Source organism: Cupressus sempervirens, chromosome 6 (assembly GCF_028749045.1).
Source record: "Cupressus sempervirens isolate cs-2001-9-10 chromosome 6, ASM2874904v1, whole genome shotgun sequence".
Classification (NCBI taxonomy): domain Eukaryota; kingdom Viridiplantae; phylum Streptophyta; class Pinopsida; order Cupressales; family Cupressaceae; genus Cupressus; species Cupressus sempervirens.
The window spans coordinates 714,851,283-714,952,381 of NC_143123.1; the positions used below are offsets into that span (position 1 = coordinate 714,851,283).

The 101,099-nt window shown below is 37.9% G+C and overlaps 1 protein-coding gene across 1 annotated transcript; it reads left to right on the forward strand.

The window, feature by feature from the left end:
* Window positions 1-2,361: 2,361 nt before the first annotated feature.
* Window positions 2,362-78,810, forward strand: LOC149554287 (chromo domain-containing protein LHP1-like). Its single transcript, XM_089789501.1, has 6 exons — window positions 2,362-2,760; window positions 2,874-2,899; window positions 2,987-3,073; window positions 3,565-4,527; window positions 78,127-78,187; window positions 78,347-78,810. Exons 1-6 carry the CDS (start codon window positions 2,524-2,526, stop codon window positions 78,392-78,394), a joined length of 1,422 nt encoding a protein of 473 aa, XP_089645627.1. The 5' UTR covers window positions 2,362-2,523; the 3' UTR covers window positions 78,395-78,810.
* Window positions 78,811-101,099: the final 22,289 nt, after the last annotated feature.

The window sequence follows — 101,099 nt, forward strand, 5'->3', positions numbered from 1 at the left end:
CATGGTGGCACAGGTTGGTCCCCAGGCGTGATTGCTCCCCCTCCTAGTGCTCGATGTGTTGTTTCTGGAAAATGGTCCTTTCGCCTCGAATTGGCCATCTCACCTCCACGACTTGATACTAAAGATGTTGTTGCTGATGGCTGGACTATTCCCAGCCAACTTGCCAATCCTAGGGATGATTGGGGATTTCATGATTAGAATGAACCACCCCCCTCAGCTGGCACTGCTTTAGTTGCCTGAGGGTTGCTTCTTATATGTTTTTTTGATGAATAGATGTTGATTCGGGTTTTGGCTATGTGAACTTTCACGAGGTGATCTTGTATCCCCAAACCTTTTTTGTGAATTGTAACTAAGTATATTATTTATTAATAGAAAATGACTATTCATAAAAAAAAAGAAAAAAAAAAAAGAGTAGGTTGTTTCCAAATGAAACATATTCAAATGCCCTTGCACATTTTTAAAACCAATGCACACAACTAAACAAGGATGCCATTCAACCCAAACCCTTTAAAGAAGAACATGTTAGTAATGATAAATTACTAAATCTTATGAGTTTTTACCTCAAAAAGCAAACCTAATTTTGGTAACTATTTTCAAAGACGATAGTTAAAGCTTTCAAGAAATATTTGAAACTATTCCATAACAATGCATTTGAGAAGATGATACAAAGGTTCAAACAAATAACTCTCACAATCTACAAAATCATTATTTTTTTCCTCAAAACCCTTTGTCCAAAAACTTAAATCACTCAATTTTGAACTCAAAGAAAAAAGACGTCGACAAATTTTAAGTCCCCTATCTTCAAATGTAGAAAAACATGAAGATTTTATCACTCAATATCAAACAAAAACTAGAAACAAAATAAACCTTCCAATGTACATTGTAGACCACATCCAGATAACACTAAACATCTTCCCTAATATATTTTGAGATAAAACATGTATGATCAATAAACCTTCCAATGTACATTGTAGACCACATCTAGATAACACTAAACATCTTCCCTAATATATTTTGAGATAAAACATGTATGATTATTTATTGTAATATACAGATAGATAAAGATTTCAACACTCCAATATAAAGTCAAAAATATTAAATTTATATAAATGTAAAAAGTTTCAATAAACTCTCTAAAGGAAAATAAACTCGTAGATAAAGAAACCATCATTCCTTCAAGAAGCACCTCAAAAGATGACAATTAAAGCTTCAAAGAAATACCTTTCACAATATACAGAATAACAATATTTTTACCAAACCCCTTACTACCAAAAACTTTAAGAGAAAATTTTAAGGCACACAATTTGAGCTCACAAAACATAAATATTTTGAGAGATTGAGATATTAATATTCAAGCATTCAATGTTAAACAATAAACAACGACAAAGCAAATCTTTCAATGCACATCACAAACTACTTTTACATATCACATAATATCTTCACCAATATGTTAGAGACTTCTAGCCTACAACATTAATGCAGAATTCATGTGAACAAACTTACAAATATTGGTGTCAAAAACTCTCGACGATAGTTAGAATTTAAAAATAATTTCATTTTCCTCCTTGCTCTTTTCCACTACAACAAAATCTTAGAAAATTAGCTTTTATGAAATTAAAAAAACTACAAAAATTTCAGCTATATAACAAAATAAACACGCTAAAGCATACTTTACTCTTATTAGTCAAGAAAAATATTTTAATAATTTTAAATTACACAAAAAATTTCATTATTAGACCTACCTTTAATAATGACTATAAATCATAATTCTCTCTATCATTTTAAAACTGATTACTTTATCTCTATCTTTATTGTTTTCTCAAATTTTAATAATAATATGTACTTATGATCACTCATCTATCATGTTTGCCTTAATATGAAAATATTATACATATTTATTTATTTTGAAAACTATGACTAAAGCCTAATGTACTTACTCCTCAATCTCTTCAGGACAAAACAAAATTTAAAAAAATTCTTGGATAAACTCCAAACAAATCGAATATAAACTTTACGGAGTACTAACGTGTGAAAGCTAAAGTTTTCAAATATTGGCATGTTAAGGCGGACATGTTCCGACAATACTCTCCAGCTTTCTTCGATTAAGAATTTAGCCCACATGAAGCAACCGAACTTACCTCAGAAAATTCCCATCTAAGGTGCAGTCCGCATATTTTTTAATTCAAACGCCGTTAAATGATGTTTTGGGATATTTATCTTTGTTTTAACTTTCAAAGTGGAAGGGGCTATTGCGTAGCAGCTATTTGAGCTCGTATGTAGTGACAAAACCTTAATAATAATAATAATAATAATAATAATAAAGAAGCGTATGTAAAGCTTTTTAGCTCATTGCTCTCTTCCAAGGTGAAAAAGGGCAACTGGATTATAGACAGCGGCCGAAAACACGAGTTTGAAGTAGAGCATTGGCAGCTCTTTTTAGCTTTTCTTTATTCGGTGTAGGAGATTTGTATACATCGATAGAGAGAAAACGAGCGGGCATTGGCATAGCCATAACAGGTCCCAATGAAGTCCAGCAGCGGTAAAAAGGCGAGGAAGGGCAGGAAGAAACAGGAAGACAAGGACACCCACACGGCCGAGGACATACAAATTGAAAAGCAGCCAGAAAATGAAGACGAGAATGAAGAAGAACAGCTAGAACAGGAGAAGGACGACAACGAAGAAGAACAATCTGAAAATGGACAAATGCTCTCGGGAGAGTATTACGAGGTCGAAAGCATCAGAAAAAAACGAATCCGCAAGGTACCATATGCATATTTTTAGTGGGAGTGCATTTAAAATTTATATGTATGGAGGACAAGGGTTGAAAGCAAGATTTGCTGATCTGGGTTACTTTATTTTTTCCGGCTTTGCAGGGGCAGGTGCAATATTTAGTTAAGTGGTAAGTTCTAATTGCTGCTACTTATGTACTCAGACGGTAGCTTTAGTTATGGGTTTTTTTTTGTGACCTGTTGAGATATTGTTGCAGGCGAGATTGGCCTGAGAGTCAAAACACATGGGAGCCTTATGAAAACATTGAATCTTGCGGTGATATATTAAAAGATTTTGAAGAAAGGTTGGTGATTTGTAATTTTTTTCCGTTTATTTGGCTGCTAGAGGATGTGCCAATAGGGAAGAGGGGTTTGAATTGTTTTTGTCCCAGTCTAGTTGAGTATGAATTTTAACTAATTCTTGCACGAATTCTAACTTATTCTTACATAAATATGATTTAAAGTTTTAGATCTCATCCAATTATCAATTAATTTTCACCTGAAATTCTTGAATTTAAGGACGTGTGTAATATTTTGGAAAATTTATTTGTATATCTGGCGTTTCCCTTCGTAATTAGCATATAATACAAATAACTTAATAATAAAGGTTTTTTTAATAGTTGCCAGTCCACACTGTACATGTTTTAATGCTTTTTTAGCAGTTGAGAAAATGATTTCCATTACGGGACATATATTTTATTATTATTTCATAAGCTGTTTTATGGATAAGCATACTGTATCCTATGAGATTTACCCCTTCTTTTGGTAACGATTGCTTTGTGCTTACAAGTTACAGTAATGGCGGCCTGCCAAGACCTGGAAGGAAGCCTAAGCGCAAGTCTGGAGGTCCCATCTCAACTCAGAAAAGAAAGCGTGTCTCTTTGTCGAGTGCTGATGAAGCTGCACAACCAGAGGCGGAGGCAGAGGTGGAGACAGTCGCAGATGCGGAGATTGAGGCTGAGGCTGGGGCAGAGCCTGAGCCAAAGAATGAACCAAAGCCAAAGGCTAAATGGGGTAAATCAAGCTCTGGTAACCGAATTGTTACGTCATCAGAAATAATTCCACAGCTACTTGAACAAGGGATCTTTCAGAAAGAAGATGGAACTCAGATTGCAGAAGACAAAGATGAAATAGATCAAAGTCAAGTTAAGTTGCCAGGGGATGGTGATGACGAGAATAAATTAGAAAAAGAGCAGAATGCAGCTGTGGAGAAGAATGTAGAGGAAGAAAGCAATTCAGAGAATCAAAATCCAAAGGATGATACATTTATTTTAAAACATGAAGTGAAGGAGGTGATTCATTCTGATGCGATCACAGGTCCTGAAGAGAAAGACATGACAGTAGATGATTCTAAGTTAGATCAAAGGGTTATGGTAAATGACTCTGGCAAGCAAGGCCAAGTTGCCCAATTTACAGGAGCAAAGAAGAGGAAATCGGGTCATGTAAGGCGTGTTAAGCAAGCACTGGATTTGAATGAGCAGGATCCAGAGCTAAGAGAGGACAACAGCAATAACCAACAGGCACAAGAAACACTGTCAGGCACTGTTAATTTGAGAAGCCAAGGAGGGGACATCGCGGGAAATGGTAAAGAACTGAAAGATCAGAACACTTTGGTTGTCGGACCTACAGACAGAAATCCCTCAAATTCCACTGACAACTATTCTACTTCGGCTATAACTGAGATACTGAAGGCAATAAGCTACAACACTTCTGCCTCAAACAACAAACAGGAGGTTCATGTTATTTTTAAAGTTCGGAGGTATGATTTAAAAAATCCATATAATTTATATAATGTGCTGTGTCACACACTTGGATTTTCTTTTTAAGGTTGGGCTTTAAAGTTATTAGTCAATGCGTGATAAAAGTGTAAAGGATATTCCAATCAATGACACAGTCTGTTCAGTCTCTTCGAGGTTTTCTAGTTCAAAAGCACTGGATGATGCTTATGAGGTTCTACTTGTGGCAGACTCCAATCACTTATTGTTTTAGTCTACTATATTCCAAAGTTTGCCTCTTAAGTTAGATGATAAGAGATTAACTACCTCTCACCTCCTGGATATTCAATAAAATCTTCTCATATACGGTTATGTTTTTTCAGTTTTCTTAGAAGCTAGACAAATATTGGTAAATATGAATTGTGTTGATCTCTTCTCTCTTTACATATAGAGTATCTCTCACAAGGATATTGGACCCAGTTCACTGGTTTGATCGCCCACAACTATGATCCTTTTAGATCTTCTTGATCTGATGAGCGCCCTCACAATATGACCCTTATAGTGCTCCTCAATCTGATCACCCCCCCACACAACCCCCCCTGTCCCACAATACGACTCTTTTTCAGTACTTATTGATCTGGTAAGCACCCTCACAATATGACTTTTCCTAACTTCACAATGACTCTTCCTAACCTTTATATTATGCAGAACTATTTTTCTTGCATAGCAGAAAATCTATAGGAAGTATTTAGATTTAAGTACAAAAATTCATTGCAGAGTTCTTGTCCAGCAAGTCATAATGAAGGTACTTTGGCACTGTATCAATGTCTAATATAATAAAAGTTGATAAGTAGATAAGCAAACATGCATTGATTGATTTTTGTCACTGAGAAGTTACATGCTATAGTGTGGACAGAAGTGTCAAAAGCTTCCAGTGTAAATGAGCAAATTCGACTCAACCATAGACATGGTAGTTTAGGACACTGTACTGAAGATCTCTTGGAGCAGATGCAAAGACTTATTGAAAAGAATAGAAAGGTACCATAAAATTGGAGAATTTGAGTTGCGAATGCTGAAATGATGAAAGAGAAAGTAGCATGTTTAAAGGAACAAAAAAAAGCACTTGCGTATTTATTTCATTACACTTATGTGGAACATGTGCTTGATTCTTCATTGAATGTTGTTGCCCTAGTGCATAAATTCTTATGTTGTAAAATTTATTCTTACCTTTTGCTGAAATTTTTTCACTCTTTTGTTTTTTGAATCATTGTATTGATCTCAAAGAGCCAAATTCCATATGACTGTTCAATAGTTTTGTGTCCTTCCCCTACTTTGTACTGTAAGTTATTATGATACCAGATTTTAATTTATAAATTACCAAGATAAATAGTTTGTAAAGTTAGCTTTGTCCTATTGCAATTTGCAAGTTATTTACTGCCTCAATGCACTGGTATGATCGGTTATACATTTTTCAGTTTACTGCTTCAATGCATTGGCTTTCGTCTCCTATGCTTTAATCTATGTTCAAACCAGGCTGTTTTGAGACGCAGCACCATGTTCCTATGCTAGTGTAAGAACCCTACACATGGTTAAGTGATTAATAATCTGCTTGTAATTTGTTAAACAATTGTTTTCTCTTTTTAGTAACAGAAAAGACAGACAGCCAGAGAGAATTTTAAGTATTAACAGTTATGATAGATCAGAAAAACACGTTTAACACCGTTCCGAGTTAGATTATATTCAGAAAACCCGGTCTACAGTATTCATTAGTATTCCAGGCATTAATACAGTTCACAGAGTGCACATATAGGTCTTGTAAACACCATACAATGTCAGAAACTTATTGGTAATCTACCACTTACAGGTCTGGTTGTTTTGAGTGAGGTCTGTCCAAGCAATGAATGCCCTGTTGGTGTGATGACCTACATCTGAATGTAGGCCCTTCAATACCTCCTGGTTGGGACTAGTATAAAATGATTTGCTGCTATACTGATCAAAATATGAGATCACTGAAAATTGTGCTGGATCATAGGAGTGTGGTTGAGGGAAAAGATCCTGTATTTACCTTGGCCTTGAATATATGGCTGATGGTAGGCCTGGAACCAAACACTGTGCCTGATGAAATGTGACTTGCTAGGCGCTCCTGGATGGGCGATCAAGTGGCCTATGGCCTGAGGAGGTGTTGTAGTATGCACCAATCAAGCTCAGGTTCAGTCTCACAGCTGTAGGTCACTGAACTGCCCTTGAATGATGATCTGCTCACCTAGGATTTGCTCACTAGGTCTAATTACACCTTTTGCCATCTTCAAACTTGCACATGCAAGGATAGAACTTAGGTGCATGGATTGCAGGAATAGAAAGCATTAGAGGGGCTAGTTTTTGTTGAACCCTTTAATGCTAGCTAGGGGTGTTGTCTTAGATTAGCTCTACTTGGAAGACTTTGCCAAGAATTCAATTCCTTTTAGCAGTCAGGAAAAGATAATAAAGACCAGATTTCCTCATGTGGCGTGCAAACAACTAATTCTAGGACCATCAGTGTTAGATTATGAACCTGAAATAATGCAATCAGAGATTAAATGAATAAACACAAATATAGTGAGCCAAAACAAAAGCAGTTGCCTTGGGAAAACCCTCCTCAATGGGGGAAACAACCCAGCCCACTGAAGCAATTCCTTTATATATCTATAATTGATCAGAAGGTACAATATCTCATATCTCTGCAGTTTACTGTCTTTTCATTGCACAAGACAAATACACTAAGTAAACAAATTTGACATACCAGAATGTCGATAGCTGTATAACAAACAACAACCAGAATAACAGAGATGTTCTCTGCAAAAATGATGATTAAAAAAACTCGATGACTCTTGTGCATCGATAAAACAAGCTTTTGCAGACCAGCCGTTAGTACAAAAAATATGATCACTTTGCTGTGTGTTCAATACTTGTTTTATTCCAATAATTGCATACCACTGACTGGCGCCGCAAAAAAAACAACCTTTAATTGAGTATGCTCGATGCCAATACTATTAGAATCCAAAACAGCCAAAGATTGGAATGAACTGATGAAGACTAGTGGCAATGTGTCACATAATAATTGTAAATAACGGCACATGAAATAACGACAGTCTTAAAAATGCGATTTTGCTGGGAGACACTCCACGACAAGGGAAATATGAAGAGTTGTTGCCTAGTCAGCTTCATCATCCACGTTGCTCACATTGTGGATAAAACAAATATAGCCGCAGAAAGAAGAGACGTGTAGATAAGTAGACAGTTGCACAGTAGATAAACAAGGACACCATATCATAGTAGCAAATAGATAATGAACCACAAACAGAGATAGAGTAGAACCAGATACAAGCAGAGACCAGCGAAATTGAACTGATAACCGTAGAAGTGCCTGAAGATACATCTTGCAGGTACAAAATTCAACAATTAGCAAGTTTGGACCCTGGACCACAAACTTAGAAAAATAGATAATACTTTATATTAGTTTTTGATTTAATTTATTTTAAAAAAATCACCTTTATTTATTTATTATTTATTTTGTGCAAGTCAGCCTCAAGGGATAGGGCCATCATAGCTAGGACTACCATGGAAAGATATGTTTTTGTTTTATGCTAAGTTGCCGATTTGGGTACTGGATATGCTATTATGGGAAATAATTGGTGAAGTACTTGCTTAATATTAACAGCGATCAATAGATCAATATATACAACTGAATAAACAATGTTTCCTTAGGAAGCGATTGTCAAGAATAGAAACATTCTATTCTAGCTAACAACTAACTAAACAATAGAAAGATTCTAATATTTACAATAGATTATAAAAAAGAAACTATCTATCATCGTCATACCCTCCCTAAATAGTTAATCTATCCACTACAACAATCTGTCATTTGAATTTGACAAACTTATTTGGACCAAGAGGCTTGGTGAGAATGTGTGCATTATGATCTGTTGTAGGAACATATTGCAAGTCTATTGTCCCGTCTTCAACCAACTGTTGTATGTAGTGATAGTGAACATCCACATGCTTGGTTCGTTCATGGAAGAGTGGATTCCATGCTAACTTGATAACACCTTCGTTATCAATAAACAAATTGGTTGGTCATATTGGTGACATCTACATATCCCTAGGCATCCGACAAAGCCAAACCACTTCACAACCTGCCTTAACTATCCCTTTGTATTCAGCCTTTGTAGAGGAGATATACTACCTACTACTTCTTTTTGGTTCACGTGATTACATCAGATCCCAAACCGAACACAAATCCGGAAGTTGACTTTTTATTTTCAACAAAACCTGCCCAATCTGAATATGTGAACCCACTGAGTCTAGGATTAGGTCTTCGAGAGTAAAGAAGCCCATAATCAGTAGTGGCCTTCACATAACAAAACACACTTTGCTGCCATTCAATTATCAGCCTTGGGAGCTGTCATAAAGCGCGAGGTTTAGCTGACTGCGAAGCTGATATTAAGTCTAGTAGTAGAGAAGTAGATGAGGCTGCCTACTAGTTGCCTATATGTAGTATCAACAACTGGAGGGCAATCAGACTTGGCTGATAACATCAGACCTTTCTCCATGGGCCTTCATCCTGTGTACGAACTTGTCTAAAGAGTCTTGGCTTGTTTGGATTGAGAAATGAATATACCAGAAGACTGCTGCCAAACTTTAACACCTAGGCAGTAATGCATAAGCCCGAGATTAGTCATATCAAAATATTGGCATAAACTTGGTTTGTATCCATGAATTGTAATGTACCCAATTTTAATAATATACTTTAAATAATTGACAGTCCCATAATTTAAATAATATTATTCAGACCTTTAACTATTTAATGGAGGGGTCCAATATTTATTAATTACCTGTAGATGTTTGCTGTGTTGGTATTCTTTTGTCAAACCTCGGGAATTTTCTCTGAAGGGTTATTTATGTGCAACATGTAGGAAGTTGTTAGTATGTGATTTTGGATTACTTTTTTTGTATTGCGAATTCCACTTGGAGTTTTCTGTTGTTTGCCATTTTGAAAGTGAGAGTTTTTCTCTACTTGGCTTTTCTGGTTTTGGTGGAATTCAACCCTCACCCTATTTTGCCCATGTATTGTTTTGCTTTGGATCTAACACATTTGAAGCGCCATTATTATTGAAATTTGTAAGTAGCGATAATTTTGCAAATCTTTAGTTGTGTGCATCGGTTATTCACAGGTCTTGGCGTATTTGACATTCGTAGGTGTTTCTGCAATTATTGATCTCTTTCACACACGTCGATCACTTCCAAGCACCATACTTAGCGTACGCTGAAGGGACCTCCATTTTCCCCCAACTCACACTGTTTCCACTATCCATCGTACGCCTATCCTCTCTTTCAATCTGTACGCCAACCTGTCCTCCAGCCTGTACGCCAACCTTTCCTCTAGTTTGTACACCAACCTCTCATCCAGTTCGTACACCTATCCTCTCCAGTCCATACGCCAACCCCTTCTCTAGTCCGTACGCCTCTCCTACCCAATCCGTACGCCAACCTCCCCTCTAGTCCGTATGCCTACACCTCTAGTTTGTACATCCAATATCTTTCTGTTAGAAATAGGAATACTGAGAGGGGAGATGAATCAGTATTCCACAACTTTTAACTCAACTATTGATATCATCAACGATCTTATAACATGCACATGCGAATATACTGAAAATTAAACATAGCAATAACACAATGCAACTCATAACATCATTATTTGTTAATTAGGTAAACCCTGGCCAAGGGAAAACCTTGGTGGGGATGGTACCCACAAAATCATTCACTAATCAAATGTATCTTGTGAAAGATATTGACCCTGTCAGGAGTCTATTACATCCGTATAGTGTCTATGTTCTTGTTAGAACCCTCAACTCTATTAGGAGTTTTAATATTACAATACAAAATTTATGCAAGATGAGCCCACTGCCCAAACATGCAATATACAATGATATTCTGTACAAAAAAATATAGATACAAAAACCTTTGACAATACCGATATCTTCTATATTTGATTTGTCATTTGAAGCTTGTTGTACGCAACTTCGCATACTCTGATCTTTCTCTACTCTAACATCAAGTTTGCATTACAAAACAATAGCTTTTCAACATCATAGACATACACAACTTCACATCCCAAGTTTTGTCCTTTATACCAAGTAATTCTGTCCTAACAGCCTTCATGTCTTCACACGTGTCCCAAAATGCAAAATTGACCTTTGCTCACTTAGGGTTAACATCTAGGATGTCGAGCCTAATTGGTTAAGTAATAGTTTTGCTAAACAAAATAATTCCTTAACTCAAAATACCTCTTCCTTATCTTTGTCTTTTTCTGCCTATGTATACGTGCAAGTACTAAATCATACATATCTCTGTTCATACTGATCATCAAGACTCGTGCTCTTGCATATACAGGATCCTCATAACTTGTTCTTGCTTCCCCTAAGTGCACACATGCTAATTCACTGTCTATCAGCTTTGCAAGCCAAAACTGTGTCTGTGCTGACAGTTAAACTCTGTGATACTTTATCAATTTTCTAAGTCTTCAAACCAAAACTGAATTTCCATGATATGCCGACTTTATACAAGTGATATGTTGCCATAAATGACAACGTCGATTCATTTTCATATTCACTATTGTCGGTAAATCCTATATTGTAGCCGACGGGTAGAATAGTATCCGAACGGGCGTGTGATGGTTGAGTCACCCCTTCGGGAAGGTATATGTACACCGTCTGAAATGGACTTTGAATCATCATTGGAATAATTGTAATATGCGTATTGCATATATGAATAAAGTATTTGTTCTGCGTTATATCTTGCTATACTACATGTGTTAAGCATTCTTTTACCTTGTATGGTAAACATCCACCTTTTAGCCAAATTGCCAACAATCTTTCCCTTTGACATTGATGACAACATATGAGAAAATTGGCCGAGTTCTGAAAAGAAATTCAAGATTGTGAAGTTCTTCACATGGCCATACAAAATTTCAAAAATGTGGATAATTTTTTTTATATACCATCTATTCATACTTATACCTCCGTATTACAATATGTATATTCCTCCCCCTTTGACTATACTCTATATACATTTTTCATACATCACTACTCCTTTGACATCAATTACAAAGGTGAGTCAAAAACTATGTACAAGTCAAAATTTTTGATTACCTTTCATCTCTTCTATGCTGATGAAATATTTAGCAATGCAATACAATCAACAAAGTTGTTCTTCAAGCTGATCAATTCTTCATTCCATGTTCCCTTTGACTGAATCTGACACTATGAGAAGTGCGCACAATCCATAGGCTGCTAACTCTATTGTCTGGATAGCTGAATTGCTCATATGATATCTTCACCTTAAAGCAATCAGCCAACTGTTTCTGAACTGCATCAAATTTTAAAGATAGATGCTCTCTTAACAGAGAGAATCTCTGCAACATTTGTTCCTTGCTGACTTCTAGTATTCTCCTCTCATCATAGATCTTACTTATCCTTTGCTAAGTGAATCACTTGAGCATCTGCACTCTTCAGCTCATTGATCATATTCTTCAGTTCTTTTTCTTTTTCTTTGATCTGCAATGTGAAGGTATGCTTATATTCATGTGCTAGCGCACATTTCCCATAAAGTTCCTTACCTTAATTCCTTAATGCATTTAACTTAGTTAGCTAAGTCATATTTTACATTTTGACATACCTTTCTGAACATATTTGCATCATGCTTAGTTTGTGCCTTGGCTGTGGCTACTTCAACCATAGTCTTGCAAAGACTATCAAACTCTTCTCACACTCTAGCTGTCTTCTTCTGTGGATTGGTGTCATTGATCTGAATTTTCATCAGGCTTTCCATTTTCCCTGTCATCTTTTCAAGAATCTCTTGGGTTCCCTTTATTTCTGTGCTCTTTTCCACAATTCTGTTGGTAGCCAATGTGGACAACTGACTAAGCATTTCTATCTCAGGGTCCTCTGCTGGTGCCAGTGGTGTACCACTCATCATACTTGCAATCAAAGATTCTAGCGGTGACTTTGAACAACTAGGTGCTTCTCTGCATGTGTCTCTGATAGGTGTAGTCATCTGTTCTTGCATTCTCTGACTAACGTAATCTGATTGGTGCAGGGGCTGATCATTGATGGTATCTTTTGGCTTTTCAGATTCCTTTGCTTGCTAAATGTCAATAAATGATTCCTTCTCTGTTTCAGTATGTTTTGGCTGGGGTGTGAAAAGAGAAGTCTCTTGCACTACGATTTCCAATCAATCTGCAACTTATTGTCAATAGTCTTAAATATGTCTCTACTAATGTAGCCAAATCTTCTTCACTCTTCTTATCTTCCCCTTCTTTTTATTACCTTCACTCTTTTCATCTCCTTCATCTTTCTTATCTTTGTCTTCCTTCTCTTCATCATCAGAATTTGTATAACCAACCAAATTGTCAACAACAGGGCTATAATCCTTAAAAGAATCCTCTGTTACATCTACTGTGATGCTGTTACCTTGGCATGTTTCATTACAATATCTTCCTTTGCCTCTCTTGTAGTGGCAGTAGGAGTGATAGGAGCTGCTCCCCCTAACATCATACTTCCTTCCTCTTTGCTAGGTTCATGCATATCTGACATTATTTTGTCTTCTGAAGTCTTCAGGCTGCTTTCTATAGTAATGTGTAATCAATTCCATTGTGCACTTGTTAGAGTTCCATTCATAATCAGGCATTCCGGGAAATTTCCTTATCACTTGAAAGAATAGGTGTGTCAACAAAGGCTCAAATTTGAATGCTGCATTTTTAGTTTTCTTAGTTCTGTCTATGTTATCAATTAATTGTTGTCTGAGAATCTCACACATGTTAACCTTCTATTTTCCTACAATCATCATATAAGATGCATGGATTAATCCAGCAGGTACAAAGTTCAATCTTGAATTGTAGTTCATCTTATATCCAATTATCTTATTGATTAGTCTCACATCAACTTGCTCAATCTTGTCTAATTTCATATTTCTCCCATCTAATACTGATTTTAAGTTTGTCTCAACCAACTTCTTAACATTCTTCTCATTTACAGGGTTACTGCCCTCATTGCTTAATCCAGTCAACTTATGAATCATGTTATTCGGCTCATAATTATTCTTGTCCACTCTTGTTGTCAAATTCCTCAAAGAACATATGTTTGGTAATGTTTAGGTTTTGCAAATGCTGAACCCTTGTTTGAAGGTTAGGTCATTGTTGTACACTATGTTCATATCATGGTGAATGTCGTAGTCTCCAATTGTCTCAAACTTGCAGTGAATATATGCGCGGATATCTTCTATGTGTAAAACTGTACTCGATACTTGTGAAAATGCATCAGACGGATCATCTTCAAGAGAAATATATGGGTGCTTCTTGAACTTATACCTAGGCCTTTCACTTACATCACATACTGTGGGGGTTTCCATTTTTACAAGTTGAAACCTTCAAATTATGACTGCGCAAGCAATAAATAACTTTAAAAGTTGTAAAATTAGGGCTCGCTAAGTTCACTTGTAAATTTGCTTCAACACACTTTAATTCTGGTCAAATTCGCTTCTTTATGCTCCTTACCTCTTTGCACGATCAAATGGTGCTAAAACATTCGATTTTAACCTTTAAATCCTTTCTAATTTACTTCTGCATTAATTGCACAATTATGCAAGCTTCATAAAGCTGTTCTCAATATCCATTTACTTCTTTTTGGTTGCGCACTCACGTATGAACTCAGAATTGTGTACGCTCTTAGGTGTAGCTTCCGTAGATCCATATCTACCTCCTCTTAACTATGCAAATCTTAATTCAATTATACAGGGGTTGAATATTTTTCTGATGCTAATTCCCCTTTAGCTTCTATGAAATAAATTGCTCAAATAGATAAAGGTTGGTTAGCGACTATCAATAACTTCAACTTGTTTTCATGTGTGTCACTAGACTTCTTTTCTACCCAAATTTGTTTGCTTGTTGGTGTCTTAGCTTTAACAAATGTCTCATTCAAGTTTTCTACATGCTCTTTCACATTCTCTTTCTGTCTATGGTTGTTATTCTCATTCCTTCCAACGTTGTTTGCATTCCTTCTAAAGGTAGGTGTTCTCATGTTGTTTGGTATTCTCATACTGTTCATCATACAAAATCTTGCTATATGTCTCATGTTGTTACAAATCTGACATGCTATCACATTGTTTCCATATCTAGGTCCTTACCGATTGATTTGTAATCTGTAATATCTAGCAATATGTCCAAAGTTGTTGCGGTTATAGCACCAATACGTTTACTAGCAGCAGGGTTAGTACCTTGATACATATTATTATTAAATCTAGGTCTCCTACATTCACTAGCTCTACATCCATAAGCATAACAATTATAGCAATAACCAAAAATAGGGTTAGTATACTTACATGTGCAGTCCTTGATATGATTGAAAAGATTACAAGAGACTTCTCATTTCACATCAAGTTCTTCAAGAGCTTCTTCTAGATTCTTTTGCAACCGATCTACATCCATAGTGATCTTACTCAAGCTGTTAAGCCTCTTTTGGGTAACTCTGCTCTGATACCAATTGTTAGAAATAGGAAATACTGAGAAGTGGGAAACACTGGCCAAGGGAAAATCCTGGTGGGGATGGTACCCACAAAATGATCCACTAATCAAAAGTTTCTTGTGAATGATATTGACCCTATTAGGAATCTATTACATCATATAGTGTCTCTGTCCTTGTTAGAGGACTAGGCTGTGTTAGAAGCCTCAACTCTGTTAGGAGTTGTAATATTATAATACAAAATGTATGCACAATAAGCCCACTGCCCAAACATGCATATACAATGATATTCAGTACACAAAAGTATAGATACAAACACCGTTGACAATGCCAACACCTTCTATATCTGATTTGTCATTTGAAGCTCGTTGTACACAACTTGGCATAGTCCGATCTTTCTTTGCTCTAACATCAAGGTCGCATTACAAAAAATAGCTTTTCAACGTCATAGACATCACACAACTTCGCATCACAAGTTCTGTCCTTTATACCAAGTAATTTTGTTATGTCGGCCTTCATGTCTTCACACGTCCCAAAATGCAAAACTAACCTTTGCTCACCTAGGGTTAACATCTAGGATGTTGTTCCTAATTGGTTAAGTAACAAAACAATTCCTTGACACTTAAAATACCTCTCTCCTTATCTTTGTCCTATTCTGCTTGTGTATACATGCAATCACTAAATCATCGATATCTTTGTCCGTACTACTCATCAAGACTTGCGCTCTTGCATACAGGATCCTCATAACTTGTTCTTGCTTCCCATAAGTGTGCATGTGTCGATTCAATGTGTATCATCTTCGCAAGCCAAAACTGTGTCTGTGTTGACAATTAAACTTTGTGATACCTAGACAATTTTCTAAGTCTTTAAACCAAAAATGTATCTCCATGATATGCTGTCTTTATACAAGTGATATGTTGCTATAAATGACAACCTCAATTCATTTTTATATTCACCTCTTAGCCAAATTGCCAACACCTTGCCTCCACATCTTTGAGCTTTGTACAAACTGAGTGACCTCTCCTACAGGATTGAAAACATTACAGTGGTATTAGAGCTAGTGGTCCTGCCACCCTATTGAGTATTGAGTTTAAATCATGGCACTGAGTGATGGGTTGGTATATGCGCTAAGATAGCTAAGAAGAAATAAAAAAAGACTCCATGAATGGGCGAAAGAAACACTCAACCTCTTGACGTACACAAGGCCATCGGTGACAACATTCATTCTTGTGGAAGAGCAACAAGAAATGTGAACTCCCATGTTGGTTGAGACGCTGAAGAAAATCAAGCAAGATTGGGTGATTGGTGGATGGGAGAGAGACATATCTCTGAAGGATTATATGGAATTGCGAATGATGTATCTGCCATCTTAGCACAATAAACTCTTCAACAATGGTCTGAAACAGGAGATTGAAAGTTGCTAAAGGATGAAGTCATACAGGCACAAGAGAAAAATTTAGTGTCACATGAGGATTTGCAAGAATCTCTTGCTATGCCTACAAGTGGAGAACACCTGAAACTTCAAGATGATGAAAACGGTAAAGATCCTTGCACTAATTTCATCAAACCAACACTCGTTGATCATCTTGATGGAAATTCTCTATTAGCAGTTGTTCAACTTCATGACGATGCTACGAATAATTTGTTGAAGGAGAAACCACAATTGGTTGAATATGGAGTTTATCTTTCAGTTGTGCCTAAGTTGTACATGGCTGCAATTTCTCCATGTAAAGGGCCTCCTCATAAAAACAATAGGATCTACATGGGCTACGAGATTCCTATGCAGGTAGATGATTACATGAAGATTATGGATGTGGACATTGATGTAGTTTATGTTGGCTTCTTTGGGATCCTGGTGGATCTAGACATGACAATGTAGCACAACAAAAATTTGATAGGGATATTTATATTAGAATGGAGCAATAAACGCTATAGTCACTCTTCACTGGTATGATGGTAGTGCCTACAAATATGGGTACAATGACGGTGGTGGAGTGCGTTGCATTTGGATCCGTGTTGATGCAAGACCATCCTCATGGAAGTGACAAGACTCAGTTATTGATGAGACTCAAGAGGAGATTGGAGTGTATAATCCCATGAAGGTTTTGGATTGGAGCCCCGATGTGTTTTATGATTGGCTTCCATGGGATCCTAGTGGGTTTGGACATAGCATTGTTTATATTAGAGTGGCATAGTGGAGGCCCGGTGGTGGTCTACTCATCTCAGTTGAATTCAATTATGCTCATGTGATCCTGAAGAAGCATGGACTTTCTAGTAGATATAGCTATTGGCGTCTGCGCATGGTTTGGAATTGTGGAGTTTGCAGATTGCTTGAGGACAAGCAATCTTTCAGCGACAAGGTTTTGTAATGTCCCCAATTTAAATAAAATACTTTAAATAAATAACGGTCTCAAGATTTAAATAATATTGTTTGGACCTCTATTATTTGATAAAGGGGCCCAATTTTTATTAAGTATTTGTAGGTGTTTGCCATGTCAACATTCTTTTATAAACCCTTGGGAGTTTTCTCCGAAGTGGTATTTATGTGCAGCATGTAGGAAGTTGGTAGTATGCGATTTTAGATTACTTTCTGTGTAGTGCAAATTCTAGTTGGAGTTTTTTTGTTGTTCGCCATTTTGGAAGTGAGAGATCTTCTATACTTGGCTTTTCTGGTTTTGGTGGGATTTGACCCTCACCCTATTTTGTTTGTGTATTGTTTTGCTTCGGATCTAGCACATCTGAAGCACCATTATTGTTGGAATCTGTAACTAGCGATAATTTGCAAATATTTATTTGTATGCATCAGTTCGTCATTGGTCTTGGCATATTTGGCATTCGTAGGTGTTTTTGCAATTATTGATCTCTTTCGCACATGTTGATCACTTCCAGGAATCATATCTAGCCTATGTATTTGGCATTCGTAGGTGTTTTTGCAATTATTGATCTCTTTCGCACATGTTGATCACTTCCAGGAATCATATCTAGCCTATGTCGAAGGGACCTCCATTTTCCCCTAACTCACACCTTTCCCACTATCCATCGTACGCCTATCCTCTCTTCTAATCTGTACACCTATCCTCTCCTCCAGTCCGTACACCAACCTCTTCTCTAGTTCATGCACCAACCTCTTCTCCAGTTTGTATGCCTATCCTCTCCAATCCGTATGCCAACCTCTTCTCCAATTCGTATGCGAACCTCTCCTCCAGTCCGTATGCCAGCCTCTCTTCCAGTTCGTACGCCTACCTCTCCTCCAATCCGTATGCCTACCCTTCCACCACTGCGTACGTTCAACATCCTCGCCTCTACATCATTGAACTTTGTATGAACTTAGTGACCTATCTACAAGATTGAGAATATTACAAAATCAAAGATGTTGAATTCCTAGTGATGATTAATTCATCAACATAAATGACCAGAAGGATGATGTCACAGTCGGTAGTCTTGATGTACAAATTTGAGTTTGAAGAACTCCTCTGGAAGCCTTGATCATTTAGGTACTTATCAATTTTCATGTACCATGCCCTAGGGGCCTGCTTCAAAATATAGAGAGCTTTCATCAGAGTAAGAACTTGGTGTTCTTTACCAACAACTCACTCACCATAATAGAATGTTACTTTACTGATTGTTCCAAAGTCTTACATTAACATCCATACCAACATTCTACTCTTTCATTTGTTCCAGATGATATACAAATAGACTTAATACGATTAGTTAAGTCTCCAATTGTCACCAATTGACGACACAACTAACACCCCTTTTGTAATGATATTTTATTACATTAACAAAAGTCTTAATTTAGCTATTCTTGACATAATATTAACCTACATCATACCCCATAAAAAGAAAAAAATCATCTTCCAGACGACAAGTATACATCATGTAATATCAAGGAAAACCAATGACAAGAGTGTAGATAGTCACTTGTATTCCACAAACTCATATTTGTAGTGTAGTTCTAAAATAAAGTGGGTATGGGGGAAATGCCCTCAGTGGGGTTATGGGGTACTCCCCTTGCGTGGGTGTAGGGGCAATGCCCACAAAAGGGTCGAGGGGCAGTGCCTTTTGTAGGGTTCGGGTGGAGCGCCTTAGGTGCGCTCCTTGTTATGGTACAAGATAGTGTCAAGGAGAAGCGCCCTCGCCACGAAGACCAAATTAGCAACCTGAAAACCACACAGAATTCCATGGCGCACATCGTTTTCTCAATTATTTTCCGATGCCATCTCTCCTCATCCAACTTCCATCCAACTAACAACTGCCATCTCCCTTGTATGTCGCACCATCTTTCTGCTTTGTACAACTCCCATCAGTGCCACCTTCTCCCTTAGCTTCCTTATGAGTGTCAACATTTTTCGTTGATTGCCGAACTTACCTCTCAAGCGTAGGAATTTCTTCAATCATTGTAAGACCCTTGTTTTGATTTTTCCTCTCTAATGTACAAACTTTCCTCCTATTGTACATATTTCTTTCCTGTACAACCCATATGTGGAGCTGTTCCTGAAACTTTCTTCCTTCACCATACAACATATGCCAAGGTAGCTTGTACTAGTTGCCTTTGTACTATGACTGCCGTCTTCCCTGGCCCTTTGTATGGTGTTGACTGTTTTGACACGTATGACTTGCCTTGACCATACAACATGTTGCATATGAGGCCACTCTAGTCCAACAATCACTCGTATGGACCACCTTTCCTCCATTCGTATAATCGGCTCCCAAATCTCCCCTTTGTATGACTATGAAATTTTCCTCCTACTCCTTTCATGTGGCTTGTTGGAGTTCTTATGGTAGTTTCCTCTCCCCCAACGTTTCTTCTGCACACTATACTATGTATAGTTTGCTCTCCAATATCCGTTCTGTGTATGACTTGCATTTGGTACTCCTAACGTTCATACAACATACGACCCACACTTGTTGCCTTTCGTACAACATGTTGGTTGTTGTCCATATGTCTTGTCTAGAGACTTCCGAAACGTTGCCTTTCATACATTTGATGTTTGTGCAATCCTTGTCTTGGAGACTTGTATGACGTACGATAGTAGTGGTTTCTTCTCCTTGCTATTTGACCATATAATGTACACATGCTTGGAATGTTGTAATTGTACAATGTACTACCTGCAACATTCCCATCTTGCTAGTACGGTGAGTATTCCTTCTAGCCATTGTGGTAAAATTCCTTCGCTGCCTCAGGTGGTTTGCTCGACTTCTTGTTTGCAAAAATTGCTTGGTTTGTCCTCAACTTTGTTGATTTGTCCCCTTCGAGCACATGGGCTGGTGTGTCATCAATCCTTGTCAAATGTTCCTTGTATTCGCCATATTTTGGAGGGATTGTGTCACTTTCCTTGATTGCCAACATCTTGCAGTCAGGGTGGAAGGCTTCATAAATTTTTTCTGCTAGTGGAACAACTCACCGAGAGAACTAGTCTCATCCTCGGGACAGTTCCCTAACCCCAAAATACCTTCATCATTAGGTTTTGCTCCTTTTCTGTTCAAGTCTTCTCCTTTTGACTTAGAATCTGATGCCAACTCTTGACTTACCATCTTATTATAGAGATCAATCAGATATTCCTTTCCCTCGCTTTCAATGGAGAGGGTATTCATCTTCCAATTGTAATTAGCTTTTGCCATAATTAGCCAACCTTTGCCCACAAGGGCATCGCGCCCCTTCTTCTCTAGAGAGATAACTACAAAGTCAAGAAGGAAGTGTTGTGTATGAATCCCCATGAAGGTTCCAATAGGTTTGATTCAATGCTGATCTGCTCCTACAAGGTGGAATGTTGACGGCCATAGTGTTGGGTTGACTATGGCCTTCCATATTTCTTCCGATAGTATGTTTACTTCCAACCCTCCATCCACGGTGGTGTTTGTTAGTTTGTAACCCATTATTTTCGTTTCCACTATTGTAGGTGTCCAACTCCTATTGTGAACAGCATAGGGTTAGTGGTGTTTTTGGAGGGGTTGTTCTCTTCCTCACTTGTATTATTCTCTGCCCTGCCTTCTAGAATTCCTTTATTGCAGTGAGGTTTGTCTTGTGCATCGTTGCTAGCAACCTTGGTGAGGGCTACCCTTAACAGTGGCAATGTTCTAATAGGTCTACCACTCGTAGTGGTACGGTGGCTTGCAACAACTGCTATGTGATATCTACCTTTGATTTTGATTTTACATAGTGGATTGCTCATACTAACTTGTCCTTCCTTCTTCATGGCTACCTAGATGTTTCTTCTTGCTTCCTTTAGTTTCTCTTTCTCTGTACTTGCATTAGGATATGTGAGTTTTCTTGCTTTTGTTCCTGTAATGGCCAAAATTTCTCTCTTAGATTCTAAAATATCAATCATGTTATAGTTTTTGTCTCCGACAATTTGCTTCTTCATGATTGCCAAGTCCACACTATTTACACAACATCCCCCTACTTTGTGCTCCACTTTGGTAGTCACTTGCAAAATGACCCCATTCATTACATCTATGATATTGAATCATGGGGCGCCCTTGAGCATCGTACTAATTGCAGCTTCGAGGTGTATTAATATTGCTATTGTTATTGCTCCCTCGTCCGTTCTTGTAGTATCCTCTTGGTGATCCCTCCATATTTGTATTTCTTGGTGGCATGGACGGTGGTGTGGCTTGTTCACCTTGGGTAAAGAACACGTGGGTGCTTCTTGCCTTTAGGTTGTAAGGGCACTCTCTAATGGAGTGTCTTGGGACCTGGCATATGTCACAAAACACCTTCTTTAGACAATTGGCTTTTGTGTGGCCTTCCAACTGGTAGTCAATACACTGAAGTTTCTTGCCTTCTTTCCCAACGGCCATCTCCTTCTTCATTCACATCATATCTCTTCTTAACACTAGTATTGTTTTGGATCCTTCTCCATTGTCTCCTTCCATACCTTTACTATCACTCCCATGATTACTTCATTTTTTAGGTCTTGCTTCGCTTTCAATGTCCATGGCACGTGTGCAAGCGTCTGTGTACTAGGATGGTGGTACCACCTTCATCTTCCTCTGTAGTGATGGGGTTAGTCCTTTAGTGAACCACCATTTTTCCAATCCAATCCTATGAGTTCCTTTCATTCTTCCCTTGTCTAGTATTATATTTTTTTGTGACTATTTTGCCATCAACTCATAAGAGTCTAAACTTTTCAAACGTTGTTTTGAGGTTTTTCCATGATGTTTTCTTAGTAGTGTCCTGTTTTGTATACTAGTCGATGGCAATCCCCTCAGGGTGGCTTCGAATGCTCTTAACCAATCATTGTGGTCATTCTCTACATTTGCTTGCCATATGGTTATGCACAACTTGTAGAGACGTGCTAGGTCATGTGACCCATCGTCGGTAAATCTAGGAAGTTTTTGTTTCTCCACTATTCGAGCCATTATCGACTACTCCCTTTTGTGGTCTTCGCAGGTAAATTTATCTCTACTTCTTTCCCTTGTATCTCTTCTTTAGTTGAATTAGAGCTTCCTTCGGTGCTTGTCCGGTGCTCTGTGCTGGTGTGTTCGGGTTTGTCGACACATCCCTTGTTTTTGAGTCTTCAGAAATAGCCAAGTTTGCTATTCCCCTTATGGTAATTTCAATCAAGTACTCTACCTCCAATTCAAAGTGGGTTGGTTCTTTTGGTTGATTCCCTCTCTTTGGTCCATTGGGTTCCTTTAGATGATGATGCCTCTTCTGTTCTCTATTGTGCAATGATCGCTGTAATGCAACTTCTCCCCCAGTTTCGTCTTCTATAATTGCATTGTGTATTTATTTGGTATTAAGGGCATTAAGTGTTTTGTTGGTTGTGTGTTCAACACCGTGAAGTATCCTGCTCCTGTTTTTTCTCGTTGGTTCCCTTCAACAAATTACTCTAGCACTAGTTGTCTTGGTTGCTCACATTTTATTTCGGCAAGTAGTTCCTCCAACTGTACTAAGTTCCTTGCTAGTAATCGAGAGATGTGCCTAAGGAGATCATACATTGCTGGATCGAAAATTTGTTGGATATTGCACTTTGTGGCACTGCTCTCTCTTGACCTTTTGCACGCATTGATCAACTGACACTTCCACGCTTGCACCATGTCTTATGTCACTTGATTCTCACTTGTTACTTTGTCCTTGTCACTATCTATGATTAGTTCATTATCAGATTCACAAATTTAATTGTGAGGTGTGTACCTAAATAAAGTCATTTGATATCAATTTTAACATCAACAAAATGGCTAACACAAGAAGGCAGACCTTGTTGCTTTATTAGGTGTTCTCTACATAAGGTATAAAATCAGATGTCTTTTTAAGGGGCACATCTATGAGAAGAGTTTTTACCTTTTAAAGCCAAATGACATGTTTGTATACAAAGGGTATATAATTCAATATAGAAAATCCCATCTTTGAAGCTCATTGATGTTTACATGCAGAGGTTTGTGCCTAAGTAAATGAAAATCACATCTCAAATCAAACATGAATCTCTAATGCATAAGTATGCGCCTATGAATGGATATTCTCAAATTTAGCAATAGGTCCAATATTGTAATTCATAGCTTAGTCTATTGGAACTCCTAAATTGGAAAGTCAAAATCTAAAATACTTGCAAAATTGTGCATCTACGTAAAAGAGAAATTGCTTTCACGTTTGAAGTTCGAAGTCGTAGTGCCGTTATCAAACAATCTTGTTTTCATTTTTCATGAGTGTTTTTACATGTTAGGGTGTCCCTCGAGTAAAGAAAAATGAAATGTGAAATACTAAATATGATGCACCCTTCTGTATAAATCATTGAATGTGATTGAAGGCTTGTTCAAAACTTATGGATATTGGTGTGCCAAAAGTATGGTTCACTACGAACGGTTAAAATAGCAGATTGGTAAGGGTTTTTAGTAGAAACCAGCAGATCTGTTCCTCATATCAGCATCCGATTTCCATGTAGTTTATCAGCAAGGTTTTGGCATTTACATTTGTAGGTGGATATTTTGCAATCAACAATTTGTGCAAATTCAGTCGCAAAATATGATGACCAACCACAGCGTGTGAGACATAGTCTCTCCTACTTTTAAGGGAAGGCTCGCCCTTCTTACCGTTCCTTGGATCAACTCAGGTAAGCAAGAAGTTGAGAGATTTTATAAGGGGTGTTACCAATATTCTTTCCTCTTTATCTTTCAGGAGAGAATCCACTTACTTGTGGAGCGAGTAATGGGCAAAGTTAAATCTATAAATTACACTTCTCTATTCAATAGCTGGAAACAGTGATACCGATAAACCAACACCAACTCAAAGGCTGATTGAAAGCATACTAGTTTAGCTCTAAATCCCGTTTTAATCTATTTTATAAGAAAGACATCTACTATTGGGGCGCAAAGACTTACAGAAGTAGAGAAATTCTAACTTTTTTCATGAATGTGAGACGATAACACAAGCTATAGCCAAAGCTTCTAGTCTATGTATTATCACAATCACTCCCAGTCAAAGCTCCAGCTCTGATTGTTTCTCAACTCACTATGCACTATTATTAAACACAAAATTATAACATGAATCAAAGACAACAGGCACAAATACAGTCATAGATTCTAATTTGCTCTATCACAGTCGCTCCTAATCAAAGTTTTGGCGCCAATTGTTTCTTTGTATTTACTTTTCTTCCAAATTGGTGCTTCACAATCACAATTATGCTTGCAAAAGTTTGGCAAAATTCTCTTGCATAAAATGAAAGATGATTTTTACATTGAGGGTGGGGCACTTCTTATATAGGGAGAGAAGAGAAAGGAGGAAAGAGAGGGAGCAACTCAACCACTTTGACCTTGTAAAACTAAGAAAGAAGATTAATTGGATTACATGTACAGAAGGTCCATGTAATTGAATTACATGCAATTGCAATTGCATGTAATCTATCTTCTGCATCTACAAAGCTGAAATGCTAAAAATTGAAAAGAAAAAGGCAGAAAAGTTGAATCAATCCTAAAGATTATTAAGAAAAGCCTTATACTTGGCAATACAATCATGAAGCATAGGAAGATTTGGATTCTTCATTGTCTTTGAAATAGCTTCAATCCTGACTGCATTGGCATGTCCTTTTTACAACTCGCTAGTTTTCTGCAATGGAATCCCACTAGTGTTTTGTTGCAAACTTGTATGTGGTGAACTTGTTCATCGTATGCGATGCAAAATCATTTTAATCAAATTCACCTTTCACCTTGCTTGTATACTCTAAAGTCATTTCTTCTTTAGTGAACAAGTTGTCATCCTTTATGAGGACCTTGCATCCCATTTGCCGTAGATCAACACGATCTCTATTTCAATCACTTGGTAGCTTTCTTGGGCTCCCTATAGCTTTGTCAAAAGCTTCCTCATCACCTGCGCCTTGTGACCCACTATATATATAACAGATCTAGGAATGAAATGATGTCGTATGTGATTAAGACATCCAAGTCACCGCCTGCCATTTGATCCTATATGCCCAAATCTTCTTTCAAGGTGTTGGTCTTTTGATTGATAGTGGCAATCATACCATGGAGCCTTTCTTCAACACCCCTGATATACTCAAGGACTTTGAGTGCATCTTTGATTGATTGGACTCCTTCAGTGAGAATCTTGTTAAACCAAGCCTTTGCTGCTTTGACTCTCTGATTCACCTGAGCTATTTGTGATGTGATGAACGTGGGTGTAATATCGTCATTTTTAGCAAGTTCCTGCAGTTGGCTTGGTTAGTTCACCATTGTGATCCTCATGAGCTGATAGTGGGATTTGAGGGTCTCAATTGTGGTGTTATAGGCTTTTCAGCAGCCTATGGTGTGTTTTGGCTCTGTTTGAAGGACTTACTATCTATATTAAGTCAACTGTTGGTTCCAGTGAACTCAATGGAGTTAGAAAAGTTGAGTGATGTTCTTAGTTTTTATTTTGGGCTTTTGGTTTGGGCTACAAGAATCAGAGTGGTTACCTGCCATCTTGTGGGTAGGAAAATATTTATTAATTCAGATTTGTTGTTGTATTGGGAGTGATCAGTACTCTTGCATTTTCTAGCCATGGACAAACATAGGAGGACTAGTAGTTCTATGAGATGATAGAGTAGTGTGGAGAATAGAAAGAAAATAAATACCTTGAGGGAGAGTATTGAAAAACTTAAGCCTTATCAACAGAGATTGGCGGCGAGTTTGTCTAATTCAGAGATGCTTGAAAGGGTAGCGAGGTATATGGTTTCCGCTTTTAGGAGTCTGACACCAAGAATGTAGGGAAGAAGGCTTGAGCTCTCTCTGGTTGGCATTCAGGAGGCAGATGTACCTTTGTTCAATACAACACCCACTAGTCCTATTTGTAGCTCTGATGATGGACTTTCCCCAGAGACATTTGGATTTGTCAATGCCATTGGTCGACAACAATATTGACCTTTAGCGGGTTGAGTATTCCAGAGTTGTGGAAAGTGCAGGTGCAGTTTGGGCAGTTTTTGCTGTTGATTGTTCAAATTCTCTAAAGGATGGGATTGTTATTGGAGATTTATATGTCAGCTATGGTAGTTGTTGTCCTACATTTTGTCACCACAAAATGCTAGTAATAGTACAAAACTTTTTCAAGCTAGTTTTGCGTTTCTCTAAGTTTAATTTGATATTCAATTGTTTAATGTTTATCGATCAATTGACTTCAATTCGTATATCAAATTGTTTTACTGAAATCTTTCGTCAAGTCTTTTTCGTTTTGCTTTTGGTCGAGCCTTTGCTTGATTTTGAAGCCTTGATTGTCATTTTCTTTGCTTTTGAGTTTGTGTTTGTTAGTTTTTAGTCCTTTGGTTTTGCTCATGTCATGGGTTTCAGTTTTCCCTTCAATTTGGTCAAACTTAGAGCTCAATCAGAGTTGTTAGTCAAGAGTTATGGTCGTTTTAGTGCCCAAAAAGTGGACCTTTTTGATGCAACAACACGAATTAAAAATATCATGTTATATTTCTAATTTGACGTTCACTTTTTGAAAAATATAACTTAAATTCACTTTATGTTATGTTTTTAAGTTACTTATATTTTAAATTTTCACTTAAAGTAAACTATAGTTCACTTTATGTTATATTTTTAAGTTGAGTTACTTTTTGAATTTTCACTTTAGTGACTATATTAACTATATAGTTCAATTAAATTATTAGTATTAAAATCAAATGCTCTAGAAAATATTACTTTTTAAATGGTATTTACATTTATATAATTAATATGATATGTAAATATAATCTATGTCCCACTCATGTAATATTTTAATGAATTTAAATTGACATGTGCTTATTTAATCACTTAAAGTCATGAGAAGTGGACATTTTATATGTTATTACATGTAAAATCCATCAAAAGTTGGATTTTTTACATGCCATTGCATATAATTTTCAACGTAGAAGTATTAATCCATCAAAAGTGGACCTTTTTCATTTCTCTGCATATTTAAGTTATCAAAAGTGGACATTTTATATGCAATTACATGTAAAATCCATCAAAACTGGACATTTTACATGCCATTGCATATAAAGTTCAACTTGAAAACATAAGTGGACCTTTTTGATGTCATTACATCAAAAGGCTATCATAAGTGGACCTTTTTGATGTCATTAAATAAAAAGGTAAGTTTTTATGACTTTGCATCCAAAATGTGAGATGTAACTTAAAATGTGCATTCCCCTCCAAAAGGTCCAATTTTGATCACTTGCACATTTTAAAACATGTCATTGCTTCAAAAAGGTCCGATTTGCCTTGTTCAAAGATTTTAAAACATGCTATGCACCCAAAAAGGTCCGATTTTAACTAAAAACATGTTTTAAAATGTGTCTTGACCTCCAAGAAGTCTGATTTTGAAAAAATGCATGTATTTGGCCTCCAAGAACCCGATTTTGGAGATTGTGAGAGATTTACTTAATAGTTTTTCATGAGATTTTCATCAATAGAGTCGTTTATGCTTGGCAATGGATTTTCTAACATCAAAAATGAATTTATCTTGCTAAAAAACATTTTTTCAAACTCCTTCCAAGGGCACGTATTTGGAAAAATCTTCAAATAAATCCATTTAGAGTAATTTAAATCACGTTTTTGCAAGGAAAATAGGCATTTTGGCATCTTCAATCATTTGCAATACATCTTGGCTCATGTTTTTACACTTGGAAGCCAAAAACGAATTCATTTCATGTCTTTTATGAATCACGTTTATGCTAAAAACGCCCAGAAAATTGGAGTTTTTATACACTTTTTTGCATTTTGGAGTCACGTTTTTGCATTTGGGAAAGTTGTTTTTGCATTCACAAGTCAAAAATGACTAAAAAACAAGCAGTTTTTGGCCACGTTTATGCAGAAACAGCCTAGATTTTTGCATAAAATTCATGTTTTTGTTCAAAAAACTCAAAAAATGGCATTTCCAACCCATACATTTGATCAAGTGGGATTGTTTTTGAGTTTTCAATGCATGCTATTGTCTTTGCAGACCATGTTTTTGGCCTTCTCATGTTAAATTCGACCATTGAATGTCCACTACATTCAAGTTCGGAAAAAGTCAAAAAGTTGTTTGAAAATCTGGATTTTAGGGAGAATTGGTCTTCAAATCTATAAAACTTGCTATTTTGGCTCTTTAACATCCAAGTAAGTGGACATTTTCAAACTTGCTCATTGATTCATGCTTATCTTGCTATTTCCATGCATATTATGGCTTGTTATTTTACACTTGTCCATATATATGCCATGAATAGTGCATTTTGCCTTAAAAAATGATGAAAACTCTCATTTTCACATTTTTGGAATTTCCCCAAATTCCAGATTCAAATTTGTACTTGGAAGTAACTTGCTTGTTGACATGTTTGAGTTTAAGACCAAAGGCATGTGTTTGTTTTGTGCTTGTTTTTCGTTTTTCTTTTTTTGGAAGAAATTGCAAGTTTTTCCCCAAGAACTTGTTGTTGCTTCACTTCATGCAAAAGCATCATCACGTTTCATTTCCATCTTCCATGTCACAACACTTCACATCTCATCTGACAAATGCAATTACATGTTTTCCATCTCATTCACCATTCGCACACGCATGTAATCCCATTTTCCAGTTCCATTTTTGTTCATCTCACTTTTCGCATCCACTCGCACGACACAATTACATGAAATGCCTTACATGTAATTGCATCTCAAAGGTCCAATTTTTATTAAAAGTCACTTTTTGAAAAGTAAAAAAGATGTCATTTTCATCTTTCATGTACTTTGACTTCACTGTTTCACCAAAGATGACCATAAAGTTTATTTTCCTTCAAACTCCATTTTCCATTTGCATCCCTCCATATACATTCGTGACTTCATGAGCAATTACATGTTTTCGCATCTTTTCATGCTTTCCACCTTATCTTCCATTCACACTTACATGTAAAATCTCGTACACCATCTGCCTTCGCATTCCATCTCATCCTTCATTCTTTGTTACATGTTGCACTTACATTAATCATTTTTCATGTAATAACATCATAAAAACCCTAAGTCACATTTTGGAAATCAATAAGTTCTCATTTGCATGCATTCCCATGTGCCAAACAATTTACTTTAAAAAAAAAGAAAAAAAGTTAAAGTTGCTGATGGAAAGTTATGCTGAGTGTACATCTGGACATCGTCAAGAAGGTTTTCAAAGTGTCAAAGAATCCAGAATGTGTCAATCTACAAAGGAGAATTCACGACAACTTGAGCAAGAAAAGCTGGATCACATCAAGTTTTCAAATGACAATAGAGAATTTATCAAAATCAGAGGTTGTTAAAAGACGCAACACCATGGTTATCAAGCTGAATGCAGCGGTACAAAGTATAAGAACTTCTGATCCTGTAATCATTCAAGATTGCATCGTCAAATACAAGGCCCTTCAGAACAATCCCTAGGATTGTTTCCTTCTTTTCCATCTTGTTTCTTCTTTCATAGTTGTAGTTGGAGAGAATGCATTGCATGAAAAAAATGTAATTACATTTAATGCGAGTTACATGTACTTGAAAAGATGTAATGCGAGTTGCATGTAACCCTATATTTTCTCTTTTAGTTAGAGTAGGTCAAAGTTGGTTGAGTTGTTTCCACTTTTTCCTCCACCTTTTTCTCAACTCCCGTGCCTATATAAAAGAGTGTCCCCTCATTGTAAATATCATCTTTTGTTGTATGTGAGGAAGCTCTACCACATTTGTGCAAGCATAACTTCAATTGTGTAGTACAAATTTGGGAGAAAAGTGAATAAGAAAAGCAATTGGATTCGAAGCTCTGACTGAAAGCAATTGTGATAGAAAAAATTAGAAGCTGTGACTGTAATTTGTGCCTATTTTATTGATTCATGTTATTATTGTGTGTTCAATAAAAGAGCATAGTGATTTAAGAAGCAATTGGAGCTGAAGCTTTGATTGGGAGCAGTTGTGGAAATATATAGCTAGAGGCTTTGTCTATAGCTTATACTTCTTTCTTAATTCACAAAATAGTTGAATTATTTTTACTTTTAGGAGTCTTTGTGCCCTAATTGTAAAGCTTTTCCATATAGAAGTACGACCGGACTTAGAGCCAAACCGGTACATTTTCCGCTAGCCTTTGAGTTAGTGAAGGTTTATCGGTATCATTGTTTCCATCTCTTAATAGAAGTGTAGTTAGAGATTCATCCCGCCCATTACTCGGTCCACGAGTAAACGGATTTTTTCTTGAAAGTTAAGAAGAAAGGATATTGGTAACACCATTTTTATAAAATCTGTTGACTTCTTGCTTACCTTGAGTTGATCCAAGGAACAGTGATAAGGGGGAGCCTTCCCTTTAAAGTAGAAGTGACTCTGTCTCACACGCTGTGGCTGGTCATCCTATTTTGTGACTGGATTTTTCCCCAAAACTGTCGGTTGCAAAATATCCACCCAACAGTAGTGTTGCTCCACAACAAGAGGCAGTTGCTTCCTTGGATGGAATCGATACCCCATCGATACATGTATAGAGTCATCGAGCTATGATCTTGGTGATTTGGGTGTTACAATGGAGTCACTAGATGTGGGTTCATGTTCTATTATTATTGATTCACAACATGACATTGAGTCATGTGTGCAAAGTCAGGTGATGGCAGTTGAGCATCTGTTAGGAGATGTGGATACAGAGAGTAAGGAAACCTTTGATAATTTGTTGGATGATGCTATGAGTTGTACCAGGTTTTATATCCTTGCCAAATATTTGGTGATGACTGTGAGGAGATTTTGGATGGGTCCTATGATCAAGATTTATAGGGACTTTCTGTTGAGGGGGCAGTAGAGACATGCAAGGAGTGTGTTTTGCGGTGGCTTCTGCTTCTTTAGAGGAGGTCACTTGAGGTAGAAAGTAGTTGTATTTCGATAGCGGATGTGTGTGAGGATGGTAGCACCCATGTAGTGAGCGATCATGTGGTGAGCAACTTTGATTTTGTTTTCTATCACACTGCATTTAGTGAGATAGAGAGCTTGCATAGGAGTCAGGAGTTACAAAGGCATCATGTGGCTAGTCAGTTGAAGGTGAGCGATGGTGACATCTCTTCAGCTTTTGAACATCATGATGCAATACGTAAGATGTTAGGCGCATATGGTTCGAGTGCTCCTTTGTTAGATGAGCATGGTGATAGTAGACTTTCCCTAGCAGAGATTCATGTACTTTGAGAGGTTGTTAGGATCTTGAAGCATAATTACTCACAATTATTTTTTGGCAAGGATTACCTTATGGAGTGGGGTAGCACTTATTATGAGGCATTGTTAGGGAAAGAGGAGGAGATGACTGAACTCACCTATGAGATTTAGGTGACTGTGGACTCTCTTCAGTGTGCTCAGTTGGCTCTTTAGGAGTCACAAACATGTTTGGATAAGGTGACTGTGCAGTTGGAGTATGTCTGGTCCACACTAGCTACAGATCTAGTTGTAGTTGCATATTGTGGTGGTTGGTGGTGAGTTTGCTTCCATGGTTAGGGATGAGGTACGTGATAATGTGGCGATCACATCCCTCCAGGATATGGGTGTAGTATGTATGGAGGAGGTGCTAGCATCAATGGAGACGATTTATCAGAGATTGGATTTAGTGATAATGATTCAGGTACTTATGGTTGTTATCATCTCCATCACGCAATTGGGTGTTAGTGTCAGTTTGATCGGGACTCAGATGTTACAAAATTGGTATTTCAGTTGGATTGAGTTCTGTTGAATTGTTACTGGCATCGGCGCCTACAATCAGTTTCCAGATGATTTTGACGTTGATATCAGTTATCTGGGTGTTGGTGCTACAAGAATTGCTATGAAGTACTTTGAAGCAACCTCTTCTACTCCACACATTCCCCACTCAGAGGATTTTTGGGCAAATTGTCAAGACGACCTCGAAGTCAGAAAGAAACTTTGGTCTAGGCTAACTCTGGCACAGATTGAAGATTTTAATCTCCCTTTAGATGTCTTAGGGGTGACTGAGGAGAAGGATGAAGAGATCATTGACCCTATCTACATTGAGAAGATAAAAGCTTATCCCTTACCAGAGATTGACTGGACTAAGCTAGAGGAAGATGACTTGCAAACAAGAACCCAACCCGTCCTGGCTAGAACAAAGCAATGGCTTATGTGCAAAAGGCAGTCAAGATCAATGACTTGTAGTGTTCAAAGGATTCATGATAGTTCGAGTTCACCCTTGGTTATTATCAGTTCTAATAAGGTTGTTGATTCCTCCGATGCAGGAAAGTGAAAGTCGGCTGAACTTGAACCTCCTGTTCAAGGTTCAATTAATCTCCCTACTTTTGTCAAGTGGACCAGATCTTGCAGTAGGAGAAAGCAAGAACAAGCGAAGAACGTGAGTGTGCCTCCAGACAAGTATGTGATGATAGAACTCGACGTAGTAGAAGAGCGAGAACAAACTGGGGAATCTCTCATTGACGAGATGGAACAAGGGTGTCGACAAACTATGGAAGGTGCCACTACTTTGAGTGCGATGGCACTCAATTCATCACTTGTTTTGCAGACACCTCCTCCCAGCCATCCGGTACCTAACTGGTTTGAGCTATCAATGAGCAAGAAGAGAAGCCTAGTACCAACGATCTCCCTGTGGGAGACATGGTAAGTATCTTGGGAAGACCCCTAGGACCAAAAGGCCAAAGATAGAGACTATGTTGAACAATGATGATGAAACAGGTCATTGGGTTGCAGAGGTTATGAAGCTAGTAGCTAGGAAAAACATAGAGGAGAAGAGCATCCTCGGTCTTGCCTGAAGAGCCACCAATATGAAAATATGGAGTGTGGGGAATACCAAGATCTCTCAGCAAATATGGAATGGTCAAAGAGATAAGCAAGAATTAAAGCAATCGATGTGGAAGATGGCCGAATACATTCATGAGCTACAGAGCCCACATGCAGAAGCATTACCCAATACCATTTCATATATTAATGTAGAGTCTCCCTTGAATAAAAGCTTCCTCGAGCAAGTTAAGAAATACCACCCAATTGCCCAGGCCTATTGCAAATGGTTGAGCGCTGCTATAGAGCCCACATGCAGAAGCCTTACCTGATGCTATTTCATATATCGATGTAGAATCTCCCTTGAATAAAGGCTTCCTCGAGCAGGTTAAGAGATACCACTCAATTGCCCAAGCCTATGGCGAATGGTTGAGCGCTGTTCACACCAGGCAACCTGTTATTTTTCCCATTTTGCCAATACCAGTGCTAGAGCAGATAAGCTGACAACAGCCTTGGAGTTAGAGATGAATGCTTGGGACTCTGAGAAGATCGAGTGGGATGATTACATCACTGATATTTCTGAAGTACAAGAATACGACGTAGACAAATTTGGAAATGAAGTCCTTGGAGCCCAGATCAATGCTGATTTCTTGTTCATCGCTCATGCCAATTTGGAGTGGAGAAAGATAGTGATGGAACATGGCTTAGAGGAGTGTTCTGAGTTGCTTAAAGAGGTTGGGTATCTAAAGGAGATCTTGATTGCTGACATAAAATGTATTGACGTCAAAATCATGGGAAATGAGGACAGAAATGAAAAACCCCCTAAAGAAGTGTTGATGACCTTTTTCTCCAAAATCAAACTGCTACAAGAAATGAGTGAGGTTTCAGTTCGTGATCTGACCATTGTTGCCAGAGTAGACTCAATGATGATCCTATGTACTGATCACTTGGAGGTTCAAGATAAAAAGCTGGATCATATTGGCTGAATCATGAAGATGTGGAAGCTCAAACTAGAACAGCTAGGTGTCCCGCAACAGAAGGAGCTGGTAAGTTTTCTTGCAATGCACAAAGTCTGGAAAGAAGGTGGTGGCTGCTGTTCTGAGACCCAGGAATCTCATACCAATACTGATAATACAGCTGGAGCCTGAAGGAGAATCGAGTTGTCACATCATTTTTATCTTATTTTAGTTAATTATGTTTTAAAACTCTGTGTTTGAAAACGTTTGAACTTCCATATGGGAGTTACTTTTTGATGGAATTCGGAAATTCTTGCGTGGCTATATGTGTAATATTTTAAGCGATCTTAAGGGTCAACTCTCTGGACATAGCATAGTACCTTTTTGTTAGTAAGTAGTTATCTGCCTTTGTTAATGAAAACAGTAAACTTAATGATAATGGATATTGATTGTATGGTTGTTTCTATGGCATCTATCTAATAATCATGTGGTTATCTTGCTGGTTAATGGAATTCGTATGAGATTCATGCCCATATAGATGCTATTGCATTGATTCTGCTGTTACTGTCCTCTTTTCGTTTGGTTTAGTGAGCTCGATCTTAGTTCTGAATTCTGAAATGGTATGTTGTATGGCATATATTTGATAGCGATTATTCAAATCTGCAACATTCTTTTGTAGCTATAAAGGGATGTTTATGTCTTTCCTTAAGTTCTTTTTGGTTAAAAGAATGACAATTATAATTCATTCACAATAAGAATTGTATTGCAAAATCATTTTAGAAGGGAGCCATGCCTTTGAACATAGAGTCTTTGTAGTTATCAAGACTCATCTGTTGTGAAAGTTAGTTTTTAGTTTTTCTTGTGAATTAAAACTTAAATAGTTGGGAGGGAAAAACTATTCACTCACATTGAGTTAAGGATGCTTAGAGTTAGGTGAATGGTGTGTTTAAATAAGCTCTAGAGCCAAAGTCCTAGGGAAGTCAACAAAGGGGTCAAAGTTTGACCAAAATCTCAACATGGAGTGGTGCTTATGTTTTTGATGTTTTAAAGTGTTTTGGGGCCCAAGGAGTTGATTTTGGATTGAGATATGCAGGTTAGGAGAGGGAATTCCTGAAAGAGCAAAAGTTGCTGATGACAAGTTTTCCTAAAAACTAGGAAATCGGCTTAATAATGTTTTAAGCCTGATCTAAGGGTCCAAACATGTGGGGATAGGATATATAAGGTTAGACAAATCCTAACCTGACAGTTAGGAAGGCCATTGTACGGACTGAGGTTTGGAAGGAAGAAGATCTGACTATATTTCCATAACAGAGCCTTCATCTAGTCATATATGGATCATAAGGATTGAACTAATGCATTGAGACTTTAATTTATGTTGTGTACTTACCTACTGTAGCATTGGTTTAGTGGTTTTGTACGACTGGTTATCATTTTGTTAATTTCTTGTGTTTTGCTGATTCATTGTCTGGTTCAGAGCTAGTCTTGTAAATATGTGCTTCACCTGAATTCCTGTGGTTGAACTTCCATGGCCTCTTGGAATCAAGTAGGGGACCTTGTATATAGTGTAAATATAGTGTAAATATGGTCTATGGAGTCATGGTTTGCAGGAGAGTTATTTTTACTAACAAGCCCTAGGCCAGTGCAGGGGCTTGGCTAGGTGCTTGTACATAGCAAGAGCAAGAGGGCTTGCTTAATGGATTGGGAGTGCCAATCAAGAAGTGAAGGGGCATATGTCTAGTCATGTGTATGTAAGGAGGAGTATAGAGGAGGCTATTAGAGTACTTGTTGAGAGCAAAGAAACCAAACAGTGTCACATGCCCTAGAAACCCTCAAAAATAGGGGTTTTGGTGATAGTTCTATGTATAGACACTTTGGGAGACTAAGAACTAGGAAATCTCGAAGCCTAGGAAGACCTTAGAGAGAATCCCTAACCAAGTTGGGGGTTTGTTTGGAGGAATTCAAAACTATTCCAAGAAACCTGGTATGAGGAGGCCTAATTGGGGCAAAAAGGTGACAAGGCCTAAAAGCTTGAAAACTTAGGACTTGATAGAAAATCCAAAGGTGAACCCAACAAAATGGATCAAAATGGGTTGAAAACAAGTCAGGAATAGTAAGGACAACTATTCCTAGCCCTAGAGCAGTTTGGGAGGAAAAGTGGCTGAATTGAGCCCATGTGTGCATAGTTGAGGTTTGAAGCATAGCGGATGTCTGAAGTTGGTGGAGAGTTCTAAAGGAGATAGGGATCTTAGAAGTGATCTTTGAGTAGGGTAATGAGGAGTACCCTAGCAAGACCAAAGAATAGGTCTAAGGAAGAGCTAGAGAGCTCTTGAGAGTTAGTTAGGACTTCCCATCAGTTGCCTATTACGGAGTCCATTTTTAGTCTAGTCTATTTATATTATAACCAATGCTATTTTTAGCTTTGACTATTTGCAAAGAGAAGCAATTTTAGGGAATTCTATTTTTAGTTGGCACTATTTGTAGCTTGCGCTATAGATAGCTCTCTAATTTGCTCATGTACTTTTTGTGGAATCTTTTTTGGACTTAATGTCATAGAAGAGATATTAGTTCTAGTGTTACTAGGATTCTATCTAAATGTTTTCGAAGTTCAATTTCAATAATACAATAAGTATTGCAATAGAGTTTGCATTGCGTACAAGTAATCTTTTCTTAGTTGGAAGTTAGTTTTTTTTATCTATGTTTATGCATTTTTTAAAACCTTATAATCAAGTACCATCCACACTTAGAAATTACTTGGTAGTATTGATGTGTAATTGTTGCTAAAATTATTATTTGCTAACCAACCTAGTGTTGTTTTACCACCCACTCAACCAAATTTCTTCCATAAACACCTAGGCTTATGGTTGAGTGATCAATTGATTACGATCATATTGAGCAACTGCGAGTTACTTCAGCTGATATCTTATTTTGGGGTTTGCTTCAAACAACCCCAATATATCTGTTGAAAATATAGCATTAGTGGGATTATGAAATGTGATTGACATAATCATAATCTCACACACACACACACAAACACACTAATTTAATCCTGATTATGTCGAACTAAATATGGAATGATTTCCAACTGATCGCATATTTGTTTAGCACTCAAATCTGTATCAATATTATCACACAGGAAATTGCATATGGCGATATCGGTGAATTCAATAGATAGCCGGGACCTCAACCAGTTTACATGGCTCAAGGATTGACGCCAGCGGAGCAACAAACTCAAAGGAGTCAAGACCTGATAAACAATAAAGAAAAAGTGGAGAAAGAAGAGGTTGCTCAACCAACAGATTTCAGAGTGAAGCCAAAGCAAGTGCATAAGACACCAGTGGTGTATTATCAAGGGAAGGATGAGCCAGCCCCATTTTTGCTATCGGGTAGGATGTTCGGGAAGTTGCTTCACAATTGCTGAATAGATTCAGGAGTGTCGAGTAACGTCATGCCTTTGAACATTTGCAGAAGATTAGGAATCACGCCTTTGGGTTCCAACAGAAGAGTTACTCAATTGGATAAAATAGAAGTACCAGTAGTAGGTGAGCTACACAACATGCATATGCAATTGGCATCTAATCAAAGAATGGAACACATGGTAGACATTTCCGTGGTAGATGTAGCCAATACCTACGGATTGATTCTAGGTAGAGATTGGGCTAGAAGATTGAATGGGTATATGGCAACATACTTCTCTCACATGTGGCTCCCATGGAAAGGACTAGCTAATCAAATCAAAATCGACAACACCTTGAGGTTGAGATTGATGATCACAGAAAAGGACGAACCAAATGAAATATTGTTCGTGGAAACAAATATGAGCACCTACAAACCAAAGAAAGTAGAAGTATTGACTATGAACATCATGAGCGAAGGAAAGGATTCCATCGAGATCCTGATTGAGTCAGATCCAAATGCTTTGTCCGATGAGGGTGAAGGCATGTTTGAAAACTTAAAGAATTTCGTGACTAGAACCGTGCAGCAAGGGATAGAGTTGGGTAACCAAACGCCAGTAAGAGACTTATTATTATCCAACTGGTATAGAATCCACAATGCATTCCACTCGGAATTATCTTGCTCTTTGTGCACAGTGGCCTTGGAACAATTTGAAAAGAGAATCCCAGGGGCCCTAAAACGAGAAGATCAACATGGCGAACCAAAGGATGAGATTCAACAAGTCGATGAAGCTGAAGTAGCATGATGGGGGAAGCGAAAAACCAAATTACACCACCCAATGCAGAAATAAAAGTAGGTGATGAAACAGATGAGTCGAAGAATTTACAAATGGAGTATTTAGAAAGAAATGGAGTATGGACTCTAAGGTTCGATGGCTCCAAAACCAAGCAAGGAGCCAGAGCCGAGTTTGAGTTAGTCAACCCAACAGGGGCAACATATTTGGAGGCACATAGAGTGCAATTCCCATGCACCAACATGGCAGAATATGAAGCATTGACTCTAGGCTTGTTGTGTGCTATCAAGAAAGGTGCCAAAATACTTCATGTACTTGGGGACTCATATCTAATAATTGAATAGATAAAGCAAAAGTTTGCTTGGCATGACGAGGTTGAAGAGTTATAGAAACTGAGTTTGGGATTTGATAGAAAGCTTTGATGCCTTCAACATCAAGTTCAGCTATAGAGCAAACAATCAGGTGGCAATTGCCCTTGCACAGATTGCAAGCTCACTAGCACCAATTAAGTTGGATGGCTTGAAGAAGTTTAGAGTTGAATTGCAAGAATTTCTAGGTGTTCGAAGATGATAGGCATATTCTTAAATTCTTGACCAATTCAGATATCTTCACAGCACAAATCATAGATGGGGAAGTGGACGAAGAAGCGGAGATCGACACAGAAGGAATTATGAGCTTAAAGACCAACACTATTCCAAAAGGCATGATTGAATTGGAAAGAATATTTGACATGGACTAGTTCCATAAAACGCAGTATCAATCCACAGGAGGTGATGAGTGTGAAAAGGTCAATTTGGGAACAGAGGATTGCCCTAAGATTGTCCACCTTGGGAAAGTTTGTCCTAAGGAGAAAGTAGATATATTGAATTTGATGAAGGAATTCCCTGACGTGATTGCTTGGGGATATGAAGATTTGAAGACATATGATCCCACCATCATTACACACATGATTCCACTGAAGGAAGGGAGCAATCCATTGAGGTAGCGACAAAGGCCAGTCAACCCTTTGTTAGAACCATTGATATATCAAGAAGTGAAGAAGTTGCTTGATGCACGAATTATCTTCCCAATGAGACACTCAACGTGGGTCGCCAATCTTGTCCTAGTCAGGAAGAAGAACGGAGAGATAAGGTTGTGTGTGGATTTTAGAAATATATATAGAGCATCAGAAAAGGACAATTACCCATTGTCATCACTGGACGAGGTTTTGCAAATTGTGAACAGAGCTAAAATGATGTCATTTATGGATGGATACTCGAGATACAATCAAGTCATAGTCGAAGAGAAAGATAGATTGAAAACGGCCTTCACCATAAAGTGGGGAACTTTTGCATACAGAAGAATGCCTTTTGGCTTGATCAATGCAGGCGCAACATTTCAAAGGGCTATGGACTATGCCTTTAAGGACTTCAAAGACAAATGCATTATCATTTACATGGACGACATAACGGTATTTTCAAAAAACAGAGAGGATCACATAATGGACTTGAGGAAAGTTTTCACAAGATTTAGAAGGTTTGAAATCTCTTTGAATCCAAAGAAATGCATGTTTGGAGTCATCGAAGGGAAGCTTCTGGGGTATAATGATAGATCTACAGAGGGTGGAAGCAATTTGCAAACTTGGCATGCCAGGTAGCAAGAAAGAGCTCAAATCTTTCTTTGGAAAGATCAACATCGTGAGGAAATTCATATTTGCGTTTGTTGAGATTGTGAAACCAATGAATGACATGTTGAAGGAGGATGCAAAGGTAGATTGGACTCCAACAACGAGAAGGGTTTGAGGAGATAAAACATGCTATTATCAATGTACCAGTCCTAGTAAGCCCAAATTATGAGAGGCCATTCAATATATATTCTTTTGCCTCTGATCACGCATGTGTGGCCATTCTAACACAGAAGAATAAAGAAAGTGAAGAGCATCCGATTGCCTTCATGAGTGCACCCTTCTGGGAGGCCAAATTGAACTACCCAAATGTGGAGAAACAAGCCTATGCCTTGGTGAAAGCAGTAAAGAAAGTCAGGCATTATATCCTAAGAAGCAAAGTACATGCAATCGTGCCTGACATAGTAGTAAAGACTTTGTTGATGCAAAGCGAACTTGGGGAAAGAAGAGGCAAGTGGGTCGCCACTATCCAGGAATATGACATAGAGATCCAACCGATGAAACTGGTCAGAGGACAACAATTGGTGCAGACTTTGGCATCAAAAGGACTTGGACTTGTACAACAAGTTTATGAATTGGAAGAGGTACATCCCAATGAATGGTATCAGGACATAATCAACTTTCTTTTAAATCATCGATGTCCTTCACATTTGAACCCAATGCAAAAATGAGCACTAAGATTCAAGAGCAGAAGATATATGCTACAAGGAGCAGTGCTGTACAAGCAGAATCACGAATGGGTATATTTGCGATGCGTTGGAAAGGAAGAAGCAAGGAACGTTTTAGAACATTTTCACGATAAATGGGGAACAGGACATGGATCAGATTTGGCCACAGCACATTGGATACTAAGAGTCGGATATTAATGGCCAACTTTGTTCAAAGACACCCACGAGCATGTGAAGACTTGTCATGTTTGCCAAACTGCGGCAAAGAGACAGAGGAACCCAGTGATGCCTTTGCAGCCAATCATCGAGGTGAGACCTTTCGCGATGTAGGGGCTTGACTTCATTAGTCCCATCAATCCACCTTCCTCAGCACAACACAGGTATATTCTAACCACAATTGACTATTGTACTTGGTGGTCAGAAGCCCAAGCTTTCAAGAATTGCACTGCTGAGGTTGTCATTAAGTTCTTAGAAGAAATGGTCACCACCAGGTTTGGTTGTCCTTCTGCTTTTTTATGTGATAATGGTTTTGCTTTTACTTCTTTGAAATTTCATACTTGGGCATTTGACCACGGGATTATTTTAAAATTTACATGAGGATACTATCCCCAGGGTAATGGCCTAGCAGAATCTACAAATAAGAACCTTTTGACCGTGATTGGAAAACTCTTCGATAGGAACCCAAAAGATCGGCACACACAACTGAGGTATGCCTTGTGGGCAGACAGAACTAGAGTGAAAGAGTCCATAGGAATCACAACTTATCATTTGGTTTATGAACAAGATCCTGTATTCCCGATCCAATTGAAAAATATAACTTTGAGGTTCATACAGGAGTACTATGATGAGAATGAAGACCGAGTCCAAGTTAGGTTGACTCAACTGATGCAGTTAGATGAGAAAAGAGATGAAGCCTTAGATAAATTTGCAAAACATCAAGGGGTAGTGAAACGTGGGTTCAATAGGAGAGTGCAAAATAAGGCCTTTAGGATCTTAGACTTGGTCTTATATTGGAACAAAGCCCATGAAAGAAAGGGACAACATGACAAATTCGATAAACTATGGAAGGGTCCTTTCCAGATATTTGAGATCATCGAAGATAATGCATTTAGACTAAAGACACTCACTGGCGAGGATGTCCCATTGCTTGTCAATGGGCAATTCCTCAAGCATTATTTCCAAGCCTAGGACTCTATCGTGAAGCCCTTTTTTGTACATAGTTAGAATAGGTTTGCTTTCAGTTGGTAGCTAGTTTGTTTTTCTGTTCTTTAGAGTAGAGTTTGTCTTGAACCATTTGGCCCAAGGGTTTAGAATAGTTTCCCTTTTAGTTGGTTAGAGTAGTTTTCTTTTCGTTGTTTAGTTTAGATGTTTCGAGGGAGCTCGAATCTAGTTTGCATCAAGTCATTTGACTTGAAATCTTTTAGCTTCCCTTAGTTAGCAGTTTTGGTTTTGGGCCTTTGCAAGCGCAAAGGAGGGTCCATATTATTACTTGTGGGCAGGGTGTGTAGATTTTACATTTTTGGTGACAAAACAAAGTTTGTCTTGTTCATTTCTCAAATACATTTAACAAGGTTAAGAGGTTAAAGGATGTGCTTAGTTGGTGGTCTACGGTAGGACTTGTACTAAATTTGGGTTAGACTTGATAGAGGTCCTTAAGTTATCTCTGACATGGTTACAACATTCTACTCACACTTAATTGCTCTGAGTTCTTGATGTTTTGAAGTGAAATTGGACTAAATAAAGATCATACGCCTGCTTCAGCACCACTGTGGTCTTTCAAACCCTCTGCAAGCTTCATTGCTTGCAAACCAAACAAAAGATTGAAAAGAAAAGAAAAAAAAGAGAAAATATCATGAGAAAAGAGAAAAGCAATATCAAAGTGAAAATAAAGATGAAATTTGGTTCAAGGGTGTGCAATCATCTCTACCGGTGCTATAAAAATGATCACTAAAGGTAGAACTGTGATTGTGGTGCCACAGTGATAACTCCGTCGGGGCTATAGACCCCTAACTGGTAGCAGGGCCCTATCTAGGTTGCTTTTGAAGTAAGGATATTATAATCGCTAAGTTCAAAGGATCTGAGATATTGTCAAGTTCTTGTTGAGCGGGGAATGAATCATTTGCATACACGTAACATATGATCAGAATGCTTAGGTTCAACTTGAGAGTTTTTGCCCTTGTTGAGCGCTCGTCCTTAAGTAGATTTTCGGATAAGCCATCCCGAGATTTTTGTTCTAAGTTATATTATTCTTGAAACGTTCGGGAGCATTTCAACCATGGAGTCGCCAGATGTTGTGAAGTTCTCACACCATCGTCCCAAATTCTTTGGGGACCCCCTTTTTTTGATCGCCTTGGTAAATTTTTGGGTTGTCCAAAATTTTTGAGTTTTGAAATTTTCACACCTTGGCACCTTCGGGCCAAATGTGGGGAGACTTTGCTTATTTTCACTCAGCTTTGCTTAATTTTTCCAGAGCCACCAATTTCATCCTTAGGTCGGACAAAATTTTAAAGAGCAATATTTGGCAGGATAAAATTGTAAATTTGTACTTTGAAAATCCAGATATAATTGTGTAAATTTGAATAATCTTTCAAAAGGAAATTTTTTTGTTAGACTTAAGTTTTGGAAAATCTCAAATTTTTCTTTAGTGAAATTTTTTAATTTTGTTGAAATGGGGCTAAATTGCAAAAATCGATTTTTGGCTCTAGAATCAATTTTATTTTATTTTTTCTTCAAAATTTTTTCTAATTGGCATAGCAAAATCGATTTGGAGAAAAATTGCAAAAAATTGGCTTTAATAGATTTAAATTGCCTTAAAATTTTTTTGTCTTTAATGAAATTGGTAATTTAATATTGAAAAATGGCTTTTGGTTAGCCAAAATCCAATTTTAATGACGTATTAATTATTAAACCTCATTAAATGGAAATATTTAACATCTACAAAGCATCATTTAATTTCTTTTTGCAATTTGGAACTAATTGGCAATTTAAAAGTGCAATTTTCCTTTTGGCAAAATTAAATTTTAAGCTAAGTATTTAATTGTGGGCCTTAACTTGGATTTAATTTTATTCTTTCTCTCCTCCAGGACCAAGTCGGCTGGCTTTGAGGGAGAGGGAAGTTGGGTATAAGAGATAGCCTCTCTCCCATTTCTTCCTCACATTTCATTTCTTCCTCTCCATGCTTAGGTGGATTTTTAATGGGAGCAGATTTTTGGTGATTAGCGATTTAGTTTCAAGGCAGATTTCTCCACTCCTTGGCGATTTTTCTCTTGTGACAGAATTCTCATTGTTGGAAGACTTGGCAAAGGGCAGATTTCCTCCATTATTTGGCGATTTTTGCTAGTGCAGACCTGATTTGTATGCCATGAACAATTTGTGTAAGGGTCTGATTTTCTCCATTTAAAGACTGCACTTTTCATATCAGACTTAGGCGATTTTTGTTGGGAAAGAAGATACATGAGAAAGTCTGATTTTTGCTTTGTGGACAAGTGGAGGATAGCTGTAGATGTTTAAATTTCTGATTTGCAAAAGGTTTGAAGTTCTTAAGCTCTAGTCCTAATTCCGGAAAGTCGCTGTAAGAGTATTGGTTAAGGTGAATTTTCATCATCTAGAGTTGCAAGGGGTCCTTAAGCTGACATCCTTCTTTCGTTCTAGTCTAAGGATTGCTTCCCTTGGTTCTACTTGCCTTTTAGTCCACCACTCTACCATCCCGTAATAGGGCGACGAGTATGGAGGATGGTAGTGCAAGTAAGAATCCCAAGCGGACAAACACTAAGAAAGACAAAGAGGATATGATGCCCAAAACACCCTTTTTCTTGAAAATGAAGAGAATAACTGACACCAATATCGGTAGAGTGGACATGATACGCATGAAGGAAAGACTTAAGGAAGGACAATCCCCCTTGGCAAAGAGGATATATAGAAGTGAAATTGTACATGCAACAACTTTTACTCCTACATTGCCGTGTCTGGAATTGATTATGGAATATGCATCCAGATTTGATTTAAATAGTAAATCCATCATTTTTGGTGAAGGGAAGAGAGTGTTGGCCAACATTGGCGAACAAGCAATCGAAGAAACATTCAACATTCCCCAGTACAAGGGCATGACAGTTGTGATGATGGATCGGGCAACCAAATCATTTCAAGATAACCAAGAGGCCTATTTCACGCACCTAAAGTAGAATTGGATTCACGAGGGAAAGAAAGGTTTTAGCAGATCATCAAGGTTCACAATGGCAGATTTCAAACCAAAATATGGTGATCTCGTTGTTCTTCTCAGCCGGATAATGGGCCTAGCTCAAGGGATGCAATTTGAAAACTGAATGTACTTCTTCATTGATGAGATTGAAAAGGGGAAAAGAAGGTTTGATTGGGCCAAGATCATAAGTGAGAACTTAGAATTGCAACTCAAAACCGTACAAAACCAAAGGCAATTCTACATGGGCTCCTATCTGTTTTACCTAATTGCTAGATTGTACAAGAGTCTAGGACTTGAGGCCTTAGGAGAAGTTGGTATTGGACTGGGACAATATTTGGTACATGAATGCTATCCGCAACTCCATTTGCACAACAACAAGGATTGCAAGATATTTTGTGATGCCTTCGCCATGAAGACAGTAAGGGTATTACAAGGGACACCTGCTAAGAGACTTTCACCGGAAGCAGAAGCAAGAATTAGGAAGTATGGGAGTTGGTTCATCCAATTTTTGCAATTTACATACATTAGAGTGGCAAGAAGTATAGTTTGTCCCAAGAGGCTTCCAAGATACCCACCCGACAAGGTAGTTTTAATGGAATTGGCTAGGCAACTTGAGCACTATAATAGAATAATGAGAGACGAAGGAAAAACAGGCATTACATTCTCAATCATAATTGCCAATGATAGTTGCCCAAATTGGGCCTCCTTTGAAGCTGTGGAGAAGGAATTGGAATGGTATCATCTAGGATGGTACAGAGCAAGGCAAGGATTTGATCCTAATGGTCTTATCAAGGTATCTCATGGAAATGAATTCAAGCATGTTCCCACCATAGAAGACTTTTGGACAAATGCCAAAGATGACTTTCATGTGAGAAAGCTAGCTTTCTCAAGGCTGTTGGTGAACATGATGGGGGCTATCAGATGGAGAGGCCTTGATATTCCGGATCAATTGGAGGATGATGGAAATGTGCTAAGAGAAGGTTATGATATAGTAGAGGGAACGGAGTTGAATCTAGTGGATTGGGATGACCATCAAGATCCTTCCTTGGAGGCAGTCACAAGGGCAGTAGATTTACATACTGAGTCATCGTATAACGAAAGACTAAGGAAGCTGCAAAGGCAAAGGATTCCCCTTACCTATGAGATGATGAGGCCAAAGGAAAGACAAACATAATCAGTGGGACAAAGGAATGAAGGATGCAGCCGGCAATAGGAAATGGTTAGAAACGGCAAGAAGAAAGTTTTGGAGGTAGAGAAGGGCAAGGAACATTTGGAACCTCCAGCCAAGAGACAACATGCAGCGCCATCAAGAGAGAGTATAATTGAGGCTGGAAGCCAAGAGGTCAATTAAAACGATAAAGGGGCCGCGGTGGAGGTGAGCTCTGATTCGGAATCAAGTGGTTATAGTGAGAGTGCCAAGTACTTCCCTCTCTCAGAGAACCAACAAGGAAATGATATGACAAAAACTAGTAGAGAAGAAGATGGGCCAATCGACATTGAGGCAACAAGTTAGGCACTCGAGGCCGTCGGTGATGCTTTGTTAGTCGAACCAAATCTAGATTTGGGGAGATGCACTGCACCACTATGGTTAAGGCAAATGCTTATGCCAAGAGGCGAGGTGGTGACTGCCCATACTATTGAGGACATCCAAGGGTTAATGGAAAAGTGTGATAGCGAGAACCAAAAACAAATGGCAAAAATGGTGGCAAGGGTAATCAGGAACGACAATGATAGTCACTGAAAGGTTCAGATTCTTATTGCAACAGTCAACAAGACAGTGGATGAGATTGTGGCCTTGGAATGTGAGATAATAGAACATAACTTGGGAAGGAATACAGATGATATGGAGTGTGAGGAGGTCTACGAAGGTATAGCATCAATTAGAGAAAGGTTGAGGAAGGCAAATGAAAGAATAGCAAAGTTGGAGGCCGAGAACAAGTATTGGAGAGATTGCTAGCCCATCCAACAGTTGCACCAGGTATGTTTACCGTATTGGTAAAGAAATCAACATATACAATGGAACAAAATAGCAGAATTATATTCACATATGCCAGACATACATTATGCTCCATACCATTAATGATAGTAGATGATTGATGATTTACACTAATCCCAGACGGGATATAAATACTACTGCCGAACCTTCCCGAAGGGTTCTGTCGGCCACAACATTACATCCGCTACAAACCATTTACCTGTCGGCTACAAAATACCGCTAGAACCATCCAGTCGGCTAACACCATCCCCCCCAAAAAAACAGTCGTCTCCTGACGACTAACAAAATTAGGAGACAACTTACAGACCACAGAAGAAATACTAGAGAGAAGGGGGCGTCCCAGAAGTGTGCTGCTGGTGACGTAACTCATACACCTGCTCTGTCCGGATGCGGAGATCTGTCTAAATTTAAGAATTAACCTTGACAACCTCCTTTAAAAGAAGCGTCGCATCCATAGCCTGCCTACTAGCTAAGTGCATCTCGTGCTCAGCTGCATCCTTATCTCAAACTGCCGCCTCTGTACCTTGCCGAGCCATGTCCCTCTCCTATACTGCTGCTGCCATATCTGCCAGTAGTGCTGCCTGCTCTGCGGCCCATGCTGCCTGCTGGTCGGCCAAGTCGGCGGCTATCTTCTGTCTAGCCTCGCTCTCAGCTGCCAATGATCTCTCTGTTGCAACCCTGTCCACCTCCGCATGCTCGACGACCATAGTAAACATCCTTGTATAGTCCCACAATCTCATGTGCCAACTTCATCATAGGGGTGTCACTGGGTCCCAACTCCGGCGCAATGGCCCAATCTGCCAACATCTTAGCTGTCTCCACTGCTGGCCAGCTCCTGTCTACAAAACAAGTTTGAAATCGTCGAGGACAAATCCCACGGATATATGCTCTGATCAAATGCCACTCCCTCCGCCGAGTCGGGGCTTGAATTGCCACATCATGTCCCTTCTTCAACGCAGACTTCATAGTCCTAAGGTAATCCGGACACCTGTCCTCATCCGACCCATAATCCTCCTTGGCAAAGTCCTCCAATGACCATTCCGCATCACTGTTCTCCTCATTAGCGGGAGCCATGCCCACATCCGGTGTTGCCTCCTCTGCTGTTGGCGCAACCATGGCATGTGGCATTCCCTCCTCCTGAAGCTGAGGCTCTGGTACTGCTGGTGATGTTCCTGAACGCCTAGGAGACTGAATGGACGGACCTCGCTTGGCAGGAGTGAGTCGGAATTGCTGCCTCAGAAACTCACTAGCTCTATACCGTATTGGTAAAGAAATCAACACATACAATGGAACAGAATAGCAGAATTATATTCACATATGCCAGACATACATTATGCTCTATACCATTAATGATAGTAGATGATTGATGATTTACACTGATCCCAGATGGGATATAAATACTACCGCCGAACCTTCCCGAAGGGTTTCGTCGGCCACAACATTACATCCGCTACAAACTATTTACCCGTCGGCTACAAAATACCGTTGGAACCATCCAGTCGGCTGACAAGGTAGCCCTTCCTCAAGACAACAGGAGCAATTCATAGGAGATATCAGCTTAGCTACATGAAGTCAGGGATTGGATCCATGATACAATCCAAGATGGGTGAAATTTCTTGCCTTCCTTCGTCTCGACATTCCAGTCATTAGTGGCTGTTAGAGACAGGTTCAGATTACTCAAAGAGGAGTGGAAAGATTTCTTTCCCATCAAAGATTTGATTATTCCTAGGCTACAGGCATACATTGAGCTACCAGAGGCATACCTGCAAAGGGCTAGGTTGGTTGATGAGAGAGGATTGAGTATAGTTGAGTCTTGGTTTGTTGCATTGACTACCAGATTTAGAACGCTTGAAGAAATACATAATGAGATTGCACGGCACAGCCCAAGCGTTGATACTTTTATTTCAACCATGATGAGCGACGTTGGGGTGGCACTTGATTTTGAGGATATCAGAGAAGGGGATGTCAACGAGACAAATTTTGGATCGAGGTTGAATAAATTGGGAAAGGTTGCTATCAAGAAAAAACATTTGGGCTCCCTCTCCTCTCTCAATGCTTTTATTGGATTTGCGAAGGAATATGAGAAGGATCACGAAACAATACTACAAGTAGCAAGCAGCATGGCAAAGTCAGCGAAACTCAGGGCGAAGCGCACACCTTGTCCTCTTATGGAAGAAGTTAACGAGAGGCTAGCTAAGTTCAGTGCCTTAGCTAAGAAAATGAAAGAAAAGGGAAGAGTTATATTAGAAGATCATTTGATGTAAGCCCAAGTGGCAAATTTCCCTTTCTTCTAGAATAGGACAAGTGTCTATTTCTGATCGGCCACCATTTTGGTGCCTTCTCATTGGTTACCACTTTTAAACTTTTTTCATTGGCCCATTGATGAGGTGGCAGCTTCTTATTGGCCGATGGGGTGGCAACCCTAATTAGGGTTTTTAGGATCCAATTTGGATTGTTGATCTTGTTTTGATCTCCACCGTCCGTTGTATTTCTGGCCCCTATAAAAGGCCATTTGCTCTCATTTGTAAAGTGTTGGAGAAATTGTTGCGAAGATAATACCAAAATTGCTCTCTTCTTCATTGTTGCGATTTGCATGTTGATTAAGAACATTGGGTGTTATTGCATGTTTTCTACCTCCACATAGTTAGATTTTCTTTCAAGTTTTTGAAGCAAATTTCATTTCAAGTTGTTAAGCAAGAGTAAAGTAGATGGATAGTTGTATAGTAGCATTGGTAAATGTTTGATAGGGGTCAATACTAGGCCACTAGCATCCTAGCGGCTGGTTGGGAAGGTTTGTGTGGTAAACTAGTTTATTATTCCTTCGAATCATTGCACCTGTGGAAGTGAGGTCATTGGTCATCTCTCATTAGGTTTGATCTTCGTCTATTCGCCAACCTTCCATTCATAGGAGTAGGAGTAGAATAGTGAGTAGCTGGGTAGTTGAAGTTTAGAGAAGGAAGTTAGGGAAGTTTGTCAAGTATCATAACACATCCATTCACCTTCCACCACCAACGCTTTCCCACCAACATCATCATTGGCAGACACATCCTCCATCATCACCACCATCAACATTATCTGCCACCCGCATACTTCACAAACCCATCATCATCTCCATCATTCCACCAAAGTCCAAGTCATCCTTCAATGAATAGCGTAAGGCCGCCTATGTGATTACAACAAATCACATTGATAAAACTGAGTGAGTATCCACAAGTGTAAAGAACATTGGAGTTATTCTCATGTCTCATGAGCAATAACTTTTCAAGAGAGGAATTGTATGTTTGATATTTCGTATCAGATATCCAATTGCTAATATGTTGTGTAGTGATACAAAAATCGCATCAACAGTTTGTAATAATAATATATGATAAATGTTTAGATGCATAACAGAGAAGGCAGACTTTAAACATGAACAAGAAGATCATAAATCATATGAAAATGCAATATTGCAAATGATAAATGTTTGGCTTGAACAATGATAAATTTTTATTGTTAATCAATATAGTATGAAAGTTTCAAACCGATTAGGTATTGAGTTAAGCTTTATAAACAAGCAGCTGATAAGCTAGATAAACAAGAAGCTGAGACACATACAAAAAACCAAAAGAAAATCAGAAATTCTAATCAAGGTCCTTAGCTATGATGCTCTCCACTAAATACTCAGTACTTGGGATATGTGTACCCGGTACGTGGGTACGATTACTAGAAGTGTGGGTATGAGAACCCATGCAACCCTACCAATTACATCAAAATTGAAATTCGCCTATGATATGTTCATGACTATTCAAAACACATATGAAATCAAGAATACAAGCAGGCTGTTTCTCTTTTGAAACAACTTTTTCATATCAAGATGAATAAATGGGAAACAATTACATCATAATTTATGAGAATCTCATAAGTAAAAGATCAACTTACAACTATTGAAAATCATGTAGACGAAAAGGAATTATCCTTGATAGCTCTTCAAGGGTTACCAACTTCTTGGGAATTCTTTATCCAAGGGATCAGTGCACGGCTTGAACTACCTAAATTTGATCAACTTAAGAATGACTACACTTAGGAAGAATCAAGATTAATTACGAGAGGGATCAGTTCAAATAAAGAGGGAGAAATACAAGCCCTACATGCAAATAAAGGAAAGAAAATAATTTTCAAACAAAAAAGTGGGAAGAATAAACAAACATACAAGAGTAGAGATATGTCTAAAATACAATGCTACAAGTGCGATCAATTTGGACACACTCACATGTATTGCCGAGAAAGAAACAAAATTCATGCCTCTATAGCTGAAGTCAATGAAGCTGAAAATTCACTATTCTTTTTTGAGCATTACAATGTGAACTAAATAGTAACAAAAATACTGGATAATTGATAGCGGAACATCTTGACATATAACTGGATTTAGAGATCAGTTTGAAACTCTTGAAGAACACTCAATTGAAGAATTTACAATAGGGGATAATGCCACCTATCCAGTGAAAGGACTTGAGACTTGTTCAATACAATTGAAAATCAAAGTTACCTTGCAACTATAAGATGTTCTATTTGTACCAAGCATTAAGAGGAATTTGGTCTCCTTTTTTGGCCTAGCAGACCAAGGATATTGTGTCACTTTTCAGTAAGATAAAGTTCTATCTTGGCATAAGAATTCTAACATCAAGAATGCAATCATCATAGGATTTAGAGATGAAAGTTTATATGAACTTTGTAATACTCAAAACTAAGCATTAAATCATGAAATATCTAAAACTAGTGAAATTTGGCCCAGAAGGTTAGGACACCTTCATTTTTGTGCCCTACCCTCTATAGAAAAGATTGTGATATGCTTAACTAATCTAAAATTTGAACATGGTTGGAAGATGGAAGGGATGTGGCTAAGGGAAGAACTCCAAAAGATCTTTTTCATGTACTGAACATAAAAAAATTAAAATTGCACTTGAACTTATTTACATTGATTTGTGTGGTCCAATGTCAGTACCCTCATTAGGGTGATTCGTGTATTATATCATTTTTGTTGATGACTTCTAGAAAAATTTGGATTTATTTTCTAAAGCTTAAAGGGTCGAATGAAGTATTGTTGAAATTTAAAGAGTTTAAAGAATTAGTTGAAAATCAAACTAGAAAGAAAATTAAGACTTTGAGATCAAAAAATGGAGGTGAAAACATTTTTGAAAATTTTGCATTTTGTAGTTCTGTTGGGATTAAGAGGGAGTATATAGTATCTTATAATCCACGACATAATGGAGTAGCAGAAAGGAAAAACATAACCATTATTGAAGCTGCTAAAGACATGATGCACGATCAAAATCTTCACACAACATTCTGTATTGAAGCCACAAATACAACAATGTACTTTCAAAAGAGATGCCGTCATTCAATTTTAGAGAATATAACACATGATGAAGCCTTCACTACTAAACAAACTAGACTTGAGTCACTTAAGAATTTTCTGTTGCCATGTATACATTCATGTTCCCAAAGAGAAGAGGTCCAAACTAGAACCCTCAGGAAGGTATATTTGTTGGTTATATTGAGTCCTCTAAAGCCTAAAAAGTATATATTCCAGCACAAAGAACAATTGAAATCAGTAGAGATGTCAAATTTGAAGAAAATGTTGCATATAAGATTTCTAAAAATATTGAAGGACTAGTTGAGGAACTAACGACAGAATTAGATGAAAATTCGACTGTTGAGATTCAGAGGGAGAATTGTTCAGAAGATCATGGAACCACATCATCTAATCCTAAAAATGGCAGAATCCCAACTAACAGGGGAAAACTACTATGGGCATGGAAGATGATTGAAGAAAATAATGTTGCCCTTGAAAAAATCTTTAGAGAAAGTAAGAAAACAAGAAGCCACTCATGCTATGTTGCACTTATAAGTGAGCTCATCAAATCTGAACCATGAAATGTTGAAGAGACCTTAACATGCCAAGTTTGGAAAGATGCCATGATTAAGGAATATCAATCTATCTTAAAATATGATGTCTAGGACATCGTACCTAGACCTAAGAATAATTATGTTGTCTTCTCTAAATGACTTTTCAAAATTAAACATGCACGAGATGGAAGTATTGAAAAACACAAGGCTAGATTTGTTACCAGAGGGTTCTCTCAGAAGGTTGGAATTGACTATGAAGAAACAATTGCTCCTGTTGCATGATATACCTTCATAAGAACTATAATTGCAATTTCTGCATCGAAAGGATGGAAGATACATCAAATGGACATAAAAATTGCATTCTTAAATGGTGTTATTGATGAAGAAGTAATTCTAAAGCAACCAAAAGGTTTTGTCATCCATGATAGGACTCCCATGTGTGTAAATTGAAGAAAGCTCTCTATGGCCTTAAACAATCCCCCAGGGCATTGTATGAAAGGATAAGCAATAACCTTACCAAACTAGGGTACACCAAAAATGAAGCAAATCCAAATATATACGTCAGAGTATTAGATGGTGAAATGTTAGTACTTGCTCTCTACGTTGATGATCTACTAATAACAGGATGAAGATCATCTCATTACAAAATGTAAACAAGACCTTGCATCTAAATTTGATATGAAAGACCTTAGGTCTCCTGCACTATTTTCTGGGACTAGAAGTGTGGTGAAAAGAAAACTATATCTTCCTAAATCAAGGCAAGTATACTGGTGCATTTTAAACATATTTGGATTGATGGGCTGTAAACTCTTATCTACACCAATGGAGACAAACCTTCACAAGCTTAGAAGTGATGCATCTGAATCTGAAACTACAGATCCCACACGCGATAGACAAAAAATTGGTTCATTAATGTATCTATGGCATACTCATCCTATGTTATGCTACAAATGCATTAAGCCAATTCATGTGTGAACCTAAGAAAACTCATCTTATGGCAGCCAAACACATTTTGATATACTTGCGTGGAATCATGGATTTGGTCCAAGGTATTTCAACTTGAAATACAACTTCAATGGTATTCAGATGCAGATTGGGCCGACAGTTTTATTGATCATAAAAGCACTACACAATGTTGTTTCAGTGTAGGATCTACAATGATATCTTGGTTCAATAGGAGGAAATCTGCAGTTGCACAAAGCTCTATTGAAGCATAGTACATAGCAGCCTCTATAGGAGCCCGAGAAACAATTAGGTTAGGGAATGTAGCGGTTGGATTATTTGGAAAATCCTTGAACCCTATAGTCATACACTATGACACTTAGAGTTGCATAAAACTATTAGTAAATCCAGTTTTGCACAATAGGCCAAAGCACATCAAGATTCTATTATGATAATAGATAAGCTTCTATTATTAGTTAATGGTTATTTGTTTGTAATCTATTGTAAATATTAAAATGTTTCTAATATTTTGTTAGGTTGTTGATAACTGTTAGTTTTCTCTTAGCTAGAATAGAAAGTTTCTATTCTTTACAATTGTTTCCTAAGGAAACATCGTTTTATTCTTTTGTATATATTGACTTCTCGGTCTCTGTTAATATCAAGCAAATATTTTCCAATTACTTCCGTAATATGGTGTCAGAGCCAATACTCTAAATTTTTTTGAAAATAATTATAATTTTTTGGTTGAAATTATTTGCCTTTTATTTCAAAATTATTTTCATGCATACTTCCAAAACCTTAGGTTCAACTAGGGTTTTCTACCAAAAAATGCACCATTTTGTCTGTAACTCCCGCAATTGTTTTCGGTTTGCAAATTCGCGCCCTTCTGTCTCCAAGTAGCGTGATTGAATGCTCTGAAAATCGAGGGTTATTCTCTGTTACTTATGTGGAGGTCTGTTGGGCACCATTTCTCTGCAACTCACGGCTAGATTTTTCTGCCACCTGCGTCCAAATTTCTCAGAAAATCGCACTTCAGTTTTGTGGCCCATTTTTTCCATTTTTTCAAATTTTTAGAAGTGGTTGTTTTTCGCCTATTTGGAGGCGTCTAGGATTTTTACAAACCTTTGCTTTTTATTTGCGCCCAAATTTTGCAATTTTCTCTGCAAATTTGCCATTTTTCTAGTTTTGTTTGAAGCTTTTTTGCAACTGGGGCAATTTTTATTTGAAACCCTAAATTTTTTTATCGAATTAGTTTTTTTTTTTAGAAATTCTTGGTGGGTTTTTCGAGAGCTCAATTGGGTAGTTGTTCATTTTTTCTGGGTGGCTCTATTTTTGTGCCTCATTTTTTGAGCTAGCAGATCTAGGATTCGGCATCACATTTCTTATGGGTTTTTCGAGCTCTCTTCTAGGTAACTCTTCTTTTTTTGCTTTGAAATACGTGCCTTCACAGATTTTCATTATTTTTCATTGAAAAATGTGCTATGGCATTTTTGACTAATATTTTGTTTGAGGGAAATCAAAAGTTCAACAGTTGTAGTTATGACATGAAGAAACAATAGATGCTAACCATCTTTGAATATCGCGACAACGATAAGGTGGCTCTAGTTCACAGTAGTCTTCTCAGCAGAGGTCCTTTGCTCCAGCTTCAGAAGGCTCTAGGAAAAAGAACATTCAATGCAACTATTTCCATAAGTATGGGAGCATGAAGGTGGAATGTTGGAAGCGCTCAATTGCCCTTATTTAAGCAATCTGGTTCACAATGACAACGAACAGCGTGGAGCACTCTAAGTAGACAAAATCTTCCATTTCCGCTTTTTGACAGCTTTGTGCTCTGGATAGATTAACCATTATGGGAAGGTATTACGATAGTAGATAGTTTTTATTATCTTTGTGTAGTATCTAATGGTTATCTATTGTAATCTCCTATAAATATTAGAATGTTTCTAATATTTAGTTTCCTAATTCTAGAATAGAATGTTTCTATTCTTTACGATTGTTTCTTAAGGAAACATCATTCAGTCTCTTGTATAAATTGATCTCTTGATTACTATTAGTAACAAGCAAATATTTTCCAATTACTTTTGTAATAGATTCCCTATCACTATGTCAAGGATATGGTGGATAGACATGTCATCAAGTTGGAACACTTTAGAGGTAAACTTGGTATGATTAAAATGTAAATGCAATTTTAATTCTTGAGATTGAGTCACAGTTATGTTTAAATTAAATATTTATTTATATTATTTAAATCTTATGCGAGTTACTATTTTCCATATGTGGATAATATCATGAAAGGTGACAATCTTTCATTGATGTATTTGTGATGTCGATATTGCAATGTGATGATATTATTCTTAACAATGGCTTGCCTTGCTATCATAATGGATTACTAGCCCAGAGATCATGATGACAATGTATCATGATGGATTTTATTAAGTTATCTCGGAGATCATAATACATGTCATGATGGAGATCATGACATCCTGATTACTTTTCATGATGGACTACATTAAGTTGTCCCTGAGATCATGATTGTTATCTGATAGACTGCATTTAATTATTTGTTGTCCCAGAATGTGCTAGAGATCAGATAACATATATTTGTCTAGGATATAACATATTCTTTTGGTAGGCGTCATGAACTTGATGCTAGTGCACATACCATAAGAATACGAGATTGATAAATATAATGTGGATAATGTTACAAGTTTGCAAACTTTATACAAATACAAATTATCATTTTGAGATAGTTGTGTTGAATTCTCCCTCGCCAAGAGGGAGTGTTGAAAATATAGCATCATTCGTATTATGAATTCTGATAATAATAATAATAGTAATAATGAAATCCTAATTATTTCAAACTAAATATGAAATGATTTCCAACTGCTCGCATATCTATATTATCACTTGATTATGGTTTGCATTTTGAAACGGTGTCACATAATCACTGTTACTTAATTGTGTTCAGATCGGGTGTCATATCCCGTTTAGGGTCACAACCTTGCATGTGGTATGTTTGTGCATATGCTTATTTATACAAGCCTCGATTGGAGTCCGAAACATATCATTCACAACATCATATTAAGACTATACTTTTTATTGTACTTTTTAGTCATACCTGTAGTCACATTTAGATATAAATCAATATTTGTATATTTGAAATTCAATACAAAGAACATATTAGATTCAATACATAGTCAAAGCCAAATACATATCATTGAAATACTGTTGCAAGTTAGAACTAGGATTTAAACTCTATCATAGATTTGAATTCCTTCACAATATCCAAGTATGCATTAGGGAGCCCTCCAAAAGATCTTGTTACATTCTTAGGCTAGATTGGCAACGTGAATGTGTTGATGGACCATATATGTGTAGACACATTGCTTCTTATATTCTATCTACATGAACTTGTGCCTATGGAAGTAAGAAGCCTAGAAGATGCATTGATGATAATTACATTGATGGGGTTGGTATGAGATGAACCCTCATTGATACTGATTGGACACTCAATGTTTATGTTTTGGATTTATTACTCAAGATCAAGGTGGATAAGAATTCTTTAGTTGTATCTTTGTTGTTCATTTGTAGTTTGATAATATTTGTAAAACCTCTTTAGGAACTATGATATTTCCTTTGAAGGCTGGATAGATCACAAAATCAACCTTGATATATCTCATGCCTAAGCCTTATCATTGTAATCTTCTTCTAGGCATACCTTGCTTCGTGTCTTGGTAGCAATTTCATTTGATTTGCATGGTTGTGTTGATTTTGTGGTAGATAATCGAGTGGTTATTGTTAAGACTCAATTTGATGCCATGAATTAATGCTAGATAATTGCACTGGGTCAGATCTTGATCAGCCCACTTTTTAGAACTATATTCCACAAATGTCTTACAATGTGTTGATGTTCTCCTCTTTGGTGGCCGCTAAGGTGGATGCTTAGGAGAAGATTGTCTTGAAGAAAGAATCTATTGAGAATGGGATCCTCCTAAAGCAGAATGCCCTAAGCTTACCCATGATGAATCATCTACAAAATCTTCTTCATTTGAGGTCAACGCATTGTTGGGTCACAATTGGGGAACCTTAGATTTTATTGATTGTCACATTAGTGAATACAAGGTGAACTTGTCCACTAGAAAATTCTGAAGATCTCTTTCACCTTAGTTATAAAAGAAGATTATGATTCTATAAAGCCAGGTGATACTTACCAGTTACCAATGCTTTCATACCAATCTATCAAGTTCATTCCACCTATAGATTGGGGTATGAAATGGTTTCATAAAATGGCTTTGATGGTTAAGGTTGGGGTCCTAATGCAGGGGATATTTGAATTTCTTTGGAATCAGAGCTTCGACATAACACTGGGCTTGGATATTGTATTGCATTTGACAATGGGAAACCAGGGTTGATTGTCAACATGATTTTTGTCAAACCTTCCTTTTAAAGTTGGTTCACTTCGAGTACATCGACAACAATGCAAACTCCAAGAAGGTTCCTTTGGATGTTTTCCCCTTGTTTGGAAGTTCCAGAAGAATTTTTGGGTGCTTACGCTACTTTGCCACCCTCATCGTAAACATTAGCTCCTTTATTGTTTGGAACTTCAAGCATACTTTGGAGAATCCTGCCCAACTCATTTATGCCCTTAAAGTACTCATTTATGCCCTGCACTTAAAGTACTAATTTATGGAATCGATGGTGGTAGGGAGGTGGACCATATGGAGGGTTTGGGGTCCAGCCGATTGATGCAGTAGACTATCAATAGATGAGCTAGTTCAGTTCATGAGAGAGTTCTGCAGTAGAACTGATGAAACGCAAGGAGCAAGCGAACCAGAATGACCCTGGCCCTATGGTATGATGTAATAGTGATAGAAACCAGTAGCATCTACTGAGCTTCCAGAAGATTTCTATGAAGTTCCCCAACCCTCTGGAGTAGTAGTTGATATTGCTTGGGCCTGCCTGGGGCTTCCTTCCGAACAATCCTTCTGGCCTATTCATTTCTCTGCTCGGTGCTAAGTGAAAGCTTCCCAGCCGGGGGCGGGGCACTAGCAAAGGGCTCTTTCCCCCCTACCCATAAGGATGTTGATGGGGAATCAACTTTGTCTCATGGTTGAAATAATTTTGATGCCACTTCTTGAAGACCGTAGTACCCCTATTAAGGGAGATGCTATTGATGTCATCGTGGATTCTAAATTCTTCAAGAGGATCATCAAGATTAGTGTTTTTCTATAGAGGAAGCTAAGTTGCGAGTCAATCTTTTTACATCATTATTTCAATGTTTTGGCTTGGTCATATGAAGACATACCTAGTATTTATGACTCTCTTGTGGTCCATAATATCGTACTATGTCGTGATGCTAAGTCTAGCAAGTTCCCTATCCACTAAGAGCTTCAAGTATCTGATTTCATCATTTCAAATACATCTTTGATTGTTTGCAGTTGTGTACTAGAAACTCCACATGAAAGGCCTTGTTGTCTTTCATCACTTTTAGTTTTCCACATAAGTTCAATGAATTTGTGTGTCATCTGCTCTTGTTAATACTTGCACAAACTTTTCTTTGGTAACTAGTAACTTGTCTGTCAAATCTTGCAACGATAAAGGTTTGTGTTCAAATTCACCTAGGAGTAGGGCTGTCACATATCACATTTTCTGATTTGTCCCAACTGCTGGAGCAATTTCATCGTCACACTCGATTGCTTCTATTGCTGGTGTCTTGCACTCCCCATGAAGTGATAATGGAACAACATCATTGTCATATATGGTTTCATGAAAGGTGTTTTCCCCTTCACTAGTTTTGTCAATAGTAGTCAACAATTCACTAATTAAGAGCTTAAATACCTCTCATTAGTAGTTGCAATGGATTCTTCCATAATCTCATCCTCAGCTCGTTGGAAGTCAACGTCCGGTTTGCTTTCAGGTGTATTTGTCTTTGCTTGTGCCTCATGTATCAAGTCTTCACCTATATAAGCTTCTGTGTCCTTCCCAACATTTGGCTGCATTAGTTCTTTATTGGCCTCACAATGATGATGACATGTCCAAGACTCATTACATATAAAACAATTCTGCTCTTTTCTCATTTGGTTCTTACTCATTTTCGAAAATCCTACAACCTGTATGTTGGCTAACATTAGCTCATTTTGAGTGATATATTCCTTGAACCTGTCAAGCTTATGTTTTATCCATTTTTCCCCTTGCTCATAAGCAATGGGTGAGATTCTAGTCTTGTTTCTCCATATAGCTAGGAAATCTGATTGTAATTACATGTGTTATTTTTTGCTGGGTTTGTCATAGCACAAAGAGCGATGACCCTTTCAAGGACCTACATGAGCACATCACAAGGTTTCTACCATGGAGAGCATCATCCTTTTGGGAGACATTAATGCACGGACTAGAGACCATCAAACCCCCCTCCACGATGGTGGGTCTGATTTGGTCTATACGATTGAGTCAAACCTAAATACACTAGGCTTACAATGTGTCTCAGAGGACTGTTAGGGTCCCTTGACTAGATATGGCCTCCATATAGTTATGTGAGTCTTCGGACTTGGTGATCTTGAACAAGCTTTCTTGGGTCTGGTGTTTTCATTTGCTGGCCTCACTGCAGCGATGTGAGCATTGTTGACTACGCTCTTTCTTGCACACACTTAATCCCCTCTATCAACCGCTTCACCATTTCTTGCCTTCCCTTGGCTGATCATGACCTCCATAGCCTCACCTTCAGGGTCTCACATCCTTCCCCACAACCCCCTCCTAAGCTGGTCTCCTCTACTTGCACCTCCTTTTGCTTCGCCTAGAGAGACCACAATGTCTTTGTCCATCACCTTAGATGACTCCTCCTCAAGGATTCCTTCACTGATTTTGGTGATGCTCCCTCCATGTTTAATTCCCTTGCTACCATGCTGTGGGAGTTTTCCCTCCTCTCCATTCCCCACTACACTTCGCCCCTCTTCTGTAGCCCTAAGCACAAGACTACTTGCCACATGAAATATTGGTTTGATGAGGATTGCAAGTCCTTTCACCGCTTGATTCACTTAGCTTTGTCCACCATCTCTCCCTCGTTTGTCTAGTTGAGGCTCATCTATTGTTGTCTTCTTCATCATAAGAAGCAGATGTTCTTCATGATGCAATGTAGATACTTTTGTGCCTTTCTTCTGTAGTCTCCAAAGCTCTTTTGGCGTACCTTGTTGCCTTCTCTCCCTCCTCCCTCCTCCACCTTGGATTATAGCTCCCTGGTTTCCCACACCTCCACTCTCTACGAGATCCTTGACTAGCTCCCCCCTGCCTCCTTGCAACCTCCCCGCTTCCTTATTGCCACCTCTTCACATTCTCCAATATCAGTGAGGCTATTAGATACATGAAAAACAGTAGGACAACGGATGAGGAAGGGTTCCAAGCAGAGTTCTTCAAGCTTGGTATTACTGTTTTTGACTCCCTTCTTAGAGAGCTCCTTAACATAGTGGTTTATTGGCTTTCTCGACTCTTGGTCGTGTCACATTATCTATTCAATTTAAGTCTAGTTCAGCCTCAAACCCGAATAATGACATGGCTATCGTGATTGGGCATATGTTCGCCAAGCTCAATGCCACCGTGCTAAATACTATCTATGCCACCGTGCTAAATACTATCTTGTTGAGGGAGATTGATCAGACAATGTCGTGCTATGGGGTTGGCCAATTTTCATAGTGATCTTTAGACCATTGACCATATTTTGACTTGTCGGTCTATTATCGAGGCTCAACATTGCTTGACAAAAGTTTGCTTCGTTTTTAACTTTCACAAAGTGTTTGATTCTCTCGCTCGGACGACCCTTTTGTAAAGACTTAGGGACATTGGGATTTCAAAGATTACTGACAACTATTTTGAGGTTATGTGAGAGTACGGTGGGCAGGTTCAGGACTTCGCAAGGTTTTTCGGATCCAATTTAGAGCACTTTCGGGGTGAAGGGGTGCCCTCTCTCACCTACTCTCTTCATTTCTACATTGATGAGTTTGAGACTTTCCTCTAGATCTTGTCGTTTCTTTGTGATGGTTGTCACTTGCATCGGATTATGATATCCATTTTGCTCTTTGTCGTGACGTGGTCCTTTTGGCTTTTTCCCCAGAGCGACATTTATGACTTCTTAATGGTTTAGCCTCCTTTTGTGTGTTCCAACAGTTAGTTGTAAACCTAGGCAAGACCCAGGTGATGGTCTTCAATTGCTTAAAGACCTCACATCTCATTTTCTATTTTCGGGGTGATGAGATTGAGATCACCTCCTCCTATACTTGAGGGTTAGTTTTGTGGACCCCATTTCAGCTTGAGATCTACCATGTAGCCCTGGGTTAACAAAGGGCTTGGTTCCTTGGCTATGCTTGAGAGATAATGCTTCAAACATCACTTCCTGGATACCATGACCAATATGTACCTCTTGGAGTCCTGGGTCAAATCGAATGTCCTCTACGACTATCATTTGGGGGCTCTCTCTCCTGGAGTCCGACTAGGCTATGGTTGAGAGAGTTTAGACTCTCCTACTTCGACACATTATCTGATTTCATCGGTCCGCCCCTCATAGTATCTTCTTGGCGGAGTTGTGGCCATCCCTTCAGGCTTGGGACTATTTTTGATTGGGTTTGGTTTGTCCATCATCTTTGGGGCTGCATAGACTCCTCAGAGGGCCGACACATTTATTCTTACCTGGTCAATTGCTCTTCTGAGTTGGTTACGGGGTTTGACTCGGCTGGCTGAACTCATTGTCGATTTGATTGGGTATGTGATAGATCTCCTCCCCCCTTCCAATTCTCCTTGGATGCCTCCGCTCACTTCCTTTCATCTCAACAAGAGCTGAATGAGCATGTCAGGACCAACATCTACAAACAATATATCATCATGACTTGGAATAACCCTTTTGGGAGGGGGGGGTGACTTAGCCCGAGGATGGCTGCTATGCTAAAGTATTACATGGATATGCAGGATGGGATCATTGTTTGCCCTTAGTACCTCAGTCACCGTTGGACTCATGCCCTGCACATCTCCTTGAGATCCTTTAGGGTGGGCTCCCATCGGCTATGCATACAAAAAAACCATTAGATTGGCAAAGAGGATAGGATTTGTCACCTTTACCCTCTTGGGGAAGTAGAGTTGAAGACATATTTTGTTTTTTTTGTTGCCCCATCTACTATGAGATTAGGGGAGGTTGTTCTGCTTGTTTAGAGGGTGCATGAGCTTCTCCTCTTTCTTTAGATACATTGACCAACTACGTCTCGTCCTTGATTTGTGGGAGGCCATGCGACTTCATGATCACACTCTTAAGCTTTAGTTCTCGTCGAGACAAACTTCAAACTAGTTCATCACCTCCTCCTTCACTCCTAGGTCTCTTGCCATGGGGATGAAGAGGTCATTTGGCCATTCTTTGGGTTGCATCAGATTTGTGAGGCCTTGTAGAGGGTACACTTGACAACACCATCCTATCTCTAGTAGCTTCGTGAGACGGCCAGAGGCTCACCTTCACCTCAGACTGTACCCCTCGGTTTTGTACTTCTCGGTTGGGAGTACTTAAGGTTTCTCTTGTTTTGTCATTTGACTTTCCTGTGAGCTTGTCCTCTTTCTTCAAATACACTAATCAACAATGTCTTGCCCTTTGTCTGTAGTAGGTCATGCAATTTTGTGATCACACTCTTAAGCTTCAGTTCTTGTCGAGATAGACTTCAAACCAGCTCATCACCTCCTCCTTCACTCTTGGGTCTCTTGCCTTGGGGACAAAGAGGCTATTTGGCCATTCTTTGGGTCGCATCAGATTTGTGAGGCCTTGTAGTGGTACACTCGACAACATCTTGTCTCCAGTGGCTCCGTGAGACGGCCAAAGGCTCATCTTCACGTTGGACCGTACCCGTCGGTTTTGGACTACTCGCTTGGGAGAAGTATTTAGGTTTCCCTTGTTTTGTCTTTTGACTTTCCTGTTTTGTTCTTTCTGCGGACAGCGTTTGCTGCTCTTGTTGTTGGCTGAGACCTTGTTGTACGCTTTTCAGTCCCTTATACCTGACTGTGGCTCTTGTTGGACATTAATAAATTTATCTTATGTTATCTAGGATTAATGACATGATGCTCACATTGTCTAGTTGATGTTTCCTGTATTCCCTTTAGAAACATTTTATCAATTGCATAATCATTTCTTTAAAACCAAGAACTAAAATGTGAACACAAATTCTAGACTTTACCACAAGTTCCAAGATTTTAGCCCTCTTACCAAAGATAGGATGTTTGTTGTAATCCTTCGAGGCTTTCCACAATTAATTGCATGACCTTCTTCAAGAGGTGATCATTATATGTGATCATTATATGGTGTAGTAGGAGCTGTAATTCTGATATTTCCACTAAGGCAAGAGGCAACTAGCAGTGTTACATCCTCATATAGATGCTCCATTAATGTGTATTGGACTATGGATGCTCCATTAATATGTGTTGGACTAAGATAATCATTAAGGACTGCAAGGCTCAATTTAACAACCTCTGATCAGATTGGACCATCTTTGGTAAACATGTATCCAATTCTTCCAATTTATAAATTAGAACGTCCCTAATTTTAAAAGAGTGCAGTTGCAACCCAATGATGTACAATGCATTCCTTATCTCTTCCTCTTTCTGCTGGTCTCTTAACTATTTATCATTGAATTCTTTGGAGAAGATTTTGTTCTTAAGATTTTCCATTGTTTGAATTACGTATCACAAATTCAAGGTCTAGACGTTTGCTCAAACATGCAGCATGAAAGAGGGCTTCCAATTTTATTATCATCTTTCTTGGAAAATTTTGTCAATGAATTTAAGTACAAAGGCTGGTCTATGATTATGTACAGATTAGCGTACAACCTCTTGTCAGTAGTAAATTCTCTGTACTGAATTTGGACACCGGCATCTGAATCTTCCACCCCTTTTTTGTGTCTATGGTTTCTCAGTTTCCTTACATTAGTCTGTGTGTTTTCCCAATGATAGTAGTTTGCTTGCCAGGAGTATTCTGGATCTCTTCTTGTTTCCGGTATGCAAAATGGAGTTTGTTCAATGTTATGGTTTCAGTTTGCAATGTACATATATAAGAAAAAAATTCAGATAACAATAAATTGGGCAGCACAGTACGACCAAGGAAAGATACAGGCCACCAAAATGCAACTCAATATTTTATTCAGCTGGTGAAAACTTAACAGTAATAATATTATCAAGAATAGTAGACAATCCTCGCGCTTCCTTATGGAGTTATTACGCAATGATCTTTGAAGAACTACGTAGCCGGTTTGACATCACCCAATGTTGTGTCTTGAGGGCCTGGTAGTGCCACACACGCCAGTAAAAATTTCTGAGCAGAAAAAAAATACTTCTGCACACTTTCCACTCCTCGTCTCCTTAATAGTCACTTGGCATAGAAGTTGCTGCTGTGGAAACTCCACAGTTGCATTCCAGGTCTTCCTTGTTGCCATTGACTCTCTGTGATTCAATGCTGGTCACCTTTGACTACCTAGAGTGCCGACAACAGAACTAACACCTCAGACAGGAGATGGCAGAATCAAGCTGGTTCTCACATGTATACTTGCAGTCCATTCCAATTTCAACCGTGCTGGTTATGTATGGATTCCTACGATGTTTCCTGTGAGTGTTTACTTCGATCCTTTTCTCTGTGCATCTTTGCTATAATCTCCGGCCTCCTTCACCTCCATAATTATGTTTTAACCAGTGCACACAAATTCACTGTCACCTCAATACTGTCATAGAACACTGCCAAGTCAACAGAAGGAACAACTTTGTTTGTTCGATAATTTGAATGAACTACTGTTTAATACATCCTCCAAGCAGTGTCATTTAGCCATGTCAAGAGTTTTCGATATGTTTGTATCGTTCCAGTACTACGATTTTTGCAAACACCATGCAATCGCAGTTCAATTGTGATTAATCTTCAACCACTCTTTTGAGTTTTCTAAACAATTAATTATCAGGCTCCACCAAAGTCATCCGTAGAAATGAAGTTCTTGTCTTTTGTAGCTTCCTTAAATTTTTTTTTATTGATGATCACTCTAAAGAGTAAACATTTATTCCTATACTCTAAACTTTAATATTCCTTGCTCAATGTGGCAAACTTGTCATTACCAAATGTAGCCGACTGTAGTGTAAATATCAAAGTCGGTTACTGTTGAAACCTTTTTCAATAATTACTTGCCATATCTTTTCAATGTTTGACTGTTATTCTCCTCAGTTGACTTGAGCTAGCAACATGAATGGCCTTGTCAGCAGCAAATATCTGTTATGATAATGACTTCTTACATTTTCCAGAGCTGCAAAGACGATAGATATATAGATATGTAAAATGATAAATCCATGAAGCCCATCAAAATGTATATCAAATCCATGAAATCCAACACAACAATAATCATCATCAAATGTTCCAATCATATGTTAAGTTAAACAAAAAGTTAAAACAAGTCTATAGCTATGGTTCCCAGTCCTCATCCTCATCCTCATCCTTATCCCCAACCTCAACCTAAGCCTTAGTATAATCTATAAAATACCTCTTCGTAAGGTGTCTAAGGTAGGTCGTGGATGACTGATTAGCCATAGCATCAGCATGTGAGATGCCTCTAGGATCAACTGTAGTCTCTGCCAGTGCTTGTGAGGTGCCACTAGGAACAACTATAGCTCTCTGGTCCTCTGCTGCCATAGCCACGGCCTCAGCCTCTCTGTCTGCCTCGTCAACCCACTCTAGGTCCTCATCATCAAAGACAGGATCAGTTGCCTCAGTGATCCATTCAGACTTTGGATCAACCTCCTCTAGAGTAATCAAAGAGGTGCCACTATCCAAAATCTCCCTTGTCTTAATGCGCAGGTTGTAATGCACAAAGACTAGCTTATTCATTTTCTCCTTAGACGACCTGTTACACCTCTTTGAGTGGATGTGCTTGAACATGCTCTAGTTGCGCTCGCACCCAGAAGTGCTAGTTAGCTGGCTCATTATGCGGATGGCGATTTGCTGAAGGTTTTTGTTTGAAGGCCCAAACATTTGCCACCATATATTTGAATTTTGAAAAAAGGAAAAGCAAAAAATATTAGTCTCATTTCAAAATTTGAACTTTAAAGCTAGAAATTTAGAAACTAGATTGTATAAGGCTTAAGCTGCAATTTTTACCTGGCTGCAATTTTGTACAACCTTTGCAAATTTTACTTGAAAAAATGGGCCCTGTTCCATTACTATAGGCATCCATCTCAAGCAATATATCTCATCGGGTTTCCTATTTGGAATTCGCTAATGATACTATACTTTTTTGGGAGGCTTCAGTAAGAGAAGCATAGGTCATCAGCGAGGTGTTGGATAGTTATGAATTTGTTTTAGGACAATGCATGAACAGATTGAAGTCAAAGGGTTTTATTTCCTCAATTCCAACAGTAGATTGCAGAGTAATGTACTATAGGTTTTGGATTTTGTTGCTAGGGACTTCCCCATTGTATACTTGGGATTTCCTCTATTTGCCGAAAGGTTTGACCCCAAGATTTGGGAGGAGATCGTAAATAGACATTAGTAGAAGGCCCTTGGTTAGAAGAATTATTGGCTTTCTCAGGCCAATAGAATACAAATGATCAAATCGGTGCTGTCAGCCATCCCTATCTATTACATGTCAATTTACCAAATGTCAAATAAAGCTACTGCTTCTATTGATAGACAGTTTGAATTTTTTTGTAGGAAGGTTCTAAGGTGGTGAAAAAATCCCACTTATTAGCTAGGATGTGGCTTGTAAAACAAAGATTGATGGTGGTATTGCTCTGAGAAAATTGGGCCTGCATAATTGAGCTTTAGGAGCTAAACTGGCCCAGAAATTGTACAAATTTTTGGAGAAACTTTGGTGCAAAGTTATGGCAGCCAAATATTTGGATTTTGCTGAGCTCGATAGAATTCTCATTGTGGCCAATGCAAACAAAGGTTCTATTATGTGGCACTTCCTCTGGAACAATCGTTCTCTCATTATCGAGCATCTCTCTTGGAGGATTGGGAATGGGCGTAGAGAAAAATTCTAGTGTGATTCTTGGAATGGTGACCCTCCGTTATCCAATTTCTTTGATGATAGTAACTGAGTGGCAGTCATAGAAGCAGTTATGGGGGATAAAGTGGCTGACTGTTTTTGTTCTTTTGAAAATTCTTCTGTGGTTAAATGGAAATCCGTGGAATTTGGTCCTTTGGACTATTAGAGGAAGTTATTTCATCTCCTCTCTTCTAGGATTGTGATTCCTTCAGATTGCAATGATCAATTAATATGGAGTGTCTCAAAATCAGGGGATTATAAAGTCAACCTTGGCTACGAGTTACAAAGATTCAGAACCAGAGATACTGATTGGCCTTCGATTCTTTGTTGGGGAAAGTGGTTACTCCCAAAAGATGGTGCTTTCCTCTGGATTGCTACCATGGTGGGATTCTCATTGGAAACTGTTTGAGGAGCATTGGTATTGAGGGCCCAAGTTGGTGCGTTCTGTGTAAAAATGAAGAGGAGACGGTAGATCACCTCCTTTTTTGGTGTCCATTTGCCCAGCAATGTTGGGGGTGACTGTTTGGTATTTTGAATTGGAATGTGGTTAGAAATGAATTCTTTAGAGAATTTCTATTTTCTTGGCCTTTAGAAAGGAGGTTTTCCAAATGGGGTATTCTATGGACTGTGAGTACATCCATGCTTGCTTGGCACATTTGGAAGGAGAGAAATTGCAAGATTTTTGAAGAAAAAGAGTTGGCAATTGCTGTTTTGTAGGGGAAGATCAAAGGGGCCATTGAAGAAGTAGTCAACAACAAAATACAAGGGATGAAGTTCTGTTTCCAATCCAAATGGGGTCTGAATATGGAAGCCATTTGGTGCCTCATTCACAGAGGAGACCACCTCTTGAGAAATAAGAAAGTGGACAAAAATTCGGTATCTTGGCAACCTCCACAACAGGGATGGCTGAAAGTAAACTTCGACAGGGCTTGTAGAGGTAATCTGGGAAGAAGTGGGATTGGTTTTATTATTAGAAACGAGGAAGGGCATTTGGTTAAAGCATTTGAGGGTCCCATCGATTTCTCTTCCAACAATTTTGTTGAGATCTCTGGGCTAGAACATGGGCTAAGATGGTGTGTCACAAATCAAGTCCCCAAATTGGTTATCGAGGGAGATTCCCAAATCATCATCAACGGAGTGGTAAAGAGGAGTTTTCAATCGTGGAAATTGAATGATTGGCTCCTGAGTATCTCGAATCACCTTCGGTCTTTTGACAATTTCCAGGTCCAACATATTTTTTGAGAGGGTAATAGGGCTGCTGACTTCTTGGCAAATGTGGGGATTGTTTCAAATTATGAGACGGATTCGATGAGTGGAGATCACATTCCGTAGAGTTTGCTAGATATTCTTTCAGAAGATATGTGGTGTTTGTCAAGGCATTGGTTAAAATCTGAAAGAATCCCCTTGTATATGGTCAATGGTGTTTTCGTGAATTTTTGGTGCTGTTGTTGCTGTCCTTAGATTTGAATAATCTTTCTCTTAGATCTTCTGTAGTATTCTGTTAGTATTGCTCGGACTGACAGCAGATTGCCACAGATTTTTTCTAGATTGAGTATAATTCCTCCTTCTGCTATGCTAGGAAAGTATTCAGCGTGCTCCTTTTCTATTTATTTGGGCCTCTATTTTTTTTAAATCTCAAATCAAATGACGTCCTTTGGAATTCAGTGTAGGTGTGCGCAGGTTGCGGTGGTGGAGGAGGCGCCAGAAGCTCAAGTGGCCAGGATCTTCAAGCAGGCCAATGAGCAAGAGAAGGATACGATCATTATACTGCTAGGAGTAGATTATTGGTTTGATGGTCATGTTCACGATAGCAGGGTTGTCTTCGACTTATTCCAGCCTATAATACAAATTTTGGGCCATCCTATTTCTACATATGGTGTGGCTAGGAGGATGATTGCTGAAAATCTCTATTTGGAGGTGATGAATGCATTGGATTTGATAGAGACTAACTTAGTTGGAGGGGGTCTTCTGAGTGTTTTCTTTCTTGAAGTTGAGGGAAAGAAGAAAAAGATTAAGAAAGCTTGGTCACTTTTCAAATCTGGGGTTGCAAAAGAATATAATTTGAATAAGTTTGAAATGTTTTGCCAAAAAAAGGATCTTTTCCCGGCTGAAGTCTTTGTTAGGTTGATTTCAGTCGGCAATGGGATTGGATACCTAGTTCATTAATTCAGCAGGTTTGGTCTGTTGGGATGATATGTAATGGAGTGTTAGCCCCTTGATATTATGTATTTTCTTTCTTAGTAATTCAAAGGGTACTACCCCCTAGGCAGAGGTTACCAAAAAAAAAAAAAAAAAAAAAAAAATAATAATATATATATATATATATATATATATATATAGATATCTGTGACATTAGTGGCCATCTTCGATATCATAGTGTATAGGCCACTAAGAACTTGCTCATCTGCCTTGAAATCTTCACGGAAATGGTAATAGGCTGTTGTGTGGAATGGATTAAGGCTCTTAGGCATTAATTCAAGGTTGATTGATAGATTAGAATCATTAGGAATGAGGATTGGTTCTTATTTGTTATAAAGATTCACTTGTAAGGTACATTGGCACTTTGGTGTGGTTATAAGCCAAGTGACCATTTGTAACCAAAGAGTCATAATTTAAGTAGTTTTGAGTATTTTGATGGATTTAGGGTGTTTTAGGTCTGTTTTAGTCATTAAGACACCAAGGGGTTAAAGGTTTGTGAAAATTGCAAAATAGTGCAAAAAATTGCAAAATGCAAAAAGTTGCTAAAGAGCAATTTTTGCAAATTTTGTTGTCAAACTGAAAAGGAGGTTGTATGGTCTTCCAACCATCCAAATGGAAGTTGTAACCGTTGGGAGGCACTTATTTAAGGTCTCCACACGTGGGAAAGGTCATTGTATGGACGGTGGACAGCATTGGTGAATGAAAAAACTCAGATTTTTTGCCTTTTTTTACTGTTTTCTCAATTCCGTACGGCCTGTACGGATTGGTGGTGGTATAAGTCTTATATGGTTGGATAGAGGGTTGAGTTAGGATTCCATCGCAATTGGTTTGAAGTGTTTATCTTATCTGGAGCAAAAGTTATAGCAGTTTTAGTGCATGTTACTCAGATTTTCGCTAAATCTAAGGGTTTCAGCAAGATGGCCTCCTAACTTGCAAATCCACCGTGGGATTTCAATGCCACTTTGTGGAATACAAGTTAGAAGAGGTATCTTTGAGATGGCAGAGTTTCAGGGTTGTAGGAGTTGGACAACTATTTTTACCAGCAAGCCCTAGACTGAACATAGTCTTATGTCTGGTCTAGTGTTGAAGGAAAAAGACGGATCAGGCTCCCAAATTGATTAATCTGACCCAAGTGAAGGGTGTAGAAGGACAAGTTGGATGTGTAGAAGAGGTCCAAGGAGTTGAACCAAGTCTGTGAACCCATTTGTTTATGTTTTCCTTGTAACCCAATCTAAACTGGCCATTTAGGATTGTGACACAAAGTGGGCATAACTTGATGCTGGAGTAGAGTTGGTGATTGATCTTTTGGACCTCTTAGGAGTGGTTGAAGGGTGTCTATTGGTGTAAAAACAGCGGGTGGTCCTTTGCAAGATTTGGGAGTTTGACCGTTAAAACAAGAAATTGCCCTAATAGGAAGTGCTGGTAACAATTTTGAAATATGATTGTTGAGTGTTGAGAAACCTCAAGTTTGGGATTTTCTTGTTGGTTTGAGTCTATAATAACCATTTCCATCAAAAAAGTTGAGTGTTGAAACCATTTAAGATGAATTTGCCTTTGTAGGCCTATTGGTGGCAGGGAGTTCCTAGGTGTTGATCCAAGTTGTTTGAGTACCCTAAGTTTGAGGGTTGGGCTTGTGAAATGGAGTCCACTTGCAGGGTAGAGTCTCCTTGTATTAGAAGTCCATTGGCTCATTCATTAACCATGGAAGAAGGCCTAGTTGTTGTTTGGAGGTTGAAAGCAAGTTAAGGTGCTGATTGAAGTTTGTTTTTCTTTTGCTGCATGCTCTGCATCATCCATGAAGCTGATTTTGCATCTCCTATCAATTATGTCCCAAATAGGGCCATACTTGTCCTCAACTCCTACAGATTTGTCTCTAATAGGCTCCTTGGCCCTATCCATGCCCTCATATACATAGCCCATAGTGGGCTTCTCCCCATCAACAATTCGTAGGAGGGATACAAGGGGCTCAGTGATCTACAAAACAATTAAATAAAAAAACAATTTAGTGAATGATGAAACTTTGCAAAGTTGCACAATGAAAATAAAACAAAATTATGTATGAGATAAATTAATTTATAAAATTTTAAGGGGTAAGCTTTTAAAATTTAAATTACTTCACAATCTCCTTACATGGCTCCCAAAAACATTCTTCATCATAAATGCATTTTGTTGCATCTATCCCTGTAGAGGTGGTGGCAAAGGAGGAGGAACTCCATTGTGGACCAACAAACATGCACCACAAAGTTAACTTTGAACTCAGCGAGGATTTTAGTGTGATAAAATTAGAGACAAATCTTGTGATACTAGGACGAGCCAACTGCTTTCTCTTCGTGTATCCCATCATAATGTTGAGGACTAAGGCATGATTATAGATGAACTTGCAAATTTTTTTGGCTTTAGCAACACATGATTTCACCCATTCAATCTTGCCAATATCCTCTAGCATGAGGTTGAGGCAATGGGCCACACATGGAGTCCAAAAGATTGTTGAGTGTCTCTCCATTGCAACAATTTTAAATTAGTTAGTAAACAATTAAAAATTTAGATGTGTTAAAAAACTTATAATTTTCAAAAATTAATGAAAAACTAAAATAAAAAATTTAGAAACTTTGAAGTTAAAATTTTATCTGCAGCAACATAATTAGTTGCATTATCAGTCACCAGATCGACAACATTGTCTTCCCCCACCTCCCTTATGACCTCCTCAATAGCCTCACATAAGAATTTTGCATTTTTGACATGTGAGAAAGCATTTATAGACTCCAAAAACATGGTGGATTCTGAAAGTGAAAATAAAACAAAATAATTATCATTGAATAGTCAATAATACAAAATTTTAGTTATTCAATTATACATTAAATTTTAGACTTAGAGAAGTAGAGGATGATGAATTACCTCTACTAGGAACAAGAAAATTTTGGAGAGTCCTATTCCTTCTATCTGTCCATCCATCGATCATAATGGTACACCCCCTTTGGCTCCAAATCTTTCCATGGTCCTCCAACTCAAATTTCATCTCCTCAACAATTTCTAGTAAGAGGGGGCCACTCAACTCATCTTCAGTAGGGGCTTCAAACCCCGCACCACAAATGGAAACCGCATCAATCATCCCCTGCCAATAAGGAGTCCTCTTACATTTATAAAAACATTTTAATTGGCATATTTCAACATCAAGTTAAAATTATAAAATTTTAATTCAAAAATTGAATTTAGAACTTAAAACGTAAAACAATCAAATATAAATGAAGTTGAAGTACCTGACTGCTATAAATGTAATGTTGTAGAAGTACCAAAACTTGCACATTGCTCTCCTTCCAGCTTCATGGATCTCCCTATTCCAGACCAAGCTCTCAAGTGAGGGTTGTGCACCAAGAGTGGAATGTGGTACAAAAAAATTGTCCAACCTAGATTTTCTGACTCTAGGACGAAAGGTAATGTTAGTACTACTAGTAGGGGCAGTGCCACTAGCAGTGCAAGGAATAGATGTAGAAGAAGTACCACTAGCAGAAGCACTAGGATGATAGGGGGGAAGGGAAGCACCTTTTCCAACACAACCTATGGAACCTAGGGGTGTAAAACTAGATATAGAAGCAGTTGTAGATGAGCATGGAAGGGAAGTGGAACCAATCTGAGCTAACTTTGTTAATTTTTTTTGTCTTAATTCTATTTCTTGTTCATATTTTTCTAAGGCAACATGACAAAAACGTTGAGCCTTAGGAGTTGCAACTTTACAAGGCTCAACATCATGACCACGTATGCCAGCTATATGGTATTTCATTCTATTTATCCCACCACTATTAATGGCCTTACAAAATATGCATTTTGTTTGAGTTCTACCTCTACTGGGAAAGTCGATGGTGTACTTCCAGCACTCATCTTTTTTATTGCCTTTAGAGAGCTTGGGTTTTTTAGCTGGAGGAGCCATAATGAGTAAGGAAAAATGTCAAGGTTGCTGCAATAAGACATTTTAGACCAAATATTACCATTTAAGCATTGTATTTTATGAAAAATCTAAAGTAAAATAAAACACATAAATATATAAAAAAAAATCGAAAAAACCCATAAGCATAGAGAAAAAATCATCAAAATCCAAAAAATCAACTCTTCCCTCTTTGAAATGAGTTGAGAAGTGTTGAGAAGAGCTCTTATAAACTTCTTGATGATCTAAATGCAAGCATATAGTCGCTCCAATGTCACAAGTGCAAGCTTTTCTCCTCTTCCTTTCAGCTGGTTGCAAAACAATGACACTCTATTTATCTCTTCCTCTCTATAGAGTGTTATGAAAGTTCTTTTAGGGTCTTAAGGATAAAAAAGAACCAAAAAAATATTAAAAAAACAAACATTTTTTATTGTTTTCACTTTGCTGGATGTTGACTCCCTCGTTCGGGTCAAGCCAATTGTGACCCGTGAGTCACCCTCCCTGATTCACCGAGTGTGAGTCACGGGTCATTTTGACCTGGCAAGCCATGCTTGACTCGCTGACTTGGGAGACTCACCCGACTTGCGGCAAGTCTCGTTACTCTGATAAAAAATATTTCCTTCCTGACTAAGAAAAAATAATTGATCCTTTCATGGCAATTAAAATTCAAAACCTTTTCCATCGGGGCCAGCGAATAGTCCGCTAAATATTCTATGGTGCCAATGAAGTATGAGCTACTGGGGATGTTAATTCTTTCCTGCAGCTTGAGTGTGCGAATGCCTTGCCACTTCAAAATGGAGTATAAAATAAATCTTTGAAGGCTCCGATCATGATCTAATGCTCCACCTTATTTATTTTATTCCGTGAATGATATTCGTGAGTTCAACCAATTATTAACTGCCATAGAAAATAAATCTTTGAAGGCTCCGATCATGATCTAATGCTCCACCTTATTTATTTTATTCCGTGAATGATATTCATGAGTTCAACCAATTATTAACTGCCATAGAAAATATTTCAGAATATGAGACTCGTGCACCTTAAAAAATTATTATAAAATTTTTCCGCTATAAATGTCCCAGTAAATAAACTGCCAATACAAGTGCTTTACATAAGAATAATCGGTCCAATGTAATGCCACTAATTATTTTTATACAGTTGCACTTTTGGCCAAATAAATAATATCTGTGGTAAATATATCTGTTTGTTTCTTCATAAAACTTCCCAGGCAGACGAACTGAGAAATCTTTTCCTGCAACTTTGTTTTTGAAGGAAAACCTCACAGGCTGACAGGATTTCCGGCTTAAATACCACTGTAATATCCCATCTGGATATTCTTCCAAATAATTTTTTCAATAATTTTCAGGAAAAAACATAGAACTTATGCAATAAAAAACCAGCAAATACAGCTGCAAATGCTCTCATAAATTTCTCAGAAATTGCTATTGCATTATAATTTCAGCAAAAGAATAACGTAACATAGAATCCAATCTTACAAACAACAGTAAAAGTCAGATCAGGAAATCATGTAGAAATGAACCTGTAACTCCAAATCTGAACTCTATCACGAATTCACCTCCAATGCTGAACCAGGTTGGTGTCCGATTTGGCTAGTAAAGCCTGAAGGGTTCTGCCTTCAGGTTCTGAACATGAAGCTGAACACTACGCAGATTTCTCCAAGAGAAACTCAAGAGAAAATCAATATCTAAGCATAGCTCAAATGAAACTGTCTGTCTCTTTTAATGTCCCATGCCATGACTTTTTTGGCTTCCCCTACCCTGTCTCCTTGTCTTCTTGCCATTTTATCTCTTATCAACTCCCTTTATATATTAAATTGACCTTAAAAAAAAATCTGCATTAAGATCTCATAAGCCAATTTTTATACTTCATAAAATTGACTTTAATGTTCCTGATGTCCCAAAAGGGGACATACAACTTTGTAGGCCTTCAAATTGGTCCAAAGGATGGACAAACATAACTATCATGCTGAAAATTCCTTCATGTGCAAGCTTGAATTGCAAGTGTACCATTCCATCTTCATAAAATTGACTTTAATGTTCCTGATGTCCCAAAAGGGGACATACAACTTTGTAGGCCTTAAAATTGGTCCAAAGGATGGACAAACATAACTATCATGCTGAAAATTCCTTCATGTGCAAGCTTGAATTGCAAGTGTACCATTCCATAAAATGGATTTGACCTGAAAATATGCAGCAGAATTGCATTTATAAATTTTCATAATTGGTAAAGATAATTTCAGTCCAAAAACTTTTGCTGTGAGTGAAAGTTGAAAGTTGTATAATGAAAGAAATATAGAAACCACAACCTTCATTTTGACCTGAAAATATGCAGCAGAATTGCATTTATAAATTTTCATAATTGGTAAAGATAATTTCAGTCCAAAAACTTTTGCTGCTGAGTGAAAGTTGAAAGTTGTATAATGAAAGAAATATAGAAACCACAACCCAATCTTTTCAGGAGAAAGAAATTTTTATCAAACATGTGCATATATAAGCTGTAAAGAGAGTCAACTTTCTGTTCAGGATCTGTGCATAGGACCACAATGTAATCTTTGAAAAGGTTTGGAATATGTATGAAACATGTGCATATGTAAGCTTTAACAAGAGTCGACTATCAGTACATGATCTGTGCATGGTAATGCCTGCTGAGATTTTATTTTCACTTTCTCATACTTGTATTCCTACTTATATGTGATTATAAGTTCTTGTCATCCTCGTGTTTTGAGCATAACTGATGCCTGTTCTCAATAGTGCAAGGTTCACTCTGGAAAATGCATGCAACACAGGAGAAGTAAAGCAAATGAATTAATCCAAGGGCATTAGTAAGAAACAATAGTTTTAAATATTTTAATATAATCACATTTGAGAAATTTGTAAATAGCATTTCGTGCTCCACATTGTGACTTCTACCATGCTGTTGTAGTCAATGCTGGTTCAGTACATTAAGAATCCACAATCATGGATGACAATAATTAAAGAAAACATTATCAGTCAATAATAAATATATTTCTTTAGAAGGAAGTTTTTGGTTTGTAATTGTTTATATTCGCCAGGAAAATCTAAACTAACATTCAGAAAATTTGAAAATAAGAATATGAACAAAAATTATCTTTGAAAGTATAATAGTATGCAACTCTGTCCTCCGTAGGGTACAGATAGGAATTGCCCTTACCCTGTCCTTCAATGCACCTAGTTGCATCTGTAGTTGTGACACTTGTTTTGTTTATTGCATGCCCATTCGAGGTTTGCAAAATTTAATGAATATTTGTTTGTGCTGTCCCCAAACCCCCATGAGAGGCACTGTGCCCGGACCTTATGGGAGCTTTGCCTCCAAACCTGCACCACATGATAATGACCAAGTAATATACCAATGATTAATCACGATCACAAAATCTACATACTACATATCCCCTGTTGCAAATTCCTGTATCTTCACTGTTGATTTCACAGTTGAGGATTATTTTGTCTCATACACATCAGACAACCTGTTTAGTATACAAGCACTGCTGTAGAAAAAGTTGGCATGCTACAGTCAATGTATTACTGAATGTGAGTTAAGTCATAGTCAGCAAGATATGCTACTTCCATAATCTGTCCTGAATGGAAAACTCAGAGAACGATCTCATTTATTAGTATCCCAGCTTATATAAAACTGGCAAATCAACATAAGCTAGTAAATGACCAGTTAATTCTTTTTACTAATACTGTTCCTCTTTGTTAATGTGTTTGACAGCAGAAAGGCTTCAAGAAAGCTTCGATAACAAATCCCTCAACCGAATATAGACAGTCAGACATGTCTTTATTAAATCCCACTCATATATTTATATACACACACATAAATATGTGCCATACATATGTCATATGTATATATTGTACATAAATAAATAGATACACACACAGCGAGCAAGAGAAAAGAGGTCATATTTATATTCAGTTATCCATGCTCCCAAAGGTTCTTTAATGTCCATGATGAATGCTTGTTACTGTTACTATATAAATATTTGAAATTTCCTTAACATTAGTAGCTGTCCCCTAAAAGACGAAATGCTCCCCCTTCTCTGCTGTCTGTGTTCTGAAAACCTCTTAAGAAGAAACATCAGGGAAGAAAAAGTTGGTATTTGCTAACTATGTGGGTAAAGGTTTGGGTGCTTCTGAATTGTGGAAAAGCTATTTCTTTCACCAATGGACACCTAAAAGTGCTTGGATAATTAAATATTTTTTCATAATGATGTGATTTTTTACCTTGTTTCTCATACATTTGCTGTTATGTTAAGTAATTTTTTTTTTTACATTGTGGTTAAATGTTTAATGGACAGAGCTGATGGATCTGAGGTGGTCGTAGATAACAAATTCTTGAGGTCCAATTATCCTGCATTGGTGAGTTAAACTCTCATCCATTTCTTACAATGGTTTGTGGATTGCTGCATTATTATCTGCTTTTTTCAACAATTTGTCAAAGTCTGCTGCTTTATAAAAAAAACTTTGCTAGATTTGCATTTTGATAGCATCTAATTCATCTTAGTACTATATGTGCAGTTAATTGATTTTTATGAGCAGCATCTTCGATACAACAACACTGTGTAGACGTGTACTATTCCCATTTGCAGAGTGAGAAAACCGTTAGTTTCAGCATAAGTGCCATGATTCAAGTTTCTGTATACTGGTCTTGTTAATTGCTCTGTTCAAACTAAGGCTCTCAGATATTCAGGGATAATTCTCACTGAAGAGAAGGTTTAAAGATATGAATCTTGTGTAGTATTCTGGGAAAAATTATGTTCAGATTTTAACCATAGGATGGCACTAAATTATTATTTTCAATGATCAGCAGGTTTATTCACCTCTCATTATGTATGCATATGACAAACTTGCCATCTGTAAGGTTATAAGGGATGGAAGATATTATTTCACTCTTAGTCTTACAAAATTAAACTGCAACTAATGTGGATTTTCATCTTTGCATGTATGTATCTTTTACGTCAACATATTTTGTTTTGCGAGTCTAGGCATGGCTATAAACATTTGTGCTCATTGTGAGAATGGGATGAGAGTTATCCTAAAAAATGTAGTAGCGTGCATGAGCGTGCCAACTTTTGGCAGGGGTGAACATGTTTGACCAAGACAGAGTTAACAGATTTAGCACACAGAGAACATGGTGAAATTGTCAGCCATAGGCAAGTTTATTCATGTTCTGCAAGTATGAAGCGCTGTTTTAAGGTTTGAATTTTTATCTGTTAAATTGTGTAATTTTCCTTGGTTCTTGTAGCCCTGGCTGCAGTTGTTGACCTGTTGCCTGGATGAATTTTACTTACGATTTGTCATGGAGGTGTTTGGTGTTAAAATTTTATTCAACAGTTCGTAAATGAGTTTGCAGATGTAAGAGGAAACTTTAGTAGATTTGTATTTTTAATCACCTAATTATACCGTATGTGCAGTTGTTTGATTTCTATAAGGAGCATTTTCGAACCCCACTCAATAATGTGTATGATTAACTCTGGTACTGGATTTGTGCACCCCCTGCCTCCGGATGTGGGTGTGTTCTGGTGCAGATGTGGAGGAATGGTGCGAGTGGAACATAGGGAGCGCATTTTCTCCCTGTGGTTGTCTCTAGACGCGCTGCATCCATACACTCTAGTGCATATCCCAATGCATTCTGATGCTAAAACTCATTTTAGTATTACAATAATTAAAATAGTGAAATTTCATTTGTAATGTGTTAAAAAATAGAGCTTTTTGCTTTTTTTTAAATTTTTCACAAAACCCTAAAATGATGCTTAATGACATCATTCATTTTAAAAACATTTGCTATTTTGCTTTCTTCTCATTAGGTCTTCATTTTGGCATCTGAAAGGGCAAGTAATTATTTCCAACAAGGATTGGGGTGCTAGATAGCTTCCATAAAAAAGATCTAACCATTCAAGATAAACAATTGACCCCATTCTGAAGACTTCTAATTATATTATATTTTATTTTGATAATTTTATCAAAAATTTGGAATAAATTTGATTTTTTTTGTTTTTTAACTCAAATTTTATTAACACACTATCAAGCTTAGCTCTTTTTTCTTTATTTTTTTTTTCACTAATATGATGTATTTCTTTAATTTATTAAAGTTCTTATAAAAGTAAGAAATCAGATTGCAAGAATGGCTGGTAGTGGAAGTTCTGAGGGTGGGAAAGAGTTGATAAATTTAAAGTTGATATTATTTCTTATTTATGGAGACAAGAATTTTATAGGTTCAAGGCGTAAATTTTGAAAATCAGATAAAAATAATTCAGATAAAATTGATTCACACTAATGTAATAGAATTATATAATAATGTTATTATTTAAATATCTTCATTTTAAATTAAATTGTAACTACTGTAAAGTCATTATCTGAAATACATATATATTCTTCAATGTATGTTATCATTTGTATCTACAATAATATGTCTAGTGCAATGCCAATATGATCTGTGGAAGATGAGAATTTTAAGTCCTTTTTCTTTTCCTAATTTAAAAAATAATGTAGCATCAAGCTTAGCGCTCTCTCTCTCTCTCTTATAGTTTTTTGTTTTTTCGCAGTAACATGATTGTATTTCTTTAGTATGTTTAAGTTCTTATAAAATCAAGAAGCCATCTGACTTATTTAAAAAAAAGTCAGATGGCAAGAATGTCTAGTAATGAAAGTTTTTCTTTTAGGGAGACACAGCACAAGAATTTTATAGGTTTCAGATAATAAGTTAGACAAAATTGATTCACTACAATTTAATACAGCTATACAATAATGTTGTCATTTATAATTAAATTCAAACTATTGTAATGTCATAATCTGAGATATATAGTATGAGGACTACAAGTTCAAAACAAAGATGTTTTCTTAATGTCTTATATTAAATATCTATTATTTTAATGGAATAAATGTCTATCCTATTATCATATAAATAGATCTATTCTTAGATATCCATCCTATGATACTATAAATAAATCTATTCTTAAATATGCACTATATATTAAATTCCAAATTAATAGGTATTCAGAGATTACATTGTGAATCATGAAATAAGATAAATTTTATCGCACTCTCGCACTTCCCATAATATATTTGTTCACGTTACCTCTATTTTCCCTCACTATTATACAAAGTCATTATGTATTTCTAACTTATGCATAGATTATATGAATCCTTTGATATATTCAAATTCTTTTTTTTCAGAACTATTAAAAAAGATTATAATTTGAAGGGGTACTTTGAAATTGGAGTTGAATAAATATCTATTCGTGATTAATTCTTTCAATTAAATAATCTAATCTATATAAGAAAAGATAAAAAATGTAATATTTTTTATAATATTAATATTGAGCAATGATGTTGGTATGGTTGTGTAATAGTAATTAACACAAATATAATAACATGTGTGCATAGTTAAAAATAAAATAAAAGTAATTGATGTAATACAAGTTGTAACAAAAGTAACATCTTAATCAATAATGTAATAGAATGAATGTTTTAAATTCTTATGGAAGTATATAAATATCTTATTGGTTTTATTCATAATTTATTTGTTTGGACTATAAAAATTGTCTTTAACTATTTCTAATTACAAAATCTTCTCAAGACCTTACTCTTTGTTCATTTTGACAAATATACTTTAGATCTAATTAATGACTTAGAAGCAAAGGAGAATTTTGTTAATTTGGTTGGAGATGTGAATTGCCACTAATAATAATGTCTTCTAATGCATAAACTAATACAATATTCCTTTTAATCCTAGGTACATATAGTACATCCTCAATTGAAGCGACACACCATATTCTAATTTTAATTGCATAGTCCTTGAACCTCTTACAAGATAACCAACATCATCTGTAATAGTTACTTTTAGATCAGCTTGTCGTTAGATCTGATTTGAGAGTGTTTCTAAACCTTGTCACGTGTTGAGAGGCTCCATATAGGTGACAATTATGGTAGGAATAGTTAAATAAGACTCTTTTAGTTAATGTAATAAAGTATCATTTCATAGTGGTGTTAGTCGTATTGTTAGTTGGTGACGTTTGGAGACTTATCCAACCATGTCAAGTTTATTCGTTGGAGTTTGGAACAAGTGAAGGTGGTGGTAAATGTTGGAACGATTATGCTATGAAACATATATCATTCTTATGGTTTAATGTTATTCTATGCTATTCTATGCGATTGTTGTATTTCATTTGTCTTTGGTATTATGCAATCCTATGCAATCCATATTTGACATATAAACACTTACATGTTTGATATGGAATCGACTCTATATCTAGTATATAAAGACTTTCATGTCTAGTTGGTAAACACTTCCACATTCAAAATATAACATTTTTGGCATCCATTCCTAGTACGAACCTAGAGGTTTGAAGAGGATAGGCAAAAAATATGGAAGCATAATAGGTTGTACTCTTGACCAAAAGTAGTGATCATAAACAAGGACATCAAGGAGAAAGAAGTTACCTGGGAGTATCAATTGACACATGACCTCGTTCAGGTGTGGGATGTGGTAGTAGACTAGTAGGCACTACGAGAGGTGGAACAAAAGGTTCTCCCCCATTAGTACAATATGGGTCAAACTCATAGTGAAAGAAGTTGTGTACAATCTCTTAGGGAGCCTTCCATGGTTGCTGGCATGTAGGTTGGTGGAAGTAGAAGAAGAAAGAGAGGGTACTCAAAGAGAACAACAAAGACAATAAACATTGCAACAATTATAAGAAAGGGACCAATGAGAAGAGGAACATTGGGACAAAAATACATGCTACACACTAGGTAACCCCTAAAAATTAATGCCCCTTATAGCAATTAAGGATACGGGGCATCATAAGGAAATATACCTAGAGGAAGATGAGGCCAAAGCAAGATGATTCTTACAAGTATAACAATCGCTAGAAAGACAAAAAAGGTTGCAAAACCTTTCTCAAATACCTAGTGAGAACCAAAAGGAAGGGCCACCAGTTGGGAACAATGTTGAGAGGGAATTAATATAGCATGCAATGCAAAACAAGGAAGACATCGACAGTTGAAGAAACAATTCGAGTGAAATCCATGGCTCCGTCATTCCAAAATCGGCGAGAAAGAAGTTTGGAAGGAGAGGTAGCCAACTTATTTAAAAGTATGGTACATGACAAAAAGGTGTTGGCTATATCCGATGAAGTAACAATAAGGAAAGAAGAGCTTGAGACCCAAGGAAGAGGAAGTGCCGGTACCACCAAGGTATACCTGAAGGAGGAAGAAGAGAAGTCTCACAACCCAATGACAGAAGAAAAATACCAAGAGAGTGCATATGAATAAATTTTCAGAACATAGGAGGTCATAGAAGGAAATTGTTAAAGACCCAAGATGAATAGAAGCTCCTCAAATTTATTGGTGAAGGGTTAGAGGACCCAACACAATATTGCAAAACATGTGTACCCAACACAATATTGCAAAACATGTGTGACCATTTGAGAGGCGGTGGGACAAGAAGATGAGGATTGCTGGGTAACGGCCTTCTTGACCACCCTACCAGACATAGCTATTGGTTGGTATACTAACCTTTCAACCACTGAGAAGGCAATGTGGAACAACTTGAAGAAATCCTTTGAGGTAGAATTCAGATTATTGTGGGATGATGATGAAGCGGTGGTGGAGATATACAACACATATCAAGGAAAGAATGAGGACGTTCAAGTATACCATCGAAGGGCGAAGGAACTAATAGGTATGTTAAAAAATAAACCAATAGATGAACTGAAAAAGAGATGGTTCGTAGAAGGTTTAACCCGCTCTATTTAGAGGAAAATGGAGGTGGTAACCCCTACACATACAAGGATGTGTGCGATTAGGCAATGGATATTGAAAGTGAGAGAAAAACATCAATAAATAAAATGAAGATGAATGATCATCATAGTGACGAAGACATCGATGGGGAATCACAGACAATCCAAGCACTTCACAAGAATATGATAAAAATGATGAAGGAGATGAAGGGCACATAGTGCAAGAAGCAAGTTGCCCAAAAAAGTTATTTTGCGACATCTATAAGGTCATGTGACACTCCTTGATAACATTCCTGTACAATCTAAAGGTAAGAAGTATGCAAGTACTTCAAACCATGAAGCAACCCCACCCACTACACCACCCAAACCAATGACCTCTAATGCCTCCCCAAGGGGCTATCAAAATAATAGAACCGAAAGCAATAATAATAACAATAATAATACACCATAGATTTGTATTGAGTATGACATGAAATGCCACTCAATTAAACCATGCAGAAGATGTAGCAAGTGAGGGAACTTTGTATGTCAAAAATGTTGACACACTTACCCTTATTCCCAAATAATCCCATGGAGAGAGGGACTTGAGAGGTGGCTTATACCTCTCTATCTATGATGTGCAAAGGTGCAAAATAGTAGTACAGTGGTGTAATGGCCCTTACCAATAGGCCACTAAAAACCACTAATACTGAACTATGGAATTTCGTCAAACACTTGGCATGCAAACTAAATACACTGCTAAAAGTTAAATGCTGAATAAAAGAAATTGTTATGCAACAAATCTACTCAAATAACTGATGTAAAATAGTGCCAAATGCTTTTACATATGATATGCGATTTTCATCTCAAGGTATTACAACATGGCACATTACAACAAACCCTTATTGGCTAAATGCAAATGAGAATTTCTTGCAACTACAAATTGAAATGCAAGAACCTGGATTGAGCAAATGCTAGAGACTGAATGCTGAAGACAAAATGATGAAAATGCAACTCCAAATTGCCCTCCAATTTGCTGACCGTGCGGCTTGCAGGTACAACCGTGCATGTACGGATTGGTACGACTCCTGGCAAAAATAAATGCTGGGCTAAAAGGTGCTGAAAATGATATAGAAATAATCGCCAGGCTCCAAAAAAAATTCTCCCAGAAAATAAAAATCAGACTCCTAGCCAATAGTGAGATATGAGCAAAAATGTATGTCTAGACTGAAAATCGAACCCTGCTGAAAAGCTCAAATAAGCTCAACTTGAAGTAGCTGAATACCACTTCCAAAGTGCAACCCTTCAAAGGATATTTCACCTCCTCAGTTATGCAAATCCTTAGGAGACTCCGTTCCCAAAGATCAAATGACAATCTGCAGACCAAGATGGCGCCACAAATGCTCAAAGAGAAAAGTAGTGTAAACTCAAAACCTGGGATGTCCAAATGAGAGGCCAAGCATGTAATGCCCCCATCTCTTTAGCCTCTCAATAGATTTCTTAGCCTTTCGTCCTTCGAAGGCTAAGTGGAAATAATTAAATTGATTTCTTATAAAGTCATTAAATACTTTAAAAAAAAATTTAAAAGAGATGACTTTATATTTAATTAATTTAATATTAGGGAATCGTCGAGAAGCACAACTTATCTATGGTTGAAAAGGAGGAAGCTTCCAAAATAGTGCGATCAGATAACACTTATGATTCTTCTAGAAGGCAGGGGGGGGGGGGGGGGGCAGGAATAATATAAATAGAGGAGAGAGCCTCATGGGAAGGCATCCAAATATTTTATTGATATTTGCCTATGTATTTGTGGAGCCAAGGGCTTGCAAATAATCAATTTGTCTTTGGGAATGAAAACTCCCAATGATAGCAATTTTGAGGGTGTGAAACATCACCTGAATTATTGCCGATTGGAGGTGGTATTACAGTCACTTCATTGTGCCGAATTTGTGGCCAAGGGCCAGGTGTGAAGAGGAAGAATAAGCAGGGCATTTTCTACAAGAGCTTGTTGCAGGAACACTGTATTATCTTGTCATTAGGGCATAATACCTGGAGATATTGCTTGCATTGTCAGTAGAGACTCAAAGCGACTTCAAGAATCAGGTCCCTCTTGTTTATTCATGCATATTATATGCTACTACTGTAGGTGTCAGTCTTTATTAGAATTAAGCATTTATTTATATATATGATACCAGAGTTTGGATTTGATATTAGTTTTATTCAAATCTTGTAAAGATGTCTTGGTTGTAGATGCATCCTATTCTCTTAGTGCAGTAATAGGTGAAAGGATGAATTATATTCATTGTGCATCTTGTAACCATTTATTACCAATAGAAAATTAGGGTAATTTGTGATCAATTTGAGCAAGGCTCATTGCAAAGCACCCTATTTATTCACTTTCCTAAAAAGCCTCTAAGAACTTCTAGAAGTATCCATAAAATATTCTTATGAAATTCCTTTATAATGCACTTTTATAAAAAGTAACTTTATAAAATAAAAAGTGCAAATCCCCAAATAATCATCAGAATGACTCTCTCACTAAAAACATCTGCCCACGAGAGTCCATGATAGGCAAATTCACTGAAAAATAACATGTCACTAAAAAGGGGACATGACAGGTGGCTCTAAACTGAACTAAGCTATGCAACCCTTGCATGGTGCACCATAGAATGAGCGATTCAAAGATACGAGGAAGAATGCTAGTATCTAAGAACCAATGTGCAATGTGACACAATCTAAACTAGAATGAAATGCAAGATGCAAGCTAACAAGAATGAAGAGTTACAAAGCCTCCTACTTAAGCTATGCGATCTAAGTCGAGCATAAAGGAAACTAAGTTAATAAAAATGTGAGATAAGATAAGATAATTTGTTAATGTCCAACAAGAGACCACAAATGGGGGACTGCAAATACAAGCTAGGGTTAGCAGGCAATAGGACCACCAAACAGTGTCTGTGAAAGAACAAGCACAAAAATAAAAGAAGAATAAATGAGATCGAGAAACCTAGGGACAAGGAGTAAGAAACATTTCCCAAAGAGAAGAGAAAAATAAAAATATCCAACAATAAAGGAGCAAGGGTAACCAGGGGCATTGCGATGTCGATGACTGCTACAGGAGAAGAGTTGTTGGCGAAAAGGTACACCATGGGTACAAACAGGATGGTGCACAAAAACTCACACTGAGCCAGAGAAAATGGTGAGAACAAGGTTGTGAAAGTGTGGTGAGGCTATGTAGACTATGCATGTCATTTGGCCTTAGAGGCCAACCTCGACTCCCAACCTACAGGAAAAGCATCACAAATCACTATCTTGAGGTCTCTAATCACCGCCCATTCACCCTCTTCACAGCTAGAAACAACAAGAACCCGAGCCAATTTCAGTTCAACCACCTGTGATTTAGTTAGATCCTCATCAAGATAAATCTTGGTAGGAAAAGGGAAGAGTTTCTTCTTCGTCCTAAGAAATCGAAGGCGGTCAACAAGTGAGAGGAACTAAATAAAGAGGGTGCAATCATGTCTAACCCAAGCACAACCAAGTTTGATGTCTGTAATATCCAGTTGGTCCTTAAGAAAAGAGTAACTTGCTGCAAGATGTTCCGAAGAAGGAGGGGGAGGGAGACCACAGACCCTCAAGTTTAGCTCATGGGGCACGCCTGACCCTTTCATCAGCCATCTTGATCTGGATAATCTCCTCCACTCTGGAAAGAGAACTAGTAGAAATGGGGTTGTTACAAATAGATGCCCAAGATTTCTGCTACTGTTTAGTTTCAATCCTTACGGAGCCATGTTTGTTATTGAGTTCAGATTGTTTCTTGTCCAGTTCGTGAATATCCAATAGTTGCATCCCGCAATCGTCCACATGAGTTCTAAGATTGATGATGTCCAAAGTATCAGTATCCAGCTTGTTTTGGTAGATCCTATTTCAATTGCATATGGCAGTCAATTTGTGTCTTCAAATCTTTCATCATTTCTGAGAGTGTCTCGCATAAGGTCTACACCATATCCCGAAGAGTTCGATTCTTAGATTCCATCTTATTTAACTGAGCAAAGAGTTTAAGACGAAGTGAGGATGATGAAAGAAATGTCATTCAGGGTTTTATTATCAGACTCAACTTTAGTCAAACGGTCAATAATCTGCTGGAATCTGACTGAAACAGGTGAAGGATTCATGATGGGGCCACTAATAAGCAACCCCCGCTAGATGTTGTCGTTGTTAGACTTCAACACATGTTAGACATTTGGTCAAACAGTTCCCAGGTGACCTTGCAGCGGCAAGCCTGGGCTCCAAATAGTTACCAGCTAAAAACTCATTGTTATCACAACTCAGGCATTCTGTCAAACAATTTGCCGACAACTGATCCTCGCTATATAGAGGTAACCAGTTGACAAGCAACATTGATTTGAGTTGGGAGTAAGCAGCAGCTCATGAAGAAGGGGCAGAAGACAGAGTGCTCAACTCATGACAGTTCACGGCTACACATGACAGAGACTTTGCTCATGTGACTCTACTCACCATGGCTCTGTCCAAGTCAACTGTTGTAGATGTGGGGTTCTGCTAAGGTGGAAACAAGAGAGAAGAGGTAATAGGTGTTGTGTGTTGTAGAGAGGAGTGTTAACAACTTGTTGTTTCTGGGAACTGTAGTTGCTCTGCTTAAAGAGACATTCTGTCAAACACTTGGTCTTCAACCTTGTGCACTTATGCGGTAGTGAGAGCTCTCTTTAAATCACCAAATGCTTCTCCTTTAGTTGTGCTCTTGCCAATTGATACAACACTCCTCGATAATCTTTGTATACTTTGAATAGAACCACGTGCAGTACATTGTATTCTTAGTATGATGAGTACCGTTAATTATCAATTATACTCACGATTTGTCCTCCACCCATAGTCCTCAAAGAGAATATGACAATATTTTGACGAACATTATTGCTATCTAGGCGTCTGTGTGAGGTCGAGATCCTTCCTAAATCTCAAACTTGCTTGCCGTGCAAGGTTAACTGTCGCCCATCTCAAGAATAGAAAAGTTTAAGATTAACTCGTTGGAAAACACCAAGCCTCGCGAAACACCAAGTCTTACTGCCTTTTCCCTCAATCACTGTCAGACCTGCACATCGATTCTCACTAACCGTACACATAGAGAACAACAAGTAATCATCCAATGTGAAGAAAGACCTCACGTCCAGGGGAAGTGCTGAGCAGTAAGGTCACCCGAGTGTGGAAGCAACAAGGATAGGCAGGCAGGCGGGTAACAACAATGACTCACGACAAAGGAAGGTCACGACAGGAACGAACTAGAGAGACAACAAAGATTGCTAATGCAAGATGAATGCTCCAAGTTCTTCAAAACCCCAAATTCTCCTAGAAATTCTGTAGCATAACATTAGTTAAAAAACATAAGAGATAGCGATTGAGGAGAGGGCTCTCCTTTTTTAACATAAATGGATTGTTGAGATTAAGAGTCAAGAGAGGCACAATCAAGGGTGGCGAATGCATTTCGAATGACCCATGTGCATAAGAAGCTCACTTAAGAAAGATCAATGATGATGTTTAAGAGGCAAAAAATTTGTAAAGGAGAATTAAAGCTATTTAAAAAAATAGAAGATTCCTCTCACATAGAAAAGTGTGCTCCTCATGTGAGACAAATAGTCTTTTCCACTTATTTTAAAAATATGAATAATGTGTGCACATTTAGGATATATAAATTTTTGGAGACTTTATTTAATTAAAAGGGGGAAGTTCTTTTAATTAAATAAAAGACTTAAGATAAGTGGTCAAACCATAGGTTATAATTGAATAAATAACAAAGCAATGATTTGATCAATAATAAGCGATGGATAAATAATGCAAAAATGCTAGAAAGGGGGCTCATAGTCTAGATGACCATTTTAAAGTGATTACAATTGCCCCTCTTTGACTAATGTGTGATCAATGAGGGAATACATTACATCAAAGAATGGAGAAGCCAAGCAAGCAATAGATAAACAAAACTTGACTTCGAAGAATGAAGCAAAGAGAGATACAAAATCCTGAATACATAGTTAGTTAGCAGTAGTACTGAGAACTAGGAGAGAGAAGTAGAAAATACCAATACCTGAGACAAGCACTAATATGTCAAGCCAAGTAGTTAAAGCAAGTAGATGAATAGATAGCCATAGCTAAAAAATATTTGCAGCAATGATAGAATATTCTTGCCCTCTCGGGATCAAAATTGAAATGAAATGCATAAATGATCTAGATTTGATCAAATCAAGATAAAGCGAAGTCCATAGTGATAGATAAGAAATTAAAACCAAATAAAGACCACCACGCAATGATATTATGTGCCAGTTTGACTAAGTTTGACCAAGAAGATAGAGCATCAAAATTAGGTCAAAACAAAAAGAAAGATGAAATAAAACAAATGTAATGTTCTCGAACAAAAATAAATGTATTTAATTATTTTTGTGTAATGGGCCGATTGTTTAATTTAACTTGGACCCAAATTTAATTTTGCCATAGTAGTTTGTGTCGTCGTTGGCTAATTTTGTACACCCTCGAAAAAGCTTTGCCCGATGGGTATTTAAGCACGACTCGTAGTAGTCGATAGGTATGCTTTGGATTTGATTTCTCTGTACTGCGGATTCCTGTGGAGTTCGAGATTGTCGCCATTTCTGAAGTGAAAGATCTTCCCTATTTGGCTTGCACGATTTCGGTGGGATTCAACCCTCACCCTACTCCGTCACTGCATGTATTACTTGTTCAAATCTGGCAAATTGGAGTGCCCTCTCTTGACAAACATATTCAGAAGAATTTGTGTGTTCAAAATTTTATTATTGTATTTGGAATTCATATAATCTTTTGTGTTCATATAGCTCTCAATGTTGTGTTCAAATACCTATCTGTACACCTCTAGCGATCTCTGTATCTCCTCATCCAGGGCCGGACGACCTTTGTCTATTCCGGCTCATTACGTTTCACTGTAAAAAAACCCCTCTGCTCTTTCCTTTCCATACCCCTTCACTCCTGTCTTTGTTCACTTTCCTTCACCGTACGGCTTCCATCTTTCTATCTCTGTACAACTTGAATCATTGTGGTACGACATACCACCGTACGACTTCATTAACAACCTTCAAGTAACTCCGTACGCCAGCTATTTTCATTGTACAGTGTGATACCTTCCCAAACACCGTACGATCAAGTTTATCCACTGTACGAACTTGGTGTTATAACCTTCATCCATCTTGGTGTTCGTACAACCTTTTGGGCAGCCGTACGACCTTCATTGGCCTCTGTACGGACTTCCTGCATCTACACTCAGACTGTATAGGCCCGTGTTCGACACCCATGCCATTATTTATCAGCACTTGGAGGTCGGGAACATTACAGTGGTATTAGAGCCATTGATCCTGCCAGTTTGTGATCGGTGAATGCGAGTTTATAGTCAGAAGCAAAGAAGGACACATTCTGTTGATCGAATGGCTGAAGAACAAGAATGAGAACGGGAATCGATAGGTGCTGAACTCATTGCACTTCTGAGGGATCTTGCGCGGAACCAGGCACAGATCACTGATACTCAGCGGCTTATGGAAGAAACTCTCAAAAAGTTGGCGGAAAACAAATTTTTTGGAGAACCAAATGGACATAGCGCATATTCGGTGGCTGGCAGATCACACCCTCACACTACACACTCTCGACCATCCATGTCGACTTTCCCACCATGGACTGAGACACATCACGGAGAGAGACTTCCAACCTTCAAAAAAATATGGGAGGATTGGCGGACTGTAAATCTTGAAGAAGACATCTCATACAAGGACTACGCAAATCTAAGAATGAGATACGCAGGAGTTGGAAACAGAGGAGGATATTTTAATGATGACTTAAGGAGAAAATTGAGTAAGGTGAACCTATCTCCATATGACGGTTCAGGCTCCATTTCAGCGTAGGGATGGGTAATGAAAGCCGACACCTACTTCCAGCTAAATCCTATGCCCGAAGCAGAAGTGATTAAATTCGCCGTGTTATACTTGGAGGGCGTTGCACACGAATGGTGGCAGCACGACACTATCACTGTTGGGCATGATCAAATAAAGACTTATGTTGAGTTCATGGAGAGACTAATTGAATGATTTGATGGAAAAGACCCCGAGCTCAATTTCAAAGATCTGGCACAGCTGAGGCAAATGGGATCAGTAGATCAGTTCATCGCAGAGTTTTAGAGACTTTCTGTGTTGGTGACAGACATTTCTGAATGAAGGTGGGTTGTTCTCTTTATGGATGGACTGGCAGAACCACTGAAAGTTTGGGTGAAAGGATTCAACCCGTCAACCTTGACGGAAGCAATCAGTAAGGCACGAAGCATGGCATCGTCGTTAGCGTCATCCTCATCCTCTCAGATTCATTCACATCTGAAACTGCCGACATTCCCGAGGGACAAACCTCCGCCCAAGAAGCCATCACTGGATGAAGCATCCTGACAAGAACTCTGAAGAAAGACGTTATGTTTTAATTGCAAGGGCCTTGGGAACCTGGCCACTGATGTCTCGAGAAAGGGAAAATTCATTACATAGAAGTGATGTCCGATGAAGAAGATGAGCAAGATCGAGAGGAAACGCCAGTAGAAGACATCCAACCTAGCGATGACATTGACGTGGCCAACTTCAACCATACAGAGAGGATTGCTGCTTTAATAAAACATGGAGGATCCATTGCCTTGGCTGGCAGTTCGAGGTGCACAGTTTTCAGTGTGCGAGGTACCCTTCAGGGACAAAGGATCACAGTGATGCTGGATAGCGGAGCTACATTGAATTTCATAAATTCACCTTTAGTACATTGAAGAAATCTTTCGATGGAAGCACACGTGAGCTTTCAGGTCAAAGTTGCCGAAGGGACTTTCCTACCCTACACGCACCTAGTTCCTCAGCTGAGCATCATGATGGCAAATCACACGGTGATAGAGGACTTTTTCATAGTGGATCTGGCTGACATGGAGGTCATCCTCGGCATACAGTGGATGGAGACGCTTGATGAATACACTCAGAGTTTCAAGCGAATGGAATTCACTTTCGTGGCTGACGGGAAGAAGGTGGTCCTCCGAGGGATGGCAAATGAAGGACCGAAGGAAGTGTCTGCGCATCGGATGGAGGCAATCCTACGGCATGATGATGTTGCGTGGGCTGCACAATGTTTCATCTCGGCGGAATCTATTAAGGGGCACCAAACACTTCCACAAGATAAAGAGCTTCAGGATGTTTTAAGTAAGCATGAAAGGGTTTTCATGGATATTCCTCCTAGCATACCGCCGCATTGAGGATTTGAACATACAATAGAGTTGGAACCAGGAGCGAAACTTGTTATAACCACATCGTACTGCCACCCAAAGAAGTTCAAAGATGAAATCGAATGGATGATCCAGCAGTTACTTGATAAGGGATGGATCCGCCCCATTTCTAGCCCATTCGCATCATCAGTGGTGTTGGTCAAGAAGAAGGACAGAACATTGCGTATGTGTGTGGACTATCGCGCACTGAACAAGAGGACCATAAAGAATAGACAGTCCATTCCTAGGATAGATGAGCTGTTGGATGAACTATATGGTGTGGTCTATTTCTCAAAAATAGATCTCTGTTCCAGATACCATCAGATCCAAATAAGGGAAGAGGATGTGGAGAAAATGGCCTTCCATTGCCATTACAGACACTATGAGTTCCCGGTCATGCCGTTCGGTCTGACCAACACACCTGCTACATTCCAGTCATGCATAAACCACATCTTTAACAAGCAGTTGCATAAGTATTTGTTGGTGTTCTTTGATGATCTTCTCATTTATAGAAGGATGTGGGAGGAGCACCTGAAACATTTGAACGAGGTTCTAAGTATCATGGAAGAATAGTCCCTGTTCGCCAAACAATCCAAATGTGAGTTCAGAATGATGGAGATATTGTACTTGGGGCATATTATTAGTCAATATGGGGTTCAAGTGCATTAGGAGAAGATCCAGGCTATCCTCGATTGGCCTCCCCCGAAATCACTCACGAATCTGCCAGGGTTCTTCGGATTGTGCAGCTACTACAGGAGATTTGTCAAGGGTTTTTCTCAGCTCAGCATGCCTTTAATAGATCTAACGAAGAAAGGAGCTTTCCAGTGGAATGAAGAAGCACAACTCACATTTGATAGGTTAAAAGAGGCCATGAGCACTTGTCCGGTGTTGGCATTGCCCGACTTCACTCGACCATTCATTCTAGAATGCGACGCATTAGGGGAAGGCATTGGAGTAGTTTTGATGCAGGACAAACACCCCATCACCTATGAGAGCAGGAAGCTTACACCAGCCGAGCGCCTATATTCCATCTATGATAAGGAAATGTTGGCCATTGTTCACGCATTGACCAAGTTTCGGCAGTACCTAGTGGGTGCCAAGTTTGTTGTTCATACGGATCACAACAGTTTGGAATATTTCCTGTAGAAGTGGGATTTGAATGAACAGCAACAAAAATGGGTAAGCAAGGTTCAATCTTTTGATTTTGATATTGAATATGTAAAGGGGAAAAATAATGTTGTTGCAGATGCCTTGTCCGAAAGACCCACCATCTGCTCACTAGAGCAGATCTCAACCGATTGGAAGGCACAATTGCTGGTGGAATATTCCAAGAATACTTTCACCTGTGAGATAATGGATGGTCACATCCACGATGATCGTTACAAGGTGGTGAATGATATCATTTATTATAAGGATCAGATCTACCTAGTGCCTGAATCAAAGTTGAAGAAAAAGATCCTGAAGCACGTGCACGACTCCCCTCTAGCTGGTCATCCCAGCTTCCTAAAAACTTACAGAAGTATGTGGCAGAGGTTCTCATGGAAGGGATTGAAAGGGGATGTATTGCAGCATGTCAGAGCATGTACTATTTGCCAACAGAACAAATTCGAACACACTCTTCCTGCTGGACTACTACAGCCTCTGCCGATTCCCAAACATAAGTGGGAAAGTATATAAATAGATTTCATAATAGGTCTTCCCAAGGTGAACAGAAGGGATTGCATCTTCGTGGTAGTTGACTGATTGACAAAGTACGCTCACTTCTTCGCCATCCCTTCAGACCTTCAGGCTGCACATATCGCCAATCTATTTTTCAGAGAAGTCTTTCACCTACACAGGTTACCTCGAAACATCGTCAGCAACCAGGATAGACGCTTCATCAGTATCTTCTGGACAGAACTATTTCGGATGGCAGGAACTAAACTATCACCGAGCACAAGTTACCACCCACAGACAGATGGCCAAACTGAAATTGTTAACAAACGGCTCGAAGGTTATCTATGAAACTACGTCTCGGCACAACAACGTGCGTGGGTGAAATGGATCCACCTCGAAGAATACTACTACAATACCACTTATCACATGTCGATCGGAATGACGTCGTTCAAGGCTCTGTATGGGCACAAACCACTCTCCTTCCTCAATATAGTGTTGAGCGACAATCACGCTCCAAAGGCAAAGGATTGGCTTCAAGAAGGATAGGGCATTCTGAAGAGTTTGAAAGAAAACCTTCAGCAGGCACAAAATTGACAAAAGGTATATGCCGACACACATCGATTAGAGAGGAGTTTTGAAGTAGGGGATTTGGTCTATCTCCGACTAAAGCCTTATCGACAGTCCTCACTAAAGGGAACATGGAAGGAGAAACTAAAGCCTCAATTTTATGGTCCCTACCGCATGATCCATCGCATTGGTGAGGTAGCATACGAACTGGAGCTTCCTGAAGGTAGTCGCATTCATAATGTTTTCCATGTTTCTTGTCTGAAGAAGGCTATCGAGAAAATCATCTCCATCACTACAAATCTTCCACCACTCAATGTGGAAGGGAAACTCATCTTGGAACCTGCTGAGATTCTTGAAGTACGCAAAAAAGTCTTGCGTAACCAAACGGTGAGAGAATAGCTAGTACATTGGCGACATCTATTGCTGGACGATGCGACGTGGGAAGGTGAACACATCCTTCAGCATCTGGCACTGCAATTGCTTGAGGACAAGCAAATTTTGAGACGGGAGGACTGTAATGTTCTCAAACAGAAATAAATGTATTTAATTATTTTTGTGTAATGGGCTGATTGTTTAATTTAACTCGGACCCAAATTTAATTTTGTCATAGTAGTTTGTGTTGCCATCAGCTAATCTTTGTACACCCTCAAAAAAGCTTTGCCCGATGGGTATTTAAGCAAGGCTCATAGTAGTCGATAGGTATGCTTTGGATTTGATTTCTCTATACTGCAGATTCCTATGGAGTTCGGGATTGTTGCCATTTTGAAAGTGAAAGATCTTCCCTATTTGGCTTGCACAGTTTCGGTGGGATTCAACCCTCACCCTACTCCGTCACTGCATGTATTACTTGTTCAGATCTAGAAAATTGGAGTGCCTTCTCTTGAAAAACATATTCAGAAGAATTTGTGTGTTCAAATTTTTATTATTGTATTTGGAATTCATATAATCTTTTGTGTTCATATAGCTCTCAAAATTGTGTTCAAATACCTATCTGTACACCTCCAGCAATCTTTGTATCTCCTCATCCAGGGTCGTATGACCTTTGTCTATTTCAGCTCATTACGTTTCACTGTCAAAAAACTCCTCCGCTCTTTCCTTTCCGTACCCCTTCACTCCTGTCTCTGTTCACTTTCCTTCACCATACGGCTTCCATCTTTCTATCTCTGTACAGCTTGAATCATTGTGGTATGACATACCACTGTACAACTTCATTAACAACCTTCAAGTAACTCCATACAGAAGCTATTTTCATTGTATGGTGTGATACCTTCCCAAACACCGTACGGTCAAGCTTATCCACAGTACGGACTTGGTGTTATAACCTTCAGCTATCTTGGTGTTCATACAATCTTTTGGGCAGCCGTAAGGCCTTCATTGGCTTTCGTACGGACTTCCTGCATCTACACTCAGACTGTATAGGCCCGTGTTCGACACCCACGCCATTATTTATCAAAACTTTAAGGTTGGGAACATTACAACAAAATGGAATGAAAGAGAAGAGTAGAAGAGAGTAGAAATGATGAATGCCCCAACAAGATTCAAAGATTAAGCCTTGAAAGGTTAGTCAATTTCATAGAAGAAGGAAAAATTTTAAAAATTTTTTTTGACCATCAAGATGAACTTGTATTTTTATTTTGATCTCGAAAATGGACCTAGAACATCAAAATCAACTAGAAGTGCATGTTTTGTGAAAATCCAAAAAGTTCAAAAATTAGGTCAAAAGGTAATATAAGGGGCCTAAAGAGATAGATTAGATATGATGATAAGATTAACCCCTTGTGATGAGAGGAAAAGAAGAGAAGCAAAGTCCATAGTGATGGAAAGAAGTGAAGAACATAGTAAGAGATTAAAACCAAATAAAGACCACCAAGCAATGATATTATGCGCCAATTTGACTAAGTTTGACCAAGAAGATAGATCATCAAAATTAGGTCAAAGTGAGAAGAAAGATGAAATGAAATAAAATGGAATGAAAGAGAAGAGTAGAAGAGAGTAGAAATGATGAAGAAATGATGAATGCCCTAAAAAGATTTGAAGATTAAGCCTCAAAAGGTTAGTCAGTTGCACAGAAGAAGGAAGAATTGTAAAACACAATTTTTACCATCAAGATGAACTTGAATTTTTATGTTGATCTTGAAAATGGACCCAAAACATCGAAATTAGCTAGGGATGCAAGTTTTGCGCAAATCCAAAAAGTTCAAAAATTAGGTCAAAAGATATTATAGGGGACCCAAAGAGATAGATTAGGTATAATGATAAGATTAATCCCTTGTGATGAGAGGAAAAGAAGAGAAGCATTGAGATCACAAGATATGATCGAGAATAAGTGAGAGAACGTGAATGCAGTTAGCCAACACGTCCATAAAAGATAAAGATGAATCTCTCAACATTCAAATGCAAAACTAAGCTATAAAAAACCCTAAAAATGCAAACTAGTATGCAAAGGTGTAATTGTAAGGGTTATATAAGTAGGTCCTAGTTTTTATCATAAAGCCTTATTAGGTACATCAAAAGATCATACAATCATCACTAGTGTAACTATGAGGATATGAATATGATCTATATCTGATAGAAATGTGGGAACCCAACCTATGCATCAAAGATATAAAGGTCAAGATGACATTGCGGTTAGATCTGAAAGGTTTAATGTAGCACTATTATGCTTGTGTCAAGACACTATTGGAATTCTTTTAGAATAACTAAGAGGGAGGGAAGTGGGGGGAGGGGGGGGGGGGGGGGGGGTGAATCAGTTATTCAAGGCCCAAATGTAGAAATAAAACTTTTCTAACAATTTAGTGAACCCATAAAATATTCATACCATGCATGCATTCATTGTGTATCAACTAAAACTTATATGTTATTGCCAAATCAATTTGTAGAAATATAAAGCATGAAACACAACACATTCATTAGCACATTTGACACAATGATTTAATGTGGAAACCCAATTTGGAAAAAACCACCAATAACATGCTACTCCTTTTTCACTCTTCTTAAGTGATGTCCTATGAAAGACCAACCCTGTTAAAGGTTACAATGCACACTATTAAATGTGACCCAGTTAAGAGGTTTCAATCACCCTGTCAAAAGTGAGCCTTGTTAGAGGACATTAGGCCATTCACTTGGAATGCCACCTTGTTAAAGGATTTTCCAATGATTGTTAAGTCGACCTTACTCCAAAGGATTTACCCTATACTAATACAATTGTTAGAGAGTAACAATAGAGCTTTGATTTGATACAACTTAAAACTTCACTTGCAGATTATAGATCTCTATTCAATCCTCAATTCTTCTTGGCTTTCATTCTTTGTAGCTTTGACAACTTGTTCACCCTTCAAACATTCATCTTCTTAAGCCTTCTTGCTTGGCACGCCATTGCAAACACTTCTCTTGGGTCACTTGATGAAGCAAAACCCTTAATTCCTTCTCCTCCTTGGGTTCTCTCACTAAACTCTCTAACTCATTTTTCTTCATGACCAAAAATTCCTATATACAGGAAATTAGAACATTTTATCGATCATTATCCATCATCTAAATTAGGGTTTTGGATGGATTAGGTAGGATACAATGTATCTACCCCATATCTTGTCTTATCTAGAAACTTCTCTTATAATCTATTTGAATTTGCCTCCAAAATGGGTTACATAAGATTTTGTGCCACTAGCTCATCAATCTTATTTTCCTCCTGGTTCACAAGTTCTAAGAAAACAAACTTGACAGCTTTTATTTGGGGAATCTTTGATCTTTGTCATAATGTAGCAACTCGACATTATTAATCTTTTGATGCTTGGCACATACTATGTCACTTGGCATCAACTGTAAAATCACTCAGCATCAACTAAATTTTATTGGTGCTCAACATCAACTATAGTTTACTCAACATCTACTGTCTTGCTTAGTATCCACTAGAATTTTCTTTCACTCAACCCCAATTGACTTTTTGCTCGGCTTGAACTAACTTTGCTTGGCACCTACTATCCACTTGGTCAAGCTTGGTAGATGAACTTTGTTTAACCTATTCTTCTATACTTTCTAAGTGTAGTCAACTATTTTGTAATCTTAAGTAAATAATCAATGCAACATGTTATCACTATCTTAACTGATCCTTGTACTTCATTACATAATGATAACTCAACCTTTCCTCTAGATGCTTTTGTTACATCTTGTTGATTAAATCCTCCTTATCAATCAACTAAGTGATAGTACTTTAAACATATAAGAAATTGTCTTACCAACAAATAGCAGGTTTGACATTAGTGACAAAACATTGATTAAAGCACATAGTCTTCTTCAAAAATCTCCTTCTTAACAATATTCTTTTCAAATGATCTTTTCAATTAGATATCAACAATCTCCTTTGACATTGATGGCAAACCAAACTGATCAACTAAGTCAATAAAATGATGAACATCTTGTTCAACCAAACTAACTAGGTTAAAATAGTAAGACAATACCAAAAAAAAACTTGTTTTGAAATTTCTCCCTCTATTAGCAACTTCCATCTTCTGATTAGGTTACAAAATATAACTCCCTCTAAGTTCCTTCTTATGCCTCTCTTTCATACTGAATCTATTAGCAGAATATCTCCATCTAATAATGATCCTTGTAACTCTCTGATCAATGTCTCCCTCTTTGTTTTGATCATTTCTCTGATTGCTTTTTCCTTCTCTGATCTTTTGGTCAGTTTCTACTATTTCTCCCTCTTTCTTTTTGACTCTCCAATTATCTCTTGATCTTCTAATGATTTACTTTCTCCACTATTCCTCTTGCACTTGATTAGTTTAATGTACTTTCTCCCTCTTTGACAATAATGCCAAAGACATATACCAAACAATTGGCATCTTTAATACATGCAAATATAGGCTTTTGCAGGTTCTTCAATTTCTCCCTCAGTCACCTTGCTTGTGACTAATTTATAGTTCCAATTTTATGATTACTTTAGGTAGTTCTTAAAGTAAGATCTACTGCATCAATTTGTATTATATGAACATCAACTTGTTTGATGCAGTGCACTCCCTTTGTCTCTTACATAACCTTTGATAGGGGTATCACCCCTAGTTTACCTCTTAGATACTCATAAGCATTCTTGGGTAATTCTTTTGTGAAGATATCAACAATTTGCTCCTTTGTGTTAACATATTCCATCTTCACCTCCTTATCTTGAACCAATTCTCTTACATAATGATACTTGATTGCAATGTGCTTTGTCTTTGTATGCATCACTAGATTCTTTGATATAGTGATAGCATTTATATTATCACAATAAAGTATCACTAGTTTTGTGATTTCTTCCTTCATTCCTTTGAGTAGTAATTTGATCCATACAATGTTTGTGTAGTTAATAGCAGCAACTACATATTATGCTTTAGCAGTAGATGGAGAAGTACAATTCTACTTCTTGCTAGTCCATGTAACTAGTCTCTTGTCTAGGAAAAATGCTCCTCTACTGTGCTCTTTCTGTAATCAATGTTTCTAGCCCAGTCAACATCAGTGTAGGCTCTTAGTTCAAACTTTTCATTCTTCTTATAGTATAAACTAAACTCTTCTATTCCTTTCAAATATTTCATTATTATTTTCATAGCCATCAAGTGATTCTCTCTAGGATTTGTAAAGAATCCTGCAACTATCCCCACAACTAATGCAATATTAGGTCTTCTATGTACTACATATTGCAATTTTCCAATCATGGATCTATACAACGTTTGATTCACCTCAGTTGAATCATCATTCTTTGATAGCTTGAGTCCTGACACCATAGGTGCACTTACTGGTTTGGAATCCTCTAATCCAAATGTCTTCAATATCTCTTTGACATATTTTGACTAAGTTATATATATACCATACTTCATCTGGTATACTTGTAATCCCACAAAGAATTTTATCTCTCCAAACATTGACATTTCAGATTCTCGCTTCATCTGATTTGCAAAGTCCTTACACAAAGCATCTTGTCCTCCAAATATGAAATCATCAACAAATATTTTAGATAGTAGTATACCTTTGTTCTTATCTGTCTTCATGTACAAATTGTTGT

Bases quoted from the DNA above. Each gene is read 5' to 3' on its own strand.
- LOC149554287 (XM_089789501.1), top strand. From the start codon at position 2,524: ATGAAGTCCAGCAGCGGTAAAAAGGCGAGGAAGGGCAGGAAGAAACAG. The intron at 2,761-2,873 runs GTACCATATGCA...CCGGCTTTGCAG, and splicing joins GAAAAAAACGAATCCGCAAG to GGGCAGGTGCAATATTTAGT. The intron at 3,074-3,564 runs GTTGGTGATTTG...TACAAGTTACAG, and splicing joins TTAAAAGATTTTGAAGAAAG to TAATGGCGGCCTGCCAAGAC.